This window comes from Danio rerio, chromosome 13 (assembly GCF_052040795.2).
Source record: "Danio rerio strain M-AB ecotype USA chromosome 13, GRCz13ab, whole genome shotgun sequence".
Classification (NCBI taxonomy): domain Eukaryota; kingdom Metazoa; phylum Chordata; class Actinopteri; order Cypriniformes; family Danionidae; genus Danio; species Danio rerio.
This window is the reverse complement of record NC_141033.1, coordinates 48,135,115-48,277,500: the sequence shown is the minus strand read 5'-3', so window position 1 is coordinate 48,277,500 and position 142,386 is coordinate 48,135,115. Positions and strand designations below refer to the sequence as shown.

At 36.9% G+C, this 142,386-nt stretch overlaps 6 protein-coding genes and 1 long non-coding RNA gene across 34 annotated transcripts in view; 3 read left to right on the top strand and 4 right to left on the bottom strand.

The window, feature by feature from the left end:
• Positions 1 to 15,326, bottom strand: part of ldlrap1b (low density lipoprotein receptor adaptor protein 1b) — a 75,208-nt gene extending 59,882 nt beyond the window's left edge. For 4 of the 5 annotated variants that reach the window (XR_015505443.2, XR_015505441.2, XR_015505442.2 and 1 more), the window contains exon 1: positions 15,045 to 15,326. Coding sequence is in view for 2 of the 5 variants with exons in the window: in XM_087278567.2 (XP_087134693.1) it covers positions 15,045 to 15,129 (85 nt within the window). In the remaining 3 variants the exon portion in view is untranslated. 5 annotated transcript variants of the gene reach the window in all.
• Positions 15,327 to 26,787: 11,461 nt separating this feature from the next.
• maco1b (macoilin 1b) lies at positions 26,788 to 74,364 on the bottom strand. Of its 4 annotated transcripts, none has more exons than XM_087277684.1 (11): positions 74,168 to 74,364; positions 63,327 to 63,468; positions 58,142 to 58,268; positions 48,850 to 48,973; positions 45,678 to 45,856; positions 40,998 to 41,604; positions 33,441 to 33,599; positions 33,173 to 33,355; positions 32,901 to 33,021; positions 32,612 to 32,786; positions 26,788 to 28,800 (listed from the first exon to the last, which is right to left on the bottom strand). In XM_087277684.1, exons 1-11 carry the CDS (start codon positions 74,245 to 74,247, stop codon positions 28,598 to 28,600), a joined length of 2,100 nt encoding a protein of 699 aa, XP_087133810.1. In that variant the 5' UTR covers positions 74,248 to 74,364; the 3' UTR covers positions 26,788 to 28,597.
• A 1,456-nt stretch (positions 74,365 to 75,820) lies between these two features.
• Positions 75,821 to 102,198, top strand: rhd (Rh blood group, D antigen). 7 transcript variants are annotated; one of them, NM_001024819.1, is made up of 10 exons: positions 75,821 to 76,019; positions 78,586 to 78,781; positions 83,850 to 84,000; positions 84,342 to 84,489; positions 84,798 to 84,973; positions 85,852 to 85,989; positions 88,475 to 88,599; positions 94,660 to 94,739; positions 97,889 to 97,962; positions 101,544 to 102,198. In NM_001024819.1, the coding sequence occupies exons 1-10, from the start codon at positions 75,863 to 75,865 to the stop codon at positions 101,568 to 101,570; spliced, it is 1,272 nt and encodes a 423-aa protein (NP_001019990.1). In that variant the 5' UTR covers positions 75,821 to 75,862; the 3' UTR covers positions 101,571 to 102,198. The 7 variants fall into 7 exon arrangements, 6 of the variants coding, with proteins under 6 accessions (NP_001019990.1, XP_087134087.1, XP_087134085.1 ...); XM_087277961.1 differs by lacking the exon at positions 83,850 to 84,000 and having other exon boundaries at positions 75,840 to 76,019; XM_087277959.1 differs by lacking the exon at positions 88,475 to 88,599 and having other exon boundaries at positions 75,840 to 76,019.
• Positions 102,199 to 103,398: 1,200 nt separating this feature from the next.
• tmem50a (transmembrane protein 50A) lies at positions 103,399 to 113,749 on the bottom strand. Its single transcript, NM_213529.3, is given in 7 exon segments — positions 103,399 to 104,515; positions 104,881 to 104,953; positions 106,023 to 106,115; positions 107,531 to 107,598; positions 110,459 to 110,571; positions 110,659 to 110,774; positions 113,667 to 113,749. Coding segments are annotated over 6 exon segments (495 nt in total). The 5' UTR covers positions 110,761 to 110,774; positions 113,667 to 113,749; the 3' UTR covers positions 103,399 to 104,469.
• Positions 113,750 to 116,957: 3,208 nt separating this feature from the next.
• Positions 116,958 to 122,698, bottom strand: mgst3b (microsomal glutathione S-transferase 3b). The gene is given in 4 exon segments (NM_001080034.3): positions 116,958 to 117,588; positions 119,989 to 120,061; positions 122,216 to 122,338; positions 122,448 to 122,698. Coding segments are annotated over 4 exon segments (423 nt in total). The 5' UTR covers positions 122,574 to 122,698; the 3' UTR covers positions 116,958 to 117,487.
• Positions 122,699 to 123,667: 969 nt separating this feature from the next.
• rsrp1 (arginine/serine-rich protein 1) lies at positions 123,668 to 130,554 on the top strand. Of its 15 annotated transcripts, none has more exons than XR_015505428.1 (7): positions 123,668 to 123,930; positions 125,765 to 126,334; positions 126,581 to 126,762; positions 126,957 to 127,016; positions 127,165 to 128,461; positions 130,119 to 130,270; positions 130,404 to 130,554. XR_015505428.1 is itself a non-coding variant. In NM_001441571.1 (6 exon segments), coding segments are annotated over 4 exon segments (966 nt in total). In that variant the 5' UTR covers positions 123,668 to 123,930; positions 125,765 to 125,772; the 3' UTR covers positions 130,257 to 130,270; positions 130,404 to 130,549.
• A 5,500-nt stretch (positions 130,555 to 136,054) lies between these two features.
• Positions 136,055 to 142,386, top strand: part of LOC147841193 (uncharacterized) — a 7,613-nt gene continuing 1,281 nt past the window's right edge. Inside the window, exons 1-2 of the long non-coding RNA XR_015506382.1 lie at positions 136,055 to 138,888; positions 142,066 to 142,386. The exon at positions 142,066 to 142,386 is cut by the window's right edge and continues 1,281 nt beyond it. This is a non-coding gene — a long non-coding RNA (uncharacterized LOC147841193). The remainder of the gene's footprint in view (positions 138,889 to 142,065) is intronic.

The window sequence follows — 142,386 nt, the reverse complement described above, 5'->3', positions numbered from 1 at the left end:
TTAACAGATTCATTCATGTCAAGCAGTGCGTGCAGGGCCGGCGAGCAGTCCGTGCATCTTTTGGTCACTCAGTTGTTATAAAAAAGTATTTTCTTGTGATAACACGATTTCATTGAGACATATTTCCCTCACGCTTGCATATATATTTTTTTTCTTGTTAGTTTGATTAGTGTTGATTTCAAATGCAATAAATATGTTTGTACAAAACGTGTAGTAACGGTGCTTATAAGTGCGACTAAATTTTTTAAGTTAGAAGCACGGGTGCTACCAAGCAAAAAGAGTAATTTCGACCCCTGCTATATATATTCATTCATTCATTTTTTTTTCGGCTTAGTCCCTTTATTAATCTGGGGTCGCCACAGCGGAGTGAACCGCCAACTTATCCAGCATATGCTTTACGCAGCGGATGCTCTTCCAGCTGCAACCCATCACTGGGAAACATCAATACACAATTACATACATACACAACGGACAATTTAGCGAACGTGCTACCCACTGCGCCACCGTGTCGCACTTAAGTCAGTCTTATGGCTGCTTTTAAATGTGCTTTATACACAAATTAACTTTTAAACGGTTTTCTAATGGCTGTTAGCGTTTTGCGCACTACTTATGCTCCCTGCACGCCAACTATGACTAATAAACTTAACTATCCTGAATTTGAGTGTAATGCAATAATGTGCACTTTTTGTGAAGCTGCTTTGAAACAGTAATTATTGTTAAAAGGGCTTTACGAATAAACTTTAATTGAAATTATTTGGTCATTTTTGAGCGAGATGCTAGTGGTCTAATCTGATTCAATTATCTATGCTAAGCTAAGCTAAGCTTAAAGTGCTTCCACAAGACCTAGATTTCGGAAAAAAGTTAAACAGCTTAAGACTAGGAGAGTTGTAAAATTAGCTTACTTATAAAATTTATTTAAGTATCTTCAATGTATAAATACAGCTAACTACTTTGTAACTATTAACAGCGACCACTGCTAATGACTGTATTGCATGAGTACAGTATATCTGATGTGACCACAAAGATGTCTCGATCAGACTAAGACGGCTCTGTGGGAAGATGGTTTACAGCACAGGAAATGACAGGGCTCTTTTTATTCACCAGCACTGAGTTTTGCACGAGGCACTGAAACCAACTGACACCAGCTTGGTGAGAGCCTCATCACGCTCTCAGATAACAGCAGATGCACAGCCATTACAGCCTTCAGGAATAATTCAATCTGGCCTTCGAAACACAATGGTTTGTATGAAACAACAGTTCCAGCTGTCAAAGTCACAACCTCTACAGGAATCATTATAATAATGGCAACCTCAATAATTACTCAGACTTCATTTACACAACACAGATTAAAAATACTGAAGGAATTTACGATAAGTACAATATTATAGTGATTTTGAACAATAATACACAGTAAAAAATGCAAAGTTCCACTTAATTTATTTCATGTTGTCTCAACACAAATCGGTTAACAAATCTAAGTGGATTGAACATAAAACAATTAAGCCGTCTCAAACGAAATCTTAAGAATTGTGTTGTTTCAGCTTTTTTTTTTTGCTGTATGGTAAAGTGTGCTATCATATATATTCATTCATTCATTTTCCCACAGGGAATGAACCTACAACTACTCAAGCATATGTTTTACAAAGTGGACGCCCTTCCAGGTGCAACCCAGTACTGGGAAACACCCATACACTCTCTCATTTACACATATACACTACGGCCAATTTAGTTTATTCAATTCACCTGTACCGCATGTCTTTGGACTGTGGGAAAATCGGAGCACCCGGAGGAAACCCACACCAACATGAGGAGAACATGTCCCATTCATTTTCTTGTCGGCTTAGTCCCTTTATTAATCCGGGGTCGCCACAGCGGAATGAACCGCCAACTTATCCAGCACGTTTTTACGCAGCGGATGCCCTTCCAGCCGCAACCCATCTCGGGTGAACATCCACACACACAATCACACACACACTCGTACACTATGGACAATTTAGCCTACCCAATTCACCTGTACCGCATGTCCTTGGACTGTGGGGGAAACCGGAGCACCAGGAGGAAACCCACGCAAACGCAGGGAGAACATGGAACATGTCCCATAAATATTGAAGTATAGACTTTTTTCTTAGAATGCAAAATTACCCATTATGCTTTGCGTGTATGCGCAAGGAGAACGCTAAGAACTTCCGGTCGGCAGCTGATGCGTATAAACAGTCACATTTGGACAGTTTTGAAATGATTGTTTTAATCTATTTTATTTGCTTTTAACATCTTTGAGCTAATACTACTGTCGATCAGCGCCACCTCCTGGACTGATCAATTAAAAAATGCGATCTAATGGAATGGAAAACAACTGCTGTGAGGCATTTTCGACTCGTTGTCAGATGTGCGTTTAAAGTCTCGACATCGCTAAAGTATTTTATCTTTCTTTCAAACATATAACCAGCCCAAACAAATGTAGTTCACCAAAATGTTTGACACACACGTAGTACTGTCCCACTAACACAGGGGTTCTCAACTGGTTTGGCCATGGGACCCACATTTTTACATGATCATCAAGCCGCGAATCAAATTTTTAGGAACTATAATATAATTTAAGGAATTATACTTATTTGTTAACATAAACAAGTAGTGACAGATAAATCATAAGAAATTCACCAAGACGTACAAATAAAACCTATTTTATTGCTGTCATTTAACAAAATGGATCAAATTATAAAAATATTACAACGACAATTACTGTTAATAATAAACTGTTAATAAAGAAAGCTCAGCTATGAATAATAATGAGAAACTGACGTATTATCACTCTACTAGCAGATTCGCGCTACGTCACTGATTTTGATCCCACTTCCAAAATTATTTTAAACCCGGAAACTGAAATTAGCTGACAAAAGCTCAAAATTAAAGCTGACAGGTGGTAACACTGTCTTAACTGATTCTCAACACACACGAATCTGTTAAAAATTTCAAAGAAAGTACTCCAGGGTGTCCTGAACCTTTAATCAGTGCTCCAGCATACTGTAGTATTAACTATTGTCAAATGATGAACTGTACATAGTATACTTCATATCTGTCAATAGCTATGTTTCCATCCAAAGATGCCAAATAAATTAATGCGCATAACTGGAATATCGCATAAAAGACATGCGAATAAAGCTGCGTTTCCATCTAACGAGTCAAACAGAAGAAAATCATCACTTCCTGATTACGTGGGAACAAATATCAAAAGTAAAAATGAAATTTACAGCGGTAGGAGAAGCTGCGTCAATCTTTTCTTCTTTTAGTAAATTACTTGTGTCTCAGAAGACAATTCCAACACACAATGAATGTGGGTGGTGTTTGAAAGCATAAGACGTGGAGCGAAGAGGTTCTTGACTATTCTGGAGGGTATTAATAATATAATACCACTAATCAGGGTACAACGCTAAGGATTTTTTAAACGGGTCCGATCGGGCCATTGGTTGAGATTTTTACTTGCCCTGCCAAAATGTTCACTGGCCCCACCAAAAAAAACAACAAAAAAAAAACTAAAAATTTAATAGCTATTTCTTAGCCACATATTTTAAATACTGGCAAAATTATGCCTGTGAATCTAGAATTTAAAGATTTTAAATATGTCAATAAATGTATAATGAGCAAAATTCTAGATTTTATGCAAATGAAAGAGCAGTATGAAAAATGTGCTGGTATTTTAATGCAATTCTAAATAATTTTTATAAAAATGGCTTGCCAAACTGACAACTGGTTTTATTTATTTATTTATTTTTTTCAGTTTCTTAATTTTGTTCCCATGTAATTGTCTGCTTCTAAGACTTTAGAAACAGACGTTTTCTTTTAGCCTCATTGTTTAATTTTGCCGCCATGTTACCATCTTTTCGCTGTACTGGTTGTTACCAGGTTACAAAAAAAATAAATAAATGTGCTCAACGTTACTGGCCGATAGGGGCCAGTAACAATCCTGTCTACTGTCCCGAGAGTCTTTCACGCTGGCCCTGGGCAGTCCTTATTGTTGAGCCCTGCTAATACTGAAACGCTTAAGGTGATTTAGAAAGACTAAATCAACATTTCAGATGTTTTACGGTGTGCTCAGCCTGCTGGTTTGTCCATTCACGCACGATCAACATCACATGATCTCTTTTAACAAAATCACATGACCTTTTTTTAATTCACATATTGGAATTTGTTCGGTAAAAGTGTTTCCGTTGCAGTTTATGTGCATATTTTTTATTGAATAAAAAGTTTATTCTACTCAGTCATGCACACGTTTTTTATGCTCATTTTCAAAATGTATGCGCATCTTGGCGTTTCCATCAACAGCTTTTTTTAATGCGCGTATTAAATATGTTATAATCCAAAATTAAAAAGCACTGCAGTGTTTGGGTGTTCTGTGTTTGTCTGAAGTAATTAGTCTATTGAAATGTGTATTCCATACAAAGTATGAAGCTGATTGGTCAGTTCTTGACACATGGTGCACTTGCTGTATTCTGAAAAGTTGAGATGTTTTCAATTGGGTGTGCCTGGTGTCGCTGCCAATATGCGCACACAAGCCGCGTGCCTGCATTGGGAATGACGATGTGAACGACTCCTTAAGCACGTCAAACGGCCTAAACGGTTATTTCACATCGCCTCATTTGCACGAATAGCACTGCAGGATGACTAATCGCGTCTTTCCATTGACTTAATATGTAAATCACTCGTGCTTGACACTACATCTGCATTTGGTGTGAACGCTCCATTAAAGTCCACATAAACCAGAATCTGCAACCATTTTCTTTTTCATATTGTGACCCAGTTCCTAGAGAAACGGAATATTAAATGAGAAAACAGTGGGCGTGGCTTGTTTTTTTTCTACTGAGAGCTGATTGGATGTTGTACAACAGGCATTATATTCAGAAAGATCTGGAAGAGAGTTTCGGGAGAGTTAATACAACCTAACAGACACCTCCTCCTTATCATTTCTGTTTGTTTGTGCAAACATGACCAAAAGATCTTGCAAACCACCACTTGTATACAGTGCAGCAAGGCAATGGGTGCATTTAGTGCAAAAAGCACTGTAATATTTTTTTTTTTTACGTGTCATGCTCTGTGACTGTGAGTCTGCTGACATTTCCTGTTAAAACAGGCCCAAAAATAACAACTAGTGTATGCTATTACTGCAGAGACTCTCACGCCCCATTCACACGAGGCTTCAGCGTCAACGCTTCCCATTCACTTTGAATGGGTGACGTCAGGCGTAGCCAAACTGCATTGTGGATCCGTCGGCGCCGCTTCAGAGGCGTTGCTCGCTGCAGAAGTTGGGACTAGCTCAAATCTTCAAGCACCAACGAAAGCGTCAGCCAATCAGATTGCTGTATGCAAATACACCTGCTAGACAGTGGCCTATTGCTGACTGAATTTCATTGGCTGATGCTTCTATGACGATCACTTCAGCCCCAACTTCAGACACGCCTTCAGTCAAGCGTTGATGCTGAAGCCTCGTGTGAATGGGGCGTCACAGCTGATTCGACTGAATATATGCTCAGAGAAGGTAATTATGTGAGGTTTAATGTGCAGGAAACCTGTCCATCTTCTGCGGTTCAGTGAAGACACACAGACCAATACAAACCACCGCAACCCAGATCACCATAACGTCACTATGGACACCTGGAGAATCATTCTCAGGAATGATGATTTTGTGTCTGGATGATCATGTTTATAGGATATTCACATGCATGCAATGTAGAAAACAGAGCAATATTTGGGGTTTGGTTAAAACTTAATTTACAACTGTGGTTTTAAATGTTCACAGAAAGGTCACTGAATTTATGTAAAATGTCTATGTTTTCATTTTATAACACAAGATCTCAAAATATGGATGGAATAATATTCAATATACAGTGCTTAGTATAAGTACACCCCTCACAAGTCTCTCATTTAGATGAATATTTTTTATAGGAAGCTTTACAATATTATATTTGTGCATATACATTAGTTTAGTCAGCACTAAAGCCAAACCTGGAGCTAATCTAATAAAATAACTTACAATACAGGTCTTAGAATTAGTAGCCCAAAAGTATAAGTTAGGAAAAATTCTTAAATTTTTTTTTTTTTTTTTTTAAAGAAACTAAATAAAAAATAGAATTTTTATATAGGATTTTTTTCAATATTTTGCCTGAATTTAAATGTATTCTCTTACTATTTCTAAAGATGTTTGGCATAAATATTATTGTAATAAATATAAATCGGTTTAATAAATCTGTTTTGTTCACATGCACCAATATATACAGTATTACCCATATTTACTAATCAATAGATAACAATATTCATTTTCAAAATGAGGTGTACTCATTTATGTTGAACACTGTACATATTGTTTATATATTTTTAATATAAGAAAGAGAGAGAATGAGAGAAAGAGAATGTGAATATAAAATAAATGTAATATATTGAAATGTTTTCAGTGCTGTGGATGGATGACACATTTCTTCATGCATGGACTGAAAACATGGTGGAGGAACATTATAATTGGGCTGCACAATATATCATTTCAGCATCGACATCACAATGTGTTCATATGCAAGAGTCAAAATCTCAGGATGGTCAGTGTTGAGTCAGGATTAGCAGACCATCAGGCACAATTGCAAAAATGTATTATTTAACATTTATGCATTTAATGGGGAAGAAGCTTTCGTTGTGATGAGACATCTCTCAGTTACGGATGTGACAGATGTGAAATTGCCACTTTTCTGTCTTTGATAAATCGAATAAAATTTGAAAAAGCTGACAGAAACATTGATTATTTGTACAATGTAGTAAAATGCAAGCTTACACAAACAACTGTAATAAGGGTTTCAGTATGTAGGTGAAAACTTTTCTATTTTTGTCATGCCAAGGTTGCATAGAATTTATATATATGTTGACGCTGACGCCTCGTGTGAATGGGGCGTGAGAGTCTCTGCAGTAATAGCATACACTAGTTGTTATTTTTGGGCCTGTTTTAACAGGAAATGTCATATATATATATATATATATATATATATATATATATATATATATATATATATATATAGAGAGAGAGAGAGAGAGAGAGAGAGAGAGAGAGAGAGAGAGAGAGAGAGAGAGAGAGAGAGAGAGATGGAAAGCTAGATAGATAGATAAATAGACAGACAGACGCACAGACAGATGGGTGGCTGGAAGATGGATGGATGGATGGATGGATGGACGGACGGACGGACGGACGGACAGACGGACAGACGGACAGACGGACAGACGGACAGACGGACAGACGGACAGACGGACAGACGGACAGACAGACAGATAGATAGATAGATAGATAGATAGATAGATAGATAGATAGATAGATAGATAGATAGATAGATAGATAGATAGATAGATAGATAGATAGATAGATAGATAGATGGATGGATGGATGGAGGGATGGAGGGATGGATGGATGGATGGACGGATGAATGGAAATTAAAATGTATTGCATTGATTTCTGGATAGATAGATAGATAGATAGATAGATAGATAGATAGATAGATAGATAGATAGATAGATAGATAGATAGATAGATAGATAGATAGATAGATAGATAGATAGATAGATAGATAGATAGATAGACAGACGGACGGACGGACGGACGGACGGACGGACGGACGGACGGACGGATACATGGATAGATAGATAGATAGAGATAAATAGATAGATCCATCATTATACAATAACTTGCCTAATTACCCTAATTAACCTAGTTAAGCCTTTAAATGTCACTTTAAGCTGAATACTAATGTCTTGAAAATATCTAGTCAAACACAATGCACTGTTATCATGGCAAAGATAAAATAAATCAGTTATTAGAAATGAGTTATTAAAACTATTATGTTTTTGTGTTGAAAAAATCTGCTCTCTGTTAAACAGAAATTGAGTGAAAAATATACAGGACGGCTAATAATTCCAGCTGTATATTGTTCAGCTCTAACACTGCATATACCCCGTTTGAACTGTGGTCAATAACGGCACGGTCAACAATATATATAATGCATCGCTAAGAACTCCAACACCCCAGTGTGCTGCCATCAGTCTGACAGCTAAGCATGTTTGTGAAGGGGTTCCCCATGTGAAAGCAAACAAAAAGGTCACCGGGCAGTTAAGCTTGTTTTTGTGAAGCGCCACCGTGCAGCAGCTGGACTGAACTCTGCTGTCTGAGGGACTGAAAAGGCACATCTGAGATATCAAAGACTCCGCTGGATGCAGAGGAACACTAGTGTGCACGTGCCGGGGCTTTAAAGAGACACTGCACCCAAAAATGAACAGCTCTTCATTTACTTCAATTTTAGAAAACTTGATCTGTGACACAGAGGCTCAGTGGTTAGCACTGTCGCCTCATGTCATGGCTGCCATCACTTTGAGTAAAAAAAAAAAAACAGACTTCCCGTGTGGCTCCCAATATTGTTCTGTGCAACAAACTGAATGTTATTTACTATTTTATTACCTGTCCTTGCTAGTAGTAAACTAGACACTAGTGTGTCAGCTCACGTGTGATTTTGCGGCCGTGAAAACATCCTTACATTTATGCTGTGTTCACACCAGACACGGCAAGTGCGTAAATAGACGCATGAACAAATTGAGTTACTCGCTTCATTCCAGCGTCAGATTTACTTCACAATAGATGCAGATTCGCATTATGGGCAAGGCTTCTGTCTGCCCGGCAGGGTTTTACATAAACTTTTTTGATCACCAGCCACAGTGGCTAGTAGTTTTCCAACGTTACTAGCCACTCTGCATTTTCACTAGCCACAATTTTGTTGTTGGGAAAATATTTTTATATGCATAAATATGACTTTGACATGCTAAAATTACTTGATTTAGATTTTTTGCTATGTCCACATGGCTTCTTATTCATTTCACGTTTTGTGTGTTGTGTATGAGCAAATGGGTCATGGTTTCATGACTTTTCAGAACTCAAAATTAAGGATTTACCTAACTTATCTCTGACCACACCAAACAATAATTATTTCTTAGCCACAAATTTTTTTAATGTGTCAAACAAGCTAAATATAGCTGTATACTATACTTTTTATTTAACAAAACATTTCTTTAAAAAAACCAAAGCAAAAGCCATTGACTTTTACAAATAATTATTGTCATGTATCAAAAATATGCACAGTTATCTGTCCTGGCTAGGGTTATAACGGTATGAATTTTTTACAGTATGATAATCGTCTAAAACAATACCACGGTTTGACGGTTTCGCGGTATACGGTATGTTACAAATGTTACAAAATAATAGAACTGTGAAGCAAATTTGACTTTTTCCAAATAATATATTTTCAGTTACTATAAACAACACCACTTACAATGAACAAATAAAAAAATAAGAAAATAATAAATAATGTGTCAAAGTCCAAATAAAGTCCAAATAAACATGGTGCAAATCCTCAGTAAAAAATAGATATAAATATTTACTATACTATAAATAGTTACATAACGAAACTAGATTCAATATGGAACATCCTTAGGTTTTATGTGCCAGCATGGATATGGTTGTCTGGATATGGATTTGGATATGGTTGTCTGCAATGCAGACAAACAGCTGCACCTTCATTTGCGTCTTTTGAAAACAGCAAGAGCAGCAGTTCGTCTTTGCTGTGTCACTGTTTTGTCATGTCTCTGTGCTGCTGTGCATGCAAAAGTACTTAGTATGAGAATTATTTCATGCAAAACTTTTTTTTTTGCGTTTTATTTAGCCGCGCATAAATGTATGCCTATCTCTCATTCTGTGTTGTTCAAAAAGCTCAGTGTTGGGCCACAAACAAAAGCGAAACCTATGCTTATTGGTTGTGATATAGCGAGTTTGAACCAATCTGGGCATGGAGGAGGGACAATGCATCAATGTATCATGTCTGATTTGTCCGGAGACACAGTGACGAGCGTTTCTTTGTCAAATCAGCGTTGTCAAATTTTGATGACGTAACCGCACTGATTCCGGAGCCTCTGAAAGTCCGAATGTTATGTGATACAGCACTGGAAAGCTGAGATTCTCTTCTTTATGCCAATCTTTGAATTGTATGAATCAGATCAGCGGATCAAAAGTTATTAAACATTTAAGAGCAATACTTAATTTTAGCCGCGGGCGGCTGTCTCGGTCTTTAAGGGTTAAAACCGTTGATATGCAATTGTTCATGGTATGATAATCGTGCACGTTCAAATCGTGGTAGACCGTCATACCGGTATATTGTTACAACCCTAGTCCTGGCTAAAGGTCTCTCAGATTATCAGTTAACTACACATAAATAGAGAGTTAATCTCATATTAAAGCAATTTTGTTGTAAAAATAATAATTAAACCATATAAACAAAAATAACCATAAGCAAAAGAAAGCAGGAGAAAAACATATACTGTGTGACAATGGAAGAATGATCAGACGGTTAAGGCCAATTAATAATCTGTTCAAAGCGAAGGCAACCGGTGCTGCTTACAAAAAGCCACATTTGGAGCTCTTGAAAGCAGCAAGACTGTGTCTGTGTGTGCATTAGCATTACTTTTTTGCCTGCCCTGACTATTTGAAAGAGATCCGATCACATTTGCGTTCCAGGCACGGTTGCTTCAAGGAAGGAACAATAGTCGCGCGTATCACATCAGCTGTTAGCGTGACTGTTAGCCTCTCATTCTGTATTCATCTGCTTTTTTCTGCTCGTGCGAATGCAATTTTTTTGTTAGTCGTGCTGTTTCTCGATTCTAAGATCACATTTGCACGCATATTGGGTCATTCTTATAGTCGAACCCTGCTTTTAAGAAAACCACAATTTAAAAATTATTTTTAACCAGCCAAAGTGGCTCGTGGGAGTGACTGTCTAACCACCCAAAGTTGAAATCTACCCGCATTTGGCGGGTGTTAATGTAAAGCTCTGCTGCCCGGTGACTCTAGCTACAATGATAAATGGTTAACATGGATTTTATTGATATAGCAGTTGTTTAAGAAGGCTGAAAAACATCGTATATTCGTTCGGCGCCGAGTCCACTAGATCCTTTCAAAGGTGCACCCAGCTCTGGGAGTTCATCAACTCCTCCAGAAACTATGCCTGGCTGGAGGCTTTCAGCGGTGCTTCTCGAATGAGCCGAGCCCAATTTGATGAACTGTTGTCCGGTGTCGCCAGAAGATTTTTCCCCAGAACACCAACAACAGGCTGTTACAAACCCCTGGTGTTATGCTAGGGGATAGTGGGGTTTGACATTTAGGTAATTAAAATATATTTATACAAATAGTGAATAAGTGCAAAAGACAACCATAGTAATACCAAAAATATGTGCTTTTATTTACATGTGCCAAAAGAGAACAAAGAAGGATAAGTATTTTAAAGGGTCACAAAACACCAAAACACAAGTTTTGAGCTGTTGACAGTTGTATATGTGTCCCACATTGCTAAAAACACTATTAGGACACCTATATTTCACTAAAAAGTGTAAATTGGTTGTTTTCGCGTTATTTCAAGCAAATTCGTACTTCCGGTTAGAAACGAATTTTTGAAGCTGCGTCACGGTCGTGACATAATAGCATTGTATTCCAGCGTGCGCTACAATAACTTACGTGTCTAAGGAGGCACATTGTTTACCTGAGAGCTGTTCTCATCTGCAAACGCTGAGATCCGGATTCGCTTGTAACGTTAGTCTCCTCTTATTAAAGACGCAGCTCTAGTTGCTGGTGATTGTCCTGTCTCTACAGATTTGGTAAGTGAGCGACCAGCGCTCTTTGTTTATTCAGTTTGTTCGTATCGAACTAACAATTGCACCGAGTGTAAACATGTTAGCACCACAACCAAACTTTTACCTCGTGTAGGATTTTTACCGCATTTTGTGACCAGAATAACACACGCTGCTTTCTGACGCTACCTGCCGTGTGCATCTAAGTTTCTGGAAAATGCGGAGGGTTTTTTCTCTCATTCGCCTTGCGGTATCAAACATTGCATGAAAAATACACGCTTACAGCAGTTCCTCTATTAATATATCTCATTTGTCGCGAGGGGCATGACTGAATTCCCTGAATGAAAGAGCCAAACTGCAGTTAAAGTCTATCATTTAATAATTTGGCAAATAATTCGACTATAGATGTCCATGTAAACAGTCACTTTCTCCCGTGTGTGTGTGTGTGTGTTTTGACTCTGAAACTCGCGTGTACCCAAATAGACACTCCCACACCATCCCTCTTTAGTTCCTCCGACACTCCCCCCTAAACAGAGCTGGACACGCCCACTTTTCTGACTTTTTCCAAAGTAGAGGTGTGAAAACACCCTGCTGAAACGAGGGGGTTTCATGGCTCTTTAAAGAGTTTATGGCTATTTACATTATTATGCTGTTATATAATCATTATATAAATCAGGGGTGTAAAAACGATCTCAAAATGAAAATAATATTGCTTACTGAACAAATTCTGTGCCAATAAAACCGCACAACAAAAATTCCTGATCATGACAGGCCTAGCAATGTGACTATTACAGCTGCGATATGGATGCGGAAACAATAGCTCTAATATAGGTGATAAATGATAAAACTTTTATAGAAACAGACTCAAATTTGAGTCTTTATTTAATGCTGGAGACTTGTGCACTCGGCATGGACCACTTTTGTGAAGCTTTGATTCTGTGCTTTATCATTTTGGAGCTTGACAGGCCCTGTCCCTTTCCGCTTTCATTAACTATTGAAAATGGCAGCCAGCATTCTTCAAAACCAATTCACCTTTTATGTTCCAAAGGAAAAAGACAGAAAGTGAGTCGTGCAGGTTTGGAACAATTCCTTTGAGGGTGTGCTTTACTGGAGCTGACACAACATTGCAATAAGACAAACAGAAATGACAGAAAATTAGAGACTAAAGTCTGTCAGCTCTTTCTTATGCGCCCTGTAAAAGAGCAAGACTTAAAAAGCAATGCCTAGCAACTTTTGGATGCCAAGATCAGCTCCAGCATTGTCACGAGACAATGATCGCTACAAATAGACAAACACCAGGTTACATCCTTATAGATCTGCTTCAGTGTTCTGTAAGGCTTTGATTCACTTTAAAGAATCGGTTCATAGGGATTCAAACAACTTACTGCACATTTTCAACTACTCAAGTGACTTCTAAATGATGTGTTGGGAAACCAAGTTATACTAATCCACATTTGATCCAGATATGAGTCGATACAAAGAACTAAGAATCATTCGGTGAAAAAGTCAGATGAACACAAATCATGGTTTGATTGATTACAAACGACTCATAGGAATCACTTGATTCTGAATCGAACTAACACTACTAATCAAGCAGTTTGATTTGATTCAGTTTAAAGAACCAAATAATATGAATCATTAAATCACCCATTCTGCTGTATGAGTGTTTTCCAGTAGTGGGTTGTAGCTGGAAGGGCATCCACTGTGTAAAACATATGCTGGATAAGTTGGCAGTTCATTCCACAGTGGTGACCCCTGATGAATAAAAGGACTAAGCTGAAGGAAAATGAATGATAAATGAATGAAATGACAGAAAATTAGAGACTAATGTCTGTCAGCCTTTTCTTATGCGCCGCGTAAATGAGCAAAACTTAGGCCTAGCAACTCTTGGTTGCCAAGATCAGCTCTATATCACGACAAATGATCTACAGAAAGAAACACACCAGGTTACATCCACATAGATCTACTTCAGTGTTCTGTAAGGCTTTGATTCACTTTAAAGAATCGGTTCATGGGGATTCGAACAACTTGTTGTACATTTTCATCTACTCAAGTGAATTCTAAACGATTTGTTAGGAAAACAAGTTATACTAATCCACATTTGATCCAGATCCGAGTCAATACAAAGAACCAAGTCCAGGAACCATTTGCTGAGGAAATAAGATTAACACAAATCGTGGTTCGATTGATTAGAACAGACTCATGAGAAATCACTCGATCACGAATCGAACTAACACAACTAATCAAGCGGCTTGATTTGATTCACTTTAAAGAACTGAATAATATGAATCATTAAAATCACCCATCCTGCTGTATGAGTTTCCCAGTACTGGGTTGTTGCTGGAAGGCCATCCGCTGTGTAAAACATATGCTGGATAAGTTGGCGGTTCATTCCACAGTGGCGACCCCTGACGAATAAAGGGTCTAAGCCGAAAGAAAATGAATGATAAATTAAATGACAGAAAATTAGAGGCTAATGTCTGTCAACTTTTTCTTATGTGCCCCATAAAAAAAAGAGCAAGACTTAAAAAGCAATGCCTAGCAACTCTTGGTTGAAAAGATCAGCTCCAAATCACGACAAATGACCTCTACAAAAAGACAAACACCAGGTTACGTCTATATAGATCTGCTTCAGTGTTCTGTAGGGTTTTGATCTTTAAAGAATCGGTTCTTAGGGATTCGAACCGCTTGCTGTACATTTTCAACTACTCAAGTAAATTCTAAATGATTTGTTGGGAAAACAAGTTATACTAATCCACATTTGATCCAGATCCGAGTCAATACAAAGAACCAAGTGCACGAATCATTCGCTGAGGAAAATGATAAACACAAATCATGGTTCGATTGATTAGAACCGACTCATAAGAATCACTCGATGGCGAATCGGACTAGCACTCCTACTCGAGAGGTTTAATTTGATTCACTTTAAAGAACCAACTAATAAGAATCAATAAATCACCCATCGTGTTGTAAAACAGTCTAAGACAAACTGTCAAGTGAAAAAGGGAAAAATATTCACCTTCAATGTTTAAAAACCGTCTCTTTATGAAACGGTTCTCGTTTTCCAACGCTTTGTGGTAACACATCTCTCAGCGTATATCATAAACACCACACCACCATCATGAAAATACGTGTAATTCCATCAAAACTGCTTCCAAATCGCACAGAAATTGAGATAACATAAGTCCAGACTAATTTGTTATGAGATGTCACGTAAATGCCAGTAATTTCCTGCCTTTACATCCAAGTTGCAGACAACTTTGACTCTGAACTTCAAAACAGATCAACAGATATAAACACCAGCAATAAACGTCGTTTCTCTGCAAATTCATGTACCCTGACAGCAGGTAAAAACTCACTTTTATGCTTTCCAGAGATCCAGGACTGTTTCGCCAGACTGGGACTGCGAATGATCGCGCGTCCGGCTGATTTTAGCGCGTCCATGACAGAAATAGCTCAGTTTATTGTGGCGATTATTAATCCTGAGAGCGCGATCCCCCGGCGATCCTTCAGCCCGAGCGAACACGAGCCTCTTCCCGCAGGAAAACTTTTCTGACAGCCGCTGATATTCTTCCTTTTCCGCGGATGATCCCGGGTGGATGCACGGACATGCTCGCCACGGCGGGCGGAGCTTAGTATGTAAATTGACCGGATAATGTACAGTCATGACGCGGCGGCGAACGGGCGAAGGGCGGGGTTTGACTATGCAAAATAACCAGCTAATGTAACGGGGGCGGGACTTCAGTGGATACATAAATACACTGGCATTGAATCTATGCATGGAACAAACAATTAGCTACAAAAGACAAACATAATATAGATCAGATACAGGACGTAAAAAAATATTATTAATAATTTACATTCGTGATTATGGGTAAAACATAGAAATTGCTTTATATATGAAGACAAATAAATAATAAACTAAGGAAAATTATAGTAATCAAACCCATTTCTGTCATGAAGCAGTTATTAAAAGTATGTTGTTGTAAAATTGATTACTTGAATAAATAATGTATTCTGATATCAGCAAAAAGGGTACTTATAACTGTATATGGTTATTAAAGTTTGTAACAATTGCACATTGTACAATCAAAAAGTCTTATGACAGAATTATTTGTTTACAATAAATAAAAAACACAATTTAATTTTGAGTACATTGTCATGTAGTAGCTATTAAACATTTGTTACACAAATGTTTACAATTATACACCGGTTTAATTGAGTTGTGATTTAATAAACATTTTTATGTCACGGTACAATTGCAGAGCTGGAAAGTAGTTATAAAAAATAACTTAAGATTGTTGTTAATAGAAAATAAGATTATAATTAGATATTATAATAACTATAATCATAGTCATTAAGCAAACTATAATAGCCAATTTTGTTGTGTAAAAGAGTAATATATTAATAGCCAATAGTGTGTAAAAAGTAATATATTTTTAAGCTCAATTTAATAGCCTTTTTAATTTTAAATTTAATGGGCAATTTTATTGTATTAAAATAGTTTTATTAGCCAATTTTGTTTTGTGAAAAAATAATATATTACAAATTTAAGCTCAATTTATAAGAATCACTCGATCATGAATCGAACTAACACTACTAATAGAGAGTCTTGATTTGATTCACTTTAAAGAACCGAATAATATGAATCATTAAATCACCCATCCTACTGTAATGCTTTCCAGTACTGGGTTGCAGCTGGAAGGGCATCCACTGTGTAAAACATATGCTGGATAAGTTGGCGGTTCATTCCACTGTGGCGACCCCTGATAAATAAAAAATATTATTAGCCAATTATGTTTTGTAAAAAAAAAAATAACATATTACAATTTTAAGCTTAAATTTAACAGCCAATTTTGTTGTGTAAAAAGGTTATACATTCATAGCCAACTGTGTTGTGTAAAAAGTAATGTATTTAAATTTTAAGCTAAGTTTTTTTTTTTTTTTATTTAATGGCCAATTTTATTGTAATAAAAAGTAATATATTAACAGTCAATTTTGTTTTCTAAAAAACGTAGTATATTAGCATTTCAAGCTCTTAATTTTAAAAAAGCTAAAATATACACATACAGTGCTTTCAGAAAGTATTCATAGCGCTTCTCTTTTTCCACATATGCTTATGTTACAGCCTTATTCCAAAATAGATTAAATTAATTTATCTTCTCAAAACTCTACACACAATACCCCATAATGACAATAAGAGTTTTTTAAAATTGTTGCAAATTTATTAAAAATAAATTTGCCATCTTATGAGAATATTTGACAAAGAAAGACAGTCATAAGTATATAAAACAGGAACAGTGTCTTTGAGAGTGTATTGTCTCATCCGCATGAGTGCTACACACTGACAATCCATCACCACCACATGGGGAAAAAAGACATGGAGAAATGGAAATGAAGAAACTTGGAGGAGAAAATCAGGCATTGAAGAGTGTTCAGTTCAGGACGGAGCAGAGAGAGAGAGAGAGAGAGTTATCAGGTTTCTGACCCCCAGCAGTGTGTGTGACCCCCCAAAACCTGTTCAGCTTTACAGTGAATAGATGATTAGTGTCCAGAAGAACAGAAGAGCGAGCGATCAGGTGATTCACACAGAGAAGCATCCAGATCTTCAGCATTCCTGAGCAAATGCGAGAGTTTCATTGCAGATTATTGCAGAAACCGGTTTAATCCCTCACTCAAACAAAGATTTGTGCTGCTTGTTCAAACTACTTATTTAAAATGAGCTGAATTGTCACAATTCTTCAGGGTTTTTTGGGGGGACAACTTAAATGTTTTTTGTTCTATCCACTTAATTGTGTAAAAACAATGAAGTTAATGGATTTGTGCTGGGACAACGTGAAAACATTTCAGCTCATTTTAATTAAGTTTGAACAAGCAGCAAAATAGTGTGTTGCTCAACTGGTGTAGTTCGTGGTCAAAACTGATAGGACACCATAATCATACGGTTATGATTTTATTTTTGAGAATATTTTTATTTAATAATAATTTGTAATTATTAATTTAAATAATTTGCAATAGTTTTATTATATATATATATATATATATATATATATATATATATATATATATATATATATATATATATATATATATATATATATATATACATATATTAATTTTGATTAGCTTTTCATGTTACTCATGAGAAGGGCCAGACAGATTTTCAATTTCTGTGTTATGATTTTGTATATTAAAAATAAAATAAAGTAAAATAAAATAAACAAATATAAAGTAAAATAAAATAAAGCAAAGTAAAATTAAATTACATAAACAAAAATAAAGTAAATAAAATAAACAAAAATAAAGTGAAATAAAATAAAGTAAAATTAAATTAAATAAATGAAAATTAAAGTAAAATTAAGTTACGTAAAGAAAAATAAAGTAAAATTAAATGAAATAAAGAGAAATAAAGTAAAATTAAATAAAGTAAAATGAAAAAGTAAAATGAAATGAAGTAAAATAAAATAAAGTAGATCAAAATAAAGAAAAATAAAGTAAAAAAAGTAAAATAAAATAAAATAAAATGAAATAAAGACAAAAAACAAAAATAAAGTAAAATAAAATAAAATGAAGAAAAATAAAGTAGAATAAAATAGAAGAAAAGAAAAAAAAAGAAAAGAAAAGTAAAAAAAAATAAAAATTTAAGTAAAATAAAATAAAGTAAAATAAAACAAAGTAAAACAAAGAAAAAGAAAATAAAGTAAAAAAAAGAAAATTAAATAAAGACAAATAAAGTTAAATAAAATTAAAGAAAATAAAGTAAAAAAAATTAATATAAAATAAAGTAAAATCGGCATAATTTTGAAAGTATAGAAGCTGAAAAATTTATATAAAAAAACTATTTAAAATGGTAATAATAATATATGTATAAGATTGACAATGCAAATGCAATACCACTACACTGTAACAAAGCTCTCATATAATACAGTTTACCATTCATTGTTCTCATTTTTGACAACAAACAACTAAAGTCAGCTATTAATCGTCAACCATTTATCTTTTTCCTTCATTCATTCATTTTCCTTCACCGTAGTCCCTTATTTATCAGGGGTCTCCACTGCAGAATGAACCGCCAACTAATCCAGAATATGTTTTACACAGCAGATGCCCTTCCAGCTGCAACCCGGGTACTGGGAAATACCCACACAATCTCATTCATAAACATACACTAAGACCAGTTTAGTTTATTCAATTCCCCATAGTGCATGTCTTTGGACACCCGGAGGAAATCCACATGAACCAGGGGAGAACATGCAAACTCCACACAGAAATGCCAACTGAAACAGTTGGGACTCACACAGCAACACAGTGACCTTCTTGCTGTGAGGCGACAGTGCTACCCACTAAGCCACCGTGCCACTACCCATTTATTAAAAAAAAACATAGCAAGTGTCACAAAAATCTCTCTTTATAATGACCAAATGCACAGAAAGGGTTAAGATGAGCTTCTTTTTGGAATGTATAAGTGACTGTAAAACAAAAAGTGCATCCCATGGGACTATTTCCCTCTCCCAGTGGATCCTGCATTAGTGAAACTGAAGCTGGAGGAACGCGCGTGACATACTAAACATCTCCTGTACATTATTAATGCGTCCATATGCTGATCAGAGCAACAGTCTGAATAATAGACCAGAAGTGTGAACTCTTCCCTTAGGATATCCTTAAAGGGACAGTTCACACAAAAATAAACATTTCAAATATATCTACTCACACATAAGCTTTAGTGAATTTTAGTTTTTTTGGTTGCCAATGTTCTTCAGTATACAGCTGAAGTCATAATTATTAGCCCTTCTGAGAATGTTTTTTTATTTTTTATTTCCCAAATAATGATTAAAGTAATGTAAGTTTGACACCCAGTGGTTAAAGTAGGTATTGCACTTCTGATTCAAAACACTTGCAAGCGCAGGTTTTAATATTGACGACACCTACAGGAGCGAGTCTGACGATTGAGCCTAAAGGCTGCTTTAAGTCATGTTCTAAATAAAAGCAACAGTACACGATAGAAGGAGTATTTACCTTATTAAAAGGAGTTTTTGTACTAAGCAACACCTGAAATTTAAATTTTAGAAATGGCTTCAATTTCTTACAGTCGAACAACAGGATAAACTGATCCCCTCAGGTACACCTCATGTGCTTTATTTAGTGTTAAACGTTAATAACACAAGTTTTAGTGCCATTTTATATGACATTTATTGCCATACTACTGAAAGCAGCAGCAGATAGTTCACCTCAGATCTTGAAACTTAAATAAAGCGTTTGAAATTGAACACTGCATGTGCATTTGCTACTGTTAAAGAGGTTTAATATGTATTAATCATTTCAGGGCCAGACGGAATCTGCAGACATTTTTTGCGATTTCTGCAGAGATTTTTGGCAAAAATCTGCGGATTTCTGCGGAATTATTTTGGTAGTATCAAGTAGTAAGTAGTATTTAGTATCATAACTAAAACCTTAATATTTTAAATAAAAAGAAATAAGTTACTGAATAAAAACTGAATAAATTCAGATTTACACATTTACTCAAGTAAATAAACAGAATTAATAATGGGCTAAAAATCTGCAGAAATCTGAGGAATTCTGCGCAAAATCTGCGGAAAATCTGTGGAATTCAGATTCCGTGTGGGCCTAATCATATTATAAACCTTACTATTTCGTTGAAGTGCAGTAAGTGCACTATTCTGTGCTTCTGAATGTCTGTATTTAAATATCTGTGGTGTTTCGTCTGGTGCAAACAGACAGATTGCTGATCACTGTGTATATAGTCACGTAGCATGTTGACTGGACACAGGGTTACAATGTAACCTGCTCACCTAATGTTTACGCTCGTAATATTTATTTTATTCGCTAATTAATAACCTCATGTGGAACTCTGAATCTGCGCTTCATTTCGGAAGTGTCTCTGCTTCAAAAGTTCCCACTTAGATATGCTTAGCGTTTATAGCAGGTTTGGCATGCTGTCCCGGGAGAGAACCCTGATCTCGGAGATATTTGAGCCCAAGGCTCCCGCCCGGGCAATAAGCATATAAGGGGATCAGAAATCAGGTAGGTCTCGAGAGCTCCCAGGCCCGGATCGGCTAATCGGGAGGACCGCGAGAATTCCCGGTGGGCCGGTCCGTTTTTTGGCTGCTAGGGCCGGTGTCCCTATAGCTCCAGAATCTGTTGCTCTCAGCAGTCACACTTTTTAAATTAATTAATTTATTTACTTGACCACAGTCTTCTTATTCATTATTTTAGCGCAGCTCTGCTCTTTATATATATATAAAACTAGCCTGCAGGTTAATGATGATATAACTCAGATGAGTCACGCTTCAATACACAGCTCTTGTGGTCCAGTGGATAGCACGTTTCAGTACGACACTGCTGACCTGGGTTTGAGCTTCGTCTGAGTATGTTATTTTTTTTAAAATTATTGTTAAGACATATAATACTGTTAGGGTTGTTGAACATTTTAAGTTATAAAGCAGCTGTTTTCTCAAAAAAAGACGTGATAGTGTAATCAGAAACTGAATTGGAATGACCTTATTTTAATATAGTCAGTCGTGAACTGAGGTGGGCCGGTCTGAGGCTTGAAACTCCAGGGCTGAAAAGGAGTCCCACTCCGGCCCTGAGAGCTCCCCTTAGAAAATGGAAGAAAAGGAGGAGATGGGGTGGAAGGGAGGGATTCTTCCAAAAAGAAGATAGAGCAGTAGGGAGAAAACAATCTATTGTAAGCTTGGATCACCCTGATTGTTACTGATTACAGATGAGCAGCCAGTCATGCTCAATAATATCACGTGCTCCTCTCGAAATTAGTTAGTGAAACTTCATTTTGAGAGCCTTCCTTTGTCCGTGTAACGCTTTGCGGTGCTTTGTTCAATTCACACCGTCAAACTTAAACAAAAGAAAAATGTATCTCAAACTTTCATTTTCTATTTTTTCTGAGTACTTCAACAATGAATAATTGTCACTCGGTTTAATTTTTGATTCTACAAGTTTGGGTTGTTGCATTTAAATCTGATCTCAGAACAAACTTTAAACAATGACACTATTGTGATTTTCCAGTTTTCTTTTCTGCGCTCGCAGTCGGGCCGTACCATTGCTGCTGAAAGGGTGTGAAGTTCTGGATTAGTGCGCAAACCTAACAGACCTACACTGCGTTTTATTCATAAGAGCTCATCCCATGCCCTGATCCCTTCCAATGGTTTACCCACCGGAGTAATCGGTTCGAAGGGATGAAGGGTGTAGGGGACCAAATAAGCTTGTATTTGGAATGCAATTCTGCATTATCTAACGAGACAACATAGAGGTTCGTCGTACTCTTTGATGCACAGCTGACGCCCATAATACACGCCTGGGATGAACAATCTGCATGCAGCACTTTATCTATTTATTTATGTATGCATTGAGCATCACGGTGGCGCAGTGGGTAGCATGATCGCCTCATTGCAAGAAGGTCGCTGGTTTGAGCCTCGGCTGGGTCAGTTGGCGTTTCTGTGTGGAGTTTGCATGTTCTCCCTATGTTCGCTTGGGTTTCCTCCGGGTGCATGGAAAAACACATGGTATTGGGGAATTGGGCATTTTTCATTTGTTTAGTTTTGATGGTGTGAATTGAACAAAGCACTGCAAAGCGTTACACGGACCTTCCTGACTGAATGAATGAAATACGCTGTTTTCCATCAAGACAACACGGGGTGCTTAAATATAAGTGGCTAAACTGGCATTGGCCGGGTTGAAAAAACTAAAACAAAGACAGCCGTTCTGGCACGGAAAGCACATTTTCAAAGCAGAATATCTGACTTCAGCATTATTTTTCAGGTAAACAAGAATGTTTACTAAGCACGTTTCTTAAATATCTGCAAACATATTATGGTATTTTCCTATAATATTCATTCTTCCGGAGAAAGTCTGATTTGTTTTATTTTGGCTAGAATAAAAGCAGTTTTTAATGTTTTAAAAATTATTTTAAGGTCAATATTATAAGCCCCTTTGAGCATTATATTTTGTCTACCCTAACCTGCCAATAAATAACCAGTTAAGCTTTTAAATGTCACTTTAAGTTTAAGTCTTGAATTATCTTGTAAAATATAATGTACTGTCATTATTGCAAAGATAAAAGAAATCAGTTATTAGAGATCAGTTATTAAAACTATAGAAATGTGTTGAGAAAAATCTGTTGAACAAATTTCTGTGGGGATATACAGGGGGCTAATAATTCCTTTGTGTTGAACAGAAGAAACTCAAAGAGGCTTGAAGCAAGTGAAGGCTGAGTAAATTCTGTCAATTTTGGGGTGAATGATCCCAATGATGAAGCAAAAACGCAAAAGAAAACTGATGTGATAAATGGATTACAAGAGCTCAAGTATGTGAAAGTCCTTCTGAACTATAGTTTTTACATGCATGTCATGCTCTAAAGAAAGATCAAGTGTGTGTGTGGGTGTGTGTGAAGATGGCACCATCATCATGCCTATAAAAAGAGAGATGTGTTTAATATGAATGCTGTGGTTATTTATTCATGCCTGTAATAACCTCTTATGAATCACAGATGAAGGGAAAACTCAGAGCACTCAGAAAAATCTTTTGGCACGAGACACCACTATAAGTTTACAAACCTGTGGCTCATTTTGATGCAAAAAAAAACAGTCTTTAAAAATGATTTCAATCCTTTTAACTAACTTTATGCAACATGCATTTAAGTAATATGCACAGATGCCAAATTATAACCAAAGACTTTGTTATAACCAGTGTTGGGGGTAATGCATACAAGTAACGTGAGTTACATAATAATATTACTGTAAGTAATGAATAAAGAGACACATCACTTTACAAATTAATATATTTCAGTTACTTTTTTAAAAGATGTAACTCAAGTTACTTCTTAGATTAATTAGTTTGCTTTAAAAAATGATTTGCTGAACAGTGTTGCCAACTTAGCGACTTTTCAGACCCCTCTAGCTTTTTTGTGCATTACTGGAGATTTTTATAGACTGTCATTTGTCCATACTGTACCGTCATTGGCATCTGATCATGGGCAAAGCAGTGGCGCAGTAAGTAGTGTTGTCGCCTGACAGCAAGAAGGTCGCTTTGGCGTTTCTGTGCGTAGTTTGCATGTTCTACCTGCGTTCGCATGAGTTTCCTCTGGGTGCTCCGGTTTCCGCAGTGTATGAGTGTGTGTGTTTATGTGTGTGTGGATGTTTCCCAGAGATGGGTTGCGGCCGGAAGGGCATCTGCTGCGTAAAAAAACGTGCTAGATATGGTGGCGGTTCATTCCGCAGTGGCGACCCCGGATTAATAAAGGGACTAAGCCAACAAGAAAATAAATGAATGAATGAGTTTAGTATCATCATGACATTCTGTAATACCTTCTCTTAGTTCAAATAACAAACAAATACATAAATAAATAAATGTAATTCATCCAAACACAAAGTTGTTTAATTATTTAAACAGAACAAAACCTTGATTCATATTAATAGTCTAAATTTATGTTTAAAATAATTTTTGTGAAAAAGTTTCAGGGATAAATTAGTGAAATAATAAAATATATAAATAAGTATGTGATCATATGCTAAATTGTTGCATCATATTTTAAATTTTTTTTCAGTCAAATGGATAAAACCTTGTGGTTTGAATGATATTCACAAAATCTAAAGATTTAAAATGACATATTTATGAGTGTTTGAGCCGGTCTGTTATATTTAAATATAGTCTAGTCATACAGTTGCAATTAGAATTTTTAAAACCCCTTTAAATTTTAGAATTTTATTTCCTAAATGATGTTTAACAGATTCAGGAAATTTTCACAGTATGTCTAGTGTTTTTTTCTTCTGGAGAAAGTCTTATTAGCTTTATTTTGGCTAGAATAAAAGCTGTTTTTAAATTTTTTAAAAGCCATTTTAAGGTCATAATTATTAGCCCCTTTAAGGTATTTTTTTTTTTATTGTCTACTGAACAAACCATCGTTATACAATAACTTATCTAATTACCCTAACCTGCCTAGTTAACCTAACTAACCTAGTTACGCCTTTAAATGTCACTTTGAGCTGAATACTAGTATCTTGAAAATTGTCATCATGGCAAAGATAAAATAAATCAGCTATTAGAGATTTCATTTTGTTTGAAAATGAAAATCAGGTTGACGTTGGAACTCAACGTCAGGTCAACATCAATGTCCTCGCAACCTCGCAAAAACGGAAATGCTTGTAGTTTCTGCCAACTCGACTCTACACCATAACTTTTCAATCCAGATGGATGGGGCAACCATTACTGCACCCAAAATGGTGAAAAGCCTTGGAGTAACGATTGATGACCAACTAAACTTCTCTGACCACATTTCTAGAACTGCTCGATCGTGCAGATTCGCACTCTATAACATCAGAAAGATCCGACCCTTCTTAAAAAAACACTAGACATACTGTGAAAATTTCCTGAATCTGTTAAACATCATTTAGGAAATAAACATGCAGCTCAACTCCTTGTTCAAGCTCTTGTTCTCTCCAAACTGGATTACTGCAACTCTCTACTAGCTGGGCTTCCAGCTAACTCTATCAAGCCTCTTCAACTGCTCCAGAGTGCAGCAGCACGAGTGGTCTTCAATGAACCTAAACGAGCACATGTCACTCCGCTGCTAGTCCGTTTGCACTGGCTGCCAGTTGCTGCTCGCATCAAATTCAAAGCTCTGATGTTTGCCTACAAAGTGACTTCTGGCCTTGCTCCTTCTTATCTGCTCTCACTTCTGCAGATCTATGTGCCCTCCAGAAACTTGCGTTCTGTTAATGAACGTTGCCTCATGGTTCCATCCAAAAGAGGGAAGAAATCACTTTCGCGAACGCTCACGCTCAATCTGCCCAGTTGGTGGAATGAACTCCCTAACTGCATCAGAACAGCAGAGTCACTCGCTACTTTCAAGAAACAACTAAAAACCCAACTATTTAGTCTCCACTACACTTCCTAATCTGCAATTGCCTCTCAGAATATCACACTAACTGTACAAAAAAAAAAAACTAATACTTCCCTTCTTAGACTTTACAGACCTGAAACTTGCCTATAGCACTTATTCATTGTTGCTCTTGGTTGTGTAAATTGCTTCCTTGTCCTCATTTGTAAGTCGCTTTGGATAAAAGCGTCTGCTAAATGACTAAATGTAAATGTCCAACGTCCAACCTAAAATCAACAAAATTTCAACATCTGAAGTCACAGCTTGATGTTGTGTGGACGTTACCACTATGACATCTATTAGACGTTAGATTTTGGTTGCCATACCTGAAGAATTCGTGTCAGGATTTGACATCAATATGACGTTGGTTTAAGATGTTGGGTCGACGTTGGATTTTGGTAATTTTCAAACACAAGCTAAAATAAATCAAATATCAACATCATTTGATGACATTATTGGACATCACAATAACATTGTCCTTAGACACTGGCTAAACATTAAATTTTGGTAACCTGACATCACAACCTAAATCTAACCTAATATTAACATCTTATGACGTTGTGTGCCTGCTGGGCAATAACTACAGAATGTTACGTTTACACACATCCACAAATTAAATGTACTCGTACTTTACTCGTACTTGGAGTAATATTTACAACAGATACTTTTACTCTACTTGGACTACATTTTTAGGCAAGTAATGGTAGTTTTACTCGAGTATGATTTTTCAGTACTCTCTCCACCACTGGTCTAATTTAACGTTTTAACAGGGTCATTTAATGTAAGTTGAAATTCCTTTTAAAGTTCAATTTGTTTCAAACGTATTTTTTACATTTTGTTTCTTATAAATAATGTAAAAAAGCATGATGGTAATTTGTTTTGTTCATAAAACTACAGCAAAAAAAAAGAGACTAAAAAAAAACAGAAAATCTGGTGTTCCTCCACTATTGTGTTTTGTCTTTGGTTCCCCACAAAAATCAAATTAAGAGATGGTGCATAGAGAACAAACTTTTGAACTCATTTATATACTTTAAATGTGGATGTGGATGTCATTCTTCCTCCTAAATTAACCCTTTACTCGAATAAAAAACAAACAAACAATAGGTTTACTCGCCATTAATCACTTTGCATCCACTCCCATGCATGCAAGCAAACACTTACAACACACAGCAACCAAGAAGAGAAAAATCCGATGCCAGAAAAAAACGTTTTATTACTTGAAACCTCACAGAGACCTCACAGAGAGAGTGCAGCCGAGGTCTGGCTGGAAAACAGACAGAAAGCGAGAAGTGACAGCGGGCAAAGAAAACAAAACAACTGCCTTTTGTCCCACCTCCCCCTTCTTTCACTTAAACCACTTGGACGTCGCAGAAAAACCGCTTCCTCCATCATAGCTTGAAAAAACACAGACACCAAAAACTACAACCATCTGAGAGCACTACAATACCACATAGTATGACTGACTCCGGCTAACCCCCGCCCCCCTCCCTCCCTCCCGCCCGCCCATCATTAACCAATGAAATACTAACACAGTAACCAGCTTCCCGCTTTTTTTTTGTTTGCTTGTTTGTAAACCAGAACTTGCTATATTGGCAAAATCTAGTCACTTAAACACAAATCTGAAAGTTGGGTCAAAGTTCAAGGCGTTTCCCTTTAATACTTAAATCAAGCATGACGTCTGGATCTGTGTTCACCGAGTGTAGATGGTCCAATGAAAACCTTTCCAAGAGGCTCAAATAAAACCATACTTTCCGAACGCAACAGCGCCATCAAGTGGCAAATCTAAGTGTATCTCTGAAAACAAGACAAAAACTATATATAATAGTCATACCAATAATAATAATACGCTCCTCTAGCTTCCGATCATTGGACCAGCCAGCAACCTGATGGATCTGAAACACTTTTTTTCCCCCCCAACAAAAATGACAGTCCTACTATTTAGTTGGCACCGGACTACACTAAAGCTTTCGTCTGATACTGAAAGATGGTCAAAATACCATAAAGAAAACCGAAGCAAACGTCTCCTGTGTTCTCGTACTTTAGCATATTCCCTTGCGAGCTCGTCGAAGTCAACAGTGCAATAGCGCAATGCCGGATAGATAAATAAATAAATGTAAACAAATGACCCAATTCACAAAAACAGGAGCAGAGTCGCCTTGTCAAACGGGCTGGTGATCCGTTCGGGGACCAAATAAAGGGTGTGTGAGGCATGAGGGAGGGAGATCTTTCGGTTCCACCAATGAGGTCCCATGAAGGCACTGATTATCTGTAAAGTGGTGAATTTTTCACTGGGTTTGTGGCGTACAGTTCGTCACTTTGTCGCAGGAGGAAGAACTGAAGCTTCGGTCCGTCGTACAAGTCCTAGAAGATCGGGATTTGGCGATCTTGTCATACTGACGCATTTCGAGAGATAATTTTGACGTATTGTTTTTGGGACTTTGTTTGTTTGAACACTGTGTTACATTCTTGATATATTAGAGGGTGACATTCTTAAGTAAAAATCCTCTTGCCTCTGATACGGGGTAGAGCACCTGGGACAACGGATCTTGCCTTGCTTCGTTTGCATCCTCCAAAAAAATAAAAGGTAAAAATCAAGGCCGAAATCCAAAGAAGAGGAGCAAAAATGGATGCGAGCGATCTCTGAATGGACTGAGGGAAGATACTCGCCGACTTCTGTGAGGTTTCTAGACATTTACAAGAGAAAAGAAACAGCAGTTTCCTACTCGACGTGTGATGTCCCTTAAAAGTCTTCTTTTTTGTCTTTGTTTTTTTACTACAACAAATACAGTCACACAATACGACATCCTTCTGACCAGGCAAGAAGCTGTAGTAATAGAAGACGAAAACAAAAAAGCGATCTGAGCCACAGACATGCCAAAGATGATTCTGAATCTGGGCCTATGGAGAAAAAACTAAAATAAAAAAAAACAACCAGATACTGTGTGTGTGTTTGTGTTTGTGTGTGTGTATGTGTGCGTGTCTGTTTTGGTGAGAGACAAGCATTCATTTCTTCAATGGCTGGTAAACCGAAGCGTTTGGGTCCAGTCCTGATGGACTGGTGTCCATGAACTTGGAGGAGTAATGTGGCGTGACGGGGGTCATGCTGCCTGTATCTGCTGAATACACCACACTGGGCATGACGGCCATCACCTCTGCTATCTTTTGCTTCAGGTCTTTAATCTCCTGGTCTTTCTGCAGAATCTGACCTAAAAGAACACAAACACAGAGCAACTTTAAGTGCTTTTCCAGGGTACCACCGGTATCCTCCAAATGAAATTCAAGGCTTTTAAAGACCCTTTAATACCATTTCAAATGAAATTCAATGCCAACGTCACACCGATTTCGACAGAAGTATGAGGGGAAAATGACAAATCTGTATAAATTTGGACTCTTACAAAATAATTATGTAAAGTAGGTTTGAATTAATTAAAGTATTTTATTTCAATTATTAGTTATATTTAATACATACGCAACAGTGTGGTCGTCCACCCAGTAGCGAATATGAAGCTCCAACTGCTTTCTTTCGTCATCTTATTGAGACTTTCGTCAAACGTGACCACAAACCCGTTGGCCTTATTGACCTGGTCGGTCAGTTCTTCAATAATAAAAGAAGCCAATCCGAATTTACTAATAGATGCGCTTTTGTTGCTTCCACACAAGAACGTAGCTGCAACCTCAGAATCAGGAAACATGGTTTTGAAAACCTCTATAATGTTCTCATTTTATGTGTAAGAGTGGTGCTCTGAGATAGTTTTAGGGGGCCCACCTCAGCTCTGCCCACAGACTGTGTTAAGCCACAGTAAGATAGGTTGTTCCTTGTCTGTGGTGGCAATGCTTCTAATGTAGAAATTTCTTCACTGATTGCCACTTCTTCACTGATTGCCAAAGCTGTTTTAGTAACTGAAGAGGTCTCCGGTGCACAGAACTGCACAATAGGTGGCAGGCGCTGATGAGCAGTACTACATGTTGAGTGTTTGGCACCCCTCATATGGGAGTCCTGGGCAGCGACCCATCGTCGCTAGCTTGAAAGATTTCCGGCAACAACAGCAGTGGGCGTTGCAGTCATTTCCTGGCACAGGTTTGACGTAAACGTAATTTGGATTCCTTGGCCACAGCGAATTAAACTGATAATTTCCCATTATAGCCGACAAACTAGGCTAGCGAATATCTTGTTCAGTACCTCACTTGCCTAGTACAGTAACCACAGAGACACGCTTTCCCGCTTTCTGCTATGACGAGGAGCGCGAGGTGCTCTCAACGTTACGCTGAACAAATTTTTAATTAGCCTACATAAGTAACAGTTAATTTTGCTACAGTATGAACTTGATGCTACGAAAGGCAAAAATAAATGAATAAAATAAGACCTTTGTAACAGAATCAAAGACTTGTTACATATTGAGTAGCATTATTTTGACATTGCTTGTGTGTATTGTTCCTGTGTGTGTTGTATCCTCTATTATCTGTCTCTTTCTCTCTCTCCACATGAGCGGAGATCAGGTGCAGCTGTGAGAGGGGCGGCGGCAGTTATAAAAGCATCATCGAGTTCTCTTCCTGTTTCCCCTCACTGTTGTGTGTGTGTGTGTGTGAGCAGATCGCTCTGAGTTCTCTGTGTGGCAGTGATATCTTTCTGTCTAAAACCTTTTTCCAAAGTCATCTGGTGAGATACTCTGTTAAATACGGTAATAGGACAGTATTCTGTGTTAGTTGTGGCTAAATGTTTACTTACTGCTGAATGATCAAAGGGAAGACCCTTTTTCTTTTGTCCTGTTTTCTCATGTTTAATGGATAGTTATGGAGGGTAGAATTGTATGATTCATTTACGGAACTTTATTTTCGCTTTAGGTAAGAAATTTAATATTAGGTAGCGTACCTTGTTTTGTTTGTTGTTTTGGCCTTTTTGTTCCTTGGTTTTGATACTGATATATTTGTTTCATAAATCTTTTACCACTTTTGACAACTTGGCCTGTGTGTGTGAGTGCTTGGGGAGCAGGAACGGGGACTCCGGGTGACCTCTTTTAATAGCGGTCATCATTAACCTTATATGCGTAGCGAGGTGCATCCACTACATAAAACTTGTATACCAAATTCGAGGCTATTAAGGCCATTAATAATCTTAATTTAACATTATAAAATTTAAGACTTTTTCAATGCTTTTAAGGCCCCGCGGGTACTCTGTTTTCAATGTTTGGGGGAGTCTGTCAAATTTGAGGTTGAATGCTTCAAAATAATAATAATAAATTCACTTATTTTTGCAGTATTTTGGTTGTCGTAATTGACATTTTGCCACCAACTCACCACAAAATGTTATCTCTTTAAATGTTACCTTTTAAACCCTAGAGCCAAACTTAAAAGTCGTAACATTATACATATGAAATGTCTGAACCTAATTATAGGAGCCTGATAGAAAAGGCTCATTTACAAGATAAGAGGTCTGATGGATTTAGAGGGATTTGCTTCTGAACTCTTCATATTTAAAAGTGTTGATGTGTAAAATTGTTAAATTTTATTGGGTGAACTTTGAATAACTCTTTCGAGGGTTGGTGGTGGATATTATTAATTAATAGAAGAAAGTAAAAATGAAAAACAACTAGGGGTAAAAATAAGAAAAATTGCAGTACAAAGGAAATGTTGTTAGTATGACTGATGATTGCATTAAATGTGTTTTGGAAATGAAAGCGATAATAAAGTATATGTTCATATAAACCAGGGGTTTTTAACCTGTGGGTCGCACAGTGAACAAAGGTGGGTCGCGGAACGTCACATAGGTCCAACTATATTTACATTGCGGTGAATCAAAACCAGTACGATTGACGGCAATAACTTAAAAACCTCTTACCCTAAAAATATCTAAAGTGTGTTTCCTACAAAAAGAAAAAGCGGGTTATGTTTCACAGCTGACTTTTTCTTTTTTTTTCGCTCGACATTATGAGCACTGCTCCGTTTGAGCTCTCGCAATCTGCGTTTAGCCGGGAGAGCTCGCGCTGAGCGGAGGTCTTAGTAAGTTAGGCCGTCGGAAAAGTGCTTCTTTTTTTTTTTTTTGCTCCGTCCTGCTTGTTTTATTTTAAACACTACTAATTTTCTCTTAAATGAGCACAAACAGTTATTAAAGTAGTCGAATGCTTCATTATAGATCTGTGCATTCATACATTAACACCTTATCCAACAAAACACAATGAGAGATTCATTTGCTGCTCTTCACTAAAACTAGTAACTTTAATCAATATGCAAATACAATCAAAAGTGAAATAGATTTTATAGCTTTATTTAATTTCTGGATAGGCCATTGATTTTAATAGGCTAAACCTTTTATTTCATTGTCAATATTTTCAAATGTTTGCTATGTATTCTATCATTTGAAGCTATATGTTTTCCAATATTTTTTACATCCCAACGTTGACAGATTGCTAATCAATAAATAGCTATAGTGCTATCTGTTAGTTTTAACGTCAGCTAATGTTATGGAAGGGCATAGATGTTATGGAAAATAGTAATATTAATGTAACTACCCCATCATTCCTTCCTCAAGCAAATGTGTAAATATTATATCTATTCAGCAATAATGTTAATTGCATTGGCATATTTATCTGATGTTTTCCCAGCTTGTAGTAGTCGATCAAAAAGCTATTTAGTTTCTTATGACTAAACTAGCAGTGGAGTTACTGCGATGTGACGGGGCTTGATCATAATCCATGGGCTTGATCAAAGGTTGATCATATTCTCTTCTGAAAAAGGAAGAGTATCTTTTTCAACAAAAAAATGATCACAGTTACAGCCAGCATCCCACAAAAAGCACTTTGAGCCTCATTTTGTGCATATCAAATCGCAAAATCCAAAAAGCTGCACACCATATATTTTTGAGTGCTTTGAATGGCTACATTTTTTTACCCATTTTTCCATAATAAAATATTATGGTGGGTCTTGAGATTGAATTACTTGCCTAGGTGGGTCCCGGAATAAAAAAAGTTTGGGAATCCCTGATATAAACAATCAAAGCTAATCTAAAGATATAGTACAAACCTTGTGCGATCTCCAGCTGTCTTTTAGCATCTCCGAGGGCAGAGAAGAGGTCCAGCTTGATTCGGGTCTCAGCGCTGAGGCTGTTTTCCAGATGCTGGGTTTTATCCTGCATTGCTGACAGTGCTGACATCAGAACCTCTGTGTCCTTCTCGTTTTCCTTATATTTATGCAGCTCCTAGAGAGACACGGCAGAGGGAATAGGAGCTGAATGTCTATTTTGTACTTTTCAAACAGAAGAGTCAGATTTTGTGTTTGACTGAGGCTGAATAAAACATGAAGGTCTCCTCACTTGAACTTTGAGCTCCAGCTCTCTGATTTGATCTTCCTTCACCTTGATGTCAAGCGTGAGTTTCTTACATTCGGCCTCCAGCTCAGAAATCCTCCTCCTCAAAGACTCTGTGCACTCACCTCTGACACACACAAACACGTTATTCACGCATCATGGAAAGGAGTACAGAAATGATGAGGGAAATAGCGGAATTTTGTGATAGTTTGCTGATGGATGAGGGTGAAGCTATAAATTGTTTAATTTTCAATGGCATGATGGGAAGGTGTGAGCACCTGGTTGCAGCAGCGAGAGCGACAGCGCGGGCCGCCGTGGCCTCCTCCAGCTTCTTGCGTTTCTTCTCCTCTGCTAACAGTTTCTCTGCTGCGGCTCGAGCCTCCTGTTCTGCCTTCAGACGCTTCTCCAGCTGCCCCAGCGTCTGCTTATCTTTCTGCTTTGCCTGAACGGCGTTATGAAGTCTGAACGTGCACACAAAGAATTCGCATTAACACAGCTAGAGCACTGCATTGGGTTATATGTTATGGTGAAGAATGGGAGTCTCACTTGTTTTGCAGTAGTTCGTTTTCCTGCCGCAGCTGGCCGAGTTCGGAGCGTATGCTGCGTTCGGAGGTGCCCAGAGAGCCCAGCTGACTGCGCAGATCCTGTTCGGTCTGTCTGCTGGCCTGCAGATCTGCCTTCAGCTTCTTAACATCCTGCTCCAGCCTGACACACACACACACATACAACAACATTCTGGTCATGAAGAGGTTATTTATAACAAAGGTCCAGTGAAGTGCTTTGAAATGTGCTTTTTTTATTAGATGTTTGACGCAATCTCAACTGAAACACAAAGAGAGGGTGGGACAGAGAGTAGCTCCTCCCCTTTAAAAAAAAAAACAGCCAATAGCGTCAGTGAAAGCGGTTGAGCTCAAGAGCATCAAATGAAAAGCAAATGAGAAGAAGTGGACGGGGCATGTCAGATACTATAGAGCACTGATCATCAACTGGCGGCTCGCGGGCCAAATCCGGCCCGCTGAGTCGTTCAATCCGGCTCGCGACTGGATTCCAAAATTGTGAGGATCAAAAAGAAAATTGTGGTCCACACTATTAAAGCAACTAAAAATAACAACAACTGAGTCTCTTGTCATAATAACTACCATTTGCCTATATTAAGGCTACACTCCGAAATGAGGACAGACTATGCCGCGTTAAGCATTTATTGTTTCAAACAGGTTTAAAAAAAAAAAAAAAAAAAAGGAGGCATAATTTTCCTCATGCCCTTACTTAACATTTGTTTTTTATTTCTAAGGGTGCTTTCACACCTGTGAATCGATTCAGTTGTTCTGAAACAGAGATTAAAATTGTTACATTGTTGCTCTTTGCTCTTGGAGCGGTTCGCTTTCACATTGCAAAGTTTCTAAACGGACTAAAAGAGCTAAAACAAGTCACGTGCGAGTAAACTCTCCTCACATTGGTCAGAGTGTCAGGGTTTATTTTGCAGCGTCCCGCTCAGCTGTCAGGAGAGGTGGTGGTTTGGTGGTGATTGACAGGGTGCGCGTGCGCCGTGTCTGAGGAGAGACACGGTGGGGAGGAGTGAGAAGAACTTCCTGCCCTACTCATATTTCTCTCTTCATATAGCCGTAAGCCTATTACATATCCATAAAACACTGTGATGTAACCGTGCTCGGATCGGATCGCTTTCTCACTGCAATCGAACCGCTCCAGGGTTCGTTTCAATCGAGCAGAGACCACCTCATTCAAGCGATCTCGGAGCGATTACTTTGGCGCGGAACAGAGCGCGATTGCCCTGTTCACATATGCCAATCGAATCGCGCTAACTGGGCAAACGAGATACGTTCCGAAACAAAAGTGTAGGTGTGAAAGCACCCTAAGTCTCAACAACATGCTTGAAACTAGCAGACTCCTCAGTACAGGACCTGACAACTTAAAACAGCATGGTAAATAAATAACCTGGTACCAGAACAAAACAGGTCACAAATAAAGTTCGCACATCAAATGAAACGTTAAGTGGACTTGAACTCAAATCACAATGCTGAAACGGGCTACTCACAGTGCTTAATCATTGGCTAAAGTTACATTTCCCCTCTGACACCAACGTTTTCACATCAGGCTTGGCCGCTGTCAGACTTTTCAATGTGTCATAGGTCTCGGGACAAGATACCCAAAATGCGCTCAGGCTTTCAGCACCGGAGAGCCGCCTTCACATCGCCTGCGGCCTAAATTTCAGCCAGCTAGCTCTGAATGGCCGCCTCGTCAAATGGCAGCATTTTCACCGCGTTTGTGGAGAACTCTATCACTCCTAGTGGTTGACTGTGGTATAGGTGATGGGAGCCTGAATCAAATGCCTTCAGTTTGTAATGAAATGGAAAAAGTATAAACATTGAACATAATGTTAAGCCAAAATTAGATTTTTATTTGATTTTCTTCTTGGCAGTCCGGCCCCCAAGGAGACCGTCTGGTAAAACTCTGGCCCTCTGACAAATATAGTTGATGACCCCTGCTATTGACCTTATTCTCCGCAGACGAGCGGGCGCTGCCATTTGAATCTTTTTGGCACGAGACTTCCGGTCTCATTCACTTCCATTCATTTTTAGACATTAAAAACTGCTCGTTTCACTGTTTGATGTTGCAAACTGATACTTCCTTGTTATATTATTCTACTTGGTCTGTATAATCATGCAAACATTTGTTTGTAGAGCAAGTAGTTTGACCGTTTTTTGCCGTTTATTATTCCTTGTCATTTCTCCCATAGGCGACTGAAACGGAAGTTCTAAGACAATCGCGAAAACAGGCGCACTTCCGCATTTTAGAATAAGGTCAATAGAGAGTGTTTGATTGGTCAAGTTTGATGAGAAACTGAAGTATGAGGTGAAGTGAAATAAATTATTGTATCCATTTAGGCGGAGGTGATAAACTACAAGCTTTGGATGTGTATATTGCTTTTATATGTTCTAAATGTGAATTTGGGTGCTTTGGTTTCCCCCACAGTAAAAACACATGCGGTACAGGTGAATTGGGTAAGCTAAATTGGCTGTAGTGTATACAGTAGGTGTGTCCAAAATCGCATACTTATGCAACCATTTCATGGCATTTTGTAGTATAAATAATGTAAGTAGTGCGTTCACACTGAAACCTCTAATAATAATAGGTGCACTTTAATTACCTGGATGATGCACTAATTCAACCGGTAAAATGAAGTGTGTTACGTTGGACACTTCACATATTCAACGACCGCAGCTTTGCTCACATAGTGGAAGGGGTGGAGCTTTCGGGCGCTTATGCTTGATTTCATTTATTCATTTTGGATTGTGAAAGCAAAATTCTCCTACGAGAGTGATTATAGCGCCTCCCGATAGTGAATAATACTCATGGCAGGTTTTATTTGGTAGTTTGGTCATTTATTTCACCAATTTGGCGACCATCAAACATAATTGGGGAAACGGTTTGAAGTTCAGCTTAGTTAAAAAAAAAAAGTATTCCATTTGGGACGACACTACATACATGTACTATGCTGTTGAGTGCGTAAGTACATAGTGCATAGAGTATAGTGTGCTACTTGGTATGCAGCTTATGGGTGTGTGTATGGTTGTTTCCCAATACTGGGTTACAGCTGCCAGGGCATCCTCATTGTAAAACATATGCTGGATTAGTTCCGGGTTAATTTATTTTTTTTAGAGGATTAATAATAGAAAAAGCTATTTTTTTTAATTAGTCTGCATTTTTCTGTAATAAAATGTGCACAAATCACATAAAATACATACTGATGCTATCTTGGAGTTAGTATGAAAAAATGTGCAGTATGTCTGCAATAAAAAAAAAAGTACATGCTGAGATTTCTAGATGTGCATTTAATGGGAGCGAAGTCATGAATGGCTGTAAATAAGGTTATTACACCTATACATATTTATGAAATCATGAAATTTGACAATTTGCATTAAAAAAACTTAATGGGTAACTAAAAACAAATTAAAAATCAAACGAATAAAATGTACTCAAAAATACTGAAAATATAAACAGTTGAAGAGAGAATTATTAGCCCCACTGTATATTTTTTTCTCCAATTTCTCTTTAACAGAAATAATATTTATTTAACATTTCTAAACATAATAGTTTCAATAACTTATTTCTAATGACCGATTTCGTTTATAATTGCCATGATGACAGTTAAGGTATGGCGATGTCGACCAATTTGGCATCGTATGATGTCTAATGTGAAACATTGCAATGGACAATGGCATCGCTGTTGTGAGCGGCGGTGAATTAATTATTTATGAATAATGGATTAATTCATAACAAATTAATTATTTGAGGTCTACCATTTCCTGACCCGCATGGTCTTTGTAACTAAATCATCAATAAATAAAGATAATTACACAGATTACCACCTGTCAATCACTTTTTCCGCGAGACTTTGGCATGAATAAGCAGAGAGATCTGTGTCGTTATAATGGCATAGAAACTTTTGACACCCGTAAAAGGTAAAAGTGAAAGATTGAAGCAGTGTACTGACGCTGTGACATGTTACCTGATAGATTCAAAAGACCGAAGAGTCGTTAGGTAGAGACAAGATTAATCAATTATCACATTTAACAACTATAATGAGACGTGATCCAGCGGTACATCCTTGATAAACTGTCCAAAGTGCACTGCTCTCCTGGGTGACTGCTGGAGCTCAGAGTCAGTCGTGTGCAAGGCCTACACTGCAGCGCATGTAGTCAAGTTAGGGTTATTGGGCAAGTCATTGTGTAATGATGGTTTGTTCTGTAGACAATCGAAAACAAAATATTGCTGAAGGGGGCTAATAATATTGACCTTAAATTGTTCTTAAAAAAATAAAACGGCTTTGATTCTAGCCGAAATAAAAAAAAAGACTTTCTCTAGAAAAAATATTATAGGAAATACTGTGAACAATTCCTTGCTCTTTTAAGCATTCATTTATTTTCCTTCCACTTAGTGCCCTTATTTATCAGGGGTCGCTACAGTAGAATGAACCGCCAACTATTCCGCACCAACCCAACCCAGTACTGAGAAACACTCATACACTTTCGCATGCTCACACAGACACAGACACACACAGACACACACAGACACACACAGACACACACAGACACACACACACACTATGAGTCATACACACTTTTGCAAAATTAAATTTTGTTAATTCAATTCCTGTCTTTGGACTGTGGGGAAAATCCGAGCACCCGGAGGAAACCCACGCCAACACGGGGAGAACATGCAAACTCCACATAGAAATGCCAACTGACACAGCCGGGACTCGAACCAGACACATACTTGCTGTGAGGCAACAGTGCTATCCACTGAGCCACCCTTCACAGGAAGAATAATTTTGACTTCAACTGTAGCTTTTGGTAATACCTATTAGCCAGACACAGATATTGAGTAATCAAATAAAAAAAAACACGAAAATCGGCAGGTCTGTCTCTGTGCTGACATAAGAGGGATCCGATGATGAATCGACTGATTCGTGGCTTTAAAACACTCCAGTGTCCCTCTATGTGTGTGTACACTAGGTGAACAGCAGCCAATCACTGTCATTAAATCACAGTTTGGCACTTTCACTTTCATTCAGGAACATTTCATGCATTCCCCCGTGACAAGTGAGATATTGGATGTGCCAAACTGCTGGAAGAGTGTAGTTTTAAATGGAATGTTTGATACCGCACGGCGAATAGGGGAAAAAAAAATCCTCAGCATTTCTCTGTAACTTTGTTTGATTAAGGTGTTTACATTTTGACATTTGGAGAGCAGCATTTACAGCAGATCTTTCAGTCCATAATATTGTAGTGATATTAACATACTGTGAACTTAATAACCTATTCATTTTGAATAAGCTATGTCTTTAAAAACTGAGTACTGTTGAAGAAAACAAACTAACTTTGCCTTTGAAAAACACAAATAAAGAACATTCATCACACACTTACAAAATCTGAAGATACAGGACAATCAACACGAAGATCAACAAGAGAAGACGAGCGGCAAATCCAGATTTTACCATGTTCAGATGCGAAAAGCTCTCGGGTAAAAATGTTCCTTACAAACGTATTTCTGTCGCGTGTACTGTAGTCCACATGTGAGTCCAGCTGCGCTCTCAGATCGGTGAACTGAAAGCAAAACCTTTACTGTGGCACATTTATAAACACAACACTGACGACCCGTGTTTCCAAACAATTCTTCTTCAACTTCTTTTAACCCTTAAAGACCAAAACGAAAAAAAAATAAATAAATTTCATTAAATAAAAATAAGTATTGTTCTTAAATGTTTAATAACTTTTTATCCGCTGATTCGATCCGTACAATTCAAAGATTGACATAAAGAAGAGAATCTCAGCTTTCCATCACATTGCATTCACGAAACTTCTGAGGCTCCGGAATTAGTGTGGTTGCTTCATCACATTTTGACAACGCTGATTTGACTAAGGAACGCTCGTGGCTTGGACGAACCAGACATAATGCATTGATGCATTGTCCCTCCTCCATGCCCAGATTGGTTCAAAATCGCTCTCTCTCAACCAATAAGCATAGGTTTTGCTTTGTGGGTCACCAATCAGCTATTTGAACAACCCGGAATGAGAAATAGGCTGTAGATTAACGCGCGGCTAAATAAAACGCAAAATAAAAAAAGTTTTGCATGAAATAATTTTCATATTAAGTACTTTTGCATGCAAAACAGCACAAAAACATGACAAAACAGTGACAGCAAGGACGGAGTGCTGGTCTTGCTGTTTTCAAAGGACGCAAATGGTGGTGTGGCTGTTTGTCTGCAATGCAAAAGTTGAGAAGAAGCAGGGTCAACACCATATCCATGCTGGCACATAAAACCTAAGGATGGTCCATATTGAATCTAGTTTAGTTATCTAACTATTTATAGTATAGTAAATATTTATATATCCAACTTTTTACTGAGGATTTGCACCCTGTTTATTTGGACTTTGACGCATTATTTCTTATTTTCTTATTTTTTATTTGTTCATTGTAAGTGGTGTTGTTTATGGTAACTGAAAATATAATATTTGGAAAAAGTCAAACTTGCTTCCATGTTCTGTTATTTTGTAACAATCTTTCTGTTTAGTTCATTTCCAGAACTTGTGGGCAAACACATTGTCAGTAAATAAATGCACAAGTTTTTTCCCACTGAAAAACACCTTAGAATAACATTGAAATAAATTGCTAAAACTTGCTCAGGGAATGGTGGATGTAGACAAAATTTATTTGGGAAGAATAAAACATCATAGCATGCATTTCTAAAGAAAAAAAAAACTTAATGGGGTTTTGTTTGTAATAACTAAAAAATGCCACTTTTTTAAAAACCGTTTTCTTAAATTCTGGATTACTTTCTGTCTGTTTATATGTTTTTGGACCAAAAAATATTTTCGACTGGACCTTTAAATGATACAGATTGAAGCTTCAGGTTCTTCTGTTTAAAATAATATATGACACTTGAGGCTGACTGCTAAAATGAAAATAAAACTGCTTAAAAAAATAATAATAATAGAGGCCCATTAGGTGCCCACAAAATACCTCTAGGTATTTAAGGGTTAATTACAGTTGGCAACACATCGTGGCTTCTTCTCTGCCATCTGAACACCGTAACAGGTAAAAACAGTCTTCAAAGCTACATCACGCATGTTAATGAAGTTGCATCTCATACACAATAGAGCGCGCTGATTGACGGTCTGGAAAGCCTTGGAAATCTTTCCCTTGAATTAATGCTGAAAGCTCAAAGACGTCACAGTATACTTGCCAGTACAGAAATCCAGTCTACATGCTGCAATTTAACCAAGGATTTTATCGCCGTGACATACGAAGTGTGTTTTGGCGTTTCATAACTCTTTAAGAACGTGTTCAACATCGCTCAAATGTTAGCGGGATATGGATGTTTTAACTATTTCAGCACCGACCCCTGTATAAATCTTGGTGCACTTGCAATCAAATCTTGATGCACTTGCAATCATATCAGTGAAATGCATCTTGTAGTGTGAACCGGTCCCCATCATTTATCTTTTTCTCAACACTCTTGAACATTATTTCAACATGAATCCCCAGATTTGAGACAGAGATGATGTGTGATGCGAGTCTAACCTGACGAGCGCCTCGGGTTTGCTCAGCTGATTGTTGGGAATGCAGTTTTCCACAGGGTCTCTGTGCGACGCGGAGTTCTTCCCTCCTCCGTACTTCTGTTTCCTGTCCCCTTTACTGGACGAAGAGGCAGACGATGAGGGCCCGGAGGAAGACGGGACGCTGCCATTGGCTGTTCCATGCCCCCGAGGTGAGGAGCTCCCGCCGCCTCCACCTCCTCCGCTGGCATTTTTGTAATTTTTGTTGGAGTTGGAGGAGGTGGAGGATGAGGAGGATGAAGAGTGTTCATCTTTCAGCAGGTTCTCAGTGCTGCCCAGCAGATCTGAGCTACTCAGTCTCTTACTGTTCACATGGTTCTCCATGTACTCCATCTCCTGAGCTTTATTGTCCACTGATGGTAAGATGCTGCTGCTGGTGCTGCTGTGATGGTTCTGGTTGTGGTTGTGTTGCTTTTTGGACTCGTTCTTGCCTCGCTCTTTCTCTCTGTATTCCAGCTCTGGTAATGTGTTGGATGAGGGTTTTTTACCGCCCGCCGAGCCGTTCTGTGCCACAGCTGGAGAGTCTACATCATGAATGCTTTTGGATGCCGCTGCTGCCGCTGCTGCTGCTGCTGGTGGTAATTGAAAAAAGAAAAAACAGAGAGGTTTAAACAGAGTTCTTCATCCCAAAAGGAAATTATAGCAACATTACCTCACTGTAACAGTAAAGGATTGGGGACCTAGGGCTGCTCGATTATGGGAAAAATCATAATCACAATTATTTTGGTCATAATTGTAATCACGATTATTCAAAACTATTATCAGTTGAAGTCAAAATTATTCATCCTCCTGTGAATTTATTTTTATATTTAAATATTTCTCAAATGATGTTTAACAGAGGGTTTTTTACAGTATTTCCTATAATATTTTTTTCTTCTGGAGAAAGGCTTATTTGTTTTGCTTCAGCTATAATAAAAGCAGGTTTGAATATTTTTAAATCTGTTTTAATAGCTCAATATTATTAGACCCTTTAAGCAATTTATATGTTAGATTGTCTGCAGAAGAAACTACTGTTATACAATGACTTGTCTATTTACCTTAATTAAGCCTTTGAATGTCACTTTAAGCTGAATACTAGTATGTTGAAGAATATCTAGTAAAATATAATGTAGTCATCATAGCAGAGATAAAAGTAATCAGTTTTTAGAAATGAGTTATTAAATCTGTTATGTTTAAACTGTGCTTTCAGCATCTTCACTGTATTTTTGATTTTATTATTGATCAATAATAAAAACAGTCGACAGCAGCAGGAATACCGCACGCTGTCACTTTAAGAATAGTGCGGCTCTATGGTTTCTCTTTCTCGTGTCTTTTGATTCTCAACTCGTTTGTTTATTACACAAATGAGGGTTAATATGAATAATCACTAAACACCGCGCTCTGACACAAGTGTGTGCATGTATTTCACCATTAAAGCGCTCACATTAAGATGGCGTTAGATGTGTGTGTGCTCTGCTGTCCGAGGCTAAGTGCGGCGCGCGCACAAACACACATACATGCTACCTGTCCGAGGCCAGACACGGCGCGCACACACACAACGTGCTCTTTCGCGCTTTTAAAAATATGAAAGATGAGCATCCCGTGCTGTAAAAGTTACATTACAGCACATGCTTTTAGTCATTTTCACGTGAAACTGAGCTTTGCAGAGGCAAAGAGTTTTCACACGTGTACAACTGGAAAGGGGGCGGTACGTGATGGAATAATCCTTAATCTCGATTAATGGCTTATCATAATCGTTAAAAGCCAAAATTGAAATCGGATTTTCGATTAATTGCACAGCCCTAAGTAGCAACAATTTTAGCATTTCCTTTAGTTTCTCGGAAACCCACATTTTTAAAATATATTAAACCCACATTAATCAGAAACCCATCTACATTACTTTAACATGCATACATGTAATAATACATGTAGAATTAAAACTTGAACAAAGGCAGTGTTTCCCCTAGGAATTTTTTCTCCAGCTGTGGCGGCAGGCCTTTTTTTTGCACAGATCTACCATCTACCCGTGGCGTTATTTCAATGACAAATGTCATGAGCGCAGTATTAGAAGTTGAGATCGCATTTATGTAATAGTCTACAGCATGCGGATAACGAGCCGATTTCCTTTACTCGTGCACAAAACTTCTTGCACGCCCCCTCAAATATAAGCCGTTTTAAGAGCGTGCAGATCTTCTTGTGCGCTCTCAAATGAACGCTGCTGAAGTGCAATTTAGTGCGTTTATGTCTCTAATAGACCTACAGAGCGATATTAATGTGTCCTGAAGTTAAGTGAAACGGCTATACGTCGTGTTTGCTGGCCACACGCATCATGCACCTGTCAGTCAGTCAGTACCTAACCTAAAAGGGTTAAACAAATGACGCACAACACTACTACGGTTACAGAAAAGTTTGCACTGTTATAATTCACTTAATTTTTAATATGATTTAGTGCGATTATTATCGCTATTAAAAAAATAAAATGGTTTAAATGAGAAGCTGTAATGTAGCCGTGGCGGGTTCAATTTTGGCGTGGCGCCCTGCCATGGAAGAATGAATATAACGGAAACCATGTAAAGGTTGACAAGCAAAAGAACAAGTAACAACCATTTTGGTCAAAGATTAGGCTTACAAAAAAAAGACTGAACAATTTTATTATTATTTTTTTTTCTAAACTAGAGATGCCCAAACTAGGGCCCGCGGCCTAAAGTTGGCCTATTGTAACCTTTGATTTGGCCCACTCTCCCATGTGAGAAAAAGAGTAAGAATGATGGAGAGGGTTGGGGAGTATAATTGCTGAGCTACAAAAATAGCACATTAAATGTTTCAATAATATGTTGTAAATGAGTTTTTAAAATGTTAACAATGTCACTTCACAAATAAAGGACTATGCAAATGACATTGATGAGCAAATCAAGCCAAAAACTAGTGTAACTTCATTCTGTTTAATATGAGATTGTTTTTACTGTAATATAGTATACTGTATTAGTTTATATAAATCAGTATTTTCTAGTTGTTTAAAAAAATTATTACATAAATTAGGAAATTACCCATGGCGCATAAACACACACATATATATACACACAGTTGAAGTCAGAATTATTAGCCCCCCTTTGAATTTTTTTTTTTACTTTTTTTTAAATATTTCCCAAATTATGTCAATTATGTAAGGAAATTTTCACAGCATTTCTGATTATATATATTTTTTTCTGGAAAAAGTCTTATTTGTTTTATTTCGGCTAGAAAAAAGGCAGTTTTAAAAAAAACATTTTTGGAACAAAATTATTAGCCCCTTTAAGCTAATTTTTTTTTCGATAATCTACAAAACAAACCATCGTTATACAATAACTTGCCTAATTACCCTAACCTGCCTAGTTAACCTAATTAACCTAGTTAAGCCTTTAAATGTCACTTTAAGCTGTATTAAAGTGTCCTGAAAGGTATCTAGTAAAATATTATTTACTGTCATCAAAACAAAGATAAAACAAATCAGTTATTAAAACTATTATGTTTAGAAATGTGTTGAAAAAAATCTTTACACCGTTAAACAGAAATTGGGGAAAAAAATAAACAGGGGCGCTAATAATTCAGATGGGCTATTAATTCTCACTACAACTGTATATATACACATACACAGTGTTTCCTCTAGGACTTGTTCCAGCTGTGTATATTTATGCATGCATACGTTACATTTTTGGTCCTTTATAAAAAAGGTTTGGGCACCCCGATCTAAACTAAACCTTTACTAAAATACTTATTTGAACTTTGAAATGAATTAGGTAATTAAATAATTAATTAATGAAATTCATTAACCCTTTCATTAACCCTGCCTGTGCAAAAAAAGGGTTTTGGCTATTATGTGTGCATGCATAAATACATTTACTATGTTTACTGCTCTGAAAGCTAAGGTGCTTACTTGAATTTTCTCATAGAAAAGATATGTATGCAAAAGTCTTTCTTCCACTCACACTCTCACACACACACACACACACACACACACACACACACACACACACACACACACACACACACACACACACACACACACACACACACACACACACACACACAGTACTTCATATAAAAGACAGAAACTCAGCCTTTTTGCACTGCAACTATTGTTCAATTAATTTGACCTCTTCCCAACAGTGAAAACAGCCAACAACAAACAATGCAGGATAATATGGAGTCATGGCACCATCTTTCTTTTTTAAGTCAATGCCAACAGCATAAAGAAACGGTACTAAACTTGCCAGAAGTGTATTGTTGAGTTTTTAAAAAACTTTCAAAGCATTTTCCCAAAATATGTGTCAAAATAAGATTTATACCCAACAATCAGTCCATTTGCTGAAACAGAGAAAGTTGTGGCCAAATTAAGACTCAGAAATCACCCCAGAGTTGATGTAAACATCCCCAACAGCACACAGGGGTTAACATTAATGTTGGAATAACTCTGTGATTATACTTGATATGCTAGCTAGATACAACAGCTTTAAAGGGTCATGAAACCCTATGTTGACACGTGTGGCGTGTTGCCAAAAACATTATCAGGACACATTTATTTCACTATCAAGTGAAACGTGGTATTTTTGCATTATTTAAAAAAAAAAGAAATAATTCAAAGCAACCTCATTGTCGTGAGGTAAATGAACAAATTCTCCATCCTTACCCTCCTCTGCTTCTCTCTCTTGTCTCTGTATGAGCTGTTGTTCTGGAGGTAAGGCCTGCTGAAGCAGCTGCATGTAAAATTCGTTCTCTTTCTGCACTTCCTTCTGTTTTCGAAGACGCATCTTATAACTTACATAACTCTTAAAACCAAAGCCCAGCGTCACCACCGGGTACCCAATACTGCAAACAGAAGAACAAACAGAATGTCTTTTGATTAGCTTTGTTGAAGAAAAAAAGCTATGGTAAAACCTGTGTATTTTTATAGGATTAAAAAGCATTTTTATGTTCATTTTGTGAACACTGACTGTACCGAAAATTACCTATTTAACAGTAAACATAAGAGGGTTTAATTGGATTGAAATAATTTCAGTAGTTCTGCAACACAATCAATATTTTAAGTTTTTTAATATGGTTGTATTTTTTCTGTACATTAGGTTAGTTTAAAGTTTAAATTAAGGCTACACAATATAGTCTTTCAGCATCTATATCGCAATCTGAGCATCCGCAATGTCCCATCGCAAACATCTGCAATGTTGAGTTGACTTGTAATTTTTGCACATTTACATATAAAAAAACAACAAAGCATGCACTGTTTATTTCACTTTTATATTTGCTTAGTTGCATTCATCTATGCTTGTAGTTGGTTTGCTTTACTACATTTTATGCATGATTCAATTAATTCAAATGATTACTTTTGGTAATATTTATTCATTCATTCATTTTCTTGTCGGCTTAGTCCCATTATTAATCCGAGGTCGCCACAGCGGAATGAACCACCGACTTATCCAGCAAGTTTTTACACAGCGGATGCCCTTTCAGCCGCAACCCATCTCTGGGAAACATTCACACACACACACACTCATACACTACGGACAATTTAGCCTACCCAATTCACCTGTACCGCATGTCTTCGGACTGTGGGGAAAACCGGAGCACTCGGAGGAAATCTACGTGAACGCAGGGAGAACATGCAAACTCCACACAGAAACGCCAACTGAGCAGAGGCTCGAACCAGCGACCTTTTTTTGGTAACACTTCGGATCAATTATCACTATTAATTAGTTGCTCACATGCATGTTTTTGAGAAATGCCAATTAGTACTTTTAAACTACATATTTTGTATGGTCTTATTCTACATCACTAATCTCACACAACACCAAAACTACTTTAAAAACTATTAATAAGGAGCAAATTGGGAGTTTATTGAAGCAAGTCATAATGGTTTGCGAAAAGCAAAAATTTAATCTTAAAATATAGTGTAAACAAAATTCTTTCCATATAGTCCTATTCAATCATTTGCTGGAATTGTATATAGATACAGTGTATCACAATATATATTGCAGAAAAACATAACATTGCAATGTCAGATGTTTCTAATATGCAGTCCTAATTTAAAAACAAAAAAAACTTATTTCAATACTTTTCACTACTGTCCTTCAAAATAACACTGGGTTTTACCCATTTTACATCAATTATGTTTTAATCATTTCATATGAAATAAAATAGTATCACTATTAAATGTTTTATTAATTATATTGTTTGACAATGAACCTTAAAACCACCCATTTTTGGCATTTTCCTTCAACAGGTTTTCTGCAGGTTTCATCAAGTCAAATTTAAGACTTTTAAAGACCACAGGACTAAACACTGGTGATTATTTCTAATGGCCACAAAAAAAAAAACGAATTTAATCATTTCTTAGTGACATACTTCAATGTGTCAAAATAAGAAAGCTGCAGTTGTAAACATTTTTTTTCAACAGTTTTTCTTTCTCTTTTTTTTAAATGACAAGTTTATAATCTTTAAAAGTATATTTATTGTAAAAAAAAATTTACATAAATAATCTAAAATATAAGTTTGTAGGCTTTTGGTCCAAATTTATTGAGTATAACTTCTATTCCTTCTATAACTCTTAGCAACTCTCACATGGGCACCCACTGAAGAAAAGCAGGGCCTGGATGGGAGAAATGGTGTTAGAGAGGCCAGCAGGGGGCGCTCAACCTGCGGTCTGTGTGGGTCCCAATGCCCCAGTAGATTGGGACTCTATATTGCTCAGTGAGCTGTCTTTCAAATGAGATGTTAAACCGAGGTCCTGACTCTCTGTGGTCATTAAAAATCTCAAGATGTCCTTCAAAACAAAAAAGTAGGGGTTTAACCCTGGCATCCTGGCCTCTGTCCATCATGGCTTCCTAACCACTCGCCTATCAAACCACTCGTCTCCTTTCCACCAATCAGCTGGTGTGTGGTGTGCAGTCTGGTGCAATATGGCTGTAATCACTTTATCCATGTGGATGCTGCACAATGGAGGTGGATGAGGAGATCCCCCCCCCCAAAAAAATCTGTAAAGTGCTTTGATTTTATTAAGATTATTGTTGGCGATTGGATTGAACTCATCCCATTTGAGTAGCTTTACTTGGACAGAGTAAAATTAAGACCCGTTTAAGATTATTTAAGACACTTAATACAATCTTTCAGTGATTTTAAGACATTTTAAGGCCTAAAATTTTGTTTTTGAAATTTAAGACATTTTAAGACCCCGCGGCCACCCTGATTAACAAAGTATATCTGAAACATTGAAGGAGACTTGAATGTTTACTTGAATTGCATATATTTTCTATTTATATTAAAAAATTTAAACTTATTATTATTACACTGCAATTAAAACTGATATGAAAACCAAAATATGACATCATCTCACCTTTGAACCTTTAACAATTCCAAAATTATACTTTTAATTCATCCAAAAAAGTGCTACAAATTGTTTTGTTATTACACTTGGTTAGGAAAACCTGCTTAGGGTTTCCCGTTCAAAGGTCATAAACCATTTTTAAAAAGCAAATTATAACACAATCATTTGCCATCTCTTGGTATTTTAATTACTGTTAAACATTGCTATTCTAACATGATTTTTGGTCACGGATAAATGCTAACACACTACATGAAATATATGCTTGAAAGTAAAAACATGCCATGACAAAGCATTAACATTTGATTTTTGATTAATAACTTGTTCTGTTGAACACAAACTCTGCTTTTACAGTACCAGTGAAACAGGTCATATACGATCCCTTACTGTAATAAAAGCATGAGTAGCGGCCACCCAGCAGAGACTTGCTCAAAATATCAGCATTTGGTTTGTCAATGTAGATGATTCGATGTTGAAAAAGACGTACCAGTGTGCTGCAAAAGGACGACACAAGTCCACGTGGAAGTGTTTCAAATCTTTAAATCTGATAGCTGCCTCGATATAAACAAAAAGTATCCATAGCGACACAGTGGGGAGGCAGACCCCTCGTTCTGTAGAGAGAAGAGAACAATCCATTCAACACACGCTTAAAATACTTAAAGCAACAATGAAGAGTGACTGTGATAATTACACTAATTACTTTATGGGTGAATCTTCAGTTCTAAGCACAATGGGCTTAATTCATGAAACTCGAGCAGAATTTTTTTTTAATAAATCGATCATGAAGCTGTACTAAAGCAAGTTTTCAGATTTGTAGGTGTTTGTATTTTCGAAATATAATAGTTGGCACAAGAAGAAATTTACAACTGCTCTCTACCACATGTAAATGCACTTTACAGTTGAAGTCAGAATTATAAGCCCCTCTGTTTTTTTTCCCCAATTTCTGTTTAACGGAGATAAAAAAAAAAAATCAACACATTTCTAAACCTAATAGTTTTAATAACTCATTTCTAATAACTGATTTATTTTAACTTCGCCATGATGACAGTAAAAAATATTTGACTAGATGTTTTTCAAGACACTTCTATACAGTTTTAAGTGACATTTAAAGGCTTAACTAGGTTAATTAGGTTAACTAGGCAGGTTAGGGTAATTAGACAAGTTATTGTATAACGATGGTTTGTTCTGTAGATTATCGGATAAAAAATTTGCTTAAAGGGGCTACTAACTTTGACCTTAAAATGGCTTTTAAAAATATAAAAACTGCTTTTATTCTAGCCGAAATAAAACAAATAAGTCTTTCTCCAGAACAAAAAACATTATCAGAAATACTGAAAAATTTCCTTGCTCTGTTAAACATTACTTGGAAAATGTATAATAATTATTTTATTTTTAAATCAAAGAGGCGCTAATAGTTCTGACTTCAACTGTATATATATATTTTGTTTGATTATAGTTAAACCACTAAAATAACACAGAATGCTTTGACAATGTCTTTGGTTCCTCTCTGGTCATGGTTGCTGTCTATGGAGGATAAGGGTCTCAGACTTTATCTAAAATATCTTTATTTGTCGTCAGAAGATGAACAAAGGCCTGGCGGGGTTGGAATGACATGAGTAATAAATCACAAAATAAAAATTTTGTGTGAACTGTCCCATTTTGATCATATAATAAAACAGAATTGATAACTAAACCATGGTGCTCGTCACTGTCACATTTTACCCTGCCATCCAATCCTGCACTTTCAGTACAATGACAACAAAGGAAAAGTCATCATTACTATGTTTTTAAGTGAGATGCTAGTAATGCATTACTGCCGTGTAGGGGTGTGGTTGATCACAAATCTCATGGTTTGGATTATATTATGGTTTTTTTAGTAATGGATCAGGCCATTTTTCGGATCAGAGGGGAGGAGACAAATGTCATTTGCTTTCCATTTATTACATAAATAGCACTGCAAGACACTTTTGGTTTTAACGAACAGAACTTAGAACCTGTAATATTATTACAAATAAATTATAAAAATATTCAGCTGAATAAAAATAAATACTGAAATATTCAATACTGTGAAAAATTCACGCTTATTACTACTGTTTCTGGTAATGCTAAATGTAGAAATCTAACATTATAATTTGTACAACACAGAATTTTTTTTGTTTAATTTTCAATAAATGATTCAGTTATTCACTCATTAAACTTTGTGTTTCCTTGCTAAATGTTTATTTTTAAAGGATTATTCAATGACATATTTTTGATGGCTGGTTGTCGCCACCTATTGGTAAAAAAAATGTAATTCCTGTCAACAACATTCATTTTTTTACCGTCAAGTTAATGTATATGATGGTGACTTTATTCTTTACCATAAACATCAGTGATTATCTAAACTATAGACTGTTATCGCCATACTTCTGTGTTATTTGACTGTTTTTAACTTCATTACTAACTCAAAAGACTAAAGACTCAATCTCTTCCTTTATTTTTGCATTTTTCAAACACAGGTTTCAATGTAGTTATTCGAAGAATTAATAAACGTATGCAAATCAAAATCATTTATAATTTATGTTGCGTGGGTGTTGAGATCCCAATCTTTTAATGATTAATTGTGCAGCTTACACTGAATGCATTAATGCAAGCTAAACAAGCAGTGACAGAAAACACCTTTAAAAAGCCAACGCATCCCGAATAACCTACCACAGCTTCTTTAATCATCAGAATATTTTACAGGAAAGCCTAAATACATGTGATTTGAAGTACACGAGAATCTTTCTGCGATTAATAAAATTTTTGGGATTAATCCAAGTAAAAAAAAAAAAAAGATTAGCCTAATCTGCGGGTCACTTGTGTTCCAAACTGTGGGTTGTAATCGAATCACGGATCACACGGGATCCATTACACCTCTACTACAGAGCATTCCAAATCATTGTAATCACAGCGTTTCAACTGGAAAAACACGCAAAGCTTTCAAGCACCACCAGCTGAATGTTTTTAGAAACGGGCATGGTAAAATTATAACAAAGTAGAAGTTAACATTACGACTTACTGGAGTTTTATATTCAATAGCATTTTTAAAATGAAATGCTAATAATGCATTACTGCCATGAATTCCAAATCATAGTCGCCAAAGCATTTCAGCTGGAAAAACACAAAGCTTTCAAGCACCACCAGCTGGACATTTTAAAAGGCATTTTGATGTCACATGGCTAAAAACGCTTTAGTAGACTAACGCTCATTGAATATTTATCGTTAAACATATGGCATATTAGTCTTTTTTGCATTTATGAAATATACTGAAGCCAAACCATCAACATGAGCCCAGAAGACAAGCAATTTACATAGTTTAGTTTTAGGCGGGGATTCCGTTAATTACGAAAGAGCGTGCTCTCACGGCCCATTTATGAATGTAATTAACATACACGTTTAACTATCATGGCTGAACTTCATGAAATGCTTTGTTAACCTGTAGGAGAGGTTTCGGGTAGGTCTGTATTGCATGTAAGTTAGGGCTGAGCTGTATGATAGCATATTATTACAGTGAAATAAATTGTCAACAGTAATAGTTTTTTTGCTTTATGTGCATACTGTTATATGTAAATAAGTGGGTGTTGCCAACTCACATGCAGTATGTGTGAGTGAGCAAGACGGTTCTCATGATCACTAAATGGAAAATTCATAGCAAAATCAGGTCAGCAATTTGAGGTGAACTTTCACTAATTTTATTTCCCCACTATATTTTACAAAGTTTGAAGAAGAAAAAAAAGGTGAAGTCCTTTTTATTTCTAAAGTGTTTAAAGGGATAGTTCAACCAAAAAATTACAATTCTGTCATTGTTTACTCCTCCTTAACTTTCCAAAATGGTTTTACTTTCTTTAAATCAACAAAAAATGTTAAAACATTTCAACTTAAAGTACTGTTCACCCAAAAGTGAAAATTTACTCAGTTTACACAACCTCAAATGGTTCCAAACCTTAATAAGTTTAGGGCTATTTGTGTGTGCTGGGAAAAAAATAACTGTTTGAATTTCTTCTGATGAACACAAGAGAAGATATTATGAAAAGAGCTGGAGATCTGTAAACATTGACTTCCATAGCATTTGTTTTTCCTACTATGGAAGTCAATGGTTACAAGTTTTCAGCTTCTTCAAAATATATTCTTTTGTCAACAGAAGGCAAACCGTTTATAAACCTTCTGTCCATATAACTTGTCTCACCTGCTAATAATATAGTATTGTGTTGATACCTTTATATTGTATGTACATGCATTTATTTATTGATTTAAATAATTGTAATTTATTTATAAATAAAAAAATAAAAAATATGTATGTTTTGTTCTCTTCAGTTCCTAAAAGTTCCAAAAGTCTTGTCGCCTATTAAGTTTTAGGAACACCAAATAATAACTTGACTTCTAGTTGATCATTTGGTATCAAAAGTGGCTTATATGAAAGGCAAAGGCCTCTAGATTATGCTTGTTTTACCAAAATAAAATATGATCATGCCTTGATTTTTCAATATTTAATTAAGACAGAAAGGTATGCCTTTGTTTAGAAAAATGGATCATCATTTAACAGAAATAATGTACATTATAGAATATAAAGTCATGCTGCAGTGGAAAAAGAATGAATATTGTGTCTGACTCCCATGAGCTTGAAATATAAATTGAGCTATAAATGATTTAAAGCAAATGAGTCAATTGAAGCAAATGATTTTGACATTAAAATAACGATCTGCTGGGTCACACCGTCAGAAATAACCAAGCTCACAGCTGCAAGGTCACAGGGTGTGTTATAAAGTGAGAATGCACCATGCTATGACAACAAACGCAATGGAAAGGATCTTCATGAGTTTTTATAATTGATGTGTGACTGAGTCCAAATTGAGAACGCAGCTTGTGAAATTGTTTTAAAAAGATTAAAGAGACTAGAGAAGAAGTCAAGTGTGTTCACACCAAACCAGACCAACACTGTGAACAAGTCTACAGCGGAAGTGTCATAAATGCTGACTAACCACAGACCAATCAGCTGTAAGCTTGAGGTTAGTCATCACTAACAGCAAAATTAAACATTTCAGGACACTAATAACTAGGGCTGCACAATATATTGTTTCAGAATCAACATCGCAACGTGCACATCCGCAGCAGAAACTTCAATGTTATATATATATAATATATTATATGTTATATAAATATATTATATATATTTTTTCCCTTTCTCCCAAAAAATGTTTTTGTGAATGTTTTTAATGAAAACACGTCAGAAATTGACAGTGAGTCAGATATTAGCCCCTTTCACACAGTGATACCGGTAAATATCCGGAAAATTTCCGGAACGACTTTACCGGTATATTCAAAAAAGCGCTGTTCACACAGGCGAGGACGTTACGGAAATTTTCCGGAAAAGAGCATTCACACATCCATTCCAAAAATACCGGTAAATTCTGACATCATTCACTACAAATGAGCTTTAAACGGCTGCGCTTGTGTTTGTAAACATTTGACTATAAATTACAAACTCTGTGGATGATCAATATTGTGAACAACTTTCGCAGGATCACTTTCGCATGTCGAGATTCATAATATGTGCGTGTGCAGGCGCTCACAGGCTGTTTTCACAGGCACACGCAAAGCTTGAAGGTAAACAAACAACGGCTTATCATAAGCATCTCATCGATGATTATTTATACAGTTGGCATTAAGAAGAACATATAAACGTGATCTGACTAACTTCTAGCAGCTAAATGTGTCTGGAAAAATATTCAAAGGCTTTTATTCTCATGAACCGCGCGGACGTAAACGCGTCTGAATGTTGTGATTGGCTAAAGCAGACGTCTCACATCAGCACGTTCTAGACGTGCACGCGCTTATTACGGTAATCTTCCTTCTGCATTCACACAGCGCAGCATTCCGGCAAATTGCCGGTAATGTTACAACTTCTCTTTCCGGAAAATAGCCAGAACGAATTTACCGGTATTTTCAAAAAGGACCTGTTCACACATACAACCTTTCCGGAAAATTGCCGGCAATTTTCCGGAAAGGTCTGTATGTGTGAAAGGGGCTATTATCTATCATTCATACAATTTGAATTCTGGACCCTACTTGAAAAATTATAATAAAAATAAAAATAATAAAATTTAATTGTAATTAAATACAGAAACAAAAAAGCTAAATAATAATAATAATAATAAAATTAAAATAAAGGACATATAATACAAAATTATTTTACAAAAAGGCAGATTACGAGTCTAAATCATAGTTGACCTCACTGCTAAGTTTAAAAGTGCAGTATGTAAGTTGGAAACGCAGTGGTTGAACTAGGTATTGCATTCCTGGATTAAAATGCATGCAATGCAGGTTGCCAGATTGAGGACCAACAGAAGTGTGCCAAACTATCGAGCCTAAAGGCTGATTTAAAGCTGATTTAAATTGTGTTCTAAATAAAGGCATTGGCACACAACAGAAGGAATATTTTCCATATTAAATTAGTTTTTGTTCTAACCAACACCTGGAATTTATATTTTGTAAACTTCTAGAAGCTTCTAGAACAACAAAACTTTGACAATGATCACCTCAGGTACACCTCATGTGCTTTATTTAGTGTTAAATCTTAATAATGTGAGTTTTAGTGCCATTTTACACGACATTTATTGCCATACCACTGAAAGCAGCAGCAGATAGTTCACCTCAGATCTTGAAAATAAAATAAACCGTTTGAAATTTGGCTTTAGAACTGAGACTCTACATTTAATAATGTTAAAGAGGTGTAATATGTATTAATTAGAACATAAATCTTACCACTTCATGTGTGAGTGCACTATTTTGTGCTTCTGAATGGCTGTTTTTAAACTTCTGTCATATTTCGTCTGGTGCAAACAGCCAAATTGCTTATCATTGTGTATCTTGTCACGTAGGGTGTTATTAGGACAGGGGGTTAAAATGTAACCTGCTCAACTAATGTTTACTTTCATAATATTTATATTATTTGCTAATTAATACCCTTATATGGAACTCTGAATCTGCTACTGTCCACTGGAGATCGCATTTCAGTCACAGGCCCATGCTTTGAGACTGACTTCAGCATTGTTTTTCAGATAAACAAGAATGTTCACTTGGCATGTTTTTTAAATATCTGCAAACATATTATGGTATTTTTTATGTTTTACAAGAGTCAAAAACGTACATACAGCACCTTTAACCATAATAGAGTGAAAGTTTATCATTGGATATGTTTTAAGGCCTGTAGCCCCTTTCACACATACAGACCTTTCTGGAAAATTACCGGCAATTTTCTGGAAAGGTGTGTATGTGTGAACAGGCCCTTTTTGAAAATACCGGTAAATTCGTTCTGGGTATTTTCCGGAAACAGAAGTTGTAACATTACCGGTAATTTGCCGGAATGCAGCGCTGAGTGAATGCAGAAGGAAGATTGCCGGAAAGAGCGCGTGCACGTCTAGAACGTGCTGACGTGAGACGTCTACTTTAGCCAATCAGAACAGTCAGACGCATTCACGTGAGCGCGGTTTATGAGAATAAAAGCCTTTGAATATTTTTCCAGACACCTTTAGCTGCTAGATGTTAGTCAGATAACGTTTCTATGTTCCTTCTTAATGCTAACTGTTTAAATAATTATTGATAAAATGTTTATGATAATCCGTTGTTTGTTTACCTTCAAGCTTTGCGTGTGCCCGTGAGTGCCCATAGCGCCAGCACACACACATATCATGTACTTCTCGACATGCGAAAGTGTTTCTCTATGTGTTTTCATTGAAGTTGTTCACAATACTGATCTATCCAAAGAGTTTGTAATTTAGTCAAATGTTTACAAACACAAGCGCAGCCGTTTAGATGTCATTTCTGGTTAATGATGTCAGAATTTATCGCTATTTTGGAATGGATGTGTGAATGCTCTTTTCCGGAAAAATTTCGTAACGTCCTCGCCTGTGTGAACAGCGCTTTTTTGAATTTACCGGTAAAGTCGTTCTGGAAATTTTCCGGATATTTACCGGTATCACTGTGTGAAAGGGGCTTGTGGCTGTACATTTAAAGAGAGTTTTAAAGGGTCACGAAACACCAAAACACATGTTTTGAGCTGTTGACAGGCGTATATGTGTCCCACACTGCTAAAAACACTATTAGGACACCTATATTTCACTAATAAGTGTAAATTGGTTGTTTTTGCATTATTTCAAGCAAATTCGTACTTCTGGTTTGAAACGTTTTTTTGAAGCTGCGTTACGGTCATGACATAATAGCGTTGTATTCCAGCGTGCAGACTGGGCGTCTGTGCCAGAGTGAGTCTTATTACGTCTTACAGTGTAATGCATTAATGCATGAGTAAAGCTTGGTTCAAACCAATCAGCGCACTCTATTGTGCAACTTCATTAATATTCATAAGTGTCACCGTATTTACACGACAGAGACGCCACGTTGTGTTGGCAAAACAAGCGTAAAGTGTTGCTTTTAAAGTTTGCTGCAGTTAAGTTTTGTTTTCATTTTCTATCTGTGAGAGCTCAGAGTCATGTGTGGATTAACAGTGTACGCGATGCTCGACAACAATAACTTGCGTGTCTAAGGAGGATTATTGTTTACCTGAGAGCTGTTCTCATCTGCAAACGCTGAGATCCGCATTCGCTTGTAGTCTTCTCTTAATAAAGACGCAGCTCTAGTTGCTGGTGATTGTCCTGTCTCTACAGATTTGGTAAGTGAGTTTTACCAAAGAATAAACTCTTTGTTTATTCAGTTTGTTCGTATCGAACTAAGTTTACTATTGCACCGATTGTACACATGTTAGCACCACAACCAAACTTTAATCTCGTGTAGGGTTTTTACCGCATTTAGTGACCGGAATAACACACGCAGCTTTCTGACGCTACCTGCCGTGTGCAGCTAAGTTTCCGGGAAATGCGGAGGGTTTTTTTCTCTCATTTGCCGTGCAGTATGAAACATTGCATGAAAAATACACGCTTAGAGCAGTTCCTCGAATCAAATATCTTGTTTGTCGCGAGGGACATGAATGAATTCCCTGAATGAAAGAGCCAAACTGCAGTTAAAGTCCAACATTTAATAATTTGGCAAATAATTCGACTACAGATGTCCATGTAGGTTAAACACCATCACTTTCTCCTCTGTGTTTATTTTGACTCTGAAACTCGCGTGTGCCCAAATAGACACTCCCACACCTCCCACTTTAGTTCTTCCGACACTCCCCCTAAACAGAGCTGGACACGCCCACTTTTTTGACTTTTTCCAAAGTAGAGGTGTGAAAACACCCTGCTGAAACGAGGGGGTTTCATGGCCCTTTAATAATATTTAGACACAGAAAAATTATGATGCTTGGAGGAGTAACAAAGGTGAGCTGTATTTAATTATGTTTACTGTTTATGCAAAAAAAAAATTTTTTACTTATAATATTTTGTCTTGATCCAAATCTACATTTCAAAGTGAAAATAATATTATTTTGCTAATCCCATTGGCAAATCATTTTGCTTGTTCTAAAGAAAAACTAAAAGCTCTTAATTGTGACTTATTTCTTCTGAAGGTGAAAATAAAACTACTTGATCTCAGAATTTGTAGATATTTGGACTTGAATCGAAGCAAAGTAAAAAAAATATTTTTTTTCATTGATATTTGGTTTCTGTACCCAAATACTGTTAGACTCCCCAGAAAGCTGTCAAATACAGCTCTTCAAACTATCTTGTGAAGCTGTGTTCATATCGCGAAAAAATGAAATGTATCCAATATTCCTGCAGCCCTACTAATAACTGCTATAACGAGTGATGTGAAACTCTTACCTGTGTGCCAGACGTACTGTACCCACACGTATGTGCTGGCTGCAAAGAACAGCCACTGTACTGGGATGAACAGCAGACATATAATATCTGATGTGAATGCCACACACACAAAAAACACTGAGAAAGCCTGAAACACACAGAGAGATGCATCCGATCATCAGATGTGCAACTAGCAAGATGTTTACAGTAAACAGTGTACATAAAAAAGCATTTGGGTGAACTAGTGTTGTCACGATACTGAAATTTACAACTTCGATATCTTTAAAAAAAATATCGGAATTTGATACCATTTTGGATACCGTGGGGAACAAATTACACAACATTAAAAATATGCAAATGAAGTAAAAAGAGAAAAATGTAACCAAACCATATAATGCTTATTTCATGCAAGTCCAAAAGGCATTAAATTACAATAAAAACAAATGTAAAAATTAGCGCAATCACATCTTATTTTCTGATTAAAACAACAGCGGTAAAATCTTTTTAATATTATTAATAATATAATTAATATATAACAAAAAGTAATATTATTATTAATTATGTATCTCTCTGGTGGTGTGAGAGTCCAAGAGAGCAAAGCTAGTATTATACTAAACAAAAACAATATTGTACATTTTTTAAACATATTTCAGTATCAATATTTTTGACAACACTAGAGTGAACAGCAATTTTAGCATTCTGCTGTAAACAAGATGATGTGTTATTTAAACAGTGCACAAAACTTTAAGCATTTGGGTGATCTACTGTTTTCACGATACTGGAATTTAAAAAAATATCGATATTCTATACCATTTTCGATATCGTGATATATCGTGATTTCGATATATAACAAATTTCACAACTTTCATAATTATTATGTCGTTTCCTTGATTATTTAAGAGACACGGCTATGAAGATAATCACTTAAAAATTTCTCTAAATGCATACAGTGCTCAAGATTTATAATTAATATTATTTTGTAGGAAGCTTTACAATATTATACTTGTGTATGTAAATTTAGATTATACAGTACTGAAGCTAATCTAACAAAATAACTTATGATAACGGTCCAAAATTAGTACACTCAAATTTATATATGTTAGGGAAAAATATTAAATAAAGAAAATGTAAAGAGAGCAAAAATCAAGAGATACAAAAAACGATGAAATTTTTGTAGCTTGTAATTTTTTTTTCAAATATTTGGTATGAATTTAAATGCATCTTTTTTCTATTTCTAAAAATGTTCGGTAACTAAAATATTATTTAAATAAATATATCTGTTTAATAAATCTGTTTTGTTTAAATGCACCAAAATATATTACCTACTTGAGAATATAAATAAAAAAATATATTTTTAAAACGGGGTGTACTCTAGGGCTGCAACAATGAATCGATTAAATGAATAAAAATTGATTACTAAAAGCGTTCGCAACGAATTTCATAATCGATTCGTTGTGTCGCGCGACACTGGGACATTTGATTTTTAAAAAAACACTTAAGTTCAGTTCGAAGCTGAGTGAACACAGTCTCTCTCGCACACTGATACAGAGTTCCGCACCTCAAAGACAGGGATAAGGAAAAAAGAGGGTTCAACAGCAGGGTCCTACTTTTGTTCCGTTTTGAAGTGAGGACCGTACAGTCCCTGGTGCTGATTATCCAGCTTGACAAGCATGACAAGTTAGCATTAGCTCGTTTACCTTTAGAGCAGCAACTGAAAAAGTTTAACTGAGCTTTGGTGCTGTGTCTGGCACTGAGCCAAAGAGAGCTCGCGCTGAGCAGACCTCTCAGTAAGGGACTGTCGGAAAAGTGCTTCCTTTTTTTTTTCCCCAAAACAAAACCAACTTAACTCTGCTGAGAAAGACGGGTTATATTATCAAAATTATGCAGTGTGTTAACCGCTTAATCCTTAATTTATATTTTTGACATGTTAATACAAACACGAACTAGTAAAAAAATACATTTAGAGTTTGTAAAACACACAAGGAAGTCTAACAATCCATTCAAATATAACTTGCCGATGTGTTTTATTCATATCAGACACACATTACACATAGTGAAAGTAACTATAAAGTTGAAGCTACTCTTCTCTAAGGCTACCAGCCACTTACTTGCATGTATTTGGGGAGTAACTGGTGAATTTACTTGCGAAATCCTGCGTGTTCTGCTTTTATGAATAAGGCAAACGCGCGGCCGCAGGTAAACATGGCGACAACCATCTCACGTTATAGATCACGATCACTTGCACATTTATGAGAACTGGTAAAACTTCTGTTTGAGATTATATCTCATTAAGATTAATTTTTCTTACCCAATTCACAAATAATGTACCTTGTTTTAAGCGAACAATCACTTAATTTTGAGGTGTTTTTTTTTTTTTTTCAGAAAACAAGACATAATTTTTTATGCTATTTCATGTGTCTTGTATGTATCTTGATTTAAAAAGTATTTACATTTTTGGATTGTTTCATTATTTTATTACTTTTATTATTATTATTATTATTATTATTATTATTATTATTATTATTATTATCATTATTATTAATATTATTATTATTATTATAACCGATCAGGGATGAGCTTTTTTAAATAAACGGTTGGGAATTAATGCTTTTTTTTTATCTGGTTCAGATTAATCGAAAAAATAATCAACAGATTAATCAATTATTAAAATAATCGTTAGTTGCAGCCCTAAAATTTTGTTGTAAATGATATATGGATTTGTTAAATATAGTTTTGAACAAAAACAATACCATTTCTTTATTATATGAAGATCTGATAAATAAAAATTGTCTTTTAAAATATATTTAATTTTACTTTTTATTTTTAGATAGTCAGAACTACACATTTTTGCATTTGTCGCAATTCATTTACTTAAATAATCTCTGTATTTATGATTTATAGTTCTGTTTTTTAAGTCCTCGATTTTATTTTCACACAGCTGTTTGTTGCAAAGCAATAAACTGAAAGAATGCTGGTGGAAAACCTTCTCTAAGCATGGAGAAATCTCTTAATCACAGATAAGTCACGGTATAAACAGCAGTTTATGTCCCTCACAGATATTAAACAAAGGATTATTGATTGAGAGCAAACCCATAGGAGATGCATCAACAGATTATATGTATTATTACAATGTACTGTACTCTTATTACTGTTAATGCTTTGCTGTTTACTGTAGCCTTTAATACCATAGTAACAGACTAGTGTAATAAGTACTATAATCAATGCTGTTTTACTTGCCCACATGAATTATAGCTATTTTTTGAAATGTGCTTTGGTCAATCGTCCAGAAGCAAACGTAATAAGAAAACCAGGCACCACTCATCACCAGGCTAATACCGTCCCTACAGTGAAGCATGGTGGTGGCAGCATTATGCTGTGGAGATGTTTTTCAGCAGCAGGAACTGGAAGACTAGTCAGGATAGAGGGAAAGATGAATGCAGCAATGTACAGAAACATCCTGCTTCAGAGTGCTCTTAACCTTAGACTGGGGCGACGGTTAATCTTCCAGCAGGACAATGACCCAAAGCACACTGCCAAAATATCAATGGAGTGGCTTCACAACAACTTGGTGAATGTCTTTGAGTGGCCCAGCCAGAGCCCAGACCTAAATCCTATGGAACATTTCTGGAGAGATCTGAAAGTAGCTGTGCACTGTCGCTTCCTACCCAACCTGCTTGAGAGGTGCTGCAAAGAGGAATGGGCAAAAATTCCCAAAGACAGGTGTGCCAAGTTTGTGGCATCATATTCAAAATGTCTTGAGGCTGTAATTGCTGCAAATAGGGCTGCTCGATTATGGGAAAAATCATAATCACGATTACTTTGGTCGTAATTGTAATCACGATTATCCAAAACTATTATCAGTTGAAATCAAAATTATTCGTCCTCCTGTGAATTTATTTTTATATATAAATATTTCCCAAATTATGTTTAACAGAGGGTTTGTTTTTTTTTACAGTATTTCCTATAATATTTTTTTCTTTTGGAGAAAGGCTTATTTGTTTTGTTTCAGCTAGAATAAAGCAGGTTTGAATATTTTGAAATCTATTTTAATAGCTCAATATTATTAGACCCTTTAAGCAATATATATGTTAGATTGTCTGCAGAAGAAACTACTGTTATACAATGACTTGTCTATTAACCCTAATTAAGCCTTTGAATGTCACTTGAAGCTGAATACTAGTATCTTGAAAAACATCTAGTAAAATATAATGTGCTGTCATCATAGCAAAGATAAAAGTAATCAGTTTTTAGAAATGAGTTATTAAATCTGTTATGTTTAAACTGTGCTTTAAGCATCTTCACTGTATTTTTGATTTTATTATTGATTAATAATAAAAACAGTCGACAGCAGCAGGAATACCGCACGCTGTCACTTTAAGAATAGTGCGGCTCTGATATGGTTTCTCTTTCACGCGTCTTTTGATTCTCAACTTGTTAGTTTATTAAACAAATGAGGGTTAATATGAATAATCACTAAACACAGGGCTCCGACACAAGTGTGTGCATGTATTTCACCATTAAAGCGCTCACATTAAGAACACGTTAGATGTGTGTGTGCTCTGCTGACAGAGGCTAAGCGCGGCGCGCGCGCAAACACACACACACGCTACCTGTCCGAGGCCAGACACGGCGCGCACACACACAACGTGCTCTTTTGCGCTTTTAAAATTATGAAAGATGCGCATCCCGTGCTGCAAAAGTTACATTACAGCACATGCTTTTAGTCATTTTCACGTGGAACTGAGCTTTGCAGAGGCAAAGAGTTTTCACACGTGTAGAACTGGAAAGGGGGCGGTACGTGATGGAATAATCGTTTATTTCGATTAATGGCTTTTCATAATCGTTACAAGCCAAAATCAAAATCGGATTTTCGATTAATTGCACAGTCCTAGCTGCCAAAGGTGCATCAACAAAGTATTGAGCAAAGGCTGTAAATACTGATGTGCATGTGATTTTTCAGGTTTTTTATTTTTAAGAAATTTGCAACAATTTCAAAAAAATATTTTTTCACTTTGTCATTATGGGTTTTTGTGTGTAGAATTTTGAATGAATTTAATTCATTTTGGAATAAGGCTGTAACATAAAAAATGTGGAAAGATTAAGCAGTATAAATACTTTCCGGATGCACTGTAGTGGGGCTAATAATTCCTCAACATAAGACTTCAACTGTATATATACACATACATATCCACACACAGAGACTCACCAGGCCCTGGTATCTGAAGGAATCGTAAACACTGCGAATAAAGAGCCAGAAAGGCCAGAGGTACTCGAAGCGAAACTCCAACACAAAGTCTGCCAGCAGCACCAGCGCCCAGACCACCAGAAACTTCAGATACAGGAACGTACTGAAAGACACAGATAACAATTTATTACAACTCAACCTCAATCACACTTGTCAACATTTCAATCCAGTATCTCTCCGAATAAGACCCACATGTCCTTGAGCCACTGAACATTTAGCAGCTCCATCATGAGCTCCAGCAATAAATCCAAGCCAATGAAGCATGGGTCAGTGGGGGAGGACGTAATCACTGTTTGGCTTTCTCCAATGCAGCGTGTAGTGAACCAAGTGGATTATGTTTTATGTAGAGATGAGAGTAGGCCAAGAGCACGTTTAGTAAAAACCATCTCCAGATGTAGCAATGCAGATAAGGTGCACTACATCCAGCAGATTACGATATATATTTTTAATTATACAGTAATTATCCCTCAGCGATAGACTTAATCTTTTCTTTATATTATGTTGGTAAATTAAACGAGTGCAACATCTGGAATTTCATGACTTAATGTGTTTTTACTGTGTCATTACACTAATTTTAGAAGCATTCATTCAGCCCTTTTACTGGGATTGGGCTTATAAACAAGATCAATTTAACTGAGATTCGATATGATGTCGATATTGATGATAAGCTCTGGGCATTTTTACTCGAAATTAAGAGCCAATCACACAGCAGAAATATGCAACAACAGAAATCTATAATTGTGTTGATATTAGAGATTCACTGGATTTTTTGGTCACCGAAAATATCTCGGTCATGCTGTGTCATCCAGTATTGTTTAGCACGCTCGTTTCACCTTCCCGCCAGCAGTTCTCTTTCTTGCCAGCAGTATCGGTCTACAGTCATGGTTGGGATACTCTTCAAAAAATGGAAGCATTAACAACTTATATTGAAATATATACTGTTATCAATCGAAACAGAAAATAATGATCAAGACTGCATTTTTGACATTTGCCCAACCCTTCCCTTTACACAGTCATCAATAACTGCTGTAAAAAACAACAACTTTACAGATAACATTTTAAAATTTCAACAATTTCTTGGAAATATTACTTCTAATTCTGAAAATCTTCCAGAATGAAAAGTTGTAAAATTGCTTATTACCAGTAAATTGCTGCATTTCTGCTGATTTTTATATATAATCTTTTAAAATGGGCCTGTTCACATATGATCTCTACACAGCAATTTATCAAGTAGTGTGTTTTAGTATATGATAATGCTTAAAATATGATAATCCATAATAATAATAATGAGAAGAATAAGAGACAAAAGATGAAAAAGAAAAAAGAACGAAAAAGAAAATAAAAAAAGAAGCAAAAGTTGAAGAAAAAGGAAGAAAAAAAGATGAAGGAAAAAAGATGAAAAAAAAGAAAAAAGAAGAAGGAATAAAAAGAAAAACGAAGATAAAGAAAAAAGAAAAAGATGAAAGAAGGGAAAAAGAAAACGATGAAGAAAAAGAAAAAGAAGCAAAAGATTAAGAAAAAAAGAAAAAAGAATAAAGAAAAAGAAAAAATATGAAAGGGAAAAGGAAAAAAAGAAAAAGAAAGAAAAAAAGCAAAAGATGAATAATAAGAAGAACACGATGAAGAAAAGAAAAAGACAAAAGAAAAAGATTAAGAAAATGACAGAAAAGATAAAAAAAATAAAAGATGAAGAAAAGATGAAAGAAGAAAAATGAAAAGAAAAAACAAAAAAGAAAAAGAAATAAAGATGAAAGGAGAAGAAAGAAAAAGATGAAAAACAAAAAAGATGAAAAAAGAAGAAAAAGACGAAGAAAAATAATATTTAATAATTTTAATTGATTTATTTTAATGAGCGAACACACATGATCTCTACACAATTTTTTAATGTAATTGTGTGTGTGAGAAAATGGAAGTATGGCACTTAATAAATTTAGCAAGTACTTAATAAATAGTAAATGTATAATAATATTAATGATGATGATAATAATAATAATAGCACATTTTTGTTACTAAAATGCAGCATATAGAAAAAAATAAAAATATGGCATAAAAATAAGAATAGGTCCAATTTCCATTCATTTATATAAAAAAATAATAATAATAACATTTTTTAACTCTGTTAAAATAAAAAAGGTCACACTTTACAATAAAATTTCAGTGGTTAATGTTAGTTAACATATTTACTAAAATGAACCAAGTACAATTGGACAGCATTTATTAATAATAGCTCGACATTTACTAATGTGTTATTAAAATCCAAATTCATGCTAACAATTAACATAACTAACAATGAACAACTTTATTACCATTAACTAATGTTAATGTTAATGTAATGTAATGTAATGTATTTTTTATTTAATGCCATGTTAGCAACCAAGGCTATTTTCATGGCAGGAACCTTTTAACAATAAATATACTATTTAAAATCAACAAACAAATAAATACAAGAATTAAATTAGATTTTAGTGTTGATGCATGATAAAAAAAAAATTCTAAAATCTTTTCTGATTTCACTTTGTTAAAATGTCCTTAAAAGAGTTCATTTCATAAACAAGTCTTCTGGATTTATTAAAAGCAGAACAGCCCCATTAATTAATGTTAACAGATGAATAAACACTGTAATAAATGTACTGTTCACTGTTTGTTCATGTTAGTAAACACATGAACTAATACAACCTTATTGTAAAATGTTCCCGAAAAATAAACACTGCAGCTCTTCTGTTTTAAATATTTATGACTCATCTAAAAGCATTTACATATTTCTCTGCTGCTCATAAAGGTGCTGAAGATGCTATTAATAGTGCTCTGATGACAAATGATTGCGCTGATGTGAGGTTTAAAAAAAGGTGGTTGTCACTGAACCTGTAGATCTGGGCTGATGACATACTTGTTCAAAACTCTCACTGAGGAAAGCAACAAATCAGATAACAAGCAGGTGTTACAAATGCGCCCTCACAGATTTTATCTTCAAAGTTTAGAGTCAATGCATGGATGGATCTGTCTACAATATGCAACATGTATTACACCAGTTAACAGGACAAAACAGGATAAAATACTGATGATAAACATTTTATTTAAAGAATATTGTTGCATTTGAATGAAAACATGGCTATTTTATTTTGATTAAAAACACATTGTGGTTAATATTTCAGCATTGCAATGCACTAGTAAAGTTTTACGCTTCAAACCCTCCAAATGAACCCCATATGAGAGATTTATTTCCCAAACGTGCACTTGAAATCTCATGCAACATTATGTCAGCAGCTGAAATGTTGACTAGAGCGACGAATTAAAGAATCAAACATGCTGAACATCAAGCAGAATAACAGATGACTGATAATCTGGCAACCGCGCTTGAATGGCAGGAAGGGTGCCAGATATTTACCCACTCTGAGCAAATCAGTGTTTAATCGCATTTATTTGTGGCATTAGCATCACTCTTACACAAGATGCTTTTTTTACACTTCATATTGCCCGTTAACCCTTGGCCATTCTAAAACCCAGATCACACTGCTTATAATTTAGCATAGGTTAAAAATTAATCTTGAGTATATGATATTTCACAATGTATATTTCTCAATCCTGCTGGATGGCATCGTTACTTGCATATTTGGACGTGTCAGTGTCATAGATGAAAACATTTCATAGTTATTATTAGGGATGTAATCATATGCTGATGCCACAGTTTCGTTCGTGTATTCCGATACGCTATTTAAGTATTGTGGTACTTACTACTATGGGCACTGTAAAAAATCTGGGGTTACACACAATCGATTTGTGTTGGGACAACATGACTAAATTAAATTAACCTAATAATTTTTACAAATTTAAGTGAATCGAATAAAAAATAAATAAGTTATCCCAAAAAATAAACTCAGGAATTGTGCCGTTTCAGCTCATTTTAAATACAAACAAACATTATTTTTTTTAGAGTGGGGGGCATATTGCGGTTTGTTCTGAATTTTATTTCACCCCAAATATTTGTGATATATATGCTAATAACAGTTTTGTCAGTCAAAATTTCAATTTTACAATTAAAACGATTTGTAAAAAAAAAAATGTGAAAACCGTTCAAGAAATCAATTCTGCATTGACTCGATCAAAGCAATTGCTAATCTCTCTTAAATGAATCAAAACTTCATTTGTAACAATATATGGTGCTGTATGCTTTACAGACAGCAGTACTCTGCTTGCATCCAATTCCTTACAAATACCACTTCAACCTAATATAATCATTAATAAAGTCTAGGAAAGGTTTAAGCAAATTACAGGAGTGTTCATGGTGAGCTGTTTTTACAATAATCTCATGATGTCAAATTCCACTTTTCAGACTCAACTAAACCCAAAAGCAATTTTTTTCCAGAGTATACAAATGCATGGTTAAAAACTAACCTAGAGCACCATCTGCTGCTTAAAAATAAGTACAGTTGCGGCTTAAAAGAGAGTGTTTGGGTGTTAGGGTTGTCAAAAGTATCGACTTTGCTACCAATCAGCACTAAAATAGCAACAGACTGACTAATGTGACTTCGAAACGCTCCAGTGTCTGTCTTTGCACTTGGGGAACAGCGATGAGGAATAGTGAACCAATGGCCTTCACGGCCAATCACAGTCATTTCTGTTGAGCACATAAGCACAATGGCCAATCAGCGGTGTTAAAAAGTACACACAAATGTTTGCGGGGAAAAGATATTTAAAAAAATTATGTACCAATTGGTACCAAATTAGATACTTTTGACAACACTAGTTAGGTTAGAGTTTAGGGTTGTGGCTAGAAAAGCATCTGCCGCAAAAAAATAAATAAAAAATAAATAAATAAATAAAAATTTTTAAATAAAGCAAAGTAATTGGTGATTCATTCCATGGATATACCAAGAATTAAGCCAAAGGATGGTGAGGGAAATCGAAGCAATTTGAAAATCTTAGAATTGATTTCTTGAATGATCTTCTAGAGCCATAGCTCTAGTTAAGTAAAACTAAATTAATTTCCAACAAAATACCTGGTTAACATGTCTTGATTGTTTTTAATATCCTTAAAGGTCCTGTGAAGTGCTTCGAAATGTTCATTTTTTTATTCGATGTTTGACTTAACCTCAATCGAAAAATAAAGAGAGGGTGGGACAGAGTAGCGGGCGTCCCAATTGTAGGGGTTCGGCCATGTCAAATACTAGAAAGTATTTGATTGGTCAAAATTGGACGAGAAACTGAAGTGACGAGAAAAAAATTTATCCATTAAAGCGGATGTGACAAACTGAAAGTTTGGGATGTTTATATCAGTTTTTTTAATGCAAATATTGTCACTATATTTGAGCACACTATATTATTGGTATTCTTACATGCTTATACTAACATCTAAAATAAATATTTTAATTTCATGGGCTTTTTACCAGCATTACAGTATTTTACATTTTTATCCACTGTTTGGCTTAAATTGTTTTCTCAAATTGAAATTTTTTTTTTAAACATTTTAAAAAGTTTCAAAGTAAATGGATATTATGTACAAGTCCTTATATGACTCTACTGTACCCAGTTGGGGTCAGGACAATCCACACCAACTAAACAGAACCAAACACTGGCACTCAGAGACAACAGGTAAACAATTAAACTGGTATGTCATGAACAAATATTAAAGACCGACTCATTGATTGATTGATTGGTTTTGACTATATATAGGAACAAGCGGTTATTGACAAAAATCTATTTTAATAATTTTTCCAGGTTACCTCTGAACACCTCGTAAGACATCATGAGGCAAAAAAAGTATGTGACGAAATAAACACAGCTCCAACTAAAATGTTTAAGGTCACAATTGGTAGCATCTATTTATATCAGTTTATATTTAGCTTTTATAGATTCATTAGCCAGTGAAACTATATATTCAAAGCTAGTGGAGTAAGAATGAAAACTGATATTTTCATGCAGCCAACTGTAACATATAAATAATTTTAATTTAGTTTAGTTTTTTTCATCATCACAGTATATATTTTGACTGGTAAGATAATCATTAAATGTCTAGACAAAAACAGAAGTGTGTTTGGTTTTATATGAAATGAAAACAGTTTACAACAAGATTCAACTAGTAGCATTAGTATTGGTGATAAATAATGTAGTATTGTTTGATATTTAAGTTTTATATTGATTTCAGCATTTAAAAATCCAATTATTAAACCTATTAAAATCAGTGCTATTACATGAGAGTTTTTGCCAAATGCTAATAAAACATGAAAACTGTTGCTTATAATAGAAACTTGGATGAAAAAAAAAGCTCTCCATGAGAGAATAAACAGGGCAAAAAAAATTAGAGCAAACATGAAATATGTATTTTTAATAAAGCATATTAGCATTATTTGTACTAGGGCTGTGCAATTAATCGAAAATCTGATTTCGATTTCGGCTACTAACGATTATGAAAAACCATTAATCGAGATAAACGATTATTGCATCATATACCGCCCCTTTCCAGTTGTACATGTGTTGCTCTTGATTCTGTGTGTCTTGATTCATACGCAGTCAGAAGCATGCGGTCAGCATTCGGTCTCATTCACACCCTGAGACGAGCAGAGCGCACACATCTCATCTTAATGGGAGCGCTTTAATGGTCAAAGAGATGTCAAAACGCTGTGTTTAGTGATTATTCATATTAACCCTCATTTGTGTAATAAACAAACGAGTTGATAATTAAAAGACATGTAAAAGAGAAACCATTAAAGTGACAGCATGATATTCTTGCTTCCGCCTGTTTTTATCATTAATCAAACAAAACGTGAAAATCCCTCACTGCACTGGACTTTTGTAGCTAAATTGTTTTTCTTACAGTGAAGGTGCTTAAAGCACAGTTTGTTTCATATTTTTATTCTACTGTATTTATTTCTCTTTCCTCTGCAGGGTGGAAAATAATATATGCTGTTGAAGTAAGAATTATTAGCGCTCCTGAATATTAGAAACCCTTTTTCCCCCTATTTCTGTTTAATTGAAAGAAGATTTCTGAACATAATAGTTTTAATAACTCATGTCTAATAACTGATTTATTTTATCTTTGCTATGATGACAGCACACAATATTTGACTAGATATTTTTCAAAATACAAGCATTCAGATTCAAAGTGCGACTCAAAGGCTTAATTAGGGTAATTAGGCAGTTCATTGTATAACAGTAGATTCTTCTGCAGACAATCAAAAAATATATTGCTTAAAGGGACTACTATTATAGACCTTAAAGTGGGTTTCAAAATATTTAAACCTGCTTTTATTCTAGCCAAAATAAAACAAATAAGCCTTTCTCCAGAAGAAAAAATAGAGTAAATACTGTTAAAATTCCTTGCTGTGTTAAACATCATTTGAGAAATATTCATTTAAAAACAAATTTTCAGGAGCGCTAATAATTGTGACTTTAACAGTAATCGTTTTGAATAATCGTGATTATGATTTTTACCAAAATTGAGCAGCCCTAATTTGTACCAAGAGCAACAAAACATTATGTTAGTCTAAATGACAGCTTCAGTCACATCTGCTTTTATTTTATCTAAGAACAAAAGCAGCAATAAAAGTGAAAGCACACATAAAAAAATACTATAGTAACTTACTGCAAATACAACAGCATTTTGAATCACACTGTAGTAAAGTATATGTTACACATTTACTATACTGTTTACATTAGAGTATCATTTACGAGTCTTACGACTATTTGACAATGAATGCTAGCGCAAACTTTATTCTAGTATTAACTATAGAGGACCCATAATATTTGACGACATTTTAACTAACAGTACATTTATTAAATATTGATTGTAAGACAATAATCTGAAACTAAATCATTATTGACATACTGAATAAACGTGCTGAATAAACAAACCAGCATGATCTCAAATCTAGCAGGATTTTATTGATTTCATAAACTATGCAGCATCCCGATATTTGCAGATATAGTACTTTAGCATACAGTTATATGTTGTATAATCTAAAATGATACAAAATGTAATACTTTGTAAACTAGCATTTAACACTTTTTAGAGGCTTAAAATTCCCTATGAGCTTTGAATACTTTTTAAGACTCCTCAGACACCCTGGAATAAAAATTGAGGTAAAGTTGGTTTTGTATTCACACATTTCAGACTTCTTCTTGATAAAATGATTTCAGAAAAGTATTCTTTGCAAATTCTAAATAGGGAAATCATATTAGCAGCCAATGACTATGAAAGAAGAATATTGTTCAAAGTCAAACAAATAGAGCTAATGTTGTTTTAAGTCATGCTTACATACGATTTTAGACCGAATATTCAAAGATTGAGTTAAAGCTGTTTTTTTATTTGCAAATTCGCACTTTCACCTTCTTTATAACTTCAGAAAATTATTCTTTGTAAATTCTAAATAGTGATCGGCTGATAATATAATTTTACTATCAAAGTACAACATTAAATAGTGCTAATGTTGTTTTTAAGCCAAACTTGCATGCCAGTTCAGACCGAATATTAAAAGTAGCGTCACAAATTTTCACTGTTCAAAAATGAACAGATGTTTAAATATTAAAGCAACTTTACCTCAATTATTCAAAGTACCATGGTAAACAATATAGTGAGCATGTCACAGGTTGTCACTGAACAAATGTGCGAATATAAAACCAACTTAGTTACCCTAATGGAAAATTAAACCTACAATAAATCTTTATTTGAATAAACTTCACGCTTTCTGAGATACTTTTACGTTTGAGTTTTGCCTTTAGTAAATGATCGCTGTTCTTCTCACATTCCTGTATGGAATTAAAGAAAAGTTGGCTTTATATTAGGAAATACGGACGTTCCCCTTGATAATATAATTTCACAAAAGTATTCTTTGCAAATTCGAAATTGGGAAATCACATTAGAAGCCAAGGACTATATAAGTACAGCATTGTCCAAAGTCAAATAAACAGTGCTAATGTTGTTTCAAATCATACTTGCATGTGATTTCAGACCCAATATTCAAAGTACCATGGTAAACAATATAGGGAGAATATCACAAGTTGTCACTGAACGAATATAAAATCAACTTGAAGTTACCTCAATGGAAAATAAAACCAACTTTACCCATCTTTATTTAAATAATTGAGGTTAAGTTGGTTTTATATTCACACATTCAGACTTTCTTCTTAATAATATAATTTTAGAAACGTATTCTTTGCAAATTCTAAATAGGGAAATCATATTAGCAGCAAATGACTATCAAAGTACAGCATTGTTCAGTCAATTAAATAGTGCTAATGTTGTTTTCAAGTCATGTTTATATGTGATTTTAAACTCAATATTCAAAGTACCATGGTAAACTATATAGCGAGCATGTCACAAGTTGTCACTGAATGAATGTGGGAATATAAATCCAACTTTAGGTTACCTCAATGGAAAAAAAAGCAGCTTTACCACCAATTAATGTTTATTTGAATAAACTTCACGCTTTTTGAGCTACTTTTACGTTTGAGTTCTCCTTACGGTCCTATGACATATTGAGGTAAAGTTGTTATCATAATCACAACTTTCTCCTTAATAATATAATTTCAGAGACACATTTTTGCTAGATTCTAAATAGGGAAATCATATTAGCAGCCGATGACAATCTAAGTACAACAATGTTCAGTCAATTTAATAGTGCTAATGTTGTTTTTAAGTCATACTTGCATGTAATTTTGACCGAATATTCAAAGATTGAGATAAAGTTAGTTTTATATTCGCATGCCAATGACTATCAGAGTGCAACATTGTTTACAGTGCTAATATTGTTTTTAAATCACTTTAACATGTGATTTCAGACCCAATATTCAGAGTACTGTGGTAAACAATATAGGGAGAATATCACAAGTTGTCACTGAACGAATCTGCGAATATAAAATCAACTTTAAGTTACCTCAATGGAAAATAAAACCAACCTTACCCCAATTGTTCTTTATTTGAATAACTGATGTAAAGTTGGTTTTATATTCACACATTCAGACTTTCTCCTTAATAATATAATTTCAGAAACGCGTTTTGCACATTCTAAATAGGGAAATCATATTAGCAGCCAATGACTATCAGAGTACAACATTGTTTAGTCAATTAAATAGTGCTAATGTTGTTTTTAAGTCATACTTGCATGTAATTTTGAACGAATATTCAAAGATTGAGATAAAGTTAGTTTTATATTCGCATGCCAATGACTATCAAAGTACAATATTGTTCACGGTGCTAATGTTGTTTTAAAGTCATATTAACGTGTGATTTCAGACCCAATATTCAAAGTACCATGGTAAACAATATTGGGAGCATGTCACAAGTTGTCAATGAACGAATCTGCAAATATAAAAACAATTGCCTCATCAGTTACCTCAATGGAATATAACAGCAACTTTAACTCCAACGTATCTATATTTGAATAAACTTCACGCTTTCTGATCTACTTTTACATTTGAGTTTTGCATATTAAGCGACGGCTGTTCTCCTTACGGTCCTGTGATGGCGAGATCACAATAGATCATTCTCTTATTGACAGCCTAACGGCTCTGTCACGTCAATCATTCCGATGATTGACAGTTATTGATCGTAACGGTAGGGTCTCGAGCCCAACCGGCGGGTTTCGCGGGGTTCTTTCTTTTGAAGCGCAAACCGAGGCCTACGGCAGCTTATTCATTTCTGCGGAGACACGGCTGTCTACCTTCGGCCAGCTTTGTTGACGGAGGCTCGGTTAAGCTATGCGATTTACGGTCACTCTGTGAGATCGTAAACCGCAATGGAAACGATATCAGGGTCTTTTAAACGGTTCGGGATTAATAACGGTTTTGTCGGAAGGTCTGGACCGTACCTGCCGTAGATCCCCTCGGTGATTCGGTTCCGTTTTAAGGGCCGTCGGAGCTTGCTGCAGTCCGCATTGCGCCGCTTCATCCTCGCCCCCTTAAATCGGGCTTTTTAATACGTACTGCAGTATGGTCCAGGGTGCTGTCTCATTTGGACGGGAAACATTGGCAGTCCCGCTGAGGAATATACCGCTGTGGTTGTTGTGTTTTTTTCAGCTGGAAACAAAGAAATAAATAAAAAGACTGAGTGAAAGACCCTCCTCCTTCTGTCGGCGCAGACGCACAGACACGGGCCTAGACAGGTGTGACTGACAGGTCGCTCAGCCAATAAGAATCTTGCATGTCAGCTGTCATGTGGAGTGACAAGACAAACAGCCAATAAGCAGAGGGCTGTTTAGTCGCGGTACCAAAGAAAGGGAAACGGGGCGGTTGACAGGTTTTCTTCGCGCGACCAATCGCTGTCTTTGTGGACAAATCAGGTAGTGCTCCTTGACCAATAGGACCAATAGTGGTGGGAGGGACTCCCTGTACGTTTTTACGTATCCAGTGAGAGAGATACGCATTCTAAATAAACTTACTTTACGTTGGTAAGTTGCAAGGCATTGTGGATGTCACATTGTAACTGTCACACTCTAAAATGGCAAAAACACAAACAAACTAAATATGTGGAGCATTATTAATTTAATAAAACATATTTAGTTTAATGATCACTTCATTTAGCTTCTTTCTTTTTTAAAGTTGGTCCAGAGAAAGTGTCTGAAGAACAATTAAAAGAGTTATAAATTTCTCATATTTTAACTACTTAACTACTATTAGTGTTATTATTATTATTATTATTATTATTATTATTATTATTATTATTATTAGTGTTATTATTACTAGTATTATTATTATTATTATTATTATTTTTATTATTATTATTATTATTATTATTATTATTATTATTATTATTGGTATAAGCGTTATTATTATTAATATTATTTTTGGTATAGTGTTATTATTATTATTATTAGTAGTAGTAGTATTGATATTAGTTATACTATTATTATCACTATTTTTTTTTATTGATATTAGTGTTATTAAGATTATTAGTGTTGTTATTATTATTATTATTGAAATTAGTGTTATTATTATTATTATTGGTATTAGTGTCGTTACTATTATTATTATGTAAATATGTTATTGTTGTTATTTTTTATTTTTTTATTGGTATTAGTTTTGTTGTTATTATTATTATTATTATTATTATTATTATTATTATTATTATTATTATTAATGGTAATAAAAGCAATAATGACTGAAGTAATAATTTCATTTGAAACTACATACAATAAGAAAAAAGTTATTTAAAATTTGAAGAAATATTTAACAATTTTTTTTTTGCATTTAATAAATGTCCCCTTGATGAACAGAGTAATTTAAAATATAATAATAACAAATAAACAAAAACTGACCCCAAACTTTTGACCGGTAGTGTATATGTATGACTTTAGGATCTGTGTCACTCACACAAGGAGGATCTTATTTTGTGGTCATATAAAAGACTGAAAGCTGAATGCAAATTTTCTAATAACCCAAAGAGTGAAGGCTTTTTTTTTTTGGGGGGGGGGGGGGGGGGGGGCACCTCTTACACACGTGATCCTCCATGTTCGTCATCTCTGGCCGGGTGAGATTACAGACATTCAGAGTTGGTCTCAGTAATAATGGCTCCTCAATACGCCCCCAGTCTCCGCTCAAGACTTCCTCTGGTGGCCTTCCTGCTGGAAACCCTCTTTCTCCTACTGTTTGTCTTTTGGGTGAAAATAGAGAAGCAAGAGTACAGAAGGTCTGAAAGTGAGCCCTTCGTCCACTCATATGCAGGTCAGTAAGTCTGAATTACAGTAAGGATTTGTTATGAATCTTTTAAAACCTGCAAACGTGTGTTTTTTTCATGGACAAAGTTTATAATCGTGTTATTTTCTGCTCACCTGCAACAGTAGCCCAAATCTTTTTTATTTAAAGAGAAAATTAGCCTTAGCATTGTGCAAATGACAAAAAAATAATACTAGGTTTGATATATTTACAGTAGGAAATGTACAAAATGTCCTCATGTAACATGATCTTTATATTTAATGATTTTTTTGGCATAAAAAATAATAATTTTTACCCATACAATTACTTTTTTTTTTTTTTGCAATTGCTAAAAATATACCAGAATGACATTATTTTTTGTCACAATAAGAATATAAAAAACAAACAAGCTTGTTAATATTTTACTAACAGACCATCAAATTCCTTAAAAAATAACACAGTGCCGCATCTTTCTAAATTAATTTATTTAATTTAATACCCCCTGAAGTTTAATTCTAAATCTCAGGTCAAATTCTTCATTTTGACCTCTTCTACAAATAGAGTATGCACAGCTAGTGTTTTTCTCTTCCTGATAAACCTCTGGTGAGCACTTCATGTGACTTCATTTCAATTTTATACTGTTCCTTTTACAGCATCGATGTTGTAGTGTATATGTTTACATGTTATCACAAGATAATGTAGCAAAAAAACTGACTGTTGGTCACACATTCACTTATAGTTCACACAAAAATTAACATTTACTGATCATTTACTCACCCTCAAGTTGTTACAAGCCTTTATAAGTTTCCTTTTTCTGTTGAACACAAAATAAGATATTTAGAAGAATGCTGGATCTGGTAACCATTGACATCCATATTAGAAAAACAGATATGAACACATTACTAAGCATGACAGGTTTAATAACTCATTCATAATAACTGATTTATTTTATCTTTGCCATGATGACAGTAAATAATATTTGACTAGATGTTTTTAAGACACCTCTATACAGCTTAAAGGCTTAACTTAGGTTAATTGGGTTAACTAGGCAGGTTAGGGTAATTGGCAAGTTTTGTATAATGTATATTATTGTACACACTAAAAACGTTGAGTTATTTATTTAACCCAATGGTTGAGTTAAATATATTTGGTGCTTTGTTGGGTTATTTTTTAACCTTTATTAGGTTATTTATTAATAACTCAACCAGTTGGGTTACGTATTTGGTGCTTTGTTGGGTTATTTATAACCTTTATTTGGTCATTTATATTATATATATATATATATATATATATATATATATATATATATATATATATATATATATATATATATATATATAACTCAACCAGCTGGGTTAAAATTTGAATTTCAACAGTCAACTGATTTAACTGACACAGAACAGCTGTATTAATATATTTAACGTTGTTTTTGTGTTATAAAATTTAAGCTCTAGCGCAATAATATTGTTTTTGTTTATCAAATTACCTCTCCATGTCGTGTTTTTTATATTCGTTTCACCAGCACTCTTAATTATTGATGATACAAATGCGCGATTCATAGCCTATATTAAATGGATAAAACGCTTTCCCTTCCTCACGTGTTCATCTCTACAGTTAGTTTTTCCGTCATTCTCACTTTTAAGACACAGCGAAGACATTTATTTATTTACACAACCATCATTATAAAATTAAAAGTAGTATTAGTAATACCAGAATGGAAAACATAACATTTAGCCAAAATAACCCAATGCATTGGGATAAATTATATAACCCAATGCGTTCTGTTAAAATAACCCATAGTTGCGAAGGTGCTTTAATAATCTATAGTTTTGTTATATGTCGGGGTATTTTCAACCCAACAATTTTAAAAGAGTATAATGATGCAGACTATCAAAAAGATAGCTTAAAGGGGCTAATAATTTTGACCCAAAAATGGTGTTTAAAATATAAAAAACTGCTTTTATTCTAACTGGAATAGAACAAATAAGACTTTCTCAAGAAGAAAAAATATTATCAGACATACTGTGAAAATTTCCTTGCTCTCCTAAACATCTTTTGGGAAACATTTTATAGAAAAAAGTCATTCACAGGAGGGTTTAATAATTTTGCATATATATATATATATATATATATATATATATATATATATATATATATATATATATATATATATATATATATATATATATATATATATATATATATATATATATATATATACATACATACATACATACATACACACGCACACACACACACACACACACAAAAGTTCTATGAAGAGTTTTATAACAAGAGACGAGTGAATCATGACAGATTTTTCATAACTAAATGACCTATCTCTTTAATTCTTGTGCTTTTTTTTTTGAAACTTATGAAAAAAACTGTGAAGAATTAAGAATTGACTGTTCATTTATTCTGAATGCATACCATTTTTCCTTTGTATATGCGTGGCACATTTGCTGTTAGGGTGTGGAGCCACAACATATCTGGTTTGGGTTGATAAGATGTATTTCTCCAACACCAGACTGACCAGCAAGCGTTTGGCCTAAAGCTTTTATACTTAATTCTATACATTTGTGTTTGTTTTAAACAGATTTCCAAGATGTTCATGTGATGATATTCATGGGCTTTGGATTCCTGGCCACGTTTCTTGTGCGATATGGTTTGAGTGGATCTGGGTTTAATGTGCTGTTAGCAGCAATGGCTGTCCAGTGGGCCGTCCTGATGAACGGCTTCCTTCTGCCACAACACCGCCACCACAGAGGACAGATCCACATCAGCATGAAGAGGTAGTATTTAAAGTGATAGTACACCCAAAAAATTCAAATAATTTACTTACTTCCAAACCTGTTTGACTTTCTACTGTTGAACACAAAGTAAATATTCTGAAGAATACTGAGGGGAAAAAATGTCATTGACTTACATTATACACCGTGTTATTCATTCATTCATTCATTCATTCATTCATTCATTCATTCATTCATTCATTTTACTTCGGCTTAGTCCCTTAGTCCCCGCATCGATGGATTTGCTCTACAGTGTTGGGACTTTCAGCAGTGAAAAATTAAATCACACTGAACTGAACTAAACTGAACTTCAACCCTAAAAACTGGACAGACAATGTTTCAACTTACTAGAACTTTTATGTTGAGTTGCTTTCGCTGCTCTTCACTAAATAACTACAGTAACTTTAATCAATGTTAAACACAGTAAATAAAAAGTGAATGAGATTTTATTACTTGATTTAAATTCTGTATTGGTCATTGATTTTAATAAGCTAACCCTTTTATTTTATTTTCAATTTTCTAATACTTGTTACGTATTCTATCATTTGAAGCTAATTTCCCCATATTTGTAACTGTTTCAATTAGGCTGATATACCTGACATTTATTGACATACTACTGAAAACAACAGCAGATCTTGAAAATAAAATAACTAGCAGACTATTTGAAAATAAAAGTCAGTTATGAATTGGTGGGGAATCACTAGCATAATTCTAGTATGAATTAGCATGTTATTAGCATGATTCTAGCATGAATTAGCATGTTACTAGCATGATTCTAGCGTGAATTAGCATGTCACTAGCATGAATAATAATAATAATAATAATAAAAATAATAATATATTTAATTTTTAACGCGCTTTTCTAAAACCCAAAGCGCTTACAAGAAAGTAAAAACAACAAAGCACAGTAAACAATAACAAAGTACAATAAAAAACACAGTAAGAATAAAGATATCACAAATTAAAAACAGTCCTGAAAAGGTGAGTTTTAAGTAACTTTTTAAAAGCGTCCAATGAACTGGCATAATGTTAGTGGGAAGAGCATTCCATAGTTTGGGGGCACGGAAAGAGAATGCCCTACCTCCCATGGTGCTGAGTTTGCAGCGAGGCTGAAACAGCATAGGACTTGAGGCAGAGCGTAGACAGCGAGAGGTAGAGGAAATAGATATCAGGTCACAAATGTAACCTGGAGCAGAACCATGAACCTCCTTATATGCAGACTCTAAATCATCAGTCCTCATTTTGCTGGACTTGTCAGCTGCTTTTGACACTGTCAACCACCAGATCCTGCTATCTACGCTTGAGTCACTGGGCGTTGCGGGCACTGTTATACAATGGTTCAGATCTTACCTCTCTGACAGGTCATTCAGGGTGTCTTGGAGGGGAGAGGTGTCCAACCTACAGCATCTAAACACTGGGGTACCTCAAGGCTCTGTTCTTGGGCCACTTCTCTTCTCCATCTACACATCATCTCTAGGACCAGTCATCCAGAGACATGGATTCTCCTACCACTGCTATGCTGATGATACCCAGCTATACCTCTCTTTTCATCCTGATGATCCCTCGGTTCCAGCTCGTATCTCAGCCTGCCTGTTGGATATTTCACACTGGATGAAAGATCATCATCTTCAGCTGAACCTCGCAAAAACGGAAATGCTTGTAGTTTCTGCCAACCCGACTCTACACCATAACTTTTCAATCCAGATGGATGGGGCAACCATTACTGCATCCAAAATGGTGAAAAGCCTTGGAGTAACGATTGATGACCAACTAAACTTCTCTGACCACATTTCTAGAACTGCTCGATCGTGCAGATTTGCACTCTATAACATCAGAAAGATCCGACCCTTCTTATCTGAACATGCAGCTCAACTCCTTGTTCAAGCTCTTGTTCTCTCCAAACTGGATTACTGCAACTCTCTACTAGCTGGGCTTCCAGCTAACTCTATCAAGCCTCTTCAACTGCTCCAGAATGCAGCAGCACGAGTTGTCTTCAATGAACCTAAACGAGCACATGTCACTCCGCTGCTAGTCCGTTTGCACTGGCTGCCAGTTGCTGCTCGCATCAAATTCAAAACTCTGATGTTTGCCTACAAAGTGACTTCTGGCCTAGCACCTTCTTATCTGCACTCACTTCTGCAGATCTATGTGCCCTCCAGAAACTTGCGTTCTGTGAATGAACGTCGCCTCGTGGTTCCATCCCAAAGAGGAAAAAAATCACTTTCGCGAACGCTCACGCTCAATCTGCCCAGTTGGTGGAATGAACTCCCTAACTGCATCAGAACAGCAGAGTCACTCGCTATTTTCAAGAAACGACTAAAAACTCAACTATTTAGTCTCCACTTCACTTCCTAATCTGCAATTGCCTATTTGAATATCACACTAACTGTACAAAAAAAAAAAAAAAAAAAAATTACTAACACTTCCCTTCTTAGACTTTACAGACCTGAAACTTGCCTTTAGTACTTATTCATTGTTGCTCTTAGTTGTGTAAATTGCTTCCTTGTCCTCATTTGTAAGTCGCTTTGGATAAAAGCGTCTGCTAAATGACTAAATGTAAATGTAAATGTAAATGTTATATGTTAAAATCAATGTCAATCAATACGAGACTTGACGGGCAGCCAGTGAAGCTGTTGGAGTATGGGAGTGATGTGCGACCGAGACGATGTATATGTCAACACACGTGCAGCAGAATTTTGGATTTATTGTAAAATCTTGACAGAATTTGCTGGTAACCCTCCGAGCAGAGAAAGGCCTCGAGAGGAAAGGACGTAATCGGGCTATATTACGAAGATGATAAAAGGCCGTTTTAGTTACATGTTTAAAAGGAGGCTTCAGACTAAGCTGAGAGTCAAGGGGAACACCAAGATTACGCACCTGCGTAGATGGTGATAAGACAGACCCATCAACCGTTAACTCAAATTCTCTACACCTCTTGACATTATAAGGAGTGTCAACCAATAAAATCTGTTTTCGAACTATTTAGTTTAAGATAATTATTTTGCATCCAAGCTTTATTACACAGTTGAGGTCAGAATTATTCCCCTGTTTATTTGTTTCCCCAATTTCTGTTTAACCAAAATAGATTTTTTAACCGTTTTCTAAACATAATAGTTTTAATAACTCATCTCTAATGACTGATTTATTTTATCTTTATAGATATTTTTTATATTTTAGATATTTTTCAAGACACTTCTATACAGCTTAAAGTGCCATTTAAAGGCTTAACATCCTTGACAGCACACTATCTTTTGATTCTCACATCTATAACATCATCCGGTCTGCTTACTTCCACATATGCAACATTAACCGTCTCCGCCCTTCTCTTACGCCTCATGCCACTGCTGTTGTCGTTCATAGCCTTGTCACATCTCGTTTAGATTACTGCAACTCTCTTCTCTTTGGTCTCACTCATAAATCCCTCCGTAAGCTTCAGTTGGTCCAGAACTCAGCTGCCCGTATCATCACCAGAACCCCTTCTTCTCATCACATCATCCCTGTCCTGCAGCAGCTTCATTGGTTACCTGTTCATTTTCGAATTGACTTTAAAATCTTGATGTTAACATTCAAAGCCATCCACAGTCTCGCCCCTCCATATTTGTCTGCCCTCATCCACATTTCTGCTCCTTCTCGCACCCTGCGATCTTCTTTCTCCCTCCACTTGTCTGTTCCCTCTTCTCGTCTTTCGACTATGGGCATGCAGAGTATTTAGCCGCTCTGCTCCGCGGACTTGGAACGCATTACCACCTGCCATCAGAAACACTGACTCCCTCACACTATTCAAATCAAGACTCAAAACCCACTTATTTAAGATGGCTTTAAATCATTAATTTCATTCATTTATTCATTTTCTTGTCGGCTTAGTCCCTTTATTAATCCGGGGTCACCACAGCGGAATGAACCGCCAACTTATCCAGCAAGCTTTTACGCAGCGGATGCCCTTCCAGCCGCAACCAATCTCTGGGAAACATCCACACAAACACACACACTCATACACTATGGACAATTTAGCCTAACCAATTCACCTGTACCGCATGTCTTTGGACTGTGGGGGAAACCGGAGCACCCGGAGAAAACCCACACGAACGCAGGGAGAACATGCAAACTCCTCACAGAAACGCCAACTGAGCCGAGGTTCGAACCAGCGACCTTCTTACTGTGAGGCGACAGCACTACCTACTGCGCCACTGCCTCGCCCAATACTTAATTTTAACTGCACTATTTCTATGTATATTTTATTATTTCTCTTGTTGTTTTATTGCTCTTGTTGATTGTACGGTGTCCTTGAGTTGCTAGAAAGGCGCCTTTATATAATATGTATTATTATTATGATTATCATTAACTAGGTTAATTAGGTTACCTAGGCAGGTTAGGGTAATTAGGCAAGTTATTGTATAATGATGGTTTGTTCTGTAGACTATCTAAAAAAATGGGGCATAAAGGAGCTAAAAAAATTAAAAACTGCTTTTATTCTAGCCGAAATAAAACAAATAAGACTTTCTCCAGAAGAAAAAAATATTATCAGTGATACTGTGAAAATTTCCTTGCTCTGTTAAACATAATTTGGGAAATATTTAAAAAAGAAAAAAAAAATTGAAAAGGGGCTAATAATTCTGATTACACCTGTAAATGGTTTGCAACCACGTAACAAAAAAAAATTAAAAATCGGTAAATCCAATTAATCATTTTTTTCAATGCATTATATAGCAGCTTAGAACAGTGCATAAGTGTAGGAATCTGAATTATTCAGCCTGATCTCACGAGAAAACTTAAGTCTTTTATGTTTTGCCAGTTAAGTGGCTAATTCACGAGTTCAGTCGTACGAAACTGTATGATTTTAAAAAGTAGGCATGGCACCTAACCCCACCCCTAAACCCAACCGTCATTGGGGGATGAGCAAATCATACTAAATTGTACAAATTAGATCGTACGAATTCATGCGAATTAGCCACTAAAGCAAAAAGTTTCGAATTACTGTGAGATTGTGTTGGAATTATTACAATAATGAAAAAGGTTTCAATTGTTTTTACTTTAAATGTGACCACTCTTCACTCTTTGTGTTTCTCATGTAGTGTGATCGAGGCAGAACTCAGCACTGCGTCCGCACTGATTGCGATAGGAGCCGTTCATGGGAAGACAAATCCGGTCCAGCTTTTGCTGATGTCTCTGGTGGAGGTCACAGGATTCGTGGTCAATCAGTGGATCCTGAGAACTCTGCTCCACGTAAGAGAAATTGTACATCCCTTACATACAAATAATAAATTCGATTCCTTCATGGGACGACATGCGGTCTAGCACCGTGGTTAGCACTGTCTGTCGCCTCACAGCAAGAAGGTCGCTGGTTCCAGTCCTGGCTGGGTCTGTTGGCATTTCTGTGTGGAGTTTGCATGTTTTCTTCGTGTTGGCGTGGGTTTCCTCCGGGTGCTCCGGTTTCCCCCACAGTCTAAACATATGTGGTATAGGTGAATTGAATAAACTAAATTGACTGTAGTGTATGAGTTTGTATGGATGTGAGTTTAAATGTTTGTGTGAACTATCCCTTTAAATCTGCACTGTGTTTTCAGGCTGACGCGCTGTACAGTATCATGCTGCTGCATATCTTCGGCTCTCTCTTCGGTGTGATGGTGTCATGGGTGCTGCACAGAGAGGGCATCAAACCACACCATGAGAAAGAGAAGACTGACCGCAAGACTGGCTTATTCGCAATGTTCGGTGAGTACATTATCTCTCAAACTCCCCAAAAAACACCTGAAGGGGTAGGTAACTCTACAGACTTACTTTTCAATATATTATTTCTTATACGTTGTATTATTTCAAATGACCAAAATGTCAATAAAAGTCACTTTGTTAAACTGTAGAGTTGAATTTTCAACATCAAAAGTCCACAGGGCATAGATGAAACTCACATAATGCTACTAACAGCTGTAAATAGACGGAAAACACTTGCGAATCCCGAAATATGGAAACTGTTCACTAACAGATATTTTTACAGAGTACTTTTAATTCTCTCTGTGTGACAGGAACGCTGTTCATGTGGATGTTCTGGCCCAGTTTTAACTCTGCGCTGTTGAGCAGCCGGTGGGAGAGAGCGCTGAGACTCACTGTAATATATGGGACGTACCTGTCTCTGGCTGTCAGTGTTGTAGTGGCGATGTCTGTCTCCATGCTCACCAGCTCTAAAGGGAAAATGAACATGGTGAGAAATCCTGCATAGATAATACAACTCCAATTCTGAAAAAAGTCTAATAATATAATATAATATAATAAATATAAAAAATATCATATAAAAAATATAATCTGAGCTGCATCCAAGGCTTTTTAATGCGCTCGCCTAACCCTACCCGTCACAGTGACGCCACTCTCTCCATTGAATGCATTGTGTCTGACATTGCATCGCTGAGGGATGCAATCTCAGCTTGCTTATAAAGGCTTCATCCAGATACTATTGAAATAGTTAGCGAGTCATTCTGCTGTGGTGACTCCTAATAAACAAGATATTAAGCTGAAAGCAAATGAATGACTGAATAAATGACTGAATTATCTTGCAACTACACCTAACACTGTTTACAAATCACAACGTAACTGGGAGAAGCCTCACGTCACCGTCATCCCATAATCACATGCTTTTTTTCATTTATTTAATCATTTTTGGCTTAGTCTTATTAATCAAGGGTCACCACAGCGGAATGAACTGCCAACTCATTCAGCATATGTTTTTTACGCAGCGGATGCCCTTCCAGCTGCAACCCATCACTGGGAATCACCCATATACACTCATTCACACACATACACTATGGACAATTTAGCTTAGCCAATTCACCTATACCACGTCTTTGGACTTGTGGGGGAAACCGGAGCACCCGGAGGAAACTCCACATAGAACTGACCCAGCCGGGGCTCGAACCAGCGATTGTGCTACCCACTGCGCCACCGTGACGCCCTACATGCTTTTTCACATTATTTAATTATTAGAAAATGGCTTTTTTCAGAAATCCTTCGGTAGAATGAGTTGATGAGTCGTTGAGATGGGCAGATGATAACGAGTGTGATGCTTATCTGCTGTTTTCTGTGCAGGTTCACGTCCAGAGCTCTGCTCTTTCTGCTGGTGTTGCCATTGGAGTTGCCATGACAGCAGTTTCTGAGCCATGGGTCGCCATGGTGATCGGCTTCTGTGCATCCCTCTTATCAGGCCTAGGATTCCGGTACATGAAGGTAAAAATCACAGTAATCAAAACCTACAGCCAGCGAAAACCTTCCTCCATGTGTCCCCCGATGAAAGTAAATCAAACTCAATTCCACCAAATACTCAAACTGTTTTTACAAGTGCTTTCAATGGAAAGTGTGTGTTTTATTTGGCTAAAGCAGGGGTCACCAAACTTGTTCCTGGAGGTCCGGTGTCTTGCTGATTTTAGCTCCAACCTTAATCAAACAAACCTGAACAAGCTAATCAAGGTCTTGGGTATACTTTTAACACCTAGGTAGGGGTGTTGAGGCAAGTTGGAGCTAAACCCTGCAGAGACACCGCCCTCCTGGACCGGGATTGGTGACCCCTGAGCTAAAGAGTCTGAAATAAGGGCGTCACGGTGGCGCAGTGAGTAGCATGATCGCCTCACAGCAAGATGGTCGCTGGTTCAAGACCAGGCTGGGCTAGTTGGCATTTCCATGTGGAGTTTGCCTGTTCTCCCTGTGTTGGCATGGGTTTCCTCCAGGTATACAGTTTCCCCCACAGTCCAAACACATGCGCTATAGGTGAATTGAATAAACTAAATTGGCCGTAGTGTGTTTGAATGAGTGTGTATGGGTGTTACCCAGTGTAGGGTTGCAGCTGGAAGGGCATCCGCTGTGTAAAACATATGCTGGACAATTTGACAGTTCGTTCCGCTTTGGCGACCCCGGATTAATAAAGGGACTAAGCCGAAGGAAGATGAATGAATTTTCCCAGAGATGGGTTGCGGCTGGAAGGGCATCCGCTGCATAAAAATTTGCTGGATAAGTTGGCGGTTCATTCCGCTATGGCGACCCCGGATTAATAAAGGGACTAAGACGACAAGAAAATGAATGAATGAATGAAGATGAATGAATGAATGAATGAATAAATGAATGAAAGAGTGTAAAATAGAGAGGCAAATTTACATCATGCAAGAAAAAACATGCAGAAAAAAATACTTTCTGGTCCTATTTTTTATATTTATTACTAGAATGGTAAAATAAGTTGGATGTTAATTCTAAACAAAAGTTTTGAGTTTTATATTCATCATTTCAGCTTAGTGCATCATATTGTAGATTTATTAAGTACATTTTAAAGATTTACCCTTATGATTATGACAAAATGTTTCCTTATAATGTCATAATTTCAACCTATTATGTCAATTTAGGCTTTTTATCTCAAAATTATAACATTTAACATCACAATTTTAACTTTGTTTGTCATAATTCTGCCTTTTGAATTTTCATTTTCAAGTATTTAATTTGCAAGGCAAATTGTATTTATAGAGCAGGATTTAACACAACTACAATAGATCCTTAGTGCTTTCCAATAAAAATAAATTATTTCATTTAATTCATTAGTTAGTCCAATCTGCTTTAATGAACTAATTTCAAACTGAATTTGACTGATCCAATGTATTTTTTAACACAATATTAAACATGATATTTTAATAACTATTCTAATAACTGATTTCTTTGTCATGATGACAGTAAATAAGATTTTACTAGATATTTTTTAAGATACTAAAGTGACATTTAAAGACTTATAGGGCTGCTCCAGAGTGTAAGGCTTGGTTGTGTTTATAAAATGAAAATCAATGTGTGCTCATGCACATTTGTAGAAAATCAGGTTATTTTTTCATATCTTGACTTTGATTATATACAGCTACTCAGCCAACGGGAAAATTACTGCCATATTTTCTAGTTCCTCTGAACGGCCCACCCTCAAAAGGCTCTGATTGATTGGTTGACAATGTGCTGTGATTCGCGGATGGGCTCCACATCACACCCCTACAAGCATGTTGTGTTTTAGCATTGTGTAATGATGGTTTGGGGTGACGTAGTGACGCAGTAGGTAGTGCTGTCGCCTCACAGCAAGAAAGTCGCTGGTTTGAACCTCAACTCAGATGGCGCTTCTGTGAGGAGTTTGCATGTTCTCTCTGCGTTCGCATGGGTTTCCTCCGGGTGCTCCCGTTTCCCCCACAGTGCGGTACAGGTAAATTGGGTAGGCTAAATTGTCCATAGTGTATGAGTGTGTGTGGTTGTGGATGTTTCCCAGAGATGGGTTGTGGCTGGAAGGGCATCCGCTGCGTAAAAACCTGCTGGATAAGTTGGCAGTTCATTCCGCTGTGGTGACCCCGGATTAATAAAGGGACTAAGCCGACAAGAAAATGAATGAATAATGATGGCTTGTTCTGCCGACAATTGAAAAAAAAAAAAGATATTGCTTAAGAGGGCTAATCATTTTGACCTTAAAATGGTTTCAAAAAAATTCAAACTGCTTTTATTCTAGCTGAATTAAGACAAGTAAGACTTTCTCCAGAAGAAAAAATATCATTAGACATACTGTGAAGATTTCCTTGCTCTGTTAAACTTCATCTGGGAAATATTTGATAGAAAAAAAAATAATTCACACCAGGGCTGATAATTTTGTCTTCAACCATATATAAAGAACTAAAAGCAATGATTTCTGCTGTTCTCTTTCACTCAGAATCACATGCTGTTTGCTTTTGAGTGTCACGACACCTGCGGCGTCCTCAATGTTCACACTATACCTGGAATTCTGGGATGGTTTGCACATTTATGTCTACGGCTGGCCAGTATGGAAGGCACAGTGTAAGATAACTTTCACTCTTAACCAATAAAATTATACACTTTATTAGGTACACCTGTCCAATTGCTTGTAACGCACATTTCTAATCAGCCAATCACATGGCAGCAACTCAATGCATTTAGGCATGTAGAAATGGTCAAGACAATCTGCTGCAGTTGGGAGAGGAAAGGTGATTCAAGTGACTTTGAACATGGCATGGTTGTTGGTGCCAGGCGTGCTGGTTTGAGTATTTCAGAAACTGCTGATCTACTGGGATTTTCACACACAACCATATCTATGGTTTAAAGAGAATGGTCAGAAGAAGAGAAAATATTCAGTGAGCGGCAGTTCTGTGGGCACAAGTGCCTTGTTGATGTCAGAGGAGAATGACCAGACTTGTTCCAGCTGATAGAAAGAGAAAAGTTACGCAAATAAGCAGTCGTTACAACCGATGTCTGCAGAGGAGCATATTTGAACACACAACATGTCCAACTTTGAGGCAGATGGGCTACAGCAGCAGAAGACCACACCGGGTGTCACTCCTGTCAGCGAAGAACAGGAAACTGAGGCTACAATTCACACAGGCTCAACAAACCAGACAATAGAAGATTGGAAAAACATTGCCTGATCTGATGAGTCTCGATTTCTGCTGTGACATTCGGATGGTGGGGTCAGAATTTGGCGTCAACAACATGAAAGCATTCATCCTGCCTTGTATTAACGGTTCAGGCTGGTGGTGGTGGAACGGGAGATTGGCATCATGGATGTGCAGCTGACAAATCAGCAACTGTGTGATGCTATCATGCCAACATGGACCAAAATCTCTGAGGGATATTTCCAGTAGCTAGTTAAATCTATGTCATGAAGGATTAAAGCAGTTCTGAAGGCAAGTGGGTCCAACCCGGTAAAAGTAAGGTGTACCTAATAAAGTGTGCATAGTGTGTATGTGTGTTTTTATATAAATATTGTAGCGAGGCAGAGGGAAAACAGCGGCACAACAGGATGAGTTTACAGACAAGTCCCCGGAGGGTGCTTTATTTACAAAGTGAATGTGATGTACAAGGTGCTCTTCTTTAGGGTGAGGTGCTCTGGTGCTCCGGGAAGTAGGTGAAGGACAGTGAGTAGTCGGGTGAAGGATCGTCACGAGCTGGAGTCCGCTAAGGAGAGACAGAGAGACAAGCATTAGCACAGGGAGTCATAGAATGAATGAAGCTCCTCTTCTCCTGGCGTAGGTTGGGCTTATATGTCTCTCGGCTTGATGCGCTCCAGCTGTGATCGATCCTGACTTGATGATGGTCCAGCTGGGTGAAATTAGCGACCAGGGCGACGTGGCAAATAATCGCTCGCTACATTCCCCCCCCCTTAGCGTCGTCCTGGTCCTGGGTGTTCTGCGGAGGAAAGGTAGAGTATTTAGAGGGGGGGTAGAATGTTTTGACAGACCTGCCCATCCTGACCATAGCCTTGAGAGCCCGTCGGCGTTTCCGTGGGAGGCCCCGGCTCGATGTTGAACAGTGAAGTTGTAATCCTGGAGCGACAGGAACCATCTGGTGACTCGAGCGTTGTTATTTTTCGCTGTTGACATCCATTGTAGTGGAGCGTGGTCGGTCACCAGGGTGAATCTTCTGCCAAGTAAGTAATACCTGAGCTCCAGGATTGCCCACTTGATCGCCAGGGCCTCTTTCTCTACCGTGGCGTACCGGGTCTCTGCAGGGGTAAGCTTCCGACTCACGTACATGATGGGGTGTTCTTCATCGCCGTGGACCTGGGAGAGGACCGCGCCCAGGCCCGAGTCGGAAGCGTCTGTCTGAAGAATGAAGGGGCAGCCAAAGTCAGGTGCGTGCAGTACCGGTGAGGATGTTAGTGCAGTCTTCAGGGCTTGAAACGCGCCATCTGCTTCTCTGCTCCATTGTATCCTCTCTGGCTGCCCCTTTCTGGTCAGGTCTGTCAAAGGGCTGGCTATGGATGAGAAATTGGGAATGAAACATCTATAGTAGCCCGCTAACCCCAGAAATGCACGTACCTGGGTCTTTGTGGTGGGTTGTGGAGTTTCTTGTAGTGCTCTGATCTTGTTCTGTTGTGGCTGTATGAGACCTCTACCGATGTGGAAACCGAGGTATTTGGCTTCTGCTAGACCCAGGTGGCATTTCTTGGGATTAGCTGTGAGCCCAGCCCTACGAAGATCAAGGAGCACCCTCCGCAACCGGGATAGATGTTCTTCCCATGACTCGGAGTGGACGATTAGGTCGTCGAGGTATGCTGCTGCATACGGCTGGTGGGGTCTCAGCAGGATGTCCATCATACGCTGGAATGTTGCTGGAGCCCCGTGGAGCCCGAAGGGAAGAACCCGGTATTGCCAGTGCCCACCGGGAGTGGAGAAGGCGGTTTTCTCCTTGGCGCTTTCACTTAGTGGTAGTTGCCAGTAGCCTTTGGTGAGGTCGATCGTGGATATGAATCAAGCTCCACCCAGCCGATCCAGCAGCTCGTCCACCCGAGGCATGGGGTACCCGTCGAATTTGGAAATTTCGTTCAGCTTCCTGAAGTCATTGCAGAAGCGGAGGGTGCCATCGGGTTTGGGGACCATCACTATGGGGCTGGACCACGGGCTACGAGATGGTTCGATGATTCCCAATTTCCTCATCTTTTGGATCTCCTCGTTGATAGCCAGCCGGCGAGCTTCTGGTACTCGATAAGGCCTCTGCCGGACGATGGTGCCAGGTGGGGTGATGATGTCGTGCTGGATGATGGTGGTTCGGCCCGGTTTCTCTGAGAACACATCCCTGAACTGACCGACCAAGGCTTGCAGCTCCGCCTTCTGATTTGGTGAGAGTTGCTCACCTATATGGACAACGGGAGAAGTTTCTTCTGAGAAGGCAACTAGATGACCTGGAGCTGCAACCCATTTCTTCATCAAGTTGATGTGGTAAAGTTGTTCTTCTCTTCTTCGTCCCGGCTGACGGACTCGATAGTTTACCGGCCCTACCCTTTCTACCACTGTATATGGCCCCTTCCAGGATGCCAAAAACTTTGAGGTGGTGGTAGGTATCAGGATCATTACCTTGTCCCCTGGGTGGAACTCTCTGGGTTGGGCGGGCCGGTTATATAATCGCTGTTGGGCGCGCTGGGCTTCAGTCAGATGTTGCTTGACGATGGGCATGACTTTCTCTATTCGTTCTCTCATGTCCCGCACGTGCTCAATTACTGACCGTTGTGGGGCTGGCTCTTGTTCCCAAGCTTGACGAGCCACATCCAATAGCCCTCGTGGTTGGCGGCCGAACAGCAGTTCAAATGGTGTAAAACCTGTAGATCCTTGGGGAACTTCTCTGATCCCGAAAAGCACGTACGGGATCATGAGGTCCCAGTCGCGCCCATCCTCTGCCACCACCCTGCGGAGCATCTGCTTCAGCGTCTTGTTAAAGCACTCCACCAAGCCATCAGTCTGCGGATGATAAACAGAGGTTTTTATTTGCTTTACCTTTAGGAGGCGGCAGAGGTCTGCCATCAACCGGGACATGAATGGGGTGCCCTGGTCGGTCAGTATCTCTGCTGGTATTCCTACTCGGCTGCATAATAAAAACAGCTCCTTAGCGATTGCCGATGACGTGGCTTTTCTCAGAGCGATCGCTTCTGGATATCTGGTGGCGTAGTCGAGGATGACAAGGATATGTTCATGTCCCCGGGCCGACTTCGGCAAAGGCCCTATCAAGTCCATGCCAATGCGGTTGAAGGGCACCTCAATGATGGGTAATGGTATCAGAGGGCTGGGGGGTGGTCGTTGGGGAGACGTTCTTTGGCAGATGTCGCATGCCTGACAATACCTCTTTACTTCTCCATCCAACCCGGGCCAGTGGAAACGATCTCTGATCCTTTTGATCGTGTTGGCTGCTCCTAGGTGTCCTGCCATCGGGTGAGTATGTGCCAGTTCCAGAACAGTCTCCCTTTTGGTCCTCGGGACGACCAATAGCGTCTTCGTTTCCCCCCGCCTCTCTGCGACACAGTACAGCAGACCATTTTGCACAATAAAATGTGGGAGGGGGTGAGGGCTGGGAAACCGTTCGTTACCGTCTATGATCCGGACTTGTGGCCAGCAGTGCTTCAACGTTTCATCTTCACGCTGTGCTCTCCCGAAAGCGCCACCTGCGGTAATCTGTTGAAAAAGGTCATAGTACAGGTTAGCCGATGATGACTCACCCCCTCTATCGCTCTCGGTGGCCATCAGCGCTGTTTGGCGGTCCCGTTGAGCCCGTCCCTTGCTGTTCTTCTTTGCCCGAGCCGATCGAGCCTGATGGTGGGTGAGGAGATCATCGAACCCCGGCCAGTCTCTGCCCAAAAGGAGGGGTACTGGAAGATCTGGGACCACTCCTACTTCGATGCGACAACTTCCCGACTTCGTCGCTATGGTGACTCTTTGGGCGGGTACGTGGCGGGTATCACCGTGTATGCATGTAATCGGGATTCGACCTTTCCCTTCTTGATGGTATTTTAATGTGTTTGGGTGGACCAGTGTTATTGCACTTCCTGTATCCAGTGTGGCCGTCTGTGTTTTCCCGTCTAAACATACTTTTCGGGTGGGAGCTTCGGGAGGGACGTTGCGGTGTACCACGCACCCTGCCGTCCAGGCCGGGGCCGAGAGTGTTGTTGGCTCTGTGGGCATCGGCTCGTCGACTGGGCTGGGGACCGCCGGTCTGCTGCCTGGTCGTGTTGTGCCCTCCACCGGTCGCCATGGCGCATTTACCCTCCGGGGTGGCAGAGCCGCTCTCTCCCCAGTCTCCCGGGCCACATGAGCTTCCGCCAGCTCCACCGCCTCCACCAAAGCGGCCAGCGAGTCGGGGTTCCTCATGCTGGTAAGTGTGCGGAGCCGTCTGGGTAGCGCCCTCATCATCTTTTCAATGACTACTTTCTCAGCGACCTGGACTGCGGTTGGATCTCCTCCCAGTAACCATAATCTTCCCAATCTGGATAAGTTGGCTGCTTGGGTCCGAACCGGCTGTTTGTCATCATAGGACCACTGAGAAAATTGTTGTGCTGCGCTTATATTGGAGAGTCCCATTCTGGCGAGTATCTCCTTTTTTAATGCTTTATAGTCGTCATTTTTCGGTGTCTTTAATGCGAAATAAGCTCTTTGAGCTTCTCCAGTCAGGAATGGCGCTAACATCCTCGCCCAACTTTCCTTCGGCCATCTCTCTCTTTCCGCAATTACCTCAAAGGTGTGCAGGTAAGCATCAATATCATCCAGGTCGCTGAGTTTTGTGATAAATCTATGGGCGCTCACCTCAGAGAACTGGCTGGAACCGGCCGCTTGGCGGAGCTGTTGTTCCATACGGTCTTGTCTGGCGGTGAGTTGTTCAGTTATCACTTGTTGTCTTCTTGAGATTTCCGCTAGATGGCGTACTACCTCTTCGATCAACATGACTCAGGAGGGGATGACAGCCGAGTAAGAGAGCATGAGTGAGAGAGAGAGCGGATGCCTGTCTGTAAACAGAAGAAAAACAGAGAAAATTCAGTGGTTACTTCTTCTTACTGGTAAGTGCTGAATTTTTTTCCCTCTGAAAAAGCGCGCATTCTCCACCAGTTGTAGCGAGGCAGAGGGAAAACAGCGGCACAACAGGATGAGTTTACAGACAAGTCCCCGGAGGGTGCTTTATTTACAAAGTGAATGTGATGTACAAGGTGCTCTTCTTTAGGGTGAGGTGCTCTGGTGCTCCGGGAAGTAGGTGAAGGACAGTTAGTAGTCGGGTGAAGGATTGTCACGAGCTGGAGTCCGCTAAGGAGAGACAGAGAGACAAGCATTAGCACAGGGAGTCATAGAATGAATGAAGCTCCTCTTCTCCTGGCGTAGGTTGGGCTTATATGTCTCTCGGCTTGATGCGCTCCAGCTGTGATCGATCCTGATTTGATGATGGTCCAGCTGGGTGAAATTAGCGACCAGGGCGACGTGGCAAATAATCGCTCGCTACAATATCAAAATAAAACCAAAACCCATATTCATAACAAGCTCAAATAATAATCACTTATGAGCAGTGTAAAAGATCCTCAGAGTGGTTTCTGACCTGCTAATGTTGATAGTGTTTTGTATCTGTTTTCAGAGCTGTGCAGTTTGCAGTGTATCACATCTGCGTTCTCCTCATAACACTGTGTGTGTGTCTGGTGATGGGCGTGGCTACAGGTACTCACGCATTCACACCAATCATATTTCATTTGTTTGCATGTTTTCTTAGCATGTAATATGTATATATTATTTATTTTTGTTTATTTACAATATGTCTTTTATGTACAGTTGAAGTCAAAATTATTTGCCCTCCTGTAGTTTTTTTGATCAAATGATGTTTAACAGAGCAAGGTAATACATTGTAATATTTTTATCTTCTGGAAAAAAAGTCTTTGTTTTATTTCAGCTAGAATAAAAGCAGTTTTTAATTTTTTAAAAAACCATTTTAAGGTCAAAATTATTAGCCCCCTTTAACAATATTTGTTTTCAATTGTCTACATAACAAATCCAATTACCCTAACGTGCCTAGTTAAGTTAAGCCTTTAAATTGCGCTTTAAGCTGAATACTAGTATTTTGAAAAATATCAAGTCAAATATTTTGCACTGTCATCATGGCAAAGATAAAATAAATCAGAATAAATTAGAAATCTTCTTTCTGTTAAACAGACATTTGGAGAGAGGTCTGGATGCAGACCTGTTGCAGTGCAATCTGAGCTGCATCCAATGCTATTTAATGCTCTTACCTAACCCCACTCCTAACCCTGCCCATCACAGTGACGTCACTCGCTCCATTTGAGTGCATTGTGTCTGAAATTGTATCGCTGAGTGATGCAATCTCAGCTTGCATCATAAAGGCTGCATCCAGATACTACTGAAAATTTGGGTAACAAATATAGAGGGGGCTTATAATTCCGACTTGAAGTATATGTCTCTCTTTGTAACAAGTATGTAACATGGAGTTAAGAAAAATTTCAGATCACAGTCTGACAATAAATTTGTATCTTATCGTATAACTGACCACAAGAATTAAAATGTGTCGTATTGTGGGAACAATCTGCAAATCTGAGGATAAACCTCAGGCCTCGCCCATGATGCGAATCCCCGTTAAGTGTATTTGATGTGCAAATGAAGCAAATTTGATGCGGGAATGAAGCGAGTAAACTCAAAATGTTCATCTATTTACACATGATAGCACAATTTATTTGTGCGTGCCGTGTCTGTTGTGAACACCCCGTAAGAAGGCAAGGCAAACTTAACTTAGAGCACAATTTTACACAACCGTAGCTGATCCAAAGTGCTATAAAATAAAATAAAATAAAATAAAATAAAATAAAATAAAATAAAATTAAATTAAATTAAATTAAATTAAATTAAATTAAGTAATAGGCGACGCAGTGGGTCAGTAGGTAGTGCTGTCGCCTCACAGCAAGAAAGTCGCTGGTTCGAGCCTTGGCTGGGTCAGCTGGCATTTTTGTGTGGAGTTTGCATGTTCTCTCTGCGTTCGCGTGGGTTTCCTCTGGGTGCTCCGTTTTCCCCTACAGTCGGTACTGGTGAATTGGGTAGGCTAAATTGTCCGTACTGTATGAGTGTGAATGAGTGTGTGTAGATGTTTCCCAGAGATGGGTTGCGGCTGGAAGGGCATCCGCTGCTTAAAAATGTGCTGGATAAGTTGGCGGTTCATTCGGAGGGTGGTGTCGGTGGCGACCCTGGATTAATAAAGCGACTAAGCCGAAAAGAAAATGAATGAATGAAGATAAAATAAACTAAAACACTGGTATTTAAACTATAAGAAAAGGAAATATATATATATATATATATATATATATATATTTTATATATATATATATATAAAATATATATATATATATATATATATATATATATATATATATATATATATATTTTATATATATATTTTAGTATTACTTGTATACATATATATATATATATATACATATATATATATATATATATATATATATATATATATATATATATATATATATATATATATATATATATATATATAAGTAATACTAAAATACAGAGAAGAAATAACATGCATGCGTCACTCAAAGGCAAAAGAGTAAAAATAAGTCTTTAAATTAGATTTAAAAGCATCCAATGAAGGAAAATCCTGATGTTCAGAGGGAGACTGTTCCAGAGCCTTGGGGCCGCAACACAGAAAGGTCGATAACCTTTTGATTTGCAGAAAGACCGAGGGACAGACAGAAGAAACTGGTCATGGGATCTTAACAGTCTACAAGCTGTATATGGCCTAATATGTTTAGTGGCATAGTCCGGGGCAGAATTGTGCGATGCTTTATAAATGAAAAGAAGGATATTAAATTCAACTCTGAATTTTATAGGTAGCAAGTGCAATGAGGGAAGGACAGGGGAAATATGATCGCTTTTAATTCCTGTTATCAATCTGCCGGCTGCATTCTGGACCAACTGTAACCGAGAGAGTGCTGACTGAGGTAGACCAATGTACAAAGAGTTGCAGTAGTCTAACCGAGAGGAGATGGGTTACAATTTCTAGATCTTTTTTTTTTTTTTTAGAAAGAAACGGTTTAACTTTTGCCCCGAATCTAAGCTGGAAAAAGCTGCTCTTCACAACTGCATTTACATGTTTGTCAATCACACGCATGATTGTGCAGATTGTCATTTAGGAATCTTAGCTGAGTTTTAATTGAATCGTTGGTAGCAGCAGGACCTAATAATAACACTTCTGTTTTATTTTCATTTAGTTGCAGAGAGTTAGAATGCATTAGAATGCAATTGCAAGAAATGAAGTCCATAATAACTGTGAATTGTCACAAAATCTGCCTAATAGTCGGCGCAGTAGCCTAGTGGTTAGCGCGTCTACATAAGGTGCAATAGGACGTCAGGGCTCCGCGAGGTTGAATCCCGGCTCGACGACATTTCCCTACCCTCTCCCACTTCGCTTCCTGTCTCAATACTGTCCTATAAAATAAAGGCAAAAAGGCCAAAAAAATCCATCTTTAAAAGTTGAAATAAAAAAAACTGCCTAATAATAATAACATAAGGGCGCTGCTATGGGGGTGGGGGAGTTAGGACGATTCCAAGGGCACACACACTTTTGGGGACCCCAGAGATAACAGGGGGGGGCCCAAGAAACCCCCAGCCCACAGACGTTTTCTTTTCATAGGGCCCAAACATGCTAGCGGCACCCCTGATGTTATTTCATAGTAGGAATGAACTCCCATACCTTAAGCTGGTTTATAAACTATTGACACTTCTTGAAACTCCCTGACCAATCAATTTTGAGTAACTAAATATACAACTAAAACTCACATTGACAGGAATTGTTCTGAAATGGAGTATCTGGAGACCGCAGCAGGACAGGAAGTGCTTTGATGACCAGGCATTCTGGGAGGTGAATGCTTTTGTTTACATACACAATTTTCAATACGATGACCACATTATACACACTATAGTCATTTACAGTGTTGGGGACAGTTACTTTAGAAAGTAATGCATTACAATATTGAGTTACTTCCCAAAAACGCAACTAGTTGGGCTACTTAGTTACTTTTATGGAAAGTAATGCGTTACGCTACTTTTGAGTTACTTTTTCATTGCTGTCTAAAGGCATGATCTCTTTCAGAGCTCGCAGGGTGATTTCTTTTTTTAACAGAGGAGCTGGGTGAGGCAGTGGCGCAGTAGGTAGTGCTGTCGCCTCACAGCAAGAAGGTCCCTGGTTCGAACCTCGGCTCAGTTGGCGTTTCTGTGTGGAGTTTGCATGTTCTCCCTGCCTTTACGTGGGTTTCCTCCGGGTGCTCCGGTTTCCCCCACAGTTCAAAGACATGCGGTACAGGTGAATTGGGTAGGCTAAATTGACCGTAGTGTGTGTGTGTGTGTAGATGTTTCCCAGAGATGGGTTGCGGCTGGAAGGGCATCCGCTGCGTAAAAACTTGCTGGATAAGTTGGCGGTTCATTCCGCTGTGGCGACCCAGGATTAATAAAGGGACTAAGCCGACAAGAGAATGAATAAATGAACAGAGGAGCTCTGCATTTAACCACACACTGTGTAATCTACACCTTCATTTACCTTTAAAGAAAATTAGTTAAAAAAAGATTAGAATAGATACCTTCTGAGAACTTCCTGACGCTCTACATGCCGTGTATATTCAGATTAATGAAATTTGAAAGCAGTGTGTTTGCTTCTTCTGTGTTCTTGTGTTATTAGTTCAGTAAAATCACCATCCATTGAGACTACAATCCCCTTTTCTTCCATGTGTTCAGAATAATGGGAATACCTCTATCACAGGAATGCCATCTTGGTTTCTGTCTGTTCCCGTGGGAAGCTCATTCTCTCAAGAGTGTGGATCAATCAACCCAATTACACTCATTTTAATTCAGCAAATTGGTGTTTAAAAGCGAATTCATTAATCTAAAAAGTAGCTCAAGTTACTTTGGTAACACTTTATAATAACTACACCAGAGCTCACCAACCTTTTGGAAACTGAGAGCTACTTCTTGGGTACCGATTAGTGTGAAGGGCTACCAGTTATTAAATAACACATTTTTCTTAGTTGACTTTTAATTATATGTTATTGTTAATAATCAATAAAATTCATCTATGTGAAGACATTGATCACATTAATGATTTCTCACAGTAGTTGTCAACAATGATTTAACAAGTTAGATAAATATCTATATGTAACACTTCATTTGTCTAATATTGTTTTTAAAGTAACTAAATAACTTTAAATAACTAAATAACTAAAGTAAATAAATAACTTTAAGTAATTTTCAAATTTACACCAAGGCAAGTGTGATTTAAAAAGAATACCTATAAAATATTAGATGAAGCTTACTCATATGTGGTGCTATGGTGAGCTATTTTTAGAACAGGCCCGCGGGCAACTCATGTGAACCTGGCGGGCTACCATGTTGGTGACCCCTGAACTACACACTACACCAGGGGTGACCAACCCTGTTCCTGGAGAGCCACCTTCCTGCAGATTTCAGTTGCTACCCATATCAAACACACCTGCCTGTAATTATCACGTGGTGTTCAGGTCCTAATTAATTGGTTCAGGTGTGTTTGATATAGGTAGCAACTGAAACCTGCAGGAAGGTGGCTCTCCAGGAACAGGGCTGGCCTCTCAGAAATAAAAGTATGCGAGCTGTCACTGGGGTGGTACCTTTTTAAAAGATACAAATTTGTACCTAAAAGGTCCATATTAATGCCTCAGGGGTACATATTAGTACCTAAAAAGTACAAAAGTGTTCCTCTTAAAATTTGTAGGTACTAATATATACTATTGAGGTACCAATATGGACCCTTCAAGTACAAATGTGTACCTTTTGAAAAGGTACTGCCCCAGTGACAGCTCACATACCTTTATTTCTGAGAATGTATGAACCATTTACTAAGCATTAGCAGATAGTGAAATCAATATTTGTTAAGCATTAACTCTGCATTAATAAACGTTAGTAAGCAGTTTATGACTGCAGCTACAAATGCTGTATTCTTGACTTATAACCACATTTATATTGTGCTTAATATTGTGTTTTCATACTTTAATGATTAATTTTTCATTACTAAATTAAATATTGCATTATTTACAAACCAGTTGTTTAAGCATAGTTGGTGTTTTTTAAGATAATTCTGAATGAGTTAGTAAATGATTAACAAACTATTCAAATTAACATTTATAATTCAGGCATATACTAATAGTTAATTTGTATGTTAATAAATGCTTTATAACCTATTTATTCTAAACAGGAAGAAAAGAAAATTAACAACTTTATTCATTTCTATTTATTCAAACTGTATCAAATGAAATATAAATATTTGCAACCTTATCTAAAATAAGATTACTGTACAGTTTAAACATGGCATTCTATTATATTGTTAAATTATTGTACTGTAGTTGTTTTATCCAGTTTTATGTCATATTTTGACACTCCTGTTACTCAGCAATGTTTACACTTTACAGTAATTTAGATCGGATTGCAAAGATTATTGTTCATTTGACACCAAGCCTTTAAATGTCATTTATAAGGGATTTACCAAGCATAAATAGTCCTCACTTTAGATTAGGTCACAAAACTGCATGACGTTGTGTTAATAAAGCATTTATTAACATGCATAGTAAAATACTACTGTATATGCCTGAATAATAAGACACATAAACTAATTTCAATAGTTTATTAATAATTTATTAACTCATTCTGAATGATCTTAAACACCTCCAACTACTATTAAATACAAATGGTTTGTAAATAATGCAACACTTTATTTTAGTAATGAAAAATTAACCAGTCAAAAATTACAAAAGTACAATTATTATGCACATCATTAAGGTTATAAGTCAAGAATAGAGCATTTGTAGCTGCAGTTATAAACTGCTTACTAACGACTATTAATGTAGAGTTAATGTATTCACTATCTGCTAATGCTTAGTAAATGATTCATAGTGTGTAGTTATTATCCAGTGTTATTGTTACGGTTTAATAAAGTAACTTAAATATTACTACTTACTTTTTTTAAAGTAATGCGTTACATTACTCGTTACTTAGAAAAATAATATTATTGCGTAACTCGCGTTACTTGAAATGCATTACCCCCAACACTGGTAACTTATAGTAAATACTACAGTAAAGAACTTTAATCTGTTGCGGTAATATTATAATTGCTATGGAAACACCTCAACTATAGTAATATAAACTGACCCAGTGCTGTAATTTTCACAAGTATAGGGTAAATTATACAAACATTCAGTTTACTGTAGAAAAAAACTCAAGTATACTACAGTATATCACTAGTATAGGTAATACCACAGTACACTATTGCGTTCATTAACGAAGAGCTATAAATGCTATATGAACAGTATAGTAGACTTTACTATAGTGTGGTTCAAGTGGAATTAGCTAATAAACACATTTGCATTTACATTCATGTGTGTGTGTGTGTGTGTGTTAAACATGTTCTTATTTCTCCTGTAGTTCCCGAATTTGGTGACAAAGAAATGAAGAACGTGAAGACACACTAATAATAGAGACGACCGAACCAATCAACAAATGCAATAGCAGTATATGTGTGTGCATGTATGTCTGTGTGTATATAGGTGTATGCATGCCAGTGTGTGTATGCATGCATGTGTGTGCGTGTGTGCGCATATATGCAAGTGTGTGTGTGTAATCATGTGCATGCCTGTGTGTATGTGTGTAATCATGCATGTATGCATGCACAGGCATGCATGCATGCGTACGTATGCATGTGTACTTATGCAAGCATGTCTGTCTGTATTTATGCGTGCATGCACATAACTGTGTGTATGCATGTGTGTATGTATGTATGTATGTATGTGTGTGTAATCATGTGTGCAAGCATGCCTGTATGTATGTGTGTGTGTGTGTGTGTAATCATGCGTGTATGTATGCATGTACGCGTATACATTTATTTGTGTGTATACGTGCGTGTAGGCATGTATGCTTGCGCATGTATGAATGTATGTGTGTATATGGATGTGTGTGTCTATGCATGTATGCATACGTGTGTCTGTCTTTCTGTCTGACATGCATGTATGCATGTGTGTGTGTGTTTAAGAGATTGCTTAAGTAAACAATTTACACAATAAAATGTCTGTAATTAAAGAAAGTCTGGCTCCTATCAAACAAATGAAACCAAACAACGACGTCTAAGACAATGTCAAGCCAGTGGAAATTGATGCTGGATTGAATTACAAAGGTGGACGCAAAACACACAGAGAGCAGCTTGTTTCAGCCTGACATAGACAAACTGATACACTACACCAGCAACCAATGCAGTATACAAAAAACACACAGCATTGCAGCAACGCAAACCTACACTCACCGGCCACTTTATTAGGTACACCGAATTTCTAATCAGCCGATCACATGGCAGCAACTCAATGCATTTAGGCATGTAGACATGATCAAGATGATCTGCTGCAGTTCAAATCGAGCATCAGAATGGGGAAGAAAGGTGATTTAAGTGACTTTGAATGTGGCATGGTTGGTGTCGGGCTGGTCTGAGTATTTCAGAAACTGCTGATCTACTGGGACTTTCACACACAACCATCTCTAGGGTTTACAGAGAATGGTCTGAAGAAGAGAAAATATTCAGTGAGCGACAGTTCTGTGGGCGCAAATGCCTTGTTGATGCCAGAGGTCAGAGGAGAATGGCCAGACTGGTTCCAGCTAATACAAAGGCAACAGTAACTCAAATAAGCACTCGTTACAACCGAGGTAGGCAGAAGAGCATCTCTGAACACACAACATGTCCAACTTTAGGGCAGATGGGCTACAGAATTTGGCGTCAACAGCATGAAAACATACATCCATCCTGCCTTGGATCCATTAGTACCAATTGAGCATTGTGTCAACGCCAGTCTACTGTTGCTGACCATGTCCATCCCTTTATGACTACAGTGTACCCATCTTCTGATGGCTACTTCCAGTAGGATAATTCACCATGTCATAAAGCGTGAATCATCTCAGACTGGTTTCTAGAACATGACAATGAGTTCACTGTACCTAAATGGCCTCCACAGTCACCAGATCTCAATCCAATAGAGCACCTTTGGGAGAAGGTGGAACGGGAAATTCGCATCATGGATGTGCAGCCGACAAATCTGAAGCAACTGTGTGATGCCATCATGTCAATATGGACTAAAATCTCTGAGGAATATTTCCAGTACCTTGTTAAATCTACACCATGAAGGATTAAGGCAGTTCTGAAGGAAAAATGGGTCTAACCAGGCACTAGTAAGGTGTACCTAATAAAGTGGCCAGTTATTCATCTGCATTTCAGTAGGAAAAAAGAAAACACTGGCTCTGTACATATTTACAATAATTTTATTTCATTTTAAACCCACAGTTGATGAATTTTAGCTACTTTTTTTTAGTCAGAAAAAGTGGATTACATTAAAATGTTACATTCTTTTAGCATGTAGAAATCCCCTAATTTGTTAGTTTAACAGACAAGTCGAATTATCAATCTTCCATAAACTACTGAAATAAGAAATAATAAGAAATTGTGCTTTTAAAAAACATCTTTTATACAACTCCCACATGCCCGAACATAGAGAGAGTCAACTTAAAGCTTCAGAACACAAATATATAACAAGGGTTCGTTCACACAGTCAAGCAAAACTCTTTCTGTTTGGTTCTGTTGCAAACTCTGAGGAAAAAAAAAAAACGTTTTAAATGTCGACAGTGAATGTAGATCAGCTCAAAGATGCTCTCTGTAAAATAATTGTTAAAAATCAATCATGACAAATGTCTGAGAAAGCTGTGTGAACCCATATAACATAACATAAAATCGTCCAAAAGTACGCTGTAGTGTCGCGATTGAAGTCAGTTGAGCCGTTCGGTTAATACGACAGCAAAATCAACACAAATTCTGACAGAACGTGAAATTAAACGTCGTCATACATTAAAGTGTTTCAAAATATACAAATCGGGTGGTTTATGTTTATTCAAATGACCAACGCGCAATAAAAAAAGAAACACAGTGAAGCCGAAAGCCAGCAATGCTTGTTTTGGTTAATAAAGAATCTGTTCAGAAACTCTCCCACCGCCCTGTAGCGTAATAATCATGTAAATATATCATTATGCTGTCCATATTTTTGTGATTTTGAAACAGCCAGGCTGAAGATATCCTCTATGGTGCGCTATATTATGAAGTATGTGTATAATAAGGGCAGGATAGTGTCCATTTCAACTGGTTTGATTTGCATTTCTCTCACCTACTGTGACCACACGGAGACGAAGAAAGGAGAATATTTAAGAGGAGTCGTCATTGAAAAAGAGGAGAGAAAGAAATAGAGAGTGCAAATAAGCAGCAGTAAGTAGAGAGGAACTGTGTGTTGATGGACTGTGGGATTTGATTGATGGACATGGATCCTCACTGCCAGAGGTCTTCAGTTCGGCCAAACTTGAACACCAGACCACTGTAGAAATAAAGGAAACAATGATGTCTACAAATCACAGGCTCAAACAATTAAACTATCTAAAAATTGAAGAGTTTTTTTTATTACACATTACATTGAACATTGAAGTGATAGTTCATCCAAAACTGAAAGAGTGCAAGGAAAGATATACTGAAGAATGTTGGGAATAAAACAGCCATCGACATCCATATTCTTTGTGCCTACGATGGATGTCAATGGCTGAATTTTCAACTGTAGAAAGAAAATCATTTACAACTTTTAAGTTTAAGTAAAGGAGGAAATTTGAGATCTTGAATCTCAGATGGGGCTTAGATAAAATACAGAGGTAAACGAAAAGAGGGCTTTTGATATTTTTATAAACTTACCCAAAGAAGATGAATGCATTTTGAAAGAAAACTGCAATACCAGGATACACAGACAGATCCTTATGTTCTGTTCCTTCATAATAATAAAAAAAATAAAACATAATTAGGTTTTTTTTTAAAGAAACAACAGTATATATATATATATATATATATATATATATATATATATATATATATATATATATATATATATATATCAGAGGTCGCGTTAGACTTTCTCATTGTCCGTCATTTTGACGGAGAGGGTTGTAAAATTTTCGTGATAACCTATTATTAATCGTTATTTAATTTGCAGACTTTTTAATCGCTTTTTTCATTTATATTTTAAAAATAAACTTGCACGACAAGCATATAGGCTAAATTATTCATTTATTTATTTGACAAATCAACAAAAACTCCTATCTGCCTTAACTCATATCTTCCTCCTGCGTTTACCTGAACTGTGTGCTTGCCTGTGCGTAATCAAACACATCAAGAGAGACTGATGCAGAGGCAATTGTCATTAAATTCTGTGTCTTTGCCTCGCAAAGTCGACTTCTCGTGACCAAAGAACGGAATTACTAGCGCCACTTCAGCCAGCGTTTTGTAGTTAGGAAACATTTCTCCTAAGGCTGTGATCAGAACTAAGTTTGCTGGATTCTCTGAATGTGGGATTTCCCGATCCTCCAAGCACTCGTTTCACCGGGAAAAAATACTAGAGCACGCGCTACTTCTGCACCCCTCTGCGTTCGGTAGTGCTCACAACGCACTCCAAAGCATCTGACCTCCTTGCTGCCGCTGGGTTGGCGCATAACAGCTGTCGTCGACTGAGGATTTTTATCTGTTTGTTCTTCATCGTCCACTGCATCGCTTCCTCTTTTTTTCATCTTAATTATTAATATCACAACTATTTGGCCGTTTAAAAAAACTTCTCACACTCCGCTGCTGTGAGATTTTTGCAACTGTATGCAGCGGTGACAGAGAGGAGACAAAACAAGGATAATGGCCATCAGCTGGACAAGATTGGGAATTACAATTAGCTACAAATTGCAATAGATCACCTTCAGCAGAATCCGTCAAAATGTCGGATCATCTTCAGATCACCCACGGACAATATTCGGTTAACGTGACCTCTGATATATATATATTTTAGATTTTCTTACCAGTCACAACAAAACCACCAAACAGAATCCACATAGAGGCGATGAGAGACCCGAATGCCAACATGAACCCGATAAAGAGCCAAATTCTAGCACCTGCACACAAAAAAACACATTTTATTGAATTAACGCCACTAACATCCAAACATCCAATCATTTCCCCATGAAGAATCAAGAAAAGTCCTGCCCTACATTTACACTTTGTAAATGTATTCATTCTACTTGGGACCCATTAACACCCGGCATTAAAATGTGTTTTTGTCAATCCAGTCACATGTAAGGAACTGGGTGTGAAGTCTTTACTTTAAAGGGTCACAAAACACCAAAACACATTTTTTGAGCTGTTGAAATACGTTTGTACTAAACACGAGAGCTTTTCGCATCTGGAAATAGTGAAATCCGGTTTTGCCGCTCGTCTCCTTTAAAAATAGACACAGTTCCAGTTGGTGTGGACTGTAAACATGTAAACACCGCAATCAAACTATTACTGACCGGCGTGTTGAATTTTCACCGCATTTTGTGACAGGATAGTCTACACACACGGCTTTCTGACCTACTGAGTACATCTGAGTTACCGAGAAATGCAAAGGTTTTTCTCAAAAACAAACATTACGAAGAACAAAGAAGGCGGAGTTCTAGAACACGCCCACTGATTACATAATCATCACGGACAAATGGCAGCTCAAAGGTGTTTAAGATCAAAACAAACATTATGAAGAACATCAAAGAAGGCGGAGTTCTAGAACACGCCCACTGATTACATAATCATCACGGACAAATGGCAGCTCAAAGGTGTTTAAGATCAAAACAAACATTACGAAGAACATCAAAGAAGGCGGAGTTCTAGAACACATCCGCTCATTACGTTATCGTCACGGACCAATGGCAGCTTAAATGTGCTTAAGACCAAAACAAACTTCCCAAAGTGTTCGCTTTAGTAAGCTATTGCAAACTATTAAGCTATTTTTGATATAGGAGCATGTCTGTAGTGCCATCAATGAAAAGTAGCACAAATTTGAAAAGATATGACCTCATCCAGGGCAGCACCGTAGCTCAATTATTAGCACTGTCGTCTCACAGCATGAAGGTTGCTGGTTCGAGTCCCAGCTGGGCCAGCTGACATTAGAGCGTGGAGTTTGCATGTTCTACCCATGTTGGCATTGGTTTTCTCCAGGAGCTCTGATTTCCCCCACTGTCCAAATCACATGCGCTGTATGTGAATTGCGTAAACTTAAATGGCCATAGTGAATGCATGAGTGTGTTAATGAGAAAGTATTAGGGTGTTTCCCAGTGCTGGCTTGCTGCTGGAAGGGCATGCACTACTTAAAACATATGCCAAAGTAATTGGTGGTTCATTCCTCTGTGACGACCACTGATAAATCAAGGACTAAGCTGAAGGGTATTGAGTGAGATTACATGCGGATTGTCATAAGATCTGACTCACATTTGGGCAAAAATAAATAATAAAAGGTTTTGGTTCACATATGCCATGTTATGCATGCTGAATATACCTGTTTGTCCCAAGCAGCCCTCGCTGTAGCTGTCCCCTCTCACCTGGCCATTTGACACTGCATTGATCCTGCACGCAAATCCACAGAAAGTGAAACTCAACAGATGGTTAAACAAAGTAGTCATGGTGAAGTAGTCAATGAACAACTCTGAAGGCAAATCACAGATGAAGAACAGGAAGAAAGATCTAGGCCAGATCAACTTATGTCAGACAGTTAGACTGAATGGACACAACGAATACAAGCACTTGTTCTCTCAGCATTCTCACGCCTTTTCATTTTCCAGCACTTTACAAATGTGACAAATTTACATACATATACATTAGGGATGTAACGGTATTGTAAATACCGTCATACCGCAATATTAATTTTTTTCGATATTACCGTAGTCGCATGACTCGGTAAAACTATAGGTCTTCTGAGAAAATTTGCTCAGGCGAATGAAGCGAACGGGAGGTACCGGAAACTACAATTCCCATCAGCCCATGCTTGACCATCATCCCTTGCGGTCTGTTGTCGCTACAGATCCAGTAATGCGGAAATGGAGTGTGCTGCTAGAAGCGGGGATGAAAAAGAGCTGGGTGTTGTCGCCGCGCGCGTACTGAATAGTGGTGTTGTCGCGCGAGTTCTTATCAGCTGTGTTGTCGCGCACGTACTGAATAGTGGTGTTGTCGCGCGAGTTCTTATCAGCTGTGTTGTCGCGCGCGTACTGTAAAGCGGGGACGGAGGGTATGTCGCGTCGCGGGGGCACTTTTGATCATTTTGGAAGGGAACTTTCTATCCAAGACTAAAAAGGGCATGTGCACTGCACAGGTTGAGCCCTGTGTGTGCACGTGCCTGCAAGTTGGGGAATAGGACTAATAATCAGTCATGGGGACTGCAGAAACACAGCACACTGTTCAGATTGATGCAGACATGAGACCTCTATCTCACTCATGGTTTGTCCTCTCAAGTGGGGGAAAGACAATGCACAACGTTACCCACTGCTGTCAACCTGGGCCAAGTCATATCTCTCTTGTCCCAGAAACCTCAGTCCCAAATGAGAGGGTTTTTTCTGTTGCAGGGGACATTGTAAATGCCCAGAGATACCAGCTTTTACCAGATTATAGTTATATGATAATTTTCCTTTAAACCCATCTCTATCTAAGTGAGTGAGTGATTAAATGTTGAATGTGACGAGTTTTCAACAATACTAAATTGAAACTTAATTTTTTTACATGGTTTAATATTTTTTTGTTATTAAAATTGAAGTTCCTGTTTTAAAGCTTACAGATAGACGGCTAATTTGTATGTCATTGACACTTTTGGCACTTTTTTGGAGTATTTTCATAAGTTTTGTTTTTTCCTGTAAATGATTCAATAAATACCGTACCGTGACATTCATACCGAGGTATTACCGTACCTTGAAATTCTGATACCGTTACATCCCTAATATACATACTTAAAGATTCAGTAAAGTGCAATTCGGTGTTCTCAACTCAAACGCAAAGAGAGATTGAAACATGGAGTACCTCCACTCCTTTATAAAAACAGTCAATAGTTTTTGTATTATCACATCCAGTGGCACCTGCAGCCGTATGGCGGTACGCACTGTGCATACCTACCATGAGAGGGCAGGAATTAATGCCACTTTTTATTTATTTATTTATTTATTTGTGACATCATTTAAATTGATTATCAAACAGTATACACTGCAGCTGCCTGCTTTTCCACTATCGTGCCGAATCATTCTGAGAACACTTCATTATGGTTACGGTTGTTTATCCACTGAGGACTCCGGGAACCAACAGCTACATGCACTGCTAAAAGACTTTTTTTTTCTGCTGGGCATTGAGTAAAGACACGCTTAACATTATTGATGTTCACAATCCTATAGCTACATACTATATCCATGAACTTGCAGACTCAGAACAACGAGGAAATAACTGCCCTGCCAGTCAAGCCAGACGCCTTGTTTTGTAATTAAATGCCGGCTATACCACCCGAAAGACGGTTACGACGTGTTGAGATGTCGGCCGTCACCAGAAAAAGTCTAATCTTTCATTACTTTATTGGGGTTGTGTTTGAAAGCTTTAGTGGCACTTTAGCTGTCCAAGGTACTGTTGTATGAGTTAAATTATAGGTATATATGCACTAATAAACAGGTCAAATTAAAAAATAAATAAAATACATATGGATTCTTAAATGTCGGTAGTTTTTACTCAAAAAATAATAATAATAAAATGTTTTATAAAAAATAAAATGAGCAATTTTCAAAATTTTTTTACGAGTCGGTTAAATATAATTTGGACATTTATGGGGGCATGTAACATGTTTCTGTGTTTTTTTTTCTTTCTCAGTGATCTTTAATACATACTGGGTAGATACGCAAAATATTTTCTAAAATTGTCAAGCAGGATTTTGTCTATAGCTTTAATTATACAATAAACTATTAGACATAAAATTAGACAATAAAATATTAAAACTAACAAAAATAAAATAATAAAAATGCAAAGATAAAAAGAGCACAATTTTACTAAATTGTAAAAAAATGTTTGTTTTTATTTTACTTGATGCATTCGTTATTTAATGTTTGAATACTGAAATAACAGAAAGAACAGCCATCGGAAGAGGGCGGGGGGGTGCTGGATTTGTGCGTACCTTGGAATGAAATCCTGCAGGCGTCCCTGATCACATCTATGCCCGTGTATAATAATTACTATATTTAATTTTAAAAATTGAATTATTATTACCCATTAAGGAGGTTAAAGTATCAGGAGAGCAACACAATGACATTTTTAAGCAGTTATGCAATCTAAGCACTTTCCAACAAACCTTGAAAACACTAGATTAAATTCCAAGCACTTTCAACTTTTCTGCAGCTGTACAAGCCATTTTGCGTATTCTGATGGCATTTCAGAGTGACAGAAAAAGTATAGAAGTGAAACTCACATGAGGAAGGCTATAGTGGCTATAACGCCACAGGTATGATACGCATGGTGGAACTGTTCCTCTTTAGGATACATTATCGCTGCGTCGATGATGATCCACCAGCCTGTAAAAAACTGCAGTGTGACAAGAAAAAAAAAAAACAGGATTTATTTAAGAATCAAAGCACAGGATTTTGTTTTGACGTCTTTGGCAGGACGTACCAAAACTCCAGCTGCGATGGAGGCGATGGTGTTTCTCTTCTCGCCCCAGTCCACATTACACTCGCAATCGCCACATCTGATCCCGTCCAGAAATCCCGACATTCTGCTGATCTGACCTGAAGATTCAAAAAGACGTTGATCATTTAATTCATACTGCACACTAAACTGAGCAATATGGCTGATGTTTTTATCGAAAGTCTTTAGTTTTGCCTCCCCAGTCATTAGTTTACTTTATTAGGTACACCTGCCTCGCTGCTTGTTAATGCAAATTTCTAATCAGCCAATCACATGGCAGCAACTCAATGCATTTAGGCATGTAGTCATGGGCTGCGTCTGAAACCGCATACTTCCATACTATATAGTACGCTAAAATCAGTATGCTAGCCGAGTAGTATGTCCGAATATATAGAATTCGAAATCAGTAGGCGAGAAGTATCTGGATGACTTACTACTTCCGGCGAGATTCAGAAGTGCGCATCCCATTCACGCTGCGCTATCCCATAATGCCCCGTAAGAGAATTCATGAATGGAAGTGAGGCGACGCAACTGACGCAGGTAGATCACATGACCATGACAAAATGGCGGATGTAGTACGTCCGAATTCCATTCATACTTTTCACATTCATACTGTATAGAACGTACTTTTCTAACGGCCGAGTAGTACGTTTACATTCAAATGCAGTACCTACTGAGTAGTAGGCGGTTTCGGACGCAGCCAAGGTCAAGACGATCTGCTGCAGTTCAAATCGAGCATCAGAATGAGGAAGAAATGAGATTTAAGTGACTTTGAACGTGGCATGGTTGTTGGTTCCAGACGAGCTGGTCTGAGTATTTCAGAAATTGCTGATCTACTGGGATTTTCACACACAACCATCTCTAAGGTTTACAGAGAATTGTCTGAAAAACAGAAAATATCCAGTGAGCGGCAGTTCTGTGGGCTCAAATGCCTTGTTGATGCTAAAGGCTATTCGTTACATCCGAGGTTTGCAGAAAAGCATCTCTGAACACGCAACACGTCCAAGCTTGAGGTGGATGGGCTACAGCAGCAGAAGTGCCACTCCTGTCAGCTAAAAACAGAAAACTGAGGCTACCGTTTGCACAGGCTCAACAAAATTGGACAATAAACGATTGGAAAAATGTTGCCTTGTCTGATGAGTCTTGATTTCTGTCACAACATTTGGATGGTAGGGTCGGAATTTGGCATCAACAACATAAAAGCATGGATCCATCCTGCCTTGTATCAATGCTTCAGGCTAGTGGTGGTGGTGGTGTAATGGTGTGGGGAAATTTTCTTGCCACACTTTGGGCCCATTAGAACCAATTGATTATCCTGTCAATTCCACAGTCTACCCGAGTATTGTTGCTGATCCATCCCTTTATGACAACAGTGTACTCATCTTCTGATGGCTACTTCCAGCAAAATAACGACGCCATGTCCTAAAGCGTGTATCATCTCAGACTGGTTTCTTGAACATGTCAATGAGTTCACTGTACTCAAATGGCCTCCACAGTCACCAGAACTCAATTCAATAGAGCAACTTTGGGATGTGGTGGAACAGGAGATTCACATCATGGATGTGCAGCTGACAAATCTGCAGCAACTGCGTGATGCTATCATGCCAATATAGACCAAAATCTCTGAGGAATATTTCCAGTACCTTGTTGAATCTATGCCACTGAGGATTAAAGCGGGTATGAAGGCAAAAGGGGGTCCAACCCGGTACTAGTAAGGTGTACCTAATAAAGTGACCGCTCAATGTATGAATACAATTTCAAATATGTTTCACAATGTTAAAGAACCCAAACTGTGGAATGATTTACCTGTTAGCCTAAAATTAGAAAGTAATATAGATGTTTTTAGTAGTGTACTTAAAAAGTGGTTAAAACAAAACAGCAGTGTTTGCACAAATAGTCTACTACTAGTTTTGTTTGATCATGTCGCCTTTGCCTTATTGCAAAGAATTATAATGTGCATAATATGTATTTATTTTATTTTTAAATGTCAAGCAAGCTCCCCATGGACAGGTGTTGATAATTATCAAGTCTGCTAAAACACTTGCCAACAGTGCATTTGGTTTGTCCAGTTCAATTGTGATGTCCAGGGGTGACGCGGTGGCTCAGTGGTTAGCACTGTCGTCTCCCATCAAGAAGGTCGCTGATTCGAGTCTCGACTGGGTCAGTTGGCATTTCTGTGTGGAGTTTGCATGTTCTCCCCATGTTTACGTGGGATTCCTCAGATATTAATTTATAGAATAGAACAAATATTCACTTTTTATTATTTAATATTAACTTCACGTTTTACAGCATTATATTTTTAATGCCTTTTAAGAAGAAAATAACCTTTAGTCAACAAATGACTCATTAAAATAATCAAAAGTGATAATAAATGCATTTATAAATGATATCTAATCAATCATATGCTGTTCCTGAAAAGAAAAGCATAGTATCAGTTTCTACAAATGTAGAAAACACACAACAAGAGCCGGTTTAATATAATAAAAATTGATATGCACCAAATCAGCCAATTAGAAGGGTTTTCTAAAAATTATAGAGATATAGTAGGGAAATCGGAGTTCAACAGTGCATTTAGAAGTGACCAAAATAAATATACGCAAATATTTTGTATTCAGATTGTAATAATTTCCAGTGAAACTGCGCAGGTGCGGAGCAGCAGCATCACTGACTGCGCAAACGCAGGGCACACATGATCACACTGAACCAAACACAAATAACACACAAAAGGATTTCCATCTGTCATGTTTGCCAACAAAATTAGAACATAAACAAAATAAATCTCTAACATAAAAGATTAAAACAACGTTTACGCTCAATATCGAGCGAAATGATCGAGTGTTAACGCTGTAAACATGCTAGATCTCTCACGTCCGGCTGATTTCGAACCTATATTTGCTACATCACTGTTTCTATGAATTTATCGAATACATGAAAGCTCATTGAGGGAGAACATCTCATGAATGACCAAGTAAAATAGCACAATAAATCCCTACCTGTACTTTCCTTGAGTTTTTTTCTAGTGCTTCGCAGTAACTGGAGATTCACTCCGCAGTCTTCCGTCTCCTACAGTGGATCTGAGCCGCGCATGCGCAGTGCGCCCTGCATCAGCCTGAGCACATCCTGTCAAATAAAATCATAAATGTTTACCCGTTTAATTAATGTTCAGTGATTCTAATAAAATTAATATAAAACATAAATTCTGCAAAATGGAATAATAAAAATCCATTTTAATCTACATGGATGGGGTCGCCCCCTAGGGCGCATATGTTGACATCACATGACCATCTCGTGCCCTTTTTCCTCAGTTGACTAAAAATAATACATGAACAAATACTATAGTAATTTGAGAGTAATAAAGTATTTTTGAGTGCTTTTGTACCATACTATACAAAGCGTATCATATTGAATATATTATTGCATGTACTGCTCATGTTAACCAATGCTACAGATTACTGAACTTATATAAACTGTAATACATACTGTATAGCCTACTTAGAGGCGGATTTAACCAATAAGCGAGATAAGCGACTTCTTAGGGCCCCGGGTAATCTAGGGGCCCCCAATAAATTTATAGGAGTATAAATTATACCTTAAAACTATATATAACATCATTTTTTATCCTATTTGTATAGTGGAGTTAAACAAAAACATTTTACATAATTACACATTATTTATGTACACTAAAATGTAATATTATTATAAAAATGTAATGTTATGTATTAATAATATTAAAAATTAAAATATCCACCACCCCTAATCATGGAGCAGCATAGCAGTCATATATATATATATATATATATATATATATATATATATATATATATATATATATATATATATATATACATACATACATACATACATACATACATACAAATATATAACTACACAGCAAAATAAATAAAAATTAATTAAAAGTAGGACTTTTTTTAAAGCTTTTCACTCATTATAGCACACGGCTGCTGTTGATGTGACAATAAAAGTGATTTGATTTGAGTGGTCTTTAATGAACCTAAAGAGCACATGTCACTACTCATCCGTTTGCACTGGCTGCCAGTTGCTGCTCGCATCAAATTCAAAGCTCTGATGTTTGCTTACAAAGCGATTTCTGGCTGCGCTCCTTATCTGCTCTCACTTCTGCAGATTCATGTGCCCTCCAGAAACTTGCGTTCTGTGAATGAACGTCGCTTCGTGGTTCCATCCCAAAGAGGGAAGAAATCACTTTCCCGAACGCTCGCGTTCAATCTGCCCAGTTGGTGGAATGAACTCCCTAACTGCATCAGAACGGCAGAGTTACTCGCTGTCTTCAAGAAACGACTAAAACCTCAACTATTTAGTCCCAAATCGCTAAATCCGCCCCCTGAATATACTTCAGATTTACAACAGTAAACTGTGGTGTAATGTAGTTTAATTTGCCATATAGTGTTGTAGTAGTCTTAGTAAGGTATTGGGTTGTTTGTATTAAAATAGTGTTATTAGATAGAATAACCACAACAGATTCATTAAAGTAGTTAGCATGGTTCAAAAACGCTGTTTGTACTATGAATTGCAATAGTATTTTTGTTTTCATGTGGATTGTAATTAATTCTACTGTTCTGCTGCATTTATAGTTAACATTTAAGGTGATTTACAAAGCATAAACAATAAAGCACAACTAAATATAATAGCACACATAGGTTTTACACATTGAAATGACCTCATTCCGCATATTTATAGTCTAATAAAGGAATTTCAGAAACGTGGAGAGAAAGTGTTATTAGTTACAGTACTTTGTAACACCTAATGTTTGAAGAAAGTATTTTGAAATCTGGAAAAACGTAAAATGTCGACAATAAAAATGTAAAAGTGTCACAATTATTGATTTATCATCTGATCAGAGTTTTTTTTTTTAAACAAATCCAAATTATATGAGATAAAAACATGATAATTGAGATTTCAATCTGGAATAATGAGAAGGAAAAAAGAAACAATATTATATTATATTACGCAGGGGATAGCACATTCGCCTTACAGCAATAAGGTTGCTGGTTCGAGCCTCAGCAGGGTCAACCTATGGCGCATGTGTTTGGACTGTGGGGGAAACCGAAGCACCCGGTGGAAACCCAGGTCAACACGGAGAGAACAGGCAAAAACTCAGAAACGCCAATTGACCCAGCCGAGGATCAAACCAATGACCTTCTTGTTGTGAGGCGACAGCGCTACCCACTGTGCCACCTATTACAGTCATTTGTTTGACAATTTATCATCAATGCAAAATCCATGATTATGAAATCCAAATAAATGCTCATAGGTTTCCTCCTGGTGCTCCGGTTTCCCTCACAAGCTTAAAGACATGTGGTATAGGTGAATTGGATAGGCTAAATTGTCCATAGTGTATGTGTGTGAATGAGTGTGTATGAATGTTTCCCAGTGATGGGTTGCAGCTGCAAAGGCATCCGCTGCAAAAAAAAAAAAAAAAACATATGCAGAATGAGTTCATAAGTTCATTCCACTGTGGCGACCCCAGATTAAGAAAAAGGACTTCGCTGATTATAAAATGAATGAATAAGTGATGCTTATTATATAACTGTGTTTGTAATAAAATCAAAACTCTAAATATCAAGCCTGGCAACATAGCCAATATCGTAATACTTAAATTATGAAATCATGCAGCTTAAGAAGACTTTCTAAGATGTTTACCTGGGAAAAAGGCTTTGATTTAAACTGAAATAAAAAGACGGAGAGCCATATGGTGAACATGAATATCATAGTAACCACTCACAACATCATATCATCATCACAGTAACACTCTAGGCTCTGTTTAGAAATAATTTAACGCTCCACTTGTCCTTAAACCCAGCCATATGCTGCTTTACACATGATCACAGTAACTAGAGTTGTAAAAACCTAATTTCATTTTAACAAAATAAAAGGCCAAAGGTGACACGGTGGCTTCGAGTCCCAGCTGGGTCAGTTGGCATTTCTGTGTAGAGTTTGCATGTTCTCCCATTTTGGCGTGAGTTTACTCTGGGTGCTCCGGTTTCCCTCACAGTCCAAAGACATGCGCTATAGGGGAATTGAATAAACAAAATTGTCCGTAGTGTATGTGTGTGAATGAGTGTGTATTGATGTTTCCGAGTTCTGGGTTGCAGCTGGAAGGGCATCCACTGTGTAAAACATGTGCTGGATAAGTTGGCGGTTCATTCCACTGACGAATAGGGACCGACACAGCATATTTCACTTCTAAAATGAACAGTATCACCATACATCTTTACATTTTCTCAATTAAGAGCGTACACACGTGGTTCATTTCAATCTTTAGACATTTAATGATTCATATGTTTGAATAGTAAAGTACATTCAGTGTAAAGCATATGTATGAAAGTCTAAAAAGTACATTTTGTATGATTTAATGTTCTACAATATGTAAAAATGAAACGATGCAAAATGTAATTAATGAAAGAGTAAAAAAGAAACAAGGAATTACTGAAAACTACATTAAAGGGATGGCTCACCTAAAAATGAACATTCGGTCAGCATTTACTCACTTGTTTCAAACCTAAAGGAGTTTCTTTCGTCTGTTGAACACAAGAGAAGATATTTTGCAGAATGTTGTACGCATGTAACCATTGACTTCCATAGTATTTGTTTTTCCTATTATGGAATTTAACATTTTTCAAAATATCTTCTTTTGCGTTCAACAGAAGAAAGAAGCTCAAGCAGGTTTGAAAACACTCGATGGAGAGTAAACTGAGGAAACTTTCATTTTTGGGTAATCTGTCCCTTTAAGTGTCCAGTTTTGATTTTGTGTGGTCATTTCTCAGTGGCTTTCCCCTTAAAGGACTCCGATCAGGTTGAGAGCCACATAGATGGAGATCAGAAGGACTCCGAACAGCCCGATGTATCCGTAAACACCGTGCATCCTCTTAGCAGGATCTGAAACAGAGTAACAATGATGATGATGAGCAGGGTTCAAACCTAAACCAATGATGAAAGAACAACATAAACACTGCAGGTTATGTCAAAGTGTACTGGTGCAACCTTCAAAAAGTTAAACTTTGTTTGTGTTTAACACCATGCCAGCTTTTAGAGCCATTTTGATGGAGAGAAATAGTATTCGATATCATTTAGCTGACAAAAGTCTCCTATACAAGTTTTAGAAACAACAAATAATCACTTGACTTCTGGTCGATCATTTGGTGGTTTATATGAAAGGCAAAGGCCTCTAGATTATGCTCATTTCAGCAAAATAAAATATGATCATGCTTTGATTTTGAATTATCTAATTAGGAGAGTAAAGTCTGACTTTGCTTAGACAAAAGTCTTGTCACTTAACAGAAATAATGTCCAGTATAGAATATAAAGTCATGCTGCAGTGGAAACAGAATGAATATTGTGTCTGACTCCCATGAGCTTGTAGGACTGCATCCATACATCTCTGCAATGACTCAAATCACTGATTAATAAAGTCATCTGGAACGGCAAAGAAAGCGTTCCTGCAGGACTCCCAGTTCATCAAGATAAGGATTCATCTTCAATGCCTCCTCCATCATCTTACCCCAGACATGCTCAATAATGTTCAAGTCTGGTGACTGGGTTGGCCAATCCTCGAGCACCTGCTTTGCTTTCAGGAACTTTGATGTAGAGGCTGTAGTATGAGAAGGAGCTCTATCCTGCTGAAGAATTTGCCCTCTCCTGTGGTTTGTAATGTAATGGGCAGCACAAATGTTTTGATACCTCAGGCTGTTGATGTTGCCATGCACTCTGCAGATCTCTCGCATACCCCTATACTTAATGTAACCCCAAACCATGATTTATTTTCTTCACTAAACTTGACTGATTTCTGTGAGAATCTTGGCTCCTTTTGCAGTATTTGTGATGATTGGGATGCAGCTCAACAGATGATTCATCAGAGAAATCTACCTTCTGCCACTTTTCCAAATGATCAACTAGAAGTCAAGTTAATATTTGTTGCTCTTACAATTGAGACAAAACCTTTATCAGGTAGTGTAGATATATTACTATATTAAGGTTTTAAAAGTATTTTTTAATTAGCAATTCATTTTTAAAAATACATTTAAATTTTATTTCTACAAACTCTAAAGCTGTATTTGAATTAACGGTGTTAAAAAAAAGTGATGCAAAATGAATTAACTGAAAAAAAATGGATCTGCAACGTCAGGTCAGTTTTAGCTTATTCGTCCATTAGAAAATTTGAGTGTGATTATAGCTATATATGTAGTTCCTATTTATATAAACATATATATTTTTATTTTTTTTTCTATTTGCTTGTTTGCATCATTTTGAGTGCATTTAAACCATCTGTGTGTAAAAAAAAAAAAAAACATTTTAGTTTCCACAAAGGTTAATTGTATTTCATTTTTATAGTTGAAGTCAGAATTATTAGCCCCCGTGAATTATTAGCGCCCCTGTTTATTTTTTTCCCCAATTTAATTCCTCTGTTTAACGAAGAAAAGATTTTTCTCAACATTTCTAAACATAATAGTTTTAATAACTCATCTCTAATAACTGATTTATTTTATTTATGCCATGATGACAGTAAATAATATTTGACTAGATGTTTTTCAAGACACTTCTATACAGCTTAAAGTGACATTTAAAGGCTTAACTAGGTTAATTAGGTTAACTAGGCACGATAAGGTAATTAGGCAATTTACTGTATAACGATGGTTTGTTCTGTAGACTATCAAATATGTATTTATAGCTTAAAGGGGCTAATAATTTTGACCTTAAAATGGTTTTTAAAAAATTAAAAACTGCTTTTGTTCAAGCCGAAATAAAACAAACAAGACTTTCTCCAGAAGAAAAAATATTATCAGACATACTGTGAAAACTTTTTTACTCTGTTAAACATCATTTGGGAAATATTTAAATATGAAATCCAAAGGAAATCTGCAAACTGACACTTTAGCTCTCAAAGTCTTTGATGCCACAAAAAATAAATAAATAAAATAAATAAATAAATAATAAGAAAATAAAATTCAAATGGGGTTTAATAATTCTGATTGGAACTGTATACAGAGTGGTATTTACATTTAATTATTCAATTTCAGTACCTGAATACAGTTAGACGCCAAAGTTTCATTGATGTAGATTAATTGATTTACGAAATCCTCCCAATCAATCTAAGAATAATCAATTCTTTTGCACGACACAATTCTTTTCTGCGCTATATTCTGAATTAACTAATAACATAATTACATTATAAAATAAAAACAAATTTTGCTTATAATATAATGACACTGCAATGTCATTTTCTTTTTTTTTGCAATTTCACGCAGCGCTAATCATATTTTTCACACTGTATAGACTTACCCCCAGTGTAGTATCCCCAAGCGTAGGAGAATCTGCTGGTCACCCAGATGGCTCCTAACACAGAGGCAGCGCTCTGTTATAAGAGATAAACACAAAAGATAATGAGACGTGAACTGGGTGAGAGGGTGAAAGACAACATAAGAGAAGAGCACATGACAAGAAAAGAGATTGAGAGATTTATAATTAACTTTTGATCAAGGTAAAGGAATCTGATCAATAGAGGAATCAAATGTGTAAACGTAACCGTGTAAAGGAAGCCATTTAAAGTTTGGTGTTGTATTATTAACAGGTATACAAGGAAATGGAGGACAGTATTGTCTTCATTTCAGTTTATAAGCTGGACACTGAATCTACTTGTTAAAGTGGAATTTTAATAGCAATATTGGTCAAATTATACTCAATTATTTAAAGTATTATTATTGAATTATGAATTGAACTTTCAATAATACACCATTTAAGGTATATAGTTCAGCCAAAATAGTAAATCTGTCATTGTTTACTCGTCTTTCACTTATTTCAAACCAGTTTCTTTCTTCTGTTGAACACAAATGAGGATATACTGAGGAACAGGGGTGGACTTAGTGATTTGGGGGCCCTAAACAGTTACAGGATGGGGCTCTAGCAATGAAAGTCAAAACACTCCCTTTCTCGATAGATATTTTTTTTCCGTAGATTCGTTTTTTTTTTAATTTTGTAAATAAACTGCGTGTTAAAATATATATTTCAAGTGGAACCTTTATCTTCATAATGTAAACAAAAATAAATAAAAAATCAAATTTACCACATTTTATAAATACAACTTTTCTATAGTTATAAAAAATATTCTTCTAACAATTAAAAGTCACCAACAGTAATAAATAATACACAGGGTAAAATACATAAATAATAACAATAACAATAATATTAATAATAAAGATAAAATCTAAAACAGTTTAAGATTTACTTTTGATAAAAATTCTACAATTTTAGAAGGATTCACATTTAAAAATATTGCCTTTTAATGTGTGTCCAGATAAAAATTGTTGTCTGATAACATTGAAAAATAGAGCATTCCACAATAATGTTTCACAGTTCAGTTTCTTTTGCAATAGTGACATTTTGGTGGTTATTCTCCTTTAAGTAAATGTTCATGTGAGTCTTGTGTGTCCAATGTGGCATCTTCTATAAACAATCTCATCGTGTCTTGAGGTAACAAAAAAAAAAAAAAAAAAAAAAAATCGATTTTCTTCCTATTTCCGGCTGAATTTCAAAGAGTTTTTTTTTTTGAGCATTGATCCATTCTGTTTAAAAGAAGTAATAACATTGAAATCTTAATGGTTATAGACAGATTTACAACATGTGATAGTAAATTAATATAACAAAAAAGCTATATGATTAATTTAGGCTTCTTGACAATGGTCGGAGCCCCCTAATTCCCTGAGGCCTTAAGAGGCTGCTTACCTCGCTTTATGGTTAAGTCCGCCCCTGCGGAGGAATGTTAGGAAACAGCAGCCATTGACTTCCATGGTATATTCTTTGGAATTGTTGTTCCTACAATGAATGTCAATAGCTACATTTCCCCCAACATTTATCAGAATATCTTGTTATGTGTTTGTGAGATTATAATTTTTTGGATGCACTATCCCTTTAATAACCTGTTATGATTAATTCTGCTTTTTTTATTTTTTGTGTGTCTGTTGGAGACAAATGATAAGAAATACTGCTCCATATAAACTGCTCCATATAAACTCTGAGGTATAACAAAGTATGTTAAATGCAAGTAAATTCGACAATAAAGCAGTAATTAAACAGCATTGCTAACCAATATCAAATAATGTCAAATGTTTAATTGTCCTTCAATTCTACAAACAATAAAAGGCAAAAATGATTAGCCTTCCTGTGAAAGAGCTGTAATGTTGTGTCTGGATTATTATATATATATATTTTTATTGTATTTTATTAATACAAACATATTAATCATAACAATGGATGACAACAAGTACAAAGGTAAATAAAAAAAGAAAAAGGATGCACTAAGAGTTTCCGAGTCACTTCCGGTGTGTGGTAAATTCCCTTTCCGTAAGGAATCTGTAATTGTAAATTTGTTTCAGGACTTGTAAAAGTGTTTACTATCATTTCCGGTTTTTGAATGTTCCTGGATATATCTGAATTTGTATGATTACTTTGTGTAATGTTTCAAAGCTTATAATAATAATTATAATAATAATAATAATAATAACAAACTTACAGGATAATGGAGTGCAGCAATAGTCTGAAACAGCAGCCATTGCGGATACACCTCCAGTGTGTTCTGATGGGCTCTCTGAATGCAGTTGAAGATCTGATCCTTATCACTGTACATGGTCGGGTACTGTACACAAAACACGAGCATTTAAACACCAACAAACTACCATCAAATCAAAGTATAATGCATACATCAAGATAAATTGAGAAAATGTAACATCATGCATCGACTGTACCTTTACTCCAAACTTCTTTCTTGCAGCACCAACTTTCATCCCGAGATACATGAGCATGACAAAACTGTAAACATATACCAAAATCGCATAGCCGAAGTTGGCTGGGAGCACGCTCTCGATCGCCATGTCTGCAGATGAACTGATCAGGACCTGACCTCTCTCTCTGCTCAAGAACAATCTATGCTCGCTTTATTTGCATAAAATGCACAATCATGCAACGCACGCAGAATAGGTGGGTTATTTGTGTAAAAGGCGACGTTCAGGAAACTCTCGCGATAATCTGAGATCTCTCGAGAGACACACGTGCACTTTGTCCTTATGATTTCTGTGTGTGCGTTAAGGTGTTAAACAGCTTCTTAAACTCCTTACATTTATAATTTAGGCTTACAAATGTCACTGTCTGACTGAATAATTTAAATGAAATTAAAATATCACCATGTGACAAACAACCCTAAAACACCCTAAAACACATATAAATTAGGCAACTCAATGGCACTGTCTGACTGAATAATATAAAATAAATAAAATAATATTATGTATACAGAGTGAAACTATGTAAAAGACAGAGTGAAACTATGTAAAAAGATGTACGTAGAATGAGCTATAGTTTTCTATGTACACAACATTAATATATGAGATAGAATATAAACACAAACAGATAGTAAACTTACAGACAATGCTTCTACAGATGATCACAGCATGAGTGGATTTTAAGTGTCTTCTTGTAAGGTTTTCCTTATATATATATATATATATATATATATATATATATATATATATATATATATATATATATATATATATATATATATATATATATATAGTATTATTTATTTATTTATTTACATAACCATAACCATATAATTTCTTTTAAAAAACTGGTAAAACTGGTAAAAAAAATTGCTTTTGATATAAAATATGTTTTATAGTGTTAAACAACCAGACAACAACCAGGTAACAGTACTTAATGTATATAAATTAGGTAAAAAATATTACCATTGGCTTTTATTATACGTTAATAACTTTATGCTAAAGAGATTCTCCCTACCAAAATATGTAAAGCACTTTGAGTGCGCTAAATAAATGTAAGGAATTGTTATTATCAATAATAATGTTATTAAAAACACAAACAAAAACACTGGCGAATTTTCTAGAACCCGACGATGACGTCAGCTGGTTTCGGTTAAGTTAAAAGGGCAGATTTTTTTTGCGCACGAGCCACTTCACGCCGAACCACTCGCGAGACAACAACGTTTCAGATCGCAGCCTGATTTCTGTAGCTAAACCTTTGTTGGATGAAATAGGAAGACATTTCAACATAAGATAGATACATGCGAGAATAAACATTTGTTTATCTCACAGTTCTTTTGTGTATGTGTTGGGAGTTTATTGTTTTGAACCTCCTCGAGGAGCATTTCGCTATACGTTACCGTGTTTTTCTTCAAACTCGATCATCTAACTGTTGGATCAAGTCATTTTGACGGTAAGTAGTGCTTATAGCCGACATATGCAGAACATTTTATCGTTGTTGTGAATTTGCAGTCTTTGGTTAAATTAACAAACACTGACGTTAACGTAAATGTTAGAAAATTAATGGCATTATCATTATCAGACTAAGTTAACGTTAGATTAAATGTATTCATTTTAGCGTTAAATTTAAAATGACATTCGGATTTTGTTACAGCGTTATTTTATAATGCTGGTTAATGATTACATCGTTTTCAGTTGGTGCTTCTGGAATGTTCTAGACTGGTCTGTTGTGTAACTTGATTGACAGGAGGGGCGGAGACTTTATCACCTGACCTACTTCTGTTCCAGAATGTTCTTCCACAGCCTCACCGTGTATTAATATCACGGTTTACTGTAGTTCGCCTCGACGTCTACCCAACAGTATTGATCAAACTAAGATTTGAAAATAAAAAAAGTACATATTTAATTGATAATCCAGTGCTGTGGTTAAAAATTAAAATACATTTAACGAAAGTAAGCTAGCTTTCTAAGTAACGTTAATCCAGTTGTTTTGTAACCCAAAGGTTTCAGTCGGATATTGTTTGTAGCGCTAATTTTTTATACATTTACTTTTTAAAAAAGAAATTTGAACATTGGATTAGTCCACTTTTTCAAAGTCAGCTTTTACAAAGTGCTATAATCCTGAAGTAAGAAAAATAAAGTTTTATGCAAGCCAGGCAAATAAAAAAACCCCAACATCCCCTAAAAAAACATACCAATAAATAAACCCTTAAGAAATATTCTCCACCATTGAAGACATGGTAACAATATTATTGGTGCTACTAACCTATTTACATAACTTAGCTACTGAAAATCCTAAAAGGTCCACATATTGACAAAAATGTTATGTTAGCTGTGTTAACATTACTTATGACTGAATTGCCTCTTGTTACAGTAATTAAATAATTTGACGACAAGCAGGAATTGTTAATGGTCCAATGACATCACCACATTGTGTGGGGCGCAGAGGGAGCCTCAATTATTTGACCCAAATTGTCAGGATTTATAGTAAAATTTCTGATGATAAAGTGGTCAGAATTTTTTCTCCATGCTGATTATTTAGAAAATGTTACAGATATTTATCTTGACTGAGAAAACTTTGCATGAATCCTTTGATCACCTGATATGAACTGTTTGCTGAGTCATTTTGGCTTAATTGTTAGAATTTAAAGTAAACTCTAATGATAAAGTGGTCAGAGTTCATATACTCTGCTAATTAAATAAAAAAAAATTGTAACTGATAGTCAGATTAATTGATCTTGATTAGGCATAGAATGATTACTGTCTTCAAGGTGTACTGCAGTATGAATAAGTCAAGGTTATAAAATCGCCAAAAGTTTTTTTTTTTAATAAAAGAAGGGTATGTCTAAGATTTTTTTTATTTACATTTATTTTAGGAGGACAGTATCTCCAGCAAAAAAATAAAAATCTAAAGATGCCATTTTAAATAGTAAAGAAATCAGTGTTTTTGTTTTTTAAGAAAATAAAGACAGCAGAAGTCAATGATTCATTTTAAATCATATAGCCTGACGTGTTTACTTCTCCTAAATATCATAAATCTTTAAAGAAATAAAATGTTTTCAAAAGGGGAAAACAGATTTTGTTTTTACCCAGACATTTAAAAAGGATATATTTTAGAGCAGTAATCGCAATACTGTGAAATCGTGATATTTTTATCCAAGGTCATCTTATACTGGCCCATGCCTAACCTTAAGTGGGAAAACTAGGCACAAATGAATTCTTTGATCACCTGATATGAAGTGATAGCTTGTCCAGTTAGGTCAAATCCAATCCTTTGTATTTTATAGGTTTGATCATGAAGACCGAAGCCAGCCCTGGGCGCCTCCATGAGGATGTGAAGCTCATCTTTGATAAGAAAGCTCCTTCCGGCCGTAGCTCGTCTTGCTCCAGCAGTAGCAGCAGCAGTAGCGGCAGCTCATACTCCAGCAGCAGAGGGAGCCGTTCCTCTCGCAGGTCAAGGACCTCCTCCTCCTCACGGAGCTCATCTTCTGGCAGCAGCTCTTCCTCAAACTCAAGATCCCGCTCCCGGCCACGCTGCTCAGGCCGTGTACACTGCCGCCACAGACACCGTTCTCCTCCACGCCGCTACCGTGCTCGATCTCGCTCTTACAGTCCTTCTCCTGAGTCTTCCTCTCGCCGCAGACACTACTATCGCCGCAGTCGTTCTCCATACAGATATTCTAGACACTACAGGCGCTCTCCATCCCGCTCCCGCAGCAGGTCTCCACCACACTGGAGGGGAAGTCGCTTCATTGGGAGGTACCGGTGCAGATTCTCCCAATCACCCAGGAGGAGCCCCAGACCCTACAGAAGCCGCTCCCGCAGCCGCGAACGCTCCATCCGTCTCAGCCTTGAAGGTAACATCAGCTTCACCATTCTACTTGCATAAAAAGAGAATCTAATTTTTTAAAATCTTTGCACCACTAGAGTCCTGTAAGATGTAATGACAACCCAAACTACAATGGTTCCTTGATCAGTCACGCCATCAACAAAATGTGCATTTGTCTATTGTGAATATGCTCCCTCTAGTGGTGAAAATTACATTCTGTGCCTTTAAAGTTCAACATTTTCACATTTTAATTGCCTTTTTTTGTCATCCACAGAGAAGAAGTATCTGCTGAATGTGGCCAAGGCAAATGCTGCCCGGATTCTGGGAGTGCAGAACCTCGAGCTGCCAGAGAGCCTGAAGGAGATGGAGCAGCAGGAGGAGAGAAAGAGGAGATCTTCATCAGATGAAGAGGAAAGGGTGAGGGTTGACCTGGCACCGCAGAAAACACCAGCTCAGGTGAGTCTCACACACAACTGCAAATGTTACACTAATACACACCCAGTGTGGAATGTTGCATGAATGTCCTATAGTATTCTGTACTTTCAAGTGATATGTGATCTTGGGATACTAACACATTGAAATGCGTCTATATATAATGTGATTGCGCATTTGTATTTACCCAACTTGGGTCGTTTAATCTGTCTCCTCAGACATGAATGATATTTCCTGATGGATTTAATGGAATGATCAACAGCTCATGTCCGGATTAGGTAACGGTATACGTTAAAGAGTATGTAATACTGAGTGTGTGTGTATGTGTGCGAATGTATGAACACATTCCTCTCACTGATTTGAGGAGTGACATTTTAGCTTCAATTGCTTTTGTTTGTTTTTTTTGTATCGTTTCTGTTCCTGTAGAGCTGAAACTCCTCCACCCTTTGGACATAGAGGGACAGAGGGGGAGGTCACATGACTTGATTGACACCAGCTTTAAGTCTTAAATGCACAACTGCAAAGGATAAGTAATGGTGTATGATGTTAGAGGTAGCTTTATGTCCAATTAAATCAGACTACATGCAGTTGTGTAATTTACCTTACATAGAGCTGAGCCACTTTCAGCTACAACACAACTGCACATATATGAACATTTGGGGTCAGTAACATTTTTATTTTTACTGCTTTTATTTAGCAAGGATGGCATTAGGTTGAGCAAAGATTACAGTAAAATGATAAAAGATTTCCTTTTGATCTGTTCATTTAACTTTGCTGAAATTATCACAGTGTCAATTAAAGTATTTGCGTCTTTACTGTATTTCTTTGATCAAAATAAATGCAGCATTTGTTAGTCTATGAGATATCAAGAAAAATCTTGCTGCCTCAAGCGTTTGAATTGTAGTGTACTCTGATTAATTAAAGCATAGGAAATTGTTTGTTTTGATGGTTGAACTGGGTTGCATTGTCATTCCTCAGTGAGTCTTCCTCTGTTCAGCGTGCGTGAAGACCAGAGACAGCTCCGTCTACAGTGATGGATGGGGTTTGGAAAAATATACCGTCTCTTTTTGTCTGATTATTTTAGCTTTGTTCAAACAAACTGCAAAAAGCCAAATTATTAGATTTTCTTTTCACAAATGTATAGCATCATGCACAGTTGAATTAAATTAATCTTAGTACAAGAAAAAAAAGATGGCATCCGTGCTGTTTTTAAAAGCTAATGACTATACTTTGGATGTTTTTATTTTTATTATATTTTGTTTCTGAGTTGACTCTTCCATACAATTGAACAACTATATTAGATACTGCATGAGTAAATTCATTACTTTAAAATGGCTTGAGTGTCTTAAAGGTCTGATTTAACAAGTTGGAATTGAATGCAGAGTAACCAAAGCCTCTGTCTATAGATTTTTATAGTTTCTAAAGCTTTATTATATTACTGAAAATGTAAACTGATAAAACCCATGTGGTGTTACAGATTAGAAGGGCAACTCTAGCATTATTAAAGTCCCTTCAGTTTACTACCATTGCATGACCTGAACCCAATAGATGATGTATTCTTTTAGAAGTGAAAATCATGTGAGGTTTACATCAAATGAACAGGGTTTTCACTATTCTTGTTTCTCTTTTCTGTCTTAAGGTAAATGGTGGTGGTGCTGCTGATGATGAGGCAGAGACTGCTCAGACATCACCCAAGAGAAAGCAAATTGTCTTCAGCAATAATGTAAGTTCATGAAAACTTGCTCAAATGTGATGATTGTGACTACGTTCACACCGAAAGGGGCGAGAGCGTCAAAGTAGGCCGAAGTCATTTATTTTGTCTTCGTCAGTGTAAAAGTTGAGGAAAGTTAAAATCAAGTCAAGTTTATGGTAATGGGCTATGACACCATTCAGGGGCAAGCAATCAGAATGTAGAAATCCACCGCTTGAGAGGAGTCAAGAGAAGACAGTCATTTTGAATTTTGGTTCCAACCACAGTTGTTCCCAAGGGTTTGATTACTTTTATTTAGTCTGTGTCCACTAGATGCTTTCAGAGGTGCACTCAGCTCTGTTCATTAACTCCTTCACCAACTATATCTGGATGATGGAGGCTTTTTAGTGTTAGCCCAGTTTGATAAAGTGTTGACCGATGTCGGCAGGAGAATTTCCCCTCGGGACACTAACAACATCACGCCCTTCCAAAAGCAAGCTAATGATTGGTTAGCGCAGCACAAATGTCTGCTAAGGTTAAGATTTTCCAACTCTAGTGATTTGCGCATCAGACGCTCATCTTGCGTCGCTTAATTTTTGCCACAAGATGTCTATCCGTGAATTTGCATTGACTTAACATTTAAATCACTCGCAGCTGACACTTCATCTGTGTCTGGTGTGATTTCACCTTTAGAAATAGGAAAAACATGCTCTAATAAGCACTTGAAAGATACATCTTGTAACTCCGTATATAACGGTAAATAAAACAATTGTCATGGTAACTGTATAATAAACTGATAATTGCAGTGGCTGCCTCCACTCTTCTGATTGGTCCACTGCTTTTGGACCTGACAGTGATGAGCTTTCAATGATTTGCTGCGTGTGACAGTTTAAGATCTAAGAAACACGGCGCTTCAAAAGATGCGAGTGTTAAGGCCCATTCACACCGGTATTCTTTTTGCTTGCACTTTTTGTCTACATTTAATGCCTCGTGACTAAACTAAAGGCGCTGATGTGATCGGTAACAGCAATGCACAAAACGGCGGTGTCATTTTTAAAGAAACGTCTCATGCTTTGTTTAATGTGCATCACCAAAACTTCTCCAATTAGTTTGCCACTTTTGTTTTGTGCCCAGAGCTGCTACTACAGTTACATTAATCACCACTTAAAGGCACTTAAGTGGAGGTGATTCCAGTTTCAATGATGAAGATGATGCATGAACAAGATGAGGCAAAATGAAAATGGAGCTGCTTTTTTTTTATTAGGTTTTGGACACAAAAAGCTCTATGATAAAAGTAACAGCAACTACAGTCATGTCAGTAGGAGTGGAGAGTCGCAAATAGGTTTTGATAGTGAGTTTCATTTTACTTTTTCTTTTAAGTTTTGTGACTTGCAAGTTCATTAAGTGCCATCTAATGTCAGGAGGTAATTCTGTGCATTCACTCTGCTCAACACCCATGAAAATTGTCTGGGATTACAGCAAAGTGTCTTAAAAAAAAAAAAAAAAACGCTGATGATAAACGTGAGCAAAAAGCATCCTGGTCTGTACGAGCCTTAACGGTCAAACATATTTGTGTGTTACGATATAAGACAATAGAAAAGCTGCATGTTGGAGAGGAAATACATTGTGTGAGCAGCCCCTAATAATGTACTGAAATATGTAAGCTGATCTTGCCTCTTTATATTTGCAGAATGCCATCGCCAAACCATCAAGCAGTCCAACACTCAGCGACAGTAAGGTAACATCAAGAGCAGACATCGTGCCGTACAAGAGGCCTTTTGGACAGTGGGTCCCCATCGGCAAATCCTCCTCTGCAAACAAACGCTGAGATTCAGAAAGACTGTAAATAGTGTAAATAGTGTAAATAGTTTCAATTTCAGAGTTGTTTTTGTAAATGGATTGTGTTTTGTGACTACTTGGGTGGGGCTGGGTGGGTTTGGGAGCACCTGAATTCATCATAATTGTTTTCTTTCAGATATAAAGTGGGTTTAATTGGAAGAAGGCAGAAGGATGTCAAACAGGTGGGAGTTTTTGTGTATTTGTGTTTTTCGTGATGTACAGTGGATGTTTAGAAATACAGAATGCAAAAAAAAAATAAAGTCTTTGTATTTCTTCCCCTTCCCAAAGTCTTCATGAAGTATGTTTTTTATATATTTATAGAATATTTAAAAGGCACCCATAATGAAAGTCATCTTTTGTAAGCTGTTTGAACGGAACTGTGTGTAGATATAGTGTGTCCACAGTCACAGTGGAGTAATAGAAGCTCAAAGTCTTTTTTTTTTTTTTTTTTTTTTTTTTAAATTCCTGATGTTAAAATAGTCCAAATTCCTCCCATTTTGAGACCGGTCACAAGGTAAGGTTTTCCAGCCCATCAAATTGATTGACAGCAATGTATTAACATGTCTCCAGTGACGCGTATATTCATATCAACAAGACGGTACAAGGGCAAAGCAACCGCCATTAAAAGATCTGTTCAGCTCTCTGTGATCATCAATTCTCGTCAAATGTGATCAAGTGAGTTTTACAAGTTTAAAACGTTTTTAAAATCAGTGCATGTGTGTAACTAATTGCAGCGATTTACTTCAGGTTTATCCCCACAGCTGCGTATCAGTACAATTATAAAAGATGCTTCAATCCTGGTTTGTGGACATTAAATCAGGTTTATTTTGTAATTTAACACAACTGATGTCCATACAACAGTGGATGTTAACGTGTCTCTTGCCACATTTGCCGTGCAAAAAAAAGTTGAGTGCATGTGCTGTTTGTGCACGTGCGTGCGTGAACTTTGTAACAACATTGACTCATCAAAGGCTTAAATTAACTCCACAACAAATACATCAAATAATCATTGGGAAAGTTCTTACTGTAGTATTTCACACAGACGTTATGCGAGATCTGTTTTCTTCATCTCTGTCACTGCTGTTTGACAGCAGGCACGTGGGAATGATTGGCAAGGAGTACCAGCAATAAAGTCACAGGCCACAAAAACAACATTGTGTTTAGAGCTGAAAATGCCAAAATTCTGAAATGTATAATAAATAATCTGATGGGTGTTTCGAGCTGAAACTTTACAGACACATTCTGGAGACACAAAATAACTTAAATCTTGAAAAGAGGTAAAATAAGTGCCCTTTAAAGCTCTTATCAACAAACGCTGCTGAACAGTGTTTCTCTGCTTTGATTTGGTCTTGTGCTCTTGAAAGTGCTTTATAAGTCACACCTTTATTGAGCTAATGAATATAATTAGACAATCGCTCTTGACTCGTTCATTATGTGAAATCAAATTTGCCAGCTGTGCAGATGAGGTGAACACAGAGAAACCCCGACTGCTCCTCCATGACATTGGGCTACAGGTGATGCAAGGTTATCTCTATATCAAAGAATTGCAAATAAGCAGATATAACAATTTATCAATAAGCACCTCCTCTCGCTGTTCACGGCTGTGGTTTGCTGATCAAATAAAACAAAACGGGGAGGAGCCGAATTCTGCCGCCATTTTCATATTAAATTTAAAGGGGACTGAGGCAGGTAATTTAGTGTACAGTTTATGAGATAATCGCGTAAGTTTTAGGGGGGCTGAGTTGAAATATAGGGGGACTACAGACAAACTAAAATAGGCCTAGCAATGCCCATGATACATTAGAAAATAAATCTTACCCTGTATAAGTATAAATTTTAATTCTTAATGGTCTTAAAAAGACTTAAATTAGACTTGAAACCTGCAGAAATCCCGTATAATGCTGCGGTCACACTAGAATTCTGTTGTACGGTGCTGTAAAAAGCGGGATTTAACAAAACGAATAGACGTTAAAAAAGCGAGTGATTGGTCCATGTTTTAAATTTCTGTCCAGAGAGGTTTGATCCATCTTCGATTTGTCTCACGCAATCAAGTGATGCGATTTCAACATTATGAAGCTGCTAATCAAGCTCAGGCTTGATCAAAATGTCCTGGCAAGTGTTTTGAGGCAAGTTAAAGCTAGCCTCTGCTGGACACCGGCCCTCAAGGATTGAGTTTGGGCACCCCTGCTATAAGTATTAAGGGTATAAGTATTATTTTTTAAAATATGTATATATTTTATGCAGTTTTGAATAGGTTTTAACTGAATTGTTAAAAACACAGATAATTGATCTAAATAAAACAATTTTCATGAAATTGTTACATTGTGATGCTCATTTCAGGCTGATTACTGATAATAATTATTATTGAGAGTAGTGGAAATAATAGCTTTCTTTGGCATGAATATCGTAAAAATTAGAAGAAAAATCTTAATAGAAAAAACTGTTCAACCCAAAATTAAAACACTCAAAGTCAACATTAAGTGGTTTCAAACCTCTGAGTTTATTTCTTCTGAACACTGAAGAAGATATTTTGAAGAATGTTAGAAACATGTAATCATTGACGTCCATATTTGTTTCTTTTCAGCAAAATATAGAGACTCAAATGGGTTTATATTATGTGAAGAGTGAGTAATTGATATCATTTTCAGTTTTGGGTGAACTTTCCTTTTATTATGAAGGAAAGATGTTTGATTCGCGAATGAAATGTGACCTTTGGATGATTTAGTCAGATTACAATATTAAGATATTTACAAATATCCCCCTAATTAAATACTTAAATCGTAATCATCATCATGTTTGGATACAAATAGTGTGTTTGGCTGGTAGAAAATGAGATTTAATCCTCGAAAACACCCTGATCTTCATGTTCTGAGCTCTGGGTGGCGCTGTTGCACTGTCTATATTAGTTGTTGATGAGGCCGCAGACATCAACGCATCTGCTTTCCAGGGAAAACATTTGAGTGGTTATTACAAAATTATTAACCATGCATAATTGCCTATTACCAAAATAAAAGAAAAAAACAAGATCTGTTCATTCCTAAGAGACTGATCATCAGTAATGTCTACATGTAAAAATAACTGATCCAAACTATCCTGTTTAAAGGAATAATCCACTCAAAAATAAAAATTATCTTATCATTTACTCATCCTCCACTTGTTCCAAACATGTTTAAGTTTCTTTCTTTTGTTGAACACATATGAAGATAACGAAGTCATTCCATAGTATTTTTTGGATATCGGTGGCAACTTTCCAACATTCTTCAGAATATTTTGTTTGGTATTCAACAGAAATAAGTCATTCATAAGCTCAGAACCACTTGAGTGTGAGAAAATGGCGAATAAATGTTCACTTTTGTGAACTGTCCCTTTAAAGGAACAGCTGAAGATCTTTTAGCTTAGCTTAGCATAAATCATTGAATTTGATTAGACCATAAGCAACTCACTCACTCAAAAAAAAAAAAAAAAAAATGATTGTCCAAGTTAAAGCTTGAAACTTATGTTGTTACATCATGTACTAGCGGAGCACTTTTAGCTTAGCTTAGCATAAATCATTGACTCGGATTAGACCATTAGCATCTCTTCGAAAATTTTCAAAAAGATTTAATACATTTTCTGCTAAAATCTTTACTCTTCTGTTGTTACATCATGTACTAACAGAAAATGAAAAGTTGGTAATTTCTAGGCTGATACAGCTAGGAACTATACTTTCATTCAAGTGTAATAATTTTGGCTCATTTCCACTGAGTGGTATTGTATGGTACGGGCCTGTACGCTTTTATGGCCATAAAACCGTACCGTACCACTTTTTGGGCATCCTTTCCAAAGGGCATCATAAGGCGGAGCTAGACATGCAGATGAATGCTATTGGTTTACAGAGATACGTCACTAGCATGTAAAGAAGAATAAAAACAAGGGACGCGCCATTTTTAAATACACAGCTGAGACATTACACTGTAATAATATATACATTTAACAACTAATGGTGGACAAATCGAGGCTTCATGAAACACTTTTCAAAACCCGTCTCTACTGAGACAACTAGTGGCCATTTGTTATGTATGCTTTGACACAGCTTCAGCAAAGAAACAGTTACACAAATTGAGATAGAGTTTGGCTTCAAATGATTTAGTGGAGCGGTGAGATTTCCACACTAGCATGCTGAGATAATGGGTTCGAATCCAGGGAGATGCAGCAATAGATGTTAGTTTTTAAATGCTCTGTTATTGTAACGTGAGATGTTTTAGCATTAGTCTGACATCCGAATGAACACTTTGTGAATGAACCTGTCATGTTTTGGTCAAAAAAAGTAACATTATTAAAATACATATACCTATAAGTCGGGATTCGTACTCGGGCCATTTGCAGCACAGTTACTCAGTGCACATGCATGGTCCACTAGGCTCTGAGGGATGGATTTCTTTTCGATCCTGTCAATCAAACGCAGTTTCGGCAGGTCTCGAAACGCTTCTGAAATGACTGATGCTTTGAATCGTTTTAGTCATGTGACCTGAGTGTTTCAAAACACTTTAGTCACATGACCTGTTTGTTTCGGATCATGCTTCGGTGCAGTGTTTCGACTTTTGCTTCGGGATCTCAACACAGTTTACATCAGCCATCCCTACTGGAAACAATTCTGAAAGAACTGATGCTTTGAAACGCTTTAGTCACGTGACTTGGTGTTTCGAAACACTTTAGTCGCGTAACCTGGGTCTTTCAAATCACCTTAGTCATGTGACCTGGGTGTTTCGGATCACTTTAGTCACATGACCTGGTGTTTCGAAACACTTTAGTCACGTGACCTGGGTCTATTGAATTTTCTAAGTCACATGACCTGGGTCTTTGAAATCACCTTAGTCATGTGACCTGGGTGTTTTGGATCACTTTAGTCACATGACCTGGTGTTTCAAAACACTTTAGTCACGTGACTTGGGTCTTTCGAATCACCTTAGTCATGTGACCTGGGTGTTTCAGATCACTTTAGTCATGTGACCTGGGTGTTTCAGATCACTTTAGTCATGTGACCTGGGTGTTTCGGATCACTTTAGTTACGTGACCTGGGTGTTTCGGATCACTTGATTCATGTGACCTGGGTCTTTCAAATCACCTTAGTTACGTGACCTGGGTGTTTCGGATCACTTTAGTTACATGACCTGGGGCCTCATGTATCAACGCTGCATACGCACAAAAACTATGCGTACGCCAGATTTTACAGTCACATTTGGATTTACTAACAATGAACGGGACGGGATCATCCACATTTCTAGCAGGTTTACAAGGTTTCTATACCATGCAGTTGACCAGCCAAACATTAAAGCGCAATTTGCAGCGATCACCGGATTCCCAATGTAACTGAAGCGATCGACTGCACACACATTGCTATAAAGGCACCATCTGAAGACGAATTTGCATATATGAATCGGAAAGATTTCCATTCAGTAATGTGCAAATAATATGTGATGCTTAAATGCGCTTAACATAATACACACACTTATTAATGAGTCCTACTTGTCTTCCTCGTGATGAAGAGTAGGCAAAATCTGATATGTAGAAGGGGAAAGAAGAATGAGTTCATGAGACGCTGGATTCCAACCGTGTTCTTAATCGAACGTGTCAAAACATGTTGCCATGCGCTTTACGAGCTACACCACTCACGCTGCTGTTTACCGCTCTCTTTAGTTCTGTTGTCTCTGTCAATCAAACGGTGATGGGCTGGAATCATTCAACTTGCTCATTCCAACGAGGTGTGCTATTTGCACTTAGCCTAAATAGACACTACAAAATTTTAAACCTTTACATCAGACCATTTAGTTTTTAATTCACTCACTGTGTGATGTTTACACCCTACTGCGTTAACCCCATCAGCTAAACTCTCCCACTCATTTTTTTTTTCTTTTGTTATTAATTCCGGAGGACAAACTTGCAAATAACACCGTTTATCTCCGGTCTACCTCCGAAAGGAGCACCTCCAATTCACAATCTGTTCAATGTTTTTTTTTCTTCTTGCTTTTGCATTACTTTTTCTTTTGGTTTTGCCAAAGTAGAGTCATTACCATATTCATTAGGGAGAGGAGGCAGGGAGGGGTTTCGTGCTCGTGCACATGCGCTCAGTTTCACGTTAAGTCGGATGTACAAAGAGAATATGCGTGGGATTCCACGTACGCAGTGTTACATCTAATTTTTTTACTGCGTACGCACATTTACAGCAATGTTTTAGTATGAATTCAAAGCAAGTCTTTGTACATGAGGCCCCTGGTGTTTTGAAACACTTTAGTCATGTGACCTGGGTCTTTCGAATCACCTTAGTCACGTGACCTGGGTCTTTCAAATCACCTTAGTCACGTGACCTGGGTCTTTCGAATCACTTTAGTCACGTGACCTGGGTCTTTCAAATCACCTTAGTCACGTGACCTGGGTCTTTCGAATCACTTTAGTCACGTGACCTGGGTCTTTCGAATCACTTTAGTCACGTGACCTGGGTCTTTCGAATCACCTTAGTCATGTGACCTGGGTGTTTTGGATCCTTTTAGTCATGTGATCTGGGTCTTTCGAATCACCTTAGTAACGTGACTTGGGTGTTTCAGATTAGTGTTTCGCAACACTAGTGCTTCGGGATCTCGACACTGTGTCGAAATGGCAGTTTTCTGTCAGCCGTCCCTAATAATAATGAGCCATGTTTGACCCAAGCACAAACAAACCTTGTTTGTTTGTTATTGTACCATGGCTGCAGCAGGAGGAATGATATTAGGCAGCACCTGAAAATACTCCCTAGCTAGGTAGCAACACTGTGTAAATATCAATCCGCCTGTACACAATGCAACTATAAAAGAGTCAAGCTTTAAATAGAAAAATGATCAAAACTTTTTTTTTTTTTGATTGAGATGCTAATGGTCTAATCTGATTCAATTATTTATGCTAAGCTAGGCTAAAAATGCTCCCGCCAGACCTGAAGATAAGCTAAATGGTTTAGAAATGGTACAACTCAACTGTTTAATCCAAGGAGAGTTGTAAAATAGTAAGAGAAATTATAGTAAAATAGTAAAATTAGCCATTTTCTGAACCTTCAGGAAATTGTTTCTTCTGTTAAACACGAAACACGATATGCTGAAGATGTTAGAAAAAAGCAGCCATTGACATCCGTGGTAAATGCAAAAGAATACTATGAAGGTCAAAGCCTTCATTAAGCCTTCCAACAGTTTCATCAATCGCCACCTGGTGACACTTGTAGAAAAATAAAATAAATAAAAGCCATACTGTCGTTAATCAAGTCAATCAAACTGTCCTTTTTTCCAAGCACAGATTGAGCAGCTTTTGATGCATGCCGACCTGTTATCCTGAGATCGACTAGTCCCGCTCAACATAGTTAATAAGTTGGAATCTCAGTCATTCCCACCCACACGCTTCCCCCTCAGGTGATTGGTGGTTTTAATTAATGGTTTTAGTCTGATTAATGGCTGTGTAATAAGTCTTCTGTACATGATCCAGTAGTTGTATTTAACACGTTATGTCTACAGAAAGAGCTGGTTTGGCACGGGCACAAGTCAAAGTCTGTGTTTTTTTCATCGATGTGTGTTTTTAGCCTGTTTTCTGAGAGCCCGTGCCAAAACGCCTGATGTTGTGCAGCCCTTTTCAACATGTTCGCTCTTGAATCCACCTGGAATCACCTCTGATGATTTTTGTGCAGTCGTTATAGCTTGAAAGCAGAAGGGAGGATTTTTAAATAACACATACCTTTTATCGAGTGCCTAAACTGATGCATTAGCATTACTGTTCATAATTAAAGGTGCAATTCAGCCAGAAATGAAAATTCTGTCATCGTTCACTCAGCCTTGCCTGATAAAACCTATTTAAGTTTCGTTCTGTTGAACACAAAAGATATTTTGAAAAATGCTTGTTGCTGGGAACTAGGGCTGGCAAAAATGCAATCTCCATAATAATTTTCCATATTAAACGATAACGATATATATTTCTATGTAAGTCGTTAATGCTTCCAGGTTTAAAAGAGTACCCCAACAATAACAGAAGCCATTAAAAATTAGCGGGTCCATTCAATTGCAAAACATAATTTCATCCGATAAATTTTCAGTGGCCGTCAAGTCGGTGCATCTCTAATTTCAATACTTTTAGATTATCATTGTTGGACATTTCTGCTGTGTGACGGGCTCTCAGATCAAGAGTAAAAAAGTGCAGAGCTTATTGACAAAAAATGTATCACGGTTTGATATAATATCGTTTATCAGCCCAGCCCTACCTGTAACCATTGACTTACATAGGAGGAAAAAAATGACAATTGAAGTCAATGGGTCTCAGCAACCAACATTTTTCAAAATATCTTTTTTCGTGTTCAACACACTGTAAAGCAAAAACATTGACAACTTAAAACTGTAAGGCACCTGGACGTAGAGGTTGATGCAACTTAAATCGAGTAAAGTGTAGTAGTTGGGTTAAGGGTCAACTCAAATAAAGCCGTGCAGCAAGTTATCTTAGAATTTTAAGTTGAGTCAACTTTTTTTTTACAGTGTAGAAGAACAAAACTTATTAAGATTTGACCCTTTTTAGGTCCTTATATTTGACTATGGGGGTGACACGGTGTCGCAGTGGGTATCAATGTTGCCTCACAGTCAGTGGCGCAAAAAGGGGGTATGCAGTATATGCGGCGCATAGGGGCGCCACACATGGGGGGCGCCATTGTGCCAAAACTATTTTTGAAATTATCTATATTAAAAGTTTCAAATAATATATATATATATATATATATATATATATATATATATATATGTATATATATATAATATATATATATATTTGTTAAAAATGTTTATTTAGCATTTTATACGCGTATAATATTGTATTTTATTAAATTAGAAAATCATTCCACCCCCCACCCCCATTTTTCATACCATATACATGTTTTTATGAATTTATTATGTATCATATAGATTCATCAGGCCTTTTGGTAACTTCTTAGCTCAAAACTATTTTAATTTTAGCTACAAATAAAGTTATAACATTTCACTTAAATAGAACATTTGTTTGTTTCTGTTTTTTTTTTTTATACTAAACATTTAACAGTCTTTTTTATTTAACTTTTAGCACTTTCAGTCAATTGTTCTTGCAAAGACAGACCTTACACTTCTCACAGTATGCATGTGAGAAGTAATTGCAATGTTCTTTTGCCCTTTAGGACTCCCATGTCTATCATTTTGTTTTGACAAATGTAGTCCAAAAAGTCCAAAAGCAAGGCTAGTCAAGGTGATACAATCATTTAGTGAGGGAAAATTAAATTGAGAAGATATTTGGGGTGGTATGAGATGCATTTCTTTGCGACTAAACGTGCTTAATGTAATTATACCTTTTACTACTTCATACTATTTCAGTTGTGTTCAGAACTGCGAAACTGTATTTTTTGAAGCATATTGATATCTTTATGAAAAAATATCTTTAATTTATTGATGGAAATATTTTCCACATTTTATCACTTCCCTGTTATAAAATATAGTTGGATTGAAGGGGGGCGCACAAAAGTTGAAGCCGCATACCCATCAGTAAATGTGCAGTTGCGCCCCTGCTCACAGTAAGAAGCTTCTCCCCACGTTCGTGTGGGTTTCCTCTGGGTGCTCCAGTTCCCCCCATAGTTCAAAGACATGTGCTGTAGGTGAATTGGGTAAGCTAAATTGTCTGTAGTGTATGTGTGTTTGTCCTTTTCCCACAGGTTGGGGGGTTGAGCGATGGGCTAGCAACCCACCTCATAAAAACTAGATGTAACGAAACACCAATATGGTGCGACTAAATATCAGCTTCGATATAAATGGCCCTGGGAGTAAGTAAGTATATTTGACTAAGTGTGGTGATATTCTTTCTATAATACAATAAGGTGTAACCAAATTCTGGGGGTTGGATTATTGCAGGCCACGGGCTGGCCCTGGATTACTGAATAATAATGAACATGTGATGTGGTTGGATGTACATTAATATTTAATAATTCAATAGACCGAAGACAATTATTCCACTAACACTATTGTTCCTACACCTGAATACACCAGTCAGATGATTTATTTCAAGATATTTTTCTTTTTTTTTTCCTCAAACCTTTCCTGTGCGCATGAATAGTTCCCTATGCTGTGATAAAAGCTATCGTTATGAAATGATAAAACCTAAAACAATAAATCATATCGCTTCCATGTTAAAAGGTGTTTTTTGTCCTAACCATCCTGAACAGCGATGAATGCAATTTGGAAAACCATACAAATGTTTTTTTTTTATTTCTGACGCTGTAGCTGAACAACAGCATAAACTACCATGACAAAAATCCTCAGGTACTGATTATGTGCTTTATTCAGTGCTACATGCTACCAACTTGAGTTTGAATATTGTTTTATGTAACATTTACTGCCAAAGTGAAAGGGAATAGTCAATTAACAGTTTTCCATATATTGTTTCATTCGTGGTTTGTTTATACTTTTGAATTGCATTATGGGACTTTAATTTTTCCTCCAACAACCTTTGATAACAATGTTTCATTGTGATTCTTAATAGTTGGAAGTGATATATTGTTTGTGTTGCTATTGTAAATAATAAAAAAAACCTTCCAATAAACTGCCAGTACTTTTTTTGTTATTTTACAGGACTTAATTTACAATATGTTGTTTCAAACTACTAAATTACCAATTAAAGTAACTTTGATAAAGGTGCTTTAAGTTTTTGAATCTTCTAAAGCATAAAAATTCGATAATATGTTTGCAGATATTTAAGAAACATGCAAAGTGAACATTCTTGTTTATCTGAAAAACAATGCTGAAGTTAGACATTCTGCTTTGAAAATGTATGTAACGTGCCGGAACGGCTGTCTTTGTTTTTGTCATTTTAACCGCCCACTGTCAGTTTAGCCAATTATATGTCAGCACCTCGGGTTACCTTCATGGAAAACGTGAAGGAAAAAGTATATTTCATTCATTCAGAAGGCTCTCAAAGTGTGCATCCATGACTGAAATGTGACCTTTGGTGGACAGTAACAACCCTGAAATGAGATGCAGATTCAGAGTTCCACATGAGGTGGTTATTAATTAGCAAATAATATAAATATTAGGGTGATGGAGTGGCACAGTGGGTAGTGCTGTCGCCTCACAGCAAGAAGGTCGCTGGTTCGAGCCTCGGTTGGGTCAGTTGGTGTTTCTGTATGGAGTTTGCATGTTCTCCCTGCATTCGAATTCAGATTATCTGTTTTCCCCCACAATCCAAAGACATGCAGTACAGGTGGATTGGGTAAGCTAAAATTGTCCGTAGTGTATGTTTGTGAATGAGTGTGTATAGATGTTTCCCAGGGATGGGTTGCAGCTGAAAGGGCATCCGCTGCGTAAAACACATGTTGGATAATTTAGCGGTTCATTCCGCTGTGGCAACCCCGGACTAACAAAGGGACTAAGCCGAAAAGAAAATGAATGAATGAATGATTGAATGAATATAAACATTTTGATCGTAAACGTTAAGTGAGCAGGTTATTGTAAACCTGTGTCCCAAAAACATGCTACATGATTAAATTTGCAGTTATGAACAATTTGGCTGGCGAGGCAGTGGCGCAGTAGGTAGTGCTGTCGCCTCACAGCAATAAGATCGCTGGGTCGCTGCTTCGGACCTCGGCTCAGTTGGCGTTTCTGTGTGGAGTTTGCATGTTCTCCCCGCCTTCGCGCGGGTTTCCTCTGGGTTCTCCGGTTTCCCCCACAGTCCATCCCACATGTGGTACAGGTGAATTGGGTAGGCTAAGTTGTCCGTAGTGTATGAGTGTTTGTGTGTATGTTTCCCAGAGATGGGTTGGGCTGGAAGGGCATCCGCTGTGTAAAAACTTGCTGGATAAGTTGGCGGTTCATTCCGCTGTGGCGACCCCGGATTAATAAAGGGACTAAGCCAACAAGAAAATGAATGAATGAATGAATGAAACAATTTGGCTGTTTGCACCAGACGAAACACAACAGAAATTTAAATACAGACATTTAGAAGCACAAAATAGTGCACTCACTGCATATAATCTAATTAAAACATATTACACCTCTTTAACATTATTAAATGTAGATGCTGAATGATCGAAATGTGTTAGCTTGCACTGAGTCACAGATCTAAGGTCAAAT

Excerpts from the sequence above, each read along its gene's own strand:
- maco1b (XM_087277684.1), bottom strand. The coding sequence starts at position 74,247 with ATGAAGCGGCGCAATGCGGACTGCAGCAAGCTCCGACGGCCCTTAAAA. Across the intron at positions 63,469-74,167 it reads ACCGAGGGGATCTACGGCAG|TACGTTCCTGTATCTGAAGT; the intron begins GTACGGTCCAGA and ends TGTGTCTTTCAG. Across the intron at positions 33,600-40,997 it reads AAACCCGAGGCGCTCGTCAG|GCTGGAGCAGGATGTTAAGA; the intron begins GTTAGACTCGCA and ends TGTGTGTGTCAG.
- rhd (NM_001024819.1), top strand. The coding sequence starts at position 75,863 with ATGGCTCCTCAATACGCCCCCAGTCTCCGCTCAAGACTTCCTCTGGTG. Across the intron at positions 84,001-84,341 it reads TCCTGAGAACTCTGCTCCAC|GCTGACGCGCTGTACAGTAT; the intron begins GTAAGAGAAATT and ends CTGTGTTTTCAG. Across the intron at positions 94,740-97,888 it reads GGTGATGGGCGTGGCTACAG|GAATTGTTCTGAAATGGAGT; the intron begins GTACTCACGCAT and ends TCACATTGACAG.